Source organism: Triticum urartu, chromosome 5 (genome assembly GCF_003073215.2).
Source record: "Triticum urartu cultivar G1812 chromosome 5, Tu2.1, whole genome shotgun sequence".
NCBI lineage: Eukaryota > Viridiplantae > Streptophyta > Magnoliopsida > Poales > Poaceae > Triticum > Triticum urartu.
This window is the reverse complement of record NC_053026.1, coordinates 472434997-472579175: the sequence shown is the minus strand read 5'-3', so window position 1 is coordinate 472579175 and position 144179 is coordinate 472434997.

The window sequence follows — 144179 nt, the reverse complement described above, 5'->3', positions numbered from 1 at the left end:
TCCTTGGCTTAGCGAGCTATTGTCGCCGCTTCATCGAGAATTTCTCCAAGGTTGCGAAACCTCTAACTGAACTTCTCAGGAAAGATAAAAAGTTTGAGTGGACCCCACAGTGCGAGTTCAGCTTTCAGGAACTGAAAAGATGCCTGACATCTGCTCCCGTACTGGTACCACCAGATCTCTCCAAGGACTTTATTATCTATTGCGACGCCTCGCGATAAGGACTAGGTTGCATACTCATGCAAGATCGTCAGGTAATTGCCTATGCTTCACGACAATTACACCCCATGAGGAAAACTATCCCACACATGATCTAGAGCTTGCAGCTGTAGTCCATGCACTTAAAACTTGGTGACATTACCTTCTCGGTAATCGTTGCGAGATGTTCACTGATCACCAAAGTTTGAAATATATCTTCACCCAACCGGATTTGAATCTCAGGCAAAGACGTTGGGTCGAGTTGATCTCGGATTACGACTTAGAAATAACTTACACCCCGGGCAAAGCCAATGTCATGGCTGATGCGCTAAGTCGTAAATCTTACTGTAACAACCTGATGTTACAACAAAGTCAACCACTTCTCCACGAGGAATTTCGTAAGCTTAACCTTCACATAGTTCCTTGAGGATTCCTATCCACCCTGGTGGCGAAGCCTAACCTTACAGATCAAATCATAGCTGCCCTACTACTACTTCTCCATGAGTATCAAGCTGAAGGGCAGTACCCTACTACTACTTCATCAGGCAAGCAGCCCCATTGATCATATCGATACAATCCCATGTTCTCGCTTCTGCTCTCATTTACTGCATTAAGACAACAACGTTTCAAACTACTGTGTGCTGTGGTAGTTGAACCCTTATCCTCTGCATGACCTGTCATTGCCATAGTAACTAGATGAAACCCACTAGCATGTGTAGGAGTTGATTGAGACATGTATGTGTTTCCTACCTTGCTATGCCTGCTATGCGTAGAGTTGTGTCTGGGCTGGTTCATCTGGGTGATGGGCTAGAGTGAAATGATTACATCGGTAATGTGAGGGATGTGTTGAACATGTTTTGGTAAAGGTATCGATAGAGGCCATGTAGGAGTACATGGTGGGTTGTTTCATTGAGGCCGTCCCTCAGAACTGAGATCTGTATGCGTGATTTAAGATTCAGCTACTACCACATATTGGGCCCTGAAATATGACCCCGCTCGACTTACTGACTCCTCTCGTCCTCTGTCGAGGAGTTGCAACTAGTTTCTGGTGTTTATAGGTTATGTGTTGGCGGCCGTGCGTAGCGCTGACCCTAGGGGTGGGCTATGATGCGGTAGATACACCATGGCCGGGTATGCCGGGCGCCCGTTTGGCGTCTCGGGACCCTGTACACATCGTTTGGGGCCGTTGAGGACACCCCGGCCGGATTTCCTTGCGGATGGAACCCGAATTGGTGATAAACCTGGACTAGAGACTTGTGTGGTTGGTCAGGTCGTGGTCTACACCCACGTTGGCTTTATCTTGAAGTCTGCCGAGCACATGTAGTGTGCAGACGCTAAGTGGTGGAAACATGTGTGATGAAGTACACCCCTGCAGGGTATAAAACTATTTGAATAGCCGCGTCCGCGGTAAAGGACTACTTGGTTGCCTATACAGTTCATAGACAAGTTAATGGTTACTACTAAAAGACTCAAGATAAGTGTGAGTACCGAGGATGGCCCTCTTGTAGGATGACGAGGGAGGATCCCTGGTGGAGTGTTGTGTTGGTGATTAGTGGACTCGTGTGCAAAAACTATTTTACAGTGGTGTCTCGTAGGATAGCTTAGCCATGAGTCAAAGCTGGCTTGCTGCAATAACTCCACCACCTTCTTGAGAATAAGCATGTATAGTAGGATCTGTTGTAAGACTTGCTGAGTACCTTTCTACTCATGTTTCTTTAATTATTGTTTCAGACGACAACACCGCCCCCTTCGATGGGTTTTACGTAGACCTCGACGTTGATGAGTAACTTGCCACCCAGGTGGTGATTCTGGCCATGGAGAGCCCTATGTAGATAGACAGGCTTCGACAAGCCTTCTTTCTTTCTTGTGTCTGTACTCAGACTATTTGCTTCCGCATGTGCTTGTATGCTTGTATGACTTGAGTGTCGGGTCTTGTGACCCCTACCTGTATGAACATGTTATGTATGGCTCTCCGGAGCCTTTAAATAAAGTACTTGAGTTGTAGAGTTTTGTTGTGATGCCATGTTGCATTTACACATATCGAGCATATTGTGTGTATGATTGAAATGCTTGGTATGTGTGGGATCCGACAATCTAGTTGTTTATCCTTGGAAGCCTCTCTTATGGGGAAATGTAGTCTAGTGCTCCTTGAGCCATAGTAGTCCGCTACAGCCCGGTTCACCGGAGTCCTGCTAGCCCAGCACTACTACTCAGGACACTTGACTGGCCGGATGTGTTTCACTTTGTTCCTATGTCTGTCCCTTCGGGGAAATGTCACGTGGTGACATCCGGAGTCCTACCTAGCCTGCTACAGCCCGGGTTCCCCGGAGTCCTGTTAGCCCAGTGCTACAGCCTGGATTCACACGCTGTTGACCGACATGCTCGATGTGATTCATGTATGCCTGTTCCCATAGGTCTGTGCCGCTTTGGGTTCATGACTAGCCATGTCGGCCCGGGTTCGCTGTCATATGGATGCTAGCGACACTATCATATACGTGAGCCAAAAGGCGCAAACGGTCCCGGGCCATGGTAAGGCGACACCCGTGGGGATACCGTGCGTGAGGCCGCAAAGTGATATGAGGTGTTACCGGCTAGATCGATGTGACTTGGAATTGGGGTCCTGACACCGGGTTGCATTCCTCCTCTCTCTTCTCAGTCCAACCACACACTTGACCTCGTTCGCCTAACCCCTCTTTGCACAGTGCATCGACCCCTCACGCGTGTCCGAAAACTTACCCGAACCCGACCCAGGTTGTCATTACCGATGGGTCCGGATCATCCCCAAACGTCTATAAAACATCACCGTTTTCTTATTTGGACTCCCTAGCCTATTTTTCTCGACCGCCCGATTTCAATCGGAGGGTCCAACATCAATCCTATTTCCATATATAAGACCAACACCTACCAAATCAAGCCAACCCTAAAATCCAGGGGATTTGTCCCTGCCGCCGCCGCACTATCTCCCACCTCGGGATCCTCCCCAAATCCAAACCCCCCTCGAATTTCCAACCGGACCAACCCCCTCGTCGCCGCCAAATTCCACCCGCAGGCAGCCACCACTCCTCTCCTCGAGCTCCTCCAACCCAGCCGCCCGAGAACCTCCTCCTCACCGGTGTTTTTTCCATTGGAGTTTGCCGGGCGGAGCAACAATAACCACCATAAGGAACTGCCTCGCGCCATCGCCTCTCCTTCCTCCTTCCTCATGTTTTTCTTTCGGTCTCTCACGCATGGCTCTCTGTCTCTTCCAACACAGGACGCTCGCCATGGACAGCGTCTTCCCAGCAGCTCGCGTTGCCGTCCTACGTCGCTTGCTCCACCCCAAGTCTTCGTGACCTTCATGCCGAGCAGCAGCTCGCCGGATCACGAGCGCCACCCGGTCCGCCTCCTCTGCCTTGTGCTCGTCCGCGACGACGCTGGAAGGTTCTGGCCCTGCCTCAAGCACCCTCTGCTACTGCCTCCTCGTCATCGCCAGGACTATCCCGCGCCGCCGCTTCGTTAGAGAGACCACGCCATGGCCACCCGAAGCTTCCCGCCAGCACCGCTGTAGCTCCATCCCCGCGCCTAGATCCCGCCGTCCCAGTCCCTTCCAGCCGATCTCTCTGCGCCTTCCTTCTCGCTGGTGCCAAGCAACCGTTGTCGCCCGGCAAGTCCCGTCGGTGTTGACCTCGTCTCTCTTTGGATCGAGCAGGAGAACGCTCACCCATGCCTGTTGACCCGTTGCCCGCATCGCCTCCTCTGCTCCATCGCGTGGACCGTGGCGCATGCCCCCTTTGAGGCCCACCTCCAGATCCGGCCGGGCCAAGGCCCATGGGTGAGGCAGCACCCGAGCCCCCCTCCACTGTTGGGCTGCCAGATTCGGCCCGATTAGTGTTTTTTCCTTTGGACGCATTTAATCTTTTATCCCAGGTTTTACAGATTTGCAGAAAAACCCCTAAGCTCCATGCATATCATAACTCACCAACCGGGCATCATTTGTAAAAACATTATATATGAAAAATGCTTAGTTTTTCATCTAGTTTCATAATATCCAACTTTCATGCATGTTTGAAATGTTTAAAATGTTGTTTGTTTAAATTTGCCTATTGACATGCTAAAATGTTTTATTTCATAACTAAATAACCATAGCTCCAAACTTAACAAACTTTATATGTAAATGGGGTAGAAAAATGCCTAGTTTAACATGGTGCACTCATCTTGCATGTTTAATAACTCTAAAATATGGTTTAGGGCAGGACAATACCAGATCCATAAATATGCACATGAGGTTTTTCCGGAATTGTTGTTTGTTGTTTCTGGCCTCATTTAAACTTGACTAGATAGTTAGTTTACTTATGATTCACCCTCTTGCCATGTTTAACAACATTTAATATTGTTGGGTACATAACCGAGAGAGAACTAAATAAGTCATGTGGTGTTTTGTTAATATGCAACTCGTTGCATATTGAGCTCCACTTAATTTGTAGTATTGTTTGTTGCACTTTGCCATGCCATGCCTCTTTAAACCGGACATGCATCATAATTGGTTGTGCATCATGCCATGTTTATGCTTGATTGTTTACTATGTTGTTTGCTTCTTTTTGGGTTACTTCTCGCGTTAGCTTCGGTTTCATTCCGGAGTTGTGATGATTCATTCGACTACGTCCGATTGTCTTCTTCATGGACTTGTTCTTCTTCCTTGCGGGATCTCAGGCAGGATGACCATACCCTCGAAATCACTTCTATCTTTGCTTGCTAGTTGTTCGCTCTATTGCTATGCCACGATACCTACCACTTGCTATATCATGCCTCCCATATTGCCATGTCAAGCCTCTAACCCACCTTTCCTAGGAAACCGTTGTTTGGCTAAGTTACCGCTTTGCCCAGCCCCTCTTATCGCGTTGTTAGTTGCAGGTGAAGCTGAAGTTTGTTCCATGTTTGGAACATGGATATGTTGGGATATCACAATATCTATTATTTTAATTAATGCATCTATATACTTGGTAAAGGGTGGAAGGCTCGGCCTTATGCCTGGTGTTTTGTTCCACTCTTGCCGCCCTAGTTTCCGTCATACCAGTGTTATGTTCCTTGATTTTGCGTCCCTTACGCGGGGTGTTATGGGAACCCCTTGACAGTTCTCTTTGAATAAAACTCCTCCAGCAAGGCCCAACCTTGGTTTTACATTTGCCTAACAACCTATACCTTTCCCTTGGGAGTAATTAACCTGAGGATCATCTTTATTTTAACCCCCTGGGCCAGTGCTTCTCTAAGTGTTGGTCCGAACCGGGCAGCCTGCGGGGCCACCTCGGGGCAACTCGAGGGCTGGTTTTACTCGTAGCTTGACCTATCCGGTGTTGCCCTGAGAACGAGATATGTGCAGCTCCTATCGAGATTGTCGGCACATCGGGCGGCTTTGCTGGTCTTGTTTTACCATTGTCGAAATGTCTTGTAACTGGGATTCCGAGGCTGATCGGGTCCTCTCGGGAGAAGGAATATCCTTCGTTGACCGTGAGAGCTTGTGATGGGCTAAGTTGGGACACCCCTGCAGGGTTTTGAACTTTCGAAAGCCGTGCCCGCGGTTATGAGCAGATGGGAATTTGTTAATGTCCGGTTGTAGAGAACTTGACACTTAACTTAATTAAAATGAATCAACCGCGTGTGTAGCCGTGATGGTCTCTTCTTGGCGGAGTCCAGGAAGTGAACATGGTTCTTGTGTTATGCTTGAACGTAAGTAGTTTTAGGATCACTTCTTGATCACTTCTAGCTTCTCGACCATTGCATTACTTCTCTTCTCACTCTTATTTGCGTAAGTTAGCCACCATATATGCTTAGTGCTTGCTGCAGCTCCACCTCACTACCCTTTCCTACCCATAAGCTTAAATAGTCTTGATCTCGCGGGTGTGAGATTGCTGAGTCCTCGTGACTCACAGATACTTCCAGACAGTTGCAGGTGCCGATGATACTAGTGTAGGATGACTCAACCGAGCTCAAGTGGGAGCTCGATGAAGATCTTGTTCGTTGTGTTGTTTCATTTTCTGTTGATCAGTAGTGGAGCCCAGTTGGGATGATCGGGGATCTAGCATTTGGGGTTGTCTTCTTTTATTTTGGTTCCGTAGTCAGACCTTGATTGTATTCTAGATGATGTATGTATTATTCATGTTTTGTGTGAAGTGGCGATTGTAAGCCAACTCTTTATCCCTTTCTTATTCAGTACATGGGATGTGTGAAGATTACCCCTCTTGCGACAAGCCTACCATGCGGCTATGCCTCTAAGTCATGCCCCGACACGTGGGAGATATAGCTGCATTGTGGGTGTTACAATGGGGAATGACTTTCATTTTCTCTCTATCTTCTGCAGTGGTCGGGCATTGAGTATGACTCAACTTCACACCTTGTAACATAGGCAAGAACCCTTTGTTTGCTTGATTCATTTTGAACTTCTTCAAAACTTTATCAAGGTATGTGCTTTGTGAAAGTCCAATTAAGCGTCTTGATCTATCTCTATAGATCTTGATGCCCAATATATAAGCAGCTTCACCGAGGTCTTTCATTGAAAAAATCGTATTCAAGTATCCTTTTATGCTATTCAGAAATCCAGTATCATTTCCAATCAATAATATGTCATCCACATATAATATCAGAAATGCTACGGAGCTCCCACTCACTTTCTTGTAAATACATGCTTCTCCAAAAGTCCATATAAAACCATATGCTTTGATCACACTATCAAAGCGTATATTCCAACTCAGAGATGCTTGCACCAGTCCATAAATGGACCGCTGGAGCTTGCACAGTTTGTTAGCACCCTTTGGATCGACAAAACCTTCCAGTTGCATCATATACAACTCTTCTTTAAGAAATCCATTAAGGAATGCGGTTTTGACATCCATTTTCCAAATTTCATAATAATAAAATGCGGCAATTGCTAACATGATTCGGACGGACTTAAGCATCGCTACGGGTGAGAAGGTCTCATCATAGTCAACTCCTTGAACTTGTCGAAAACCTTTCGCAACAAGTCGAGCTTTGTAGACAATAACATTACCGTCAGCGTCAATCTTCTTCTTGAAGATCCATTTATTCTCTATGGCTTGTCGATCATCGGGCAAGTCAACCAAAGTCCATACTATGTTCTCATACATGGATCCCATATCAGATTTCATGGCCTCAAGCCATTTTCCGGAATCTGGGCTCATCATCGCTTCCTCATAGTTCGTAGGTTCGTCATGGTCAAGTAACATGACTTCCAGAATAGGATTACCGTACCACTCTGGTGCGGATCTTACTCTGGTTGACCTACGAGGTTCGGTAGTAACTTGATCAAAAGTTTCATGATCATCATCATTAGCTTCCTCACTAATTGGTGTAGGAATCACTAGAACTGATTTCTGTGATGAACTACTTTCCAATAAGGGAGAAGGTACAATTACCTCATCAAGTTCTACTTTCCTCCCACTCATTTCTTTCGAGAGAAACTCCTTCTCTAGAAAGGATCCATTTTTAGCAAGGAATATCTTGCCTTCGGATCTGTGATAGAAGTTGTACCCAACAGTTTCCTTTGGGTATCCTATGAAGACACATTTCTCTGATTTGGGTTCAAGCTTATCAGGTTGAAGCTTTTTCACATAAGCACCGTAGCCCCAAACTTTAAGAAACTACAACTTAGGTTTCTTTCCAAAACATAGTTCATATGGTGTCGTCTCATCGGATTTCGATGGTGCCCTATTTAACGTGAATGCAGCCGTCTCTAAAGCAACCCCAAAACGATAGCGGTAAATTAGTAAGAGACATCATAGATCGCACCATATCTAATAAAGTGTGGTTACGACGTTTAGACACACCATTACGCTGTGGTGTTCCAGGTGGCGTGAGTTGCGAAACTATTCCGCATTGTTTCAAATGAAGACCAAACCCATAACTCAAATATTCACCTCCACGATCAGATCACATAAATTTAATTTTCTTGTTACGATGATTTTCCACTTCACTCTGAAATTCTTTGAACTTTTCAAATGTTTCAGACTTATGTTTCATCAAGTAGATATACTCGTATCTTCTCAAATCATCCATGAAGGTCGGAAAATAACGATACCCGCCATGAGCATCAACACTCATCGGACCGCATACATCAGTATGTATTATTTCCAATAAGTCTGTTGCTCGTTCCATTGTTCCAGAGAACGGAGTCCTAGTCATCTTGCCCATGAGGCATGGTTCGCAAGCATCAAGTGATTCATAATCAAATGATTCCAAAAGCCCATCAGCATGGAGTTTCTTCATGCACTTTACACCAATATGACCTAAATGGCAGTGCCACAAATAAGTTGCACTATCATTATTAAACTTATATCTTTTGGCTTCAACACTATGAATATGTGTATCACTACTATCGAGATTCAATAAAAATAGACCACTCATCAAGGGTGCATGACCATAAAAGATATTACTCATATAAATAGAACAACCATTATTCTCTGATTCAAATGAATAGCCGTCTCGCATCAAACAAGATCCAGATAGAATGTTCATGCTTAATGCTGGCACCAAATAACAATTATTCAGGTCTAATACTAATCCTGAAGGTAGATGTAGAGGTAGTGTGCCGACTGCGATCACATCGACTTTGGAACCATTTCCCACGCGCATCGTCACCTCGTCCTTAGCCAATCTTCGCTTAATGCATAGCCCCTATTTTGAGTTGCAAATATTAGCAATAGAACCAGTATCAAATACCCAGGCGCTACTGCGAGCATTAGTAAGGTACACCTCAATAACATGTATATCACATATACCTTTCACTTTGTCATCCTTCTTATCTGCCAAATACTTGGGGCAGTTCCGCTTCCAATGACCAGTCCCTTTGTAGTAGAAGCACTCGGTCACAGGCTTAGGTCCAGACTTGGGCTTCTTAACTTGAGCAGCAACTTGTTTGCCATTCTTCTTGAAGTCCCCCTTCTTCTCTTTGCCTTTTTTTGAAACTAGTGGTCTTGTTAACCATCAACACTTGATGCTCCTTCTTGATTTCTACCTCCGCAGCTTTAAGCATTGCGAAGAGCTCGTGAATTTTCTTAATCTGGGCATTTGCTTGAAATATTAACTTGAACTCCTGGAACATCTCATATGTTCCATGACGTTCAAAACGTCATTGAAGTCCCGATTCTAAGCCGTAAAGCATGGCACACTGAACTATCGAGTAGTCATTAGTTTTGCTCTGCAAGACGTTCATACCATCTAGTGTTGCTCCTGCAGTAGGCTTTGCACCTAGTGGTGCTTCCAGGACGTAATTCTTCTGTGTAGGAATGAGGATAATCCTCAAGTTACGGACCCAGTCCGTGTAGTTGTTGCCATCATCTTTCAACTTAGCTTTCTCTAGGAACGCATTAAGATTCAACGGAACAACATCACGGGTCATTTATCTACAACAACATAGACATGCAAAATACTATCAGGTACTAAGTTCATGATAAATTAAAGTTCAATTAATCATATTACTTAAGAACTCCCACTTAGATAGACATCCCTCTAGTCATCTAAATGATCACGTGATCCATATCAACTAAACCATGTCTGATCATCACGTGAGATGGAGTAGTTTTCAATGGTGAATATGTTGATCATATCTACTATATGATTCACGCTCGACCTTTCGGTCTCAGTGTTCCGAGGCCATATCTGCATATGCTAGGCTCATCAAGTTTAACCCGAGTATTCTGCTTGTGCAAAACTGGCTTGCACCAGTTGTATGTGAACGTAGAGCTTATCACACCTGATCATCATGTGGTGTCTCGGCACGATGAACTATAGCAACAGTGCATACTCAGGGAGAACACTTATACCTTGAAATTTAGTGAGAGCTTGATGTCTACTACACAACCTTCTTCTTGTAGAGGTTGTTGGGCCTCCAAGTGCAGAGGTTTGTAGGACAGTGGCAAATTTCCCACAAGTGGATGACCTAAGGTTTATCAATCCGTGGGAGGCGTAGGATGAAGATGGTCTCTCTCAAGCAACCCTGCAACCAAATAACAAAGAGCCTCTTGTGTCCCCAACACACCCAATACAATGGTAAATTGTATAGGTGTACTAGTTCGGCGAAGAGATGGTGATACAAGTGCAATAAGGATGGTAGATAAAGGTTTTTGTAGTCTGAAAATATAAAAACAGCAAGGTAGAAAGTGGTAAAAGTGAGCACAAACGGTATTGCAATGCTAGGAAACAAGGCCTAGGGTTCATACTTTCACTAGTGCAAGTCCTCTCAACAATAATAACATAATTGGATCATATAAATATCCCTCAACATGCAACAAAGAGTCACTCCAAAGTCACTAATAGCGGAGAACAAAAGAAGAGATTATGGTAGGGTACGAAACCACCTCAAAGTTATTCTTTCTGATCGATCTATTCAAGAGTTCGTACTAGAATAACACCTTAAGACACAAATCAACCAAAACCCTAATGTCACCTAGATACTCCAATGTCACCTCAAGTATCCGTGGGTATGATTATACGATATGCATCACACAATCTCAGATTAATCTATTCAACCAACACAAAGAACTTCAAAGAGTGTCCCAAAGATTCTACCAGAGAGTCAAGACGAAAACGTGTGCCAACCCTTATGCATAAGTTCACGAGGTCATGGAACTCGCAAGTTGATCACCAAAACATACATCAAGTGGATCACGTGATATCCCATTGTCACCACAGATAAGCACATGCAAGACATACATCAAGTGTTCTCAAATCCTTAAAGACTCAATCTGATAAGATAACTTCAAAGGGAAAACTCAATCATCACAAGAGAGTAGAGGGGAGAAACATCATAAGATCCAACTATAATAGCAAAGCTCGCGATACATCAAGATCGTGCCAACTCAAGAACACGAGAGAGAGAGAGATCAAACACATAGCTACTGGTACATACCCTCAGCCCCAAGGGAGAACTACTCCCTCCTCGTCATGGAGAGTGTCGGGATGATGAAGATGGCCACCGGAGATGGATTCCCCCCCTCCGGCAGGGTGCCAGAACGGGTCTAGATTTGTTTTCGGTGGCTATGGAGGCTTCTGGCGGCGGAACTCCCGATCTAGGTTTCTTTCTGGAAGTTTCAGTATATATAAGAGGTTTTGGCATCGAGAACGAGTCAGGGGGGTCTCCAGGCTGTCCATGAGGTAGGGAGGCGCACCCAGGGGGGTGGGCGCGCCCCCACCCTCGTGGGCAGCCTGGGACTCTTCTGGCCCAACTCTTTTACTCCATGGCGTTCTTCTGGTCCAAAAATAAGTTCCGTGAAGTTTCAGGTCAATTGGACTCCGTTTGATTTTCCTTTTCTGTAAAACTCAAAAACAAGGAAAAAAACAGAAACTGGCACTGGGCTCTAGGTTAATAGGTTAGTCCCAAAAATCATATAAAATAGCATATAAATGCATATAAAACATCCAAGGTAGATAACATAATAGCATGGAACAATAAAAAATTATAGATACGTTGGAGACGTATCAAGCATCCCCAAGCTTAATTCCTGCTCGTCCTCGAGTAGGTAAATGATAAAAACAGAATTTTTGATGTGGAATGCTACCTGACATATTTATCCATGTAATTTTATTTATTGTGGCATGAATATTCAGATCCATAAGACTCAAGACAAAAGTTTAATATTGACATAAAAATAATAATACTTCAAGCATACTAACCAAACAATTATGTCTTTCTCAAAGTAAAATGGCCAAAGAAAGCTTATCCCTACAAAATAATATAGTTTGGCTATGCTTCATTTTCGTCGCACAAAAATGCTCTCATCATGCACAACCCTGATGACAAGCCAAGCAATTGTTTCATATTTTAGTAATCTCAAACTTTTTTCAACTTTCACGCAATACATGAGCGTGAGCCATGGACATAGCACTATGGATGGGATAGAATATAATGATGGGGGTTGTGTGGAGAAGACAAAAAAGGAGAAAGTCTCACATTGACACGACGAATCAACAGGCTATGGAATGCCCATCAATTGATGTCAATACGAGGAGTAGGGATTGCCATGCAACGGATGCACTAGAGCTATAAATGTATGAAAGCTCAACAAAAGAAACTAAGTGGGTGTGCATCCAACTTGCTTGCTCATGAAGACCTAGGGCATTTGAGGAAGCCCATTGTTGGAATATACAAGCCAAGTTTTATAATGAAAATTCCCACTAGTATATGAAAGTGACAGAATAAGTGACTCTCTATCATGAAGACCATGGTGCTACTTTTAAGCACAAGTGTGGTAAAAGGATAGTAGCAATGTCCCCTTTTATTTCTTTCCTTTTTTATTATTTGGCCTTTTTTGACCTTTCTCTTTTTTTGGGACAATGCTCTATTAATGATGATCATCACACTTCTATTTATTTACAACTCAAAGATTACAACTCGATACTAGAACAAAGTATGACTCTATATGAATGCCTCCGGCGATGTACCGGGAATCAAGAGTAATATGTATGATAAATTATGCATGGTGGCCTTGCCACAAATACGATGTCAACTACATGATCATGCAAGGCAATATGACAATGATGATGTGTGTCATGATGAACGGAATGGTGGAAAGTTGCATGGCAATATATCTCGGAATGGCTATGGAAATGCCATAATAGGTAGGTATGTTGGCTGTTTTGAGGAAGATATAAGGAGGTTTATGTGTGACAGAGCGTATCATATCACGGGGTTTGGATGCACCGGCGAAGTTTGCACCAACTCTCGAGGTGAGAAAGGGCAATGCACGGTACCGAAGAGGCTAGCAATGATGGAAGGGTGAGAGTGCGTATAATCCATGGACTCAACATTAGTCATAAAGAACTCACATACTTATTGCAAAAATCTACAAGTCATCAAAAACCAAGCACTACGCACATGCTCCTAGGGGGATAGATTGGTAGGAAAAGACCATCGCTCGTCCCCGACCGCCACTCATAAGGAAGGCAATCAAAGAACACCTCATGTTTCAAATTTATTACATAAAGGTTACCATACGTGCATGCTACAGGACTTGCAAACTTCAACACAAGTATTTATCAAATTCGCAACTACTCAACTAGCAAGACTCTAATATTACCATCTTCATATCTAAAAACAATCATCAAGTATCAAACTTCTCATAGTATTCAATGCACTTTTATGAAAGTTTTTATTATACCAATCTTGGATGCCTATCATATTAGGACTAGTTTCATAACCAAAGCAAATTACCATGCTGTTCTAAAGACTCTCAAAATAATATAAGTGAAGCATGAGAGTTCAATAATTTCTATAAAATAAAACCACCGCCGTGCTCTAAAAGGATATAAGTGAAGCACTAGAGCGAATGACAAACTACTCCGAAAGATATAAGTGAAGATCAATGAGTAGTCGAATAATTATGCAACTATGTGAAGACTCTCTAACATTTAAGAATTTCAGATCTTGGTGTTTTATTCAAACAGCAAGCAAAACAAAATAAAATAAAATGACGCTCCAAGCAAAACACATATCATGTGGTGAATAAAAATATAGCTCCAAGTAAAGTTACCGATGAACGAAGACGAAAGAGGGGATGCCATCCGGGGCATCCCCAAGCTTAGGATCTTGGTTGTCCTTGAATATTACCTCGGGGTGCCTTGGGCATCCCCAATCTTAGGCTCTTGCCACTCCTTATTCCATAATCCATCGAATCTTTACCCAAAACTTGAAAACTTCACAACACAAAACTTAACAGAAAACTCGTAAGCTCTGTTAGTATAAGAAAATAAATCACCACTTAGGTACTGTTGCGAACTCATTCTAAATTCATATTGGTGTAATATCTACTATATTCCAACTTCGCTATGGTTCATACCCTCCGATATTACTCATAGATTCATCAAAATAAGCAAACAACACAATGAAAATAGAATCTGTCAAAACAGAACAGTCTGTAGCAATCTGTATCAAACATATACTTCTGTCACTCAAAAATTCTGAAATAAATTGGTGGACGTGAGTAATTTGTCTATTAATCATCTGCAAAAATAATCAACCTAATTACACTCTCCAGTAAAAAATGGCAGCAAAACTAGTGAGCGCTAAAGTTTCTGTTTTTTACAGCAAGACCGCAAAGACTTCACCCAAGTCTTCCCAAAGGTTCTACTTGGCACAAACAGTAATTAAAACATAAAACCACATCTAAACAGAGGCTATATGAATTATTTATTACTAAATAGGAGCAAAAAGCAAATAAAATAAAATAAAATTGGGTTGCCTCCCAACAAGCGCTATCGTTTAACGCCCCTAGCTAGGCATGATGATTTCAATGATGCTCACATAAAGGATAAAAATTGAAACATAAAGAGAGCATTATGAAGAATATGACTAGCACATTTAAGTATAACCCACTTCCTATGCATAGGGATTTTTTGAGCAAACAACTTGTGGGAACAAGAATCAACTTGCTTAGGAAGGTAAAACAAGCATAACTTCTGGATTTTAAGCACATAGAGAGGAAACTTGATATTATTGAAACTCCCACAAGCATATATTCTTTTTCACGAATACGCAAAGCTTGTGTATCATTTCATTGATATAAAAAAAGCAGAAAAGTACATAGGAGGGTACAACACATAACACGAATGCATACAAGAGATGGCGTGGACATGGGACCCGGAGCAGAGAGACACAGGATGCTTAGCCCGAACAAAAGAAAAAACCACAGCTAAACCACCAAGCTAGACCCAAGTAGAGGGGCAACCCGAACCGGCCAAACATTAAACATCTCTAGATCCAACACCGGGGACACCACGAGCAAGCAAGATGGCGCCTTCAAGAAGGGGAGAGATGTCATGCCGCCGCCATCCGATCCAAAGAACCGGACCAAGGGTTTCCCCCGTTGCTCGAAGAGGGGCATGGATAGAGGGCATGACAGCGCCTCTAGGGTGGGAAACGACACCCGTGGGTGCCACCACTGCCAGCATCGGCGGGCCGAGCAGGGATTTTTCCCTGGCCTAATTCCGAGCGATCCCATTGCCGCAGATCAGGGTTCGGAGATGAGGAAGTCGCTTTGCCGGTCAAGATCACCACCTCAAGAGAGGGTGGGTGGGGTTGCACCTGCCGCCGGAAGGTGGCACCAGGAGACGCCGAAAGACGCGAGCTTTGGGATTGGCACGCCGTGACGATGGATGGGGTCAGAAAGCGGCGAGGACGGAGAGAGCCGACGCGGAGGAGGGGATGGCGACTAGTGCCACAGACAAGCTAGGAGCCGAAAAGGAGCGCAAATCCAAGCTGTCGGTGACGGAGCCGCCGGGACACCGGCGAGACAAGTGCTGGAGAGGACGCATCAACTGGACCGCCAGGGCCGGAACCACGCCGGCAGAGGACGCTGGAGAATGCAAGTCCATGGCCACCAGGACAAGAGCAGTGCCGACAAAGTGTCCATCACGAGGCCGCAACCACACCCGCCAAGGAAGACCACCGTGACCACATAAATCGGACGGAGACAACACCAAAGCTCGGAGAAGGCGTCATCGAAGATGAGGAGTAGCCTGCAGCAGGGCAGGGCTAGAACCTCGGCTCGCCTGCCTCCACCACCAGCCAGAGCCGTGCCCGCACCATCAGCAGCAGCAAGGAAGGAGCATGCAGCCGAGGGAGGAGGCGGCCTGAGGAGGAGCAGACCGAGCACATGCAGCCACGCCGGCTCGGAGGACACAACAGCCGACTGGAGGGAGGGGGAGCAGCTTCTCCAGATCGGATCTGGGCGAGGGTGGGCCGTGCGCGCGGGGGGAGACACTGGGGCGCCACCGCCATGGATCTGGCCAGGGAGGGGGCGAGCATCGTCGCCGGAGACAAGGGAGGCGGTGCTGAAGGCGGGGCGCGGTGGTGGAGGGGCTCCGGCCAGATGGAAGGTTGGGGGGAGGGTACTGGCGCGGGGGAGGGGAACGAGACCGCCCCGCCGCCACCTTCGCTGGGCGCGGCGCGGCTTCGCCGGCCGGCCCTCCGGCGGCGGCGCAGCGGGAGCGGTGGTGTGCTGAGAGCTTGGCGGCGGCGCTGGTTTTCCCCCATGACGCCAGACGCGGGCGACGCCACAAGCATATATTCCTCCCTCATAATAATTTTTAGTAGCATCATGAATGAATTCAACAATATAACTATCACATAAAGCATTCTTTTCATGATCCCCAAGCATATAAATTTTATTACTCTTCACATAAGCGAATTTCTTCTCATGAATAATAGTGGGAGCAAACTCAACAAAATAATTACCATGTGAGGCGTAATACAAATTGAAATCTAAAATCATGATGACAAGTTTCATGGTTATAATTATTCTTAATAGCATACAAGTCATCACAATAATCATCATAGGTAGTAACTTTGTTCTCATAATCAATTGGAACCTCTTTCGAGATAGTGGAATCATTACTAAATAAAGTCATGACCTCTCCAAATCCACTTTTATAATTATCACAATAAGATTCAACATCCTCCAAAATAGTGGGATCATCACATCCTAAAGTTGACACTCTTCCAAACCCACTTTCATCAATATAATCATCATAAATAGGAGGCATGCTATCATCATAATAAATTTTCTCATAAAAACTTGGGGGATAAAAAATATCATCTTCATCAAACATAGCATCCCCAAGCTTGTGGCTTTTTGTATCATTAGCATCATGGGTATTCAAAGAATTCATACTAACAACATTGCAATCATGCTCATCATTCACATATTTTATGCAAAGCATTCTATGTAATTCTTCTTATAGTACTTGAGCACAATTTTCCTTTCCATCATTTTCACGAAAGACATTAAAAAGATGAAGCATATGAGGTACCCTTAATTCCATTTTTTGTAGTTTTCTTTTATAGACTAAACTAGTGATAAAACAAGAAACTAAAAGATTCGATTGCAAGATCTAAAGATATACCTTCAAGCGCTAACCTTCCCGACAACGACGCTAGAAAAGAGCTTGATGTCTACTACACAACCTTCTTCTGGTAGACGTTGTTGGGCCTCCAAGTGCAGAGGTTTGTAGGACAATGGCAAATTTCCCTCAAATGGATGACCTAAGGTTTATCAATTCGTGGGAGGCGTAGGATGAAGATGGTCTCTCTCAAGAAACCCTGCAACCAAATAACAAAGAGTCTCTTGTGTCCCCAACACACCCAATACAATGGTAAATTGTATAGGTGCACTAGTTCGGCGAAGAGATGGTGATACAAGTACAATAAGGATGGTAGATAAAGGTTTTTGTAATCTGAAAAATATAAAAACAGCAAGGTAGCAAGTGGTAAAAGTGAGCACAAACGGTATTGCAATGCTAGGAAACAAGGCCTAGGGTTCATACTTTCACTAGTGCAAGTCCTCTCAACAATAATAACATAATTGGATCATATAACTATCCCTTAACATGCAACAAAGAGTCACTCCAAAGTCACTAATAGCGGAGAACAAATGAAAAGATTATGGTAGGGTACGAAACCACCTCAAAGTTATTCTTTCTGATCGATCTACTCAAGAGTTCGTACTAGAATAACACCTTAAGACACAAATCAACCAAAACCCTAATGTCACCTAGATACTCCAATGTCACCTCAAGTATCCATGGGTATGATTATACGATATGCATCACACAATCTCAGATTCATCTATTCAACCAACACAAAGAACTTCAAAGAGTGCCCCAAAGATTCTACCGGAGAGTCAAGATGAAAACGTGTGCCAACCCCTATGCATAAGTTCACGAGGTCATGGAACTCACAAGTTCATCACCAAAACATACATCAAGTGGATCACGTGATATGCCATTGTCACCACAGATAAGCACATGCAAGACATACATCAAGTGTTCTCAAATCCTTAAAGACTCAATCTAATAAGATAACTTCAAAGGGATAAATCTATCCATCACAAGGGAATAGAGGGGGAGAAACATCATAAGATCCAGCTATAATAGCAAAGCTCGCAATACATCAAGATCGTGCCAACTCAAGAACACGAGAGAGAGAGATCAAACACATAGCTACTGGTACATACCCTCAGCCCCGAGGGAGAACTACTCCCTCCTCATCATGGAGAGCTCCGGGATGATGAAGATGGCCACCAGAGAGGGATTCCCCCTCCAGCAGGGTGCTGGAATGGGTCTAGATTGGTTTTCGGTGGCTACGGAGGCTTCTGGCGGCGGAACTCCCGATATAGGTTTCTTTGTGGAAGTTTTTGTATATATAAGAGGTTTTGGCGTCGAGAACAAGTCGGGGGGTCTCCGGGCCGTCCACGAGGTAGGGAGGCGCGCCCAGGGGGTGGGTGTGCCCCCCACCCTCGTGGGCAGCCCGAGACTCTTCTGGCCCAACTCTTTTACTCCATGGCTTTCTTCTGGTCCAAAAATAAGTTCAGTGAAGTTTCAGGTCAATTGGACTCCGTTTGATTTTCCTTTTCTGTAAAACTCAAAAACAAGGAAAAAACAGAAACTGGCATTGGGCTCTAGGTTGATAGGTTAGTCCCAAAAATCATATAAAATAGCATATAAATGCATATAAAACATCCAAGGTTGATAACATAATAGCATGGAACAATAAAAAATTATAGATACGTTGGAGACGTATCAAAGATCATCTTATAATGCTACCGCCGTACTAAGCAAAATAAGATGCATAAAAGATAAACATCACATGCAATCAATATAAGTGATATGATATGGCCATCATCATCTTGTGCCTTTGATCTCCATCTCCGAAGCACCATCATGATCACCATCGTCACCGGCTTGACACCTTGATCTCCATCATAGCATCATTGTCGTCTCGCCAACTATTGCGTCCATGACTATCGCTACCGCTTAGTGATAAAGTAAAGCAATTACATAGCGATTGCATTTCATACAATAAAGCGACAACCATATGGCTCCTGCCAGTTGTCGATAACTATGTTACAAAACATGATCATCTCATACAACAATTTATATAATCACGTCTTGACCATATCACATCACAAAATGCCCTGCAAAAACAAGTTAGACATCCTCTACTTTGTTGTTGCAAGTTTTATGTGGCTGCTACGGGCTTCTAGCATGAACCGTTCTTACCTACTGATATGTCTTTGCGTATCTATAATTTTTGATTGTTCCATGCCAATATTATACAACTTTCATATACTTTTGGCAACTCTTTATACTATTTTTTTTACTAACATATTGATCCAGTGCCCAGTGCCAGTTCCTGTTTGTTGCATGTTTTTTGTTTCGCAGAAAATCCATATCAAACGGAGTCCAAACGGGATATAAACTTACAGAGATTTTTTTGGAATATATGTGATTTTCGGGAATAAGAATCAACGCGAGACGATGCTTGAGGGGGCCACGAGGCAGGGGGCGCCCCAGGGGGTGGGCGCGCCCCTGACCCTCGTGGCCACCCCGTAAGGCGGTTGGTGCCCTTCTTTCGCTGCAAGAAAGCCAATATCCGAATAAAGACCGTGTTAAAATTTCAGCCCAATCGGAGTTACGGATCTCCGAGAATATAAGAAACGGTGAAAGGCCAGAATCTAGAACGCAGGAACAGAGAGAGACAAAGAGACAGATCCAATCTCGGAGGGGCTCTCGCCCCTCCGCTGCCATGGAAGCCATGGGCCAGGGGGTAAACCCTTCTCCCATCTAGGGAGAAGGTCAATGAAGAAGAAGAAGGGGGGCTCTCCTCCTCTCTCCCGGTGGCACCGGAATGCCGTCGGGACCATCATCGTACGGCGATCTACACCAACACCTCTGTCATCTTCACCAACATCTTCATCACCTTCCCCCATCTATCTACAGTGGTCCACTCTCCCGCAACCCGCTGTACCCTCTACTTGAACATGGTGCTTTATGCTTCATATTATTATCCAATGATGTGTTGCCATCCTATGATGTCTGAGTAGATTTTCTTGTCCTATCAGTAATTGGTGAGTTGCTATGATTGGTTTAATTTGCCTGTGGTTATGTTGTTGTCCTTTGGTGCCCATCATATGAGCGCGCATGTGAATCACACCATAGGGTTAGTTGTATGTTGATAGGACTATGTATTGGAGGGCAAGTATGACATAAGCTTCAACCTAGCATAGAAATTTATGCATACATGATTGAAGGGGGACCAATATATCTTAATGCTATGGTTGGGTTTTACCTTAATGAACATTAGTAGTTGCGGATGCTTGCTAATAGTTCCAATCATAAGTGCATAGAATTCCAAGTCAGGGATGACATGCTAGCAGTGGCCTCTCCCACTTAAAACTTGCTATCGGTCTAGTAGAGTAGTCATTTGCTTAGGGACAATTTCGCAACTCCTACCACCAGTTTTCCACACTCTCTATACTAACTTTATTGCTTCTTTACCTAAAACAGTCCCTAGTTTTTATTTACATGCTCTTTATATTCTTGCAAACCTATCCCGTTACACCTACAAAGTACTTCTAGTTTTTATACTTGTTCTAGGTAAAGCGAACGTCAAGCGTGCATAGAGTTGTATCAGTGGTCGATAAAACTTGAGGAATATTTGTTCTACCTTTAGCTCCTTGTTGGGTTCGACACTCGTACTTATCGAAAGAGGCTACAATTGATCCCCTATACTTGTGGGTTATCAAGACCTTTTTCTGGCGCCGTTGCCGGGGAGTTATAGCGAGGGGTGAATATTCTCGTGTGTGCTTGTTTGCTTTATCACTAAGTACTTTTTATTTTGTTGTCTTGTTTTCTATCTTTAGTTATTGGTAGGAAACACAAAATACCAAAAAAATTAGTGGTACCTACTGAACCAATGGTTGAAGAACCACTCAAAATCTATCACACTACTGAAGCTTTTTACTTGGATCATCTTCGATCCCTATGTGCTCGGGATGAAACCCCAACTACCTTAGTTGAGGGCAAATATTTAGATGAGCATGCTTGTTATGTGCGACACCGCATATCTGAAAAATGGAAACTTTTACTGGATCAAATTCATCGTTTGTAGTGCTATGCTTGGAATTTATGTGAAATATGTACTTGTTGTTCTAAAGACCCTAAGAAACACCTTCCTTCCGGATAATGGAATCGTAACTTCATATACTAAGGGTGTTTATAATTACTATGATGTTCAACAAATTGAAGAATTTGTTGCTTTTAGGGGTACTTGTGAAATTGCTTCTTTTATTGAAGAGTGTGATACTACTCTCTACAAATTTGAAAATTTGGCCATACTTAAATATTGCTATGATAATTATGCTTCTAATCCTTATATTAAACCATATATTGAGGACTCCTCCGTTGTCCAAGAAGAGATTAATATTTTGCAGGAGTCTATGGAATAAGAAATTAATGACATTGTGAGCTCATTGGATGAAAAAGATGAGGAGGAGAGCGAAGAACAAAAGGATGAAGAGCGGATTGATCACCCGTTGTCGGTGTCAAAACCGGTGGATCTCGGGTAGGGGGTCCCGAACTGTGCGTCTAGGATCGATGGTAACAGGAGACGGGGGACACAATGTTTTACCCAGGTTCGGGCCCTCTCTGTGGAGGTAATACCCTACGTCCTGCTTGATTGATCTTGATGAATATGAGTATTACAAAAGTTGATCTACCACGGGATCGAGATGGCTAAACCCTAAAAGCCTAGCCTGTATGACTAGGGTAATGATTGTCCCTTCCAGACTAAGTCCTCCGGTTTATATAGACACCAGGAGGATCTAGGGTTATACCAGGTTGGTTACAAAGAAAGGAATCTACATATTTGATCGCCAAGCTTGCCTTCCACGCTAAGGAGTGTCCCGTCCAGACACGGATGCAGTCTTCGGTCTTCGTATCTTCACAGCCCATCAGTCCGGCCCATGGCTAACAGGCTGGATGCCCGAGGACCCCTTAGTCCATGACTCCCTCAGTAGCCCCTGAACCTGGCTTCAATGATGAGGTGTCCGGCGCGCAGATTGTCTTCGGCATTGCAAGGCGGGTTCCCCTTTCCGAATACTTTAGGATAGTCTTTGGACGAAACGACAGTGTCCGGACCTGAAAACAAGTACCACAACCGTAGAGTATAGTATTTTACGAGTCCAATCTGCTGATAATAATTTTTTATAACGTGGCATCATGCTCGCCCGGTTATTTATTCCGAACCATTTCCTATCCCGTCGTTCCATGTTCCGAGGCGTGGTTGTTATTGGCACGTCCTGTCGAAGCAGAGATCGTGTCCCCTTATTGCGGGATTCTCATCAATATGAGCATGAGTAACCCAACCGTTCTGTTGGAAAGATTCCTTAGGAATAGGCAAGTCTTCAAGCTCTGTGAGTTAGCTCACTCATTAGGCACCCCAGGCTTTACACTTTATGCTTCCGGCTCGTATGTTGTGTGGAATTGTGAGCGGATAACAATTTCACACAGGAAACAGCTATGACCATGATTACGCCAAGCTATTTAGGTGAGACTATAGAATACTCAAGCTTCCCCATCATGTCCGGACCCAACCCTCAAGGTCGATGGGTGGCTTCCTCCGTTACAGAGGAGGATATCGCAAAGCTTCGGGCGGCCAGATACCTGACCGCGGAGATCCCCCACAGGCTTCCTGCTGACAGGTTATTCCGACCCTAGATCCGGCGAGAGGGTCGTATTCATCTCTCACTTCCTCCGAGGGCTAGGGTTCGCTCTCCACCCCTTTGTCCAGTGGCTAATGTTTTATTACGGACTAGATTTTCACGATCTAGCTTCGGAGTCTCTCCTCCACGTCTCGACGTTTATCATCACGTGCGAGGCCTTCCTCCGAATCCCCCCCCACACTTCGGCCCATGGCTCAAGACCTTTAGTGTGAAGCCGAAGGTAGTCGACGGGGAATAGGCGGAGTGTGGCGGTGCCGTAGTAAGCAAGCTTACCAACACTCTCTAGCCAAAAGGCTCTTTCACCGAAACTTCCAATCAATGGCAGCGAGAGTGGTTTTACATCACGGAACCCCGTAGTACCAAGTGGGTAGTTATACCCGCGTTCCGTTTCGGCCCTCCATTACATCTTGCATCATGGATCAATAAGGGGCTGGACTGGGGATCAGTTGATGAAGTACAGACTCTACAGAGCCGCATCCGAACCCTCCTTGAGAAGGGCATCGATCTTGTCGACGTGATTCAAGTAATGCTAGTCCGCCGAGCTCTGCCATGCCAGCGTAGGCCTCTCCGCATGTGGGAGTTTAATCCGGAAGGACCACAAACGCTCCAACACTTCTTCGGCATTACGCACAAAGGGATGTGGAAGTTGTTTTTCGGGAAACGAAAACATTGGCCGGACACCACTAAGGACGCCGGCCTCGACTGCAACCATCCAGATGCCTCGGTAAGCACTTGACTTCCGAACACTTTGCAGTTAAGTATGCCGTATTAAGTCACTGAGCAAACTATATTCTTCCAGGGCTGGACAAAGAAAGCGGAACTAATTAGGTGTTCGGCCCCCCTTCCCGAAGGCTCAGCAGATCCCGTGTTAACTAGGATGCTGGCCCCGGCACCCTACCAGATGCCTGTGAAGGAGAGCAAAGCGAAGAGTGGGAGGACCAAAGATGGCCTCCATCCCAAAGGTATATCAGACATTGTGTCCGGGGGAGTCAAGATTCCATCGTCCGAAGACAAAAATGAATGGGAAGTTAACATCTCTTCCCCTCACAGAAAGAAAAGGGCCGCCTCCGAAGATTGGGAGGAAAAGGCTCCTAAGCGAGGCAATATGCCTCTGGCGGGTGGCCCGGGCTTGAAGGACGACGTCATCGCGCAGTCCCACGACAAGGACAGGCCTCAGGCCAAATCGTAAGTGAACAAGGGTGTTTTAAACATGTCCTGTTCCTTTTTGGTAATGTCTAGAATATATGTTTTTTGCAGTTCGGCACACAGTCTTCTTCAACAGTCCTCTTCCTTTGGGGACCTTCTCCCGGAGATGATGGAAAGCGAGACGCCTCCACCGGTCTCCTCGCCCAATAGGGCGGACGACTTCGAGGTGTCATCACGGAGGGTCTCCCCCGATCAACAAGTGGTGCCAGGGATGAAGACACCATTCAAAGGTGATACTTCGGAGGCCCAGGGTCCGGGGACCAATAATGGAGGCCCCGAGCAGTCCAGTCTACAGCCGGATACAAATAAACAGATTCCTTCAAAGGGAGGCTGTACTCCTTTAGCAGCTTCCGGGGACCCAGAGGCGCCGGATATATTGACGAACATGCTGCGGCAGGCATCCGTCTCAGAGGAACACCATACCTTGATGGGCATAGTGGTTGAAAAGGTCCTATCTGCGAAAAGCGGATTGAATGAGGCCTTCGTGAACTTGCTAAGAGGCTTCGAGGTTTGTACTGTAATATGTTCGATTGTGTTTTATTCATAAAGTACACCTGTGTATAGATAGTAGCCCCTGAGACTCTGATTGGCCTCCCGAGGGATGCGATCAGAGGATCAAAAGATATGCCCAGGAAATAATCTGATTAATTGGAACACATGTTGTGACCTCCCCGGCAACTGCCCGGACTACAGAAGTTGCCGATTTGCAACACAAGATTGATGAGGCGAATAATGATATCACGCTTATCAACAGGCGACTTGATGAGGCACAAGGTATGTTTTTGGGCAGCCATACTGTGCACATGTTTACAATATGAGCATGATGCGAAGATTTGTGTAATAAGACGTACATATCTGCAGATGGTGCTGCCGCGGTCGAGATCCTTCGAGCTGAGCTAGCCCGGGCCAAGGAGCAGGCCCGGATTAGTAATGAGGCTGCCAAAAAGGCATCTGCGAGTTAAAGGCCGAACAGGCTGCTCGGCACCAATGCGAGGAGAAAATATCCTCGATGATGCTTGAGCTAAAGGAGGCTGCTAGCCACTTCGAATTTCTCGAGAGGGATAATAAAGCCAAAATGGTTGATCTTGACAAGGCCTTACAAGAGGCGAGAGAAGCCCGGTCCGAATCTAGAGCGGCCCGGGAGGAGATCCGGCAAGCTGGGGAGATCGCGACTGGTAAGCCCTTTTTACTGCAAACTAAGTTTGGCGATCCGAATTATGCCCCGCTTAATCAAGTGTGGAGTTCTCCAGATGCTTTATTGGATTTGCCGAAGAGTGCTTCCGATATGGCGCGGTTTTACCAAGCGCAAGAAGGGTAGGCAACGGAGAAGCTTTTCTGGTCGCAGTTTGGTGAGTCAAAGTGCCCACTGTTGCTGAACGAACAGATGACCCAATGGGCAGAACTGTACCGGATATCCGGCGCTGCCATGAAAGACGTTGTAGTCCGGCTGTGGCTGATGCTACCTCTTGAGCACTGCGTTGGTTTTCCCTTGAAGAGGAAAGGGTGATGCAGCAAAGTAGCATAAGTATTTTCCTCAGTTTTTGAGAACCAAGGTATCAATCCAGTAGGAGGCCACGCACGAGACCCTCGCACCTACACAAACAAATAAAATCCTCGCAACCAACGCAATAAAGGGGTTGTCAATCCCTTCACAGTCACTTACGAAAGTGAGATCTGATAGATATGATAAGATAATATTTTTGGTATTTTTATGATAAAGATGAAAATTAAAGAAAGAAAAATAAACGGAAAAGGAAATAGCTTGTTGACGGAAGATTAATATGATGGAAAATAGACCCGGGGGCCATAGGTTTCACTAGTGGCTTCTCTCGAGAGCATAAGTATTATGGTGGGTAAACAAATTACTGTTGAGCAATTGACAGAATTGAGCATAGTTATGAGAATATCTAGGTATGATCATGTATATAGGCATCACGTCCAAGACAAGTAGACCAACTCCTGCCTGCATCTACTACTATTACTCCACACATCGACCGCTATCCAGCATGCATCTAGAGTATTAAGTTCAAAAGAACAGAGTAACGCTTTAAGCAACATGACATGATGTAGAGGGATAAACTCATGCAATATGAAATAAACCCCATCTTGTTATCCTCGATGGCAACAATACAATACGTGCCTTGCTGCCCCTACTGTCACTGGGAAAGGACACCGCAAGATTGAACCCAAAGCTAAGCACTTCTCCCATTGCAAGAAAGATCAATCTAGTAGGCCAAACCAAACTGATAATTCGAAGAGACTTGCAAAGATAACCAATCATACATAAAAGAATTCAGAGAAGATTCAAATATTGTTCATAGATAAACTTGATCATAAACCCACAATTCATTGGTCTCAACAAACACACCGCAAAAGAAGATTACATCGAATAGATCTCCACAAGAGAGGGGGAGAACTTTGTATTGAGATCCAAAAAGAGAGAAGAAGCCATCTAGCTAATAACTATGGACCCGAAGGTCTAAAGTAAACTACTCACACTTCATCGGAGAGACTATGGTGTTGATGTAGAAGCCCTCTGTGATCGATGCCCCCTCTGGCGAAGCTCCAGAAAAGGCCCCAAGACGGGATCTCACGGGTACAGAAAGTTACGGTGGTGGAATTAGGGTTTTGGCTCCGTATCTGGTAGTTTGGAGGTACGTAGGTATATATAGGAGGAAGAAGTACGTCGGTGAAGCAACATGGGCCCCACGAGGGTGGAGGGCGCGCCTAGGGGGGGAGGCGCGCCCCCTACCTCGTGCCCTCCTGGTTGCTTTCTTGACGTAGGGTCCAAGTCCTCTGGATCACGTTCGTTCCAAAAATCACGTTCCCGAAGGTTTCATTCCGTTTGGACTCCGTTTGATATTCTTTTTCTGCGAAACTCTGAATTAGGCAAAAAACAGCAATTCTGGGCCGGGCCTCCGGTTAATAGGTTAGTCCCAAAAATAATATAAAAGTGTATAATAAAGCCCAATAATGTCCAAAACATGATATAATATAGCATGGAACAATCAAAAATTATAGATATGTTGGAGACGTATCAAGCATCCCCAATCTTAATTCCTGCTCGTCCTCGAGTAGGTAAATGAAAAAAACTGAATTTTTGATGTGGAATGCTACTTGGCATAATTTCAATGTAATTCTCTTAATTGTGGTATGAATATTCAGATCCAAAAGATTCAAGACAAAAGTTCAATATTGACATAGAAATAATAATACTTCAAGCATACTAACTGAGCAATTATGTCTCTTCAAAATAACATGGCCAAAGAAAGTTATCCCTACAAAATTATATAGTTTGGCTATGCTCCATCTTCACCACACAAAGTATTTAAATCATGCACAACCCCGATGACAAGCCAAGCAATTGTTTCATAGTTTTGGTGTTCTCAAACTTTTTCAATCTTCAGGCAATACATGAGCGTGAGCCATGGACATAGCACTATATGTGGAATAGAATGGTGGTTGTGGAGAAGACAAAAAGGAAGAAGATAGTTTCACATCAACTAGGCGTATCAACGGGCTATGGAGATGCCCATTAATAGATATCAATGTGAGTGAGTAGGGATTGCCATGCAACTGATGCACTAGAGCTATAAGTATATGAAAGCTCAACAAAAAAGAACTAAGTGGGTGTGCATCCAACTCGCTTGCTCATGAAGACCTAGGGCATTTTGAGGAAGCCCATTATTGGAATATACAAGCCAAGTTCTATAATGAAAAATTCCCACTAGTATATGAAAGTGATAACATAGGAGACTCTCTATCATGAAGATCATGGTGCTACTTTGAAGCACAAGTGTGGAAAAAGGATAGTAGTATTGTCCCTTTTTCTTTACCTAATAATACAGCAAATTGGGTTTCTTTCGTCCGTCATGGCATTTTTCAGAAAAGTCCCTCTATTTTAGAGAATTAAACCGCAGTCCCGTTTTAAGTTAAAACGAATCGTTATTTTCGTATTTTACACAAAAGTCCCTTTCTTTTTTTGAAATTGACCCGCCGTCCAGATTTAAGTCACACCCGAACCGTTATTTTACATTTTTCAAACCCCCCCCCCTGATGTTTCAGGTAATTCATCCGCGGATCATATTTAAGTCAAACAAATGCTTTTTAAAATTATCCATATCTTTTAAACCGTAACTCCGATTTGAACATGTTATATATGAAATTTGATTAGAAAAATATGTAGAATATGAATATGAGATTAATTTTACCTATTAAGTATTTTCAAATATTATTTTGTAATATATTTGAGTCAAACCAAATGATTTTCTTAATTATCTGTATCTTTTAAACCGTAACTTCGATTTTAACATATTATATATGAAATTTTATTAGAAAAATGTGTGGAATCTAAATATGATGTTAATTTTACCTGTTAAATATTTTTAAATATTGTTATGGAAGCAAACTTATAATTTATAGTGCAAGATTCATTTTTTTCATACCGGCGGCGATCCGGATTGCAAATAAACACCCCACCATAACCATATACGGAAAAGAAAACATCGATAACTAAACATGCATACCTCTGAAAAATGTCGCAGGGGAAAACAACAGATTTCTCATCGCGAGAGTGAGAGAAAGCGAGTGAGAGAGAGAGGGAGAGGGAGGAGAGAGGGAGAGAGAGACGCCTTAGGATTAACCATATTCAACACACGTTTTTTTGTTGTTTTGTGTGAACACCGAGGCCATCGCCGATGAGGGTGAGAAGGGGGATAAGCGGCAACACAAATATGATGCCTTGCAAAAATAAAGGAGATGGACCTATTGTGGTCTTGAGTGATGGTTGTTGAGTTAAGAGCGTGTGTTATGTTTTCTCTCCCGTTGCAACGCACGGGCTCTTTTGCTAGTATATATATATGGGTCTTCCTTTTTTTATTTGGCCTTTCTCCTTTTTTTAGGACAATACTCTATGAATGATGATCATCACACTTCTATTTATTTACAACTCAATGATTACAACTCCATACTAGAACAAAGTATGACTCTATATGAATGCCTCCAGCGGTATACCGGGATAGCAATGATGCATGAGTGACTTGTACGAAAGAATTATGAACGGTGGCTTTGCCACAACTAAAATGTCAACTACATGATCATGCAAAGCAATATGACAATGATGGAGAGTGTCATAGTAAACAAAACGGTGGAAAGTTGCATGGCAATATATCTCGGAATGGCTATTGAAATGCCATGATAGGTAGGTATGGTGGCTGTTTTGAGGAAGGTATATGGTGGGTGTATGATACCGGCGAAAGGTGCACGGTATTAGAGAGGCTAGCAATGATGGAAGGGTGAGAGTGTGTATAATCCATGGACTCAACATTAGTCATAAAGAACTCACATACTTATTGCAAAAATCTATTAGTTATCCAAGCAAAATACTACGCGCATGCTCCTAGGGGGATAGATTGGTAGGAAAAGACCATCGCTCGTCCCCGACCATCACTCATAAGGAAGACAATCAATAAATAATTCATGCTCCAACTTCTTCACATAACGGTTCACCATACGTGCATGCTACAGAAATCACAAACTTCAACACAAGCATTTCTCAAATTCACAACTACTCAACTAGCACGACTCTAATATCACCATCTCCATATCTCAAAACAATTATCAAGTATCAAACTTCTCATAGTATTCAACACACTCATAAGATTTTTTTTTATTAATCTTGAATGCCTAACATAATTAAAGCAAATTACCATGCTGTTTTGTAGGACTCTCAAAATAATCTAAGTGAAGCATGAGAGAACAATAGTTTCTATAAAACAAATCCACCACCGTGCCCTAAAAGATATAAGTGAAGCACTAGAGCAAAAACTATATAACTCAAAAGATATAAGTGAAGCGCATAGAGTATTCTAACAATTTCGGAATCATGTGTGTATCTCTCAAAAGGTGTGTATAGCAAGGATGATTGTGGAAAACTAACAAATAAAGACTCATATAATACAAGACGCTCCAAGCAAAACACATATCATGTGGTAAATAAAAATATAGCTCCAAGTAAAGTTACCGATGGAAGTAGACGAAAGAGGGGATGCCTTCCGGGGCATCCCCAAGCTTGGGCTTTTAGGTGTCCTTAGATTATCTTGGGGTGCCATGGGCATCCCCAAGCTTAGGCTCTTGCCAGTCTTTGTTCCATAATCCATCAAATCTTCCACCCAAAACTTGAAACTTCACAACACAAAACTTAAAGTAGAAAATCTCGTGAGCTCCATTAGCGAAAGAGAACAAAACACCACTTCAAGGTAATGTAATGAACTCATTCTTCATTTATATTGGTGTTAATAATACTGTATTCCAACTTCTCTATGGTTTATAAACTATTTTACTAGCCATCGATTCATCAAAATAAGCAAACAACACACGAAAACAGAACAGTCTGTAGTAATCTGTAGCTAACACAAGTTCTAGAACCCCAAAAATTCTAAAATAAATTTCTGGACGTGAGGAATTTATATATTAATAATCTGCAAAAAGAATTAACTAAATATCACTTTCCAAATAAAAATGGCAGCAATTCTCGTGAGCGCTAAAGTTTCTGTTTTTTACAGCAAGATTAAAAAGACTTTCCCCAAGTCTTCCCAACGGTTCTACTTGGCACAAACACTAATTAAACACAAAAAACACAACCAAAACAGAGGATAGATAAATTATTTATTACTAAACAGGAGCAAAAAGTAAGTAACAAAAATAAAATTGGGTTGCCTCCCAACAAGCGCTATCGTTTAATTCCCTTAGCTAGGCATTGATAATTTCAATGATGCTCACATGAAAGACAAGAATTGAAGCACAAAGAGAGCATCATGAAACACGTGAAAAACACATCTATATCTAACATACTTCCTATGCATAGGCATATTATAGGCAAACAAATTATCATAGCAAGCAAAAACTAGCATATGCAAGGAAGCGGAAAGACACAATAGCAATCTCAGAATAATGAGAGGTAATTTAGTAACATGAAAATTTCTACAATCATATTTTCCTCTCTCATAATAATTACATGTGGGATCATAAGCAAATTCAACAAAATAGTTATCACATAAAATATTTTCAACATGATCCACATGGATGCAAAGTTGACACTCTTCCAAAATAGTGGGATTAACATTAACTAAAGTCATGATCTCTCCAAACCCACTTTTATCAAAAATACCATAAGATTGAACATTCTCCAAATATGTGGGATCTAAAGTTGACACTCTTCCAAACCCACTTTCAATATTATTGCAAACACTATTATCAATCTCATATTCATCATGGGGCTTAAATAAATTTTCAAGATCAAAAGAAGAATCACCCCAATCATGATCATTACAACAAGTAGTAGTCATAGCAAAACTAGCATCCCCAAGCTTGGGGTTTTGCATATCATTAACATAATTGACATTAAGAGAATTTATAATAACATCATTGCAATCATGCTTTACATCGAAGGAACTATCAAGTATGGGTGCAATAGCAACAATCTCATGTTTAACATAAGGAACTATAGCAAATTCATCTTCATAAATATTGGCATCATGGCCACAAGAATAGCAAGCATCATGTTCATCAAGGGATATTTCAATCAAATCATCAGAATCATAATTATCTATAGATTGATGCATATCATTATTTTCTTCCGAAGCAACGGTCATTCTTTAAATAAATTCTTTGACATGGACATTATGAGCATAGTTTTCATAGCAATATTTAAGTATGTCAAAATTTTCAGATTCGTAGAGAGTAATATCATACTTCTAAATCAAAGAAGCAACTTCATAAGCACCCTTAAAAGCAACAAATTCTTCAATTTGTTTGATATCATAGTAACTGTAAACACCCCTTGCATAAGAAGATACGATTTCATTATTATTAAACTCACATAGGTAGGGGAGGTGTTTTTTAGGTTTCTTAGAGCAACAAGTAAAATCACAAATTTCACAAAGATTCCAAGCATAACATAGCAATATGTTTATTTGATCCCATAAGAGTCTCCCTTTTTCAGACAAACGGTGACGCACAAAATGAGCATGCTCATCTAAAGATTTCCCATCAACTAGGATAGTTGGGGTTTCAGCACGGGCGCATGAGGATTGAAGATGATCCAAGTAGAACACTTTAAGTGGATCCATAACAACAGATTTTTGGCAAGCAAAGATGCAAGCAAATAGAAGGCACATGGAAACACAAAGAAAGATACATACATGAAGAAGGCGAATGGAAAAAGGGCGAATAAAACGGCAAGGGTGAAGTGGGGGAGAGGAAAACAAGAGGCAAATGGCAAATAATGTAATGCGGGAGATAAGGGTTTGTGATGGGTACTTGGTATGTTGACTTTTGCGTAGACTCCCCGGCAACGGTGCCAGAAATGGCTTGTTGTCGGGAGTAAAATCTTGACTTGACTTGGCGCGAATCTCCCCGGCAACGGCACCAGAAATCCTTCTTGCTACCTCTTGAGCACTGCGTTGGTTTTCCCTTGAAGAGGAAAGGGTGATGCAGCAAAGTAGCGTAAGTATTTCCCTCAGTTTTTGAGAACCAAGGTATCAATCCAGTAGGAGGCCACGCACGAGTCCCTCGTACCTACACAAACAAATAAAATCCTCGCAACCAATGCAATGAAGGGGTTGTCAATCCCTTCACGGTCACTTACAAAAGTGAGATCTGATAGATATGATAAGATAATATTTTTGGTATTTTTATGATAAAGATGCACAGTAAAGAAAGCAAAATAAACGGAAAATGAAATAGCTTGTTGAAAGAAGATTAATATGATGGAAAATAGACCCGGGGGCCATATGTTTCACTAGTGGCTTCTCTCGAGAGCATAAGTATTATGGTGGGTAAACAAATTACTGTTGAGCAATTGACAGAATTGAGCATTGTTACGAGAATATCTAGGTATGATCATGTATATAGGCATCACGTCCGAGACAAGTAGACCGACTCCTGCCTGCATCTACTACTATTACTCCACACATCGACCGCTATCCAGCATGCATCTAGAGTATTAAGTTCAAAAGAACAGAGTAACGCTTTAAGCAACATGACATGATGTAGAGGGATAAACTCATGCACTATGAAATAAACCCCATCTTGTTATCCTCGATGGCAACAATACAATATGTGCCTTGCTGCTCCTACTATCACTGGGAAAGGACACCGCAAGATTGAACCCAAAGCTAAGCACTTCTCCCATTGCAAAAAAGATCAATCTAGTAGGCCAAACCAAACTGATAATTCGAAGAGACTTGCAAAGATAACCAATCATACATAAAAGAATTCAAAGAAGATTCAAATATTGTTCATAGATAAACTTGATCATAAACCCACAATTCATCGGTCTCAACAAACACACCGCAAAAGAAGATTACATCGAATAGATCTCCACAAGAGAGGGGGAGAACTTTGTATTGAGATCCAAAAAGAGAGAAGAAGCCATCTAGCTAATAACTATGGATCTGAAGGTCTGAAGTAGTTACACTTCATCGGAGAGGCTATGGTGTTGATGTAGAAGACCTCCGTGATCGATGCCCCCTTCGGTGGAGCTCCGAAAAAGGCCCCAAGATGGGATCTCACGGGTACAGAAAGTTACGGCGGTGGAATTAGGGTTTTGGCTCTGTATCTGGTAGTTTGGGGGTACGTAGGTATATATAGGAGGAAGAAGTACGTCGGTGGAGCAACATGGGCCCCACGAGGGTGGAGGGCGCGCCGGGGGGGGGTGGGGGGTAGGCGCGCCCCTACCTCGTGCCCTCCTAGTTGCTTTCTTGACGTAGGGTCCAAGTCCTCTGGATCATGTTTGTTCCGAAAATCACGTTCCCGAAGGTTTCATTCCGTTTGGACTCCGTTTGATATTCTTTTTCTGCGAAACTCTGAAATAGGAAAAAAAACGACAATTCTGGGTTGGGCCTCCGGTTAATAGGTTAGTCCCAAAAATAATATAAAAGTGTATAATGAAGCCCAATAATGTCCAAAACATGATATAATATCGCATGGAACAATAAAAAATTATAGATACGTTGGAGACGTATCAGCCGGCCAAGCCAATTCCGGATAGTTATTTTGGTTTGGTGCGGCGACTTGCTGCCGCGGTGCCGCGCATCGACACCGTTAAGCGATCAACATGCATTGAAGGTGCCCGGATGGCCCTTGCCCATGTGAAAACATACTGGACGAAGATGAAGGCCATCGATGTTGCAGCGAAGAGTCCACCCAAGGGCAAGGACCATTACACACCAGAGCATTATTTCAAAGATGTCTTAGCGGCTGCCCGGTTGATAGAGGGTCAGTGCTTGAAAGATATGATATTCGAGTGAGATGCATTGATATTGTGAAAGACAATATTATGAAATAATAAAGTTTATTTTAGAGTTGCTTAAAAGCTTTTAATCCTCCCGTGCGACCATTTTTATATAATCTGAAAGATTTCCAGTCATCGGCTTCAGCCCTCTCGTAGAAAATACGGGGGTGTTCGGAAAAGCAATTGATCACTCTTAACCCAACGTCTTGGTCCAAAAAGGAGGTGTCAATGCGGTGAACTAGGCAATCAGACTATAGGGCGTTAACACTTTCACTTAGCCATAGGAGTTTTATGGTGGATCTACGATATTGATCCTGTTATGTACGCGGTTATCCCAATGCGGTGCGTTACATGTATGACCCGAAAGAAGGTCCTTCGTATAATACAGGGGAATCTCAAAAGACCCCGATAAATCGTCGAGCGGTTGACTAGCTCTCGCCGCATCATGACAGTCAGTTTTCGGCTTTCTCTACTGAGGTGTTTGACCAGGTGAACCAGAAACACAATCGCAGTAGTTCTCCCTTTACTACCCTAGCCAATAGAGAGGAACGTAAGGTAGCAAGCACAGGAGCCAGGCAACCCGACTATTGACCCAAGACATGATTCGGAGCTGATGCATATAAGGCCGAACTCGCGACGCCGAAGTATGCTATGAAGCTGTTCGGACTTTGTTGGCAACTCATTTTGTTCCCATGTCAAGCCCCTGGCAAGGTATGTCGGGGTGGGTTTGTGAAACAACAAAAAGGAGAAAAATTCGGTTCTTTATAGAAAAGGGAATACCGGATACGGAGTATGTTCACTAGAACCTAACTGACATGCCAATTGTTATTTTATAGATGATAATGCCACAACCCCGGCTATTTGGCATGCCAGGGGTCGGCGGCTGAGGAAACAGGCACTTTACATGCTCGAAAAATAGAGAGTGCGGCCTACAAAAAGTTATTTTGGACCTCCTGTCGCACGTCTGCGCCGCCTTTCCTCTGTGGAGGGGCTCCTTAACAGGAGTAGCCTTTAGGTGAATTTATGAACCCGGACTCTGATACCGTCCATGAGATGACCAGGCTTTGTGCTACCTGTGGTAAAGGATGATGGAAAAAGAAAGAGTAATTTAGGAAAAGGGAAAAGGAAGTAGTTTATGGGAATACTTGTAGATCCGTCCGTGTTATGCTTCCGCCAATGCCCAGGCTATTTGAAGTGCATAGTTATGTATGCGCGGTACAGATTCTGCAGGTATATGAGGTGGACGGCGGAAGACGAACTGCTAGTCCTACTCCAAACTTGGTAGATCCTATTGAATGGAGGCCGGTGGCTTAATGGCCAACAAGGTATGCGGTTTAATGAGACCACTTTGTACTTTGGCTGAGGGCGCCGTAGTGTGATCCTCAGTCTGGAGGGAGTGTTTCTCCTGCTCCCCTGTAGAGTTGTATGTCACGTATACCATGTTCACTGTTTTCACTTCAGGGGGAATTGCTTCTGACCCCCGGTATTTGGTTGGTGACCCTCTTCGTCGTCGCTATCGCCCGGCGGCCTCCTCGCTTTGTGTTCGGCGTTGAGCTTGCCGACCTGCTTGAAGACCCAACAGCTTCTATTGGTATGATTAGCTGGCTTATCAGGGTGGCCATGAATCTGGCTGGGCCGGTCCAATATCTTGTCCAAATTGGACGGTCCATCTCTATTTGCCTTGAATGGCTTCTTCCATTGACCGGATTTTGGGCCGCTGAATCCGGCATTGACCACTGTGTCATGCGTTCTTTCGTTATCACTGTGGCGCTTGTTTTTGCTGCGTCATGGTCTGCCATTACTGTACCGGACTTCGGAAATGCCCGGATCGCTGGTACTGTTGCTTCTACGAGCGAGCCAGCTGTCTTCTCCCGTGCAAAAATGGGTCATCAGAGTAGTAAGGGCTGGCATGGATTTTGGTTTTTCTTGACCGAGGTGGCGAGCAAGCCACTCGTCCCGGACGCTATGCTTGAAGGCCGCTAGGGCTTCCGCATCCGGACAGTCGACAATTTGGTTCTTTTTAACTAAGAACCTAGTCCAGAGCTTCCTTGCTGACTCTCCGGGTTGCTGGACAATGTGACTTAAGTCATCAGCATCTGGTGGCCGGACATATGTGCCTTGGAAGTTGTCGAGGAAAGCCTCTTCCATGTCCTCCCAGCTGCCAATAGAATTTTTAGGCAGACTGTTTAGCCAGTGCCGAGCTGGGCCTTTAAGTTTTAAAGGGAGGTATTTGATGGCGTGGAGGTCATCTCCATGAGTCATATGAATGTGGAGAATAAAGTCCTCAATACACACCGCGGGGTTAGTTGTTCCATCATATGATTCGATATTTACGGGTTTAAACCCTTCCGGGAATTTGTGATCCATTACTTTGTCAGTGAAGCAAAGTGGGTGTGCGGCGCCTCTATATCGGGCCGCATCGCGACGCAGCTCCGATGGAGTCTGTCCGCGGTGTTCGGCCCGTGCATGACTAGGCTTGTCACATCCGAATAGATAGCCGTCGACACGTGCCGAGGTACGTCCTCGTGATCCGTAGATCGATCTGTTATGCCCTGCTCTATTGTTCAGGTCTTGCCGGAGGTCATATGTGTGACCACGAGCTATTTTATCTTTGCCTTTATATTGAGGCGGGGCGGGCTGGTGTTCGGCTTGAGTTGCCGCTTTATCCCGACCACGTGGTAGTCGGACATCCTCATTGCATGGTGATGGTATGGGCTCTAGCGCCTCATCATTGAACTGATGTAGCGGCTTGCGCTTCGGGTAACTTTTGGCTGGGCACTTAAGGCCGTATTCTTCGGCTGTCAGGACATCAGTCCATCTATCATTTAGCAGATCTTGATCAGCTTGAAGTTGCTGCTGCTTCTTTTTCAGGCTTCTTGCAGTGGCTATTAGTTGGCGCTTGAAGCGCTCCTGCTCGAGAGGTTCTTAAGGTACGATGAAATCTTCATTGCCGAGGCTCACCTCGTCCTCGCAGAGCGGAAGATAATTACTGTCCTCCGAGTCTTCATTTATGGCATGTTCATTAGGGCTAACTTGCCCATCCTCCCGATTGTCTTGTTCGACAGTTCGTTCGTCGGGATCTTCTCTGTCTCCGGCATCGTCCGGAGTGTTATCGTCTCCCGTGCCGGTATTGCTATCTTTCGCACGACGTGACTTAGAGCGGCGCCGCTGACATCGACGCTTAGGCTGTGTCTCAGGAGGTTTGTCCTCGACTGGATCTTGTTTGTTGTCGTCGTTAGATTTTTTAGGCGTATCCACCATATATACGTCGTATGAAGAAGTGGTCGTCCAGCGTCCGATAAACGGCGGGTTTTGGACATGCTCCTCATCTACATCGTCGTCCATACCGCCGACGGCTTCGGAGCCGTAATCGAGCATGTCTGTTAAGTCCTCGACCGTGCCTATGAAGTGGGTGGCGGGTGGGAAGCGAAATTCCCTGTCATCAGCTTCTAGTTCGAACCGGATATAGTTCGGCTGTGAATCTCCCGTTAAGGATAGATTTTTTAATGAATTCAACACATCTCCCAAAGGTGAGTGCCGGAAGACGTCCGTGACGCTGAATTCGGCAATCGATGACTGATCATGCTTGACATGCGCGGACGCACATAGTTCGGAACTTTTAGCCGGGAACGAGCCCGAGGTTCCGGTGACAGGCATTATCATAGGTTTGGTCTATATGCGGCTCCAACGCCGTGGAGTCAGCGACTTCCGTGGCGGGGTTAAGCTTCCTGTCCTCGGATGGCCCGACCTGCTCCGGATCTAAGGCCAGAGCGGTTACAGGTGCAGTTTCCTGGGTGTGGCCCGGTGACAGATCTAAGTCATGTTCATCGAGGTGACGGGGAGTGATTGACGTGGTATCAAATCTGTCGAAGATCAAGTCTCCGCGGATATCTGCGACGTAGTTCAAGCTCCCGAATTTGACCTGACGGTCGGGGGCGTAGCTGTCGATCTGCTCCAGATGGCCAAGCGAGTTGGCCTGCAGTGCGAAGCCGCCGAACACAAGGATCTGTCCGGGGAGGAAGACCTCCCCTTGGACAGCGTGATTGTGGATGATTAAAGGAGCCATCAAACCTTTTGAGGACGACACAATGGAACTCTCAATGAAAGCACCAATGCCGGTGTCAAAACCGGCGGATCTCGGGTAGGGGGTCCCGAACTGTGCGTCTAGGATCGATGGTAATAGGAGACGGGGGACACAATGTTTTACCCAGGTTCGGGCCCTCTCTGTGGAGGTAATACCCTACGTCCTGCTTGATTGATCTTGATGAATATGAGTATTACAAGAGTTGATCTACCACGAGATCGAGATGGCTAAACCCTAAAAGCCTAGCATGTATGACTAGGGTAATGATTGTCCCTTCCAGACTAAGTCCTCCGGTTTATATAGACACCGGGAGGATCTAGGGTTATACCAGGTCGGTTACAAAGAAAGGAATCTACATATTTGATCGCCAAGCTTGCCTTCCATGCCAAGGAGTGTCCCGTCTGGACACGGATGCAGTCTTCGGTCTTCATATCTTCACAGCCCATCAGTCCGGCCCATGGCTAACAGGCCGGACGCCCGAGGACCCCTTAGTCCATGACTCCCTCACCTGTTCCCACCATCTAATGAGAGTAACTCTTTATCCCATACATTGTTTAATTTCCCTTTGAATTTACCGAAGGATGAATGCTATGATGATTGTTATGACCTCGTTGATTATTTTGAAATATCCCTTTTTGATGATGCTTGCTATGCTTGTGGCCAAGATGCCAATATGAATTATGCTTATGGAGATGAACTTGATATAGTTTCTTATGTTAAACATGAAATTGTTGCTATTGCACCCACGCATGATAGTCCTATTATCTTTTTGAATTCTCCCGACTACACTATATCAGAGAAGTTTTCCCTTATTAAGGATTATATTGATGGGTTGCGTTTTACTACTACACATGATGATTTTGATAGATATAATATGCATGTGCTTGCTGCTCCTACTTGCAATTATTATGAGAGAGGAACTACATCTCCGCCTCTCCATGTTTCCAATATGATAAAATTGCAAGAAACTGTTTATACTATGCATTGGCCTTTACTATGTGTGCATGAATTGTTCTTTTATGACATGCCGATGCATAGGAAGAGAGTTAGATTTCGTTGTTGCATGATATATGTTACTTTGTGCTCACTACTAAATCACAAATCATTGTTAATTAAAATTGGCTTTGATATACCTTGGGATCCGGGTGGATCCATTACTTGAGCACTATATGCCTAGCTTAATGGCCTTAAAGAAAACGCTGCCAGGGAGACAACCCGGATTTTTACAGAGTCATTTATTTCTGTTGTGTGATTTTATAAAGTTTAAAACAAAAGATAAAAATAAAGAGGGGAACCTAAAACTTTTTCAAAAAGAAAAGCGAAAGTGAGAAAGACGAGCATTGTTAAAGTGGGAGCTAGCCTTGAACTTTGTTCATGCCCATGGAAACTTTGTGACCCTTGATTACAGAAACTTTTCAAACAAAAATAATTATTCCTTTGTACAAATCCATTGTATAGAAAAATAATGTGCCAAGATTTGCCTTTAGGATGTTTACATTGCTTGTTGGTTTGTGCGGTGCAAAACAGAAACTTTGGCTGTAGTGCGCGATTTGTTTTTTACTGGAACATCAAACGGTTCTGAAACTTTTTGCACTGTCTTTCTATACAAATTTTTTATTTTTCCTAATTTTTTCAGAATTTTTGGAGTACCAGAAGTATGGTGAATGTTCAGATTACTACAGACTGTCCTGTTTAAGACAGATTCTGTTTTTGATGCATTGTTTGTTTGTTTTGATGAAACTATCGATTTCTATCAGTGGATTAAGCCATGGAAAAGTTATATTACAGTAGATACAATGAAAAAACAAAATATGAATTGGTTTGCAACAGTACTTAGAGTAGTGATTTGCTTTATTATACTAACGGATCTTACCGAGCTTTCTGTTGAGTTTTGTGTGGATGAAGTGATCAAAGATCGAGGAGGTCTCGATATGAGGAGAAGGAGGAGAGGCAAGAGATCAAGCTTGGGGATTCCCAAGTCACCCCAAGTAAATATTTAAGGAGACTCAAGCGTCTAAGCTTGGGGATGCCCTGGAAGGCATCCCATCATTCTTCAACAAGTATCGGTATGTTTTCGGATTCGTTTCGTTCATGTGATATGTGCAAATCTTGGAGCATCTTTTGCCTTTAGTTTTCACTTTTCTTTGATGCACCATGCTGGTATGAGATATTCCATGGTTGATTTATAGAATGCTCTTTGCACTTCACTTATATCTTTTGAGTATGTCTTTATAGAACGCTTCATGTGCTTCACTTATATCTTTGGAAGTTTGGATTGCCTATTTCCCTACACATAGAAAACCGCCATTTGTAGAATGCTCTTTTGCTTCACTTATATCTATTAGAGCGTGGGCTTATCTTTTGTAGAAAGAATTAAACTCTCTTGCTTCACTTATATCTATTTAGAGAGAGGACAGGAATTGGTCATTCACATGGTTAGTCATAAAATCCTACATAAAACTTGTAGATCACTGAATATGATATGTTTGATTCCATGCAATAGTTTTGCAATATAAAGATGGTGATATTAGAGTCATGCTAGTGGGTAATTGTGGATTGTAGAAATACTTGTGTTGAAGTTTGTGATTCCCGTAGCATGCACGTATGGTGAACCGTTATGTAATGAAGTTGGAGCATGAGGTATTTATTGACTGTCTTCCTTATGAGTGGCGGTCGGGGACGAGCGATGGTCTTTTCCTACCAATCTATCCCCCTAGGAGCATGCGTGTAGTACTTTGTTTCGATAGCTTCTAGACTTTTGCAATAAGTATGTGAGTTTTTTATGACTAATGTTGAGTCCATGGATTATATGCACTCTCACCCTTCCATCATTGCTAGCCTCTTCAGTACCGTGCATTGCCCTTTCTCACCTCGAGAGTTGGTGCAAACTTCGCAAGTGCATCCAAACCCCATGATACGTGTGAAGCCCCAAGACCGACGCTCCAGAAGACTTCCAACTATTCCGATTTTCATCATGTGATTTGTTTGTTTGTGCATTGCATCATGTCATCATGTATCATATCATTAATTTTTTTTTGCAACTCAACTAAATAAATCGTATGGATCTTTGGTCCATTTAAATCGAGGGATATTCATAATGGTGATTTTTCTTCAGAACATATACTCCCAATATTATTAGGGAGCTATAATAAATATGCCATTCTTATGGATTCAGCCAAAACACACTTGCATCTTTCTCTTGCCACCAAATCCCCCATCTAGTTGAAACCCAATCACTAGCTTCCTTCTTTCAATTTTCCCATTCATTGCAAGTGACATTTTTCTGTCACATAAAAATGTTCATTCTTTTCCTATAATTATTGGACCATGCCACTTACCTCTCTGCCAAATCACTTCTATTTCTGAGTTATTTTGGTTGGGTTAAAAAATGTGTCAAGTTTGAATTAATATTTTTCTACCTCTAAAAAATTGCCAAAGCATTTTATTCAAATATCTCAGAAACCCAGGATCCCAGGGATATTTTTATATACTCCATACCCTTCTCCTTACCCCTGTTCTTTTCTTGTAACTTCTGGTTATTTTTTTAAACAGAATATGAGAATTAAGAGGGGGAAGAGAGTGCCAGCCCAGCAGGCCACGAGGCCCAACCAGCGGCTCAACCATCCCTGCCCTAAGGCCCTGCCGCACCTAACCCTAGCCTCTCTCCCGATCCCCATCCCCCCTCGTCTCCTCCACCTCGCGCCGTCAGGGAGATGCTCGCTCGATCCCCACCCTCCTCCCTCCTCTCGCTCTCTCCCTCACCCTGTAGCGCCTCGCCTCGCTGCTACCTCCCTGCCGCCCCGCAACATCTCGTCAGACCGCACCCTGCTGCAGCTGGTCTTCCCGTGCGCCGCTGGACCTCCCCGCTGCCAGCACCATCGCCTCCCCGCCATGGCGTCGCCACGAAGCTCCCAGCCGCTAGCCCGACCGCTCCTCTACTCCCGTTTTCCCTCTGCTTCCCGGATCCCGCTGCCGCCTTGCCGCTGTCGAGCTGCGCCGCAGTGCCGCGTTCCTCTACCCCGACCTCGTATCCGGCCATGGCAGCCGAGGGCCACCTCGTGCCCACGCCTCTTCCTCCCTCCGTTCAGCCTCAAGCACGCCGCCGCTGCCCTCCTCTGCTTCGCCTTCTCACCGGAGATCGCGTCGTTGTGTCTTCTTCACCTTCTGCCCGAGTCCCTACAACAGCCCCGGTAGCCGCCGTCCCCTGCCGGTGGTCTCCGCTGTCCTTGTGCACCTCCGTGTGCTGCTGCCGTTGACGCCAAGTCGGATGACTAACAAACAGGGAGTAGCGCCAAGTTCGATCGCTGAAGATTTCATCAAGCACCCCCTGTTTTCGCCAAACACCACATCGCAAGCGCGAAGTACCACGGCGGCTCTCCAAGAGTTTGGATTCGACAATTTCGACGATGCTCTTGTACAACTACATTACCGAGACCGACTAAACGAAACCGCCAAGTACCTATACGCATGGATGCGTCAAGGCTGCCTCGGATATCGCCAAGTACACCACCGGCAAGACCACACAGATGCTCGAACGAGTACTGTACGAAACGCCAAGTACCACGACGACCATCGACATGTACCCCTACACCGCACCGAAACGCCGAGTTCCTCCCTGAACGTGTGTACGACTACCATGGCCGAAAGACCCGTATACCACAACTGTCACCCCGAAGACGTTGGATTCTTCAAGCACCTCTCCAAAAATGAACGTGTACCACTACTTTCACTATGACCATTCCGAGAACGTCTACTTCCTCTACACCGCTCCGAACTCGACCCGCTCCGAACCGCACGCTTTGGAGGTATAACCGCCGAGATGACTTTCCGAGAACAAATGTTGGTGATGTATGAGTTGCTCATGTTCGAACCGTGTCGGAGTTGTTCCTTGCGCGTTCCTCGGTATCCGGGATCACTCCTGTCACTCTTGCATGTTTCGTGCACCCACACTTGTTCCTTTGCACTAGCATCTCAATCGAGTTGCCGGATCACCGAAGTGTTGTCGTGGTAACATTTTAGGATTCCCCGCCGTGGCACCTGTCGGATCTCGGTTCCGGCAAACCCTCGGTTTAAACACTGGGGTGCGCGCGAAGATCTCCCCCTACCAACTCATGCCCTCAACCTCGCCACGATCTCAAAGGCAAGCTCGACGAACTCGCAACACAAGGGACACAAGATTTATACTGGTTTGGGCCACCGTTGTGGTGTAATACCCTACTCCAGCGTGGTGTGGTGGATTGTGATACGTCTCCAACGTATCTATAATTTTTGATTGCTCCATGCTATATTATCTACTGTTTTGAACATTATTAGGCTTTATTATCCACTTTTATATTATTTTTGGGACTAACCTATTAACCGGAGGCCCAACCTAGAATTGCTTTTTTTTGCCTATTTTAGGGTTTCGAAGAAAAGGAATATCAAACGGAGTCCAAACGAAATGAAACCTTCGGGAACGTGATTTTCTCAACGAACAAGACCCAGGAGACTTGGACCCTACGTCAAGCAACCAACAGGGAGGCCACGAGGTAGGGGGGCGCGCCTACCCCCCAGGCACGCCCTCCACCCTCGTGAGCCCCTTGTTGCTCCACCGACGTACTTCTTCCTCCTATATATACTTATGTACCCCCAAACAATCAGATACGGAGCCAAAACCTTAATTTCACCGCCGCAACTTTCTGTATCCACGAGATCCCATCTTGGGGCCTGTTCCGGAGCTCCGCCGGAGGGGGCATCCATCACGGAGGGCTTCTACATCAACACCATAGCCTCTCCGATGAAGTGTGAGTAGTTTACTTCAGACCTTTAGGTCCATAGTTATTAGCTAGATGGCTTCTTCTCTCTTTTTGGATCTCAATACAATGTTCTCCCCCTCTCTTGTGGAGATCTATTCGATGTAATCTTCTTTTTGCGGTGTGTTTGTTGAGACCGATGAATTGTGGGTTTATGGTCAAGATTATCTATGAACAATATTTGAATCTTCTCTGAATTCTTTTATGTATGATTGGTTATCTTTGCAAGTCTCTTCGAATTATCAGTTTGGTTTGGCCTACTAGATCGATCTTTCTTGCAATGGGAGAAGTGCTTAGCTTTGGGTTCAATCTTGCGGTGTCCATTCCAGTGACAGTAGGGGCAGCAATGCATGTATTGTTGTTGCCATCGAGGATAACAAGATGGTTTTTTTATCATATTGCATGAATCTATCCCTCTACATCATATCATCTTACTTAAGGCGTTACTCTGTTTTCATGAACTTAATACTCTAGATGCATGCTGGATAGCGGTCGATGAGTGGAGTAATAGTAGTAGATGCAGGCAGGAGTCGGTCTAGTTGTCTCGGACATGATGCCTATATACATGATCATACCTAGATATTCTCATAACTATGCTCAATTCTGTCAATTGCTCAACAGTAATTCGTTCACCCACCATAAAATACCTATGCTCTTGAGAGAAGCCACTAGTGAAACCTATGGCCCCCGGGTCTATATTCATCATATTAATCTTCCAATACTTAGTTATTTCCTTTGCTTTTATTTTACTTTGCATCTTTATCACAAAAATACCAAAAATATTATCTTATCATATCTATCAGATCTCACTCTCGTAAGTGACCGTGAAGGGATTGACAACCCCTTATCGCGTTGGTTGCGAGGAGTTATTTGTTTTGTGCAGGTACGAGGGACTCGCGCATAGCCTCCTACTGGATTGATACCTTGGTTCTCAAAAACTGAGGGAAATACTTACGCTACTTTGCTGCATCTCCTTTCCTCTTCAAGGAAATCCAACGCAGTGCTCAAGAGGTAGCAGATTGCCTCTTGTGTTGAGGATGAACTGTACAAGGGGAAGAACAACCTCCTGAAGTGAGGTGTTCTTGTGCTTGGTGGTGTGTGGATGGGTTGGATCTAGTCCAAGATGAGATGGCTGAGGTTCTCTCTGCTTGTCCCCTAGTTGGTTGGTTCGTTTCTTCGTTTCCCCCTACTGTGGTGGCTAATCCTATTTATAGAGCTCCTGTTCCTCTCCCCAAATATCGAGCGGGAAGGGAGGCAACAACGACCAATTTGAAAGGGGACAGGTAGTATAAGTTATCCTGACAAAAGCAGTCTTCGCCTGCCAAAGGCTCTGGTGGTGACGCCGCCTTGGACTCCATGGTTACCTCCGTCTTGCCGTCCTGCTGGTCTTGGTCTCGTTGCACCGATATGGAAACCTTTGATTGACCCCTCGGTACTCTTCGTCTGCGCTTGCCTCCTTAGCACCAAAGAGGAAACAAGGACACTGTGCGCGCTGGCGCCCGCCTGGTCTCGGTCGTCATGGCTCACGTCATTGGAACCTCACGAGGTTTGCCTGGCCTCGATCTCTCCGCCCCTCGCGAGCCAGCCTGGTGAGGCCGCTCCTGAGGAGGTCTTGTGTCATCCGCCTCGTGAGGCTCAGCCCCTCGTGAGTGTCTTGTATGCTTGTTGGTGAAGATGGGCCATACGGGCCCGCTTGCGGAGCCACGCCGTGGGCCGCAGGCAGGCAAGTCTGGGGACCCCCGTGCCCAGAACGCCGACAGTAGCCCCCGGGCCCAAGGCGCGCTCGGGCTTGGCTTCGAGGCGAAGCCAAGGGGCAAGTGCGGAGCGACGCGGGCCCCAATAGCCTGCGGCCTTGGTCGATGCATGGCGGTTGATTGGTCGTGGGCGTCTCCACTTCCCCACGTTGCCTCAGCAACTGCCTGACTGTCAAAAGGCTGGCGTAGACAATGCTTGCCTTCATTGCTTCCTTTTGCCTTTCGCCTTGCTCCAGATCCCCTTTCTTGCTCCCTGCTTTCGAAATCTCCAGATCTACTCCCATCCCCTTCCGCATTAGCGACCAATGGCGCCCCGGAGGGTCCAGCCTGCCTCGTCGCCGGCTTGGTACGAGCCAGCTCTCGACGTGCCCAACGTCTCGGAGAAGAACCTCGCCGCCACACGCTTGTTGACGGCGGGGGAAAGCAACGAGAGGGGGGATACTGAGCTCCGGGCTGGCTCCGACGTGCCGGAGCCCGAGGGAAGTACCTTCTTCCCCTTCTTCACGAGTAGCATCGTCGCAGGGCTGGTTCCTCCCTTCTCTGATTTCTTCTATGAGGTCCTTGGCCACTACGGACTGCAGGTGCTGCATCTTCATCCCAACTCTATCCTTCTCTTGTCGATCTTCGCTTACTACTGTGAGGCGTACCTCGGTGTGATGCCGTCCGTGGCTCTGCTGCGCCACTTCTTCTTCCTCCGCATCAACAAGGGTCATACCTCAGGGTGTGCCAATTTTATCGCGGCCGGCAAGGCCAACTCAATCTCGAAGACTGGGAAGAAGGCCGATGGCTTCAGGAGCAAGTGGGCCATGATGGACGCCAAGTGCGTCCACCCACGCTTGATGCTGCCAACGGAGATGCTCCAGTTCGACAAGGGGTGATCTTGCACGAAGCTCACTGATGAGCGGGCGACATTGGTGCTGGAGCAGATGACCGCCGACCTGAAGCCAGGCAACGCGAAGGCGGCAAAGGTGAGAGGGGCCATGCTCCTGAGGAAAATCCTGATGCTGCGTGTAGCCCCGCTTCAGGCGCATACACGCCCCTTGTGGGAGCTTGGGGACGAAGAGGACAAGGTTCGCCTGAGCCCGGAAGCCTTGTCCGACGGTGAGCTGGCTGTGGCTCTCCGCCTCCTGGCCGGGGACGACTAGGAGTACCCGCCGAGTGTCTTCACTCCCTTGTTCTGCCGCAAGGACGGGGCGCAGGTCGCGGCCGCCAGGCCGAACTTTAACGGGCGCGGGCTGGTGCCACCGGCGCCCATCGGGGCCCCTGCGACGCCGATGCCGGTGGAGCTATCTTCTGGTGAGTCTCGTGGGGAGGAAGAGGACAAGGAGGAGGAGGAGGAAGACTCGGATGTGACCCCTGAAGGGATGGGGGAGACCTCCCCCTTGAGCAAAGCTGACATCCTCCGCACTCTTCCTGACGACGACGATGCTGACGCCCGCTAGGAGAAGGGAGAGCCGCCCGTCACCCTGATGAGGGGCCGATCAGCGCTGATCTCCCAGGATGCTGCTTCTATTTTGGCACCGCCTGGAGCCACTTCCGGCTCAGCTACTGCTCCTGCTTCTGCTTCTGGAGCTAGCGCGCCCGCGCCTCGGGTCGCGAAGCTCTCCGGCTCCAAGCTCCCGAAGCGGAGGGAGTACGCCGTGGTGGATCAGTGAGTGTTCTCGTCCTGCCTTGTTCTTGTTGCTGATGCTTGTTTCTGACTCTTCTTCCTTGTTGTGTAACTAGGCCAATGCTTGCGACGAATAGGAGAAGGGAGGGCGAGGTGGTGCTGCTTGAGCCAAGGTTGCCTCCTGCGGCTGCGCCCCTATCCATGGGCAAGGGTGGGGACGGTGCTCATACTTCTCCAGCTCGATCATCCTCGCGAGGCTGGGTGGAGCATCCTCGGGAGAAGTCATCCCCCAAGGCCCCGCTGGCTCGGGAGGTGCCAGAGTCCGGCTCAGGTGCTGAGGTCCAAGAGGCTCAGGAGCCTCCAGCCTCCCAGGCCATGGTGACGACGACGCCTCTTCCTCCTCCTTCTGCCGTGTTCCCGGCCCTAGGTTCCTTTGCTTCTCCTGTCGTCCTGGAGCGGGCCCTTTCTGAGATGGCCCGGCTGCGAGAAGATCTCTAGAGCGCCGAACACCTCCTGGCGGCTGGGCACCTGGAGCTGGTCTCTAGTTGGCTTCATTCTGATGTGTCCGTTTGGGTGGCGCTGAGCCAGGTCGCGACAACCTCTGAGGGGGAGAAGCGAGCCGCAGCTCACGCAGCAGTTGCTCGCAAGGGGGCGCCGAAGGACGCCGAGGCTGCCCAAGGTCGCTGCCGGGTGCTGGAGGCCGAGCTGAAGATCCTGCGTGAAGAGCGTGCCGAAGATGCCCGTGGCCGTAAGGCGGAGGAAGAGAGGATGAAGGCTCTGGAGGATGCCGTTAAGGGTCACGACACCGAGCTAGAGCAGCTGGCGCAGTCGCAGGCTGCTGAGTGCGGCCGGCTAGAGGAACTAGAGCAAAAGGTGCAGGCTGAGAAAGCCGAACTCGACGCCAAGATGAAGGTTCTGGCCGAGGACCGCGCAGCCTTCGCGCTTCTCGAGAAGAGGTCTCGCGAGGCTCTGAAGTCACTCTATGAGAAGGGCTTGGAGAAGCCGCTGGCCACCGATGAGGACGGTGATGACCCACAGGTATAGGGGATCTATCGTAGTCCTTTCGATAAGTAAGAGTGTCGAACCCAACTAGGAGCAGAAGGAAATGATAAGCGGTTTTCAGCAAGGTATTCTCTGCAAGCACTGAAATAATAGGTAACAAATAGTTTTGTGATAGGATAATTTGTAACGAGTAACAAGAAACAAAAGTAAATAAAGTGCAACAAGGTGGCCCAATCCTTTTTGTAGCAAAGGACAAGCCTGGACAAACTCTTATATGATGTAAAGCGCTCCCGAGGACACATGGGAATATTGTCAAGCTAGTTTTCATCACGATCATATGATTCGCGTTCGGTACTTTGATAATTTGGTATGTCGGTGGACCGGTGCTTGGGTGCTGTCCTTACTTGGACAAGCATCCCACTTACGATTAACCTCTATTGCAAGCATCCGCAACTACAACAAAAGTATTAAGGTAAACCTAACCATAGCATGAGACATATGGATCCAAATCAGCCCCTTACAAAGCAACGCATAAACTAGGGTTTAAGCTTCTGTCAGTCTAGCAACCCATCATCTACTTATTACTTCCCAATGCCTTCCTCTAGGCCCAAATAATGGTGAAGTGTCATGTAGTCGACGTTCACATAACACCACTACAGGAGAGACAACATACATCTCATCAAAATATCGAACAAATACCAAATTCACATGACTACTAATAGCAAGACTTCTCCCATGTCCTCAGGAACAAACGTAACTACTCACAAAGCATATTCATGTTCATAATCAGAGGGGTATTAATATGCATATAGGATCTGAACATATGATCTTCCACCAAATAAACCAACTAGCATCAACTACAAGGAGTAATTAACACTACTAGCAACCCACAGGTACCAATCCCGGACTTGGAGACAAGAATTGGATACAAGAGATGAACTAGGGTTTTGAGAGGAGATGGTGATGGTGAAGATGTTGATGGAGATTGCCCTCTCCCGATGAGAGGAGCGTTGGTGCTGACGATGGCGATGATTTCCCCCTCTCGGAGGGAAGTGTCCCCGGCAGAACAGCTCCGCCAGAGCCCTAGATTGGTTCCGCCAAGGTTCCGCCTCGTGGCAGCGGAGTCTCATCCGGAAAGATGGCTTATGATTTTTTCCTCGTTGAAAGACTCCATATAGCAGAAGATGGACATCGGAGGGCCACCAGGGGGCCCATGAGGTAGGGGGCGCGCCCCCACCCTCGTGGGCAGGGTGTGGCCCCCCTGGTGAACTTCTTGTGCTCAGTATTTTTTATATATTCTGAAAATGACTTCCGTGAAGTTTCAGGACTTTTGGAGCTGTGCAAAATAGGTCTCTAATATTTGCTCCTTTTCCAGCCCAGAATCCCAGCTGCCGGCATTCTCCCTCTTTATGTAAACCTTGTAAAATAAGAGAGAATAGGCATATATATTGTGACATAATGCGTAATAACATCCCATAATGCAATAAATATCCAAGCTTAGACCTCGCTTGTCCTCAAGAGAAAGCCGAAATCGAAAAATATTTCCACATGTTTATAGATAGAGGTGTCGATAAAAATGAAATACGGACATGAGGGCATCATGATCATTCTTATAACAACAACTTATATAATTCTTGTCATATGATATCTTATGCTAGGGTAACAATTCAATCACAATTTCAAGTATGAATCATAAACTTCATTGAAAACTAACAAACTGTAATCTTAGTCATTGAAGCAATTGCAATTTATCATAACATAGGAAAGAGTCAATATATAAGAGCTTTTCAGCAAGTCCACATACTCAACTATCATATAGTCTTTCACCATTGCTAACACTCACGCAATACTTATGGGTATGGAGTTTTAATCGGACACAGAGAAAGATAGGGGCTTATAGTTTTGCCTCCCAACGTTTTACCTCAAGGATAATCTCAACAATAATAGTTCATGAAAACTCACATCCAATTAGCCATATATACCAGGATCTTTCCAACATGTTGTGCTTGCCAAAAGATAAAATGTAAAAAGGAAAGGTGAAGATCATCATGACTCTTGCATGAAGTATAAGACAAGAATAAAAGATAGTCCCTTCGCAGAGGGAAGCAAAGGTTGTCATGCGCTTTTATGGTTGGATGCACAAAATCTTAATGCGAAAGAACGTCACTTTATATTTCCACTTGTGATATGGACCTTTATTATGCAGTCCGTCGCTTTTATTTCTTCCATATCACACGATCGTATAAAGCTTATTTTCTCCCACACTAATAAGTCACACATATTCAGAGAGAAATTTTTATTGCTTGCACCGATGACAACTTACTTGGAGGATCTTAATCAATCCATAGGTAGGTATTGTGGACTCTCATGGCAAAACTGGTTTTAGGGTGTTTGGAAGCACAAGTAGTATCTCTACTTAGTGCAAAGAGTTTGGCTAGCATGAGGGGGAAAGGCAAGCTCAATCATGTTGGATGATCCATGACAATATAGTTTATCTCAGATGTAAGAAAACATAACCCATTACGTTGTCTTCCTTGTCCAACGTCAACTCTTCAGCATGTCATATTTTAATGAGTGCTCACAATCATAAAAGATGTCCAAGATAGTGTATTTATATGTGAAGACCTCTCTTTCTTTATTACTTCCTATTAATTGCAATGATGACCAAAACTATGTTTGTCAACTCTCAACAACTTTTATTCATCATACTCTTTCTATGTGAGCTCATTACTCTCCAGAAGATCCATATGATCTCTTTTATTCTTTTTATTCTTTCTCTTTTATTTTATCCACTCAAGATCATGACAAAATAATCAAGCCCTTGACTCAACACTAATCTTTATTATATATAGCTCACGGACTCGATTACATAGAAGGATCATAAAGCAAAACTCACAACTAGATCATACTAAAAACTTTATTCTACTAGATCAAGATATTACCAAAAGGATCGAACTAAGAAAAACGGTAAAGATAGAAGTGATGGTGATACGATACCAGGGCACTCCCCCAAGCTTGGCAGTTGCCATGGGGAGTGCCCATACCCATGTGATTATCTCTCTCTTTTCTAAGATGGTGATGTGATATTCTTGGTGATGATGCCCATCAGGATACGATTTTCCTCCTCGAGCTTGTTGACTTGCTGCTTGAGGTCCATTATTTCTTTCGAAGCTTTCCTATAACAGCCAAAGCTCCCTGCACCCAAGGGTGCTGCATAGCTGCGGGAGAACCAGTGACACTCTTTTTCATATTCTCATAAGAAAGAAATCTAACATTAGAAGGGATAACCGAGTTTGGAATAGCCGAGCTCTGCAGTTCCCCCATTGTGAATCCAACTCGGAAGCGAGAAGTGACTTCTTGATCCTCCTCCATGGCATCTATTCTCTTCAAATCAGCCTCCATCTCTTCCTCCGTTGCTGGCCCAAAGTGGTCAACATTGTTGTTTGTCATTGATCTCGGTGCCGGATGAGACACCTGGCTCTCCCCGACTGACTCTTGCGAAGACATCTTGCTCTAATCTGCAGCAATAACAGCTCGAAACACAAATAGAGGATAATTGCGTGATACGGGAGTCAAAACCTCCGGGAGATTATATAATGAATTTTTACCGACCAAAATACGTAACGTGTAAGCAAACGGAGTCCGGAGAGCACACGAGGTGCCCACGAGGTAGGGGGGCGCGCCCAGGGGGGTAGGGCGCGCCCTCCACCCTCGTGGAGCCCTCTTGTCCTTCCTGGACCGCTTCTTATTTTTCTATTTTTCTAAATATTCCAAAACGGAAGAAAATTGCCATTAGAACTGTTTTGGAGTCGGTTTACTTACCGTACCACATACATATTCCTTTTCGGAGTCTGAAACGTTCTAGAAAGTGTCCCTTATGTATTCCTCCGGGGTTACGGTTTCAATAACATTGGTTTCAACATTTATAGGATTACCTGAGATATAATGTTTAATTCTTTGACCGTTCACCACCTTCGGATTTGTGCCTTCGAAGTTGTTGATTTTTATGGCACTGGAACGATAGACCTCCTCGATAACGTAAGGACCTTCCCATTTAGAGAGAAGTTTTCCTGCAAGAAATCTTAAACGAGAGTTGTATAGCAATACATAATCACCTACATTAAACTCACGCTTTTGTATTATTTTGTCATGCCATCTTTTAACTTTTTCTTTAAATAATTTGGCATTCTCATAGGCTTGGATTCTCCATTCATCAAGTGAGCTAATGTCAAATAACCTCTTCTCACCGGCAAGTTTGAAATCATAGTTGAGCTCTTTAATTACCCAATAAGCCTTATGTTCTAGTTCGAGAGGTAAGTGACATGCTTTTCCATAAACCATTTTATACGGAGACATACCCATAGGATTTTTATATGCAGTTCTATAGGCCCATAATGCATCATCAAGTTTCTTGGACCAATTCTTTCTAGATCTATTGACAGTCTTTTGCAAAATTAATTTGAGCTCTCTACTACTCAATTCTACTTGACCACTAGACTGCGGGTGATACAGAGATGCAATTCTATGATCAACATCATACTTAGCAAGCATTTTACGGAAAGCATCATGAATAAAATGTGAACCACCATCAGTCATTAAATATCTAGGGACTCTAAACCTCGAAAAATAACTTCTTTAAGCATTTTAATAAAAGTGTTATGATCAACACTACTAGTTGGAATAGCTTCCACCCACTTAGTAACGTAATCAATAGCAATTAAAATATGTGTATACCCATTAGAGGAAGGAAAAGGTCCCATATAATCAAAGCCCCAAACATCAAATGGTTCAATAACAAGTGAATAATTCATAGGCATTTCTTGACGTCTACTAATATTACCAATTCTTTGACATTCATCACAAAATAAGACAAACTTACGGGCATCCTTGAAGAGATTAGGCCAATAAAAACCGGATTGCAATACCTTATGTGTAGTTCTATCTCCAATGTGGTGTCCTCCATAAGCCTCGGAGTGACACTTGTGTAGGATCTGTTCCTGTTCATGCTTAGGTACACAACGTCTAATAACACCATCTACTCCTTCTTTATAAAGATGTGGGTCATCCCAAAAGTAATCTCTCAAATCATAGAAAACTTTTTCTTTTGCTGGTATGTGAAACTAGGTGGTATAAATTTAGCAACAATGTAATTAGCATAATCAGCATACCATGGAGCAGTGTGAGAAGCATTTATGACATTTAATTGTTCATTAGGAAAGCTATCATCAATAGGTAGTGGGTCATCAAGAACATTTTCGAACCTAGACAAGTTGTCTACAACGGGGTTCTCGGCTCCCTTTCTATCAACAATATGCAAATCAAATTCTTGTAGCAAGAGAACCCATCTAATAAGTCTAGGTTTAGCATCTTTCTTTTCCATAAGGTATTTAATAGCAGCATGATCCGTGTAAATAGTTACTTTAGAATCAACAATATATGTCTAAACTTATCACAAGCAAATACAACTGCTAGGAATTCCTTTTCAGTAGTAGCATAATTTCTTTGAGCATTGTCTAGGGTTTTACTAGCATATTGGATAACATTTAATTTCTTATCAACTGTTTGTCCTAGAACATCACCTACATCATAATCACTAGCATCACACATGATTTCAAAAGGTAAATTCCAATCAGGTGGCTGAACAATAGGTGCAGAGACCAATGCTTTCTTAAGTATTTCAAATGCTTCTACACAATCATCATCAAAAACAAATGGTATATCTTTTTGTAATAAATTAGTCAGAGGCCGAGAAATTTTTGAGAAGTCCTTAATGAACCTCCTATAAAAACCGGCATGACCAAGGAAAATTCTTATACCTTTGATGTCCTTGGGACATGGCATCTTTTCAATAGAATAAACTTTGGCTTTATCAACCTCAATACCTCTTTCAGAAACTTTATGCCCCAAGACAATACCTTCGTTAACCATAAAGTGACACTTTTCCCAATTCAAGACAAGATTAGTTTCTTCACATCTCTGCAAAACTCGGTCATGGTTGCTTAAGCAATCATCAAAAGAGGATCTATAGACGGAAAAATCGTCCATGAAAACCTCACAAATCTTTTCACAAAAGTCAGAGAATATAGCCATCATGCATCTTTGAAAGGTAGCAGGTGCATTACATAAACCAAAAGGCATACGTCTATAAGCAAAAGTACCAAAATGGCGAGTAAAAGTAGTCTCTGATTGATCATTGGCTGACACAGGTATTTGAGAGAAACCAGAATAACCATCTAGAAAGAAAAAATGTGTATGTTTGGATAATCTTTCTAGCATTTGATCGATAAAAGGTAAGGGGTAATGATCTTTTTTAGTAGCTTTATTTAATTTGCGGAAATCAATTACCATCCTATAACCTATAATAATTCTTTGCGGGATCAACTCATCTTTATCATTAGGAACGACAGTAATACCTCCCTTCTTAGGGACACAATGGACAGGACTTACCCACTGACTATCAGCAACGGGATAAATTATACCTGCCTCAAGAAGCTTTAGTATTTCCTTTCTTACCACTTCCTTCATCTTAGGATTCAGCCGTCGTTGATGATCATGAACTGGTTTGGCATCTTCCTCCAAATTTATTTTGTGTTGACACAGAGTGGGACTAATGCCCTTAAGATCATCAAGAGTATATCCAATAGCAGCACGGTGCTTCTTCAGAGTTTTCAATAATCTCTCTTCATGCTCTGAAAGGTTAGAACTAATAATAACATGATATATCTTTTTCTCATCAAGATAAGCATATTTAAGAGTATCAGGTAACGGTTTAAGCTCAAACACGGGATCACCCTTGGGTGGAGGAGGATCCCCTAGGACTTCAACAGGCAAATTGTGTTTCAGGATGGGTTCCTGTTTAAATAATACTTCATCTATTTCCCTTCTTTCATTCATAAACATATCATTTTCAATATCTAGCAAATATTGTTCTAAAGGATCACTAGGAGGTACAGCAATAGAAGCAATACCAATAATTTCATCTTTACTAGGCAATTCCTCTTCACGGTGTTGTCTACGAAATTTAGAAAAGTTGAACTCATGAGACATATCACCCAAACCAATAGTAACAACATCCTTTTTGCAATCTATCTTAGCATTAACTGTGTTCAAGAAGGGTCTACCAAAAATAATGGGACAAAAGCTATCTTGTGGGGAGCCAAGAACAAGAAAATCAGCAGGATATTTAGTTTTCCCACACAAGACTTCAACATCTCTAACAATTCCCATTGGTGAAATAGTATCTCTATTGGCAAGTTTAATTGTGACATCAATATCTTCTAACTCAGCGGGTGCAATATCATGCATAATTTCTTTGTATGAGTCAATAGGTATTGCACTAGCACTAGCACCCATATCACATAAGCCATAATAACAATGATCTCCTATTTTAACAGAAATAACAAGTATGCCTACCACAGGTCTAGGTTTATCTTTAGCACAAGGTTTAGCAATTCTAGCAGTTTCATCATAGAAATAAATAACATGCCCATCAATATTATCAGACAAGAGATCTTTAACAATAGCAATATTAGGTTCAACTTTAACTTGCTCAGGGGGTGTATAGGTTCTAATATTGCTTTTACGAACCACAGTTGAAGCTTTAGCATGATCTTTTATCCTAACAGGAAAAGGTGGTTTTTCAACATAAGAAGTAGGAACAATAGGATCATTATAAGTGATAGTCTTTTCTTCAACTTTAATAGGTGCAACTACTTTTACTTCTATGGGAGGATGATATTTAAACCATTTCTCCTTAGGGAGATCGACATGAGCAGCAAAAGATTCACAGAAAGAGGGCACTATCTGAGTGTCAAGTCCATATTTAGTGCTAAATTTACGGAAAACATTGGTATCCATAAAAGATTTAACACAATCAAACTTAGGTGTCATACCTGACTCCTTACCTTCATCGAGGTCCCAATCTTCAGAGCTGCGTTTAATTCTTTCCAATAAATCCCATTTGAATTCAATAGTCTTCATCATAAAAGAGCCAGCACAAGAAGTATCGAGCATGGTGCGGTTGCTATCAGAAAGCCGAGCATATAAATTTTGAATAATTATTTCTCTTGAGAGCTCATGATTGGGGCATGAATATAAAATTGATTTAAGCCTCCCCCAAGCTTGAGAAATGCTTTCTCCTTCGCGATGCCAGAAATTATATATATAATTGCGATCACGATGAACATGATGCATAGGATAAAACTTCTGATGAAACTCCAATTTCAATCGTTTGTAGTTCCATGACCCCATATCATCACATAGCATATACCATGTCAATGCATCTCCCTTCAAAGATAAAGGGAAGACCTTCTTCTTAATAACATCTCAAGACACACCTGCAAGCTTAAATAATCCATAAACTTCATCCACATATATTAGGTACTCATCAGGATGATTGGTTCCATCTCCTGCAAAAGGATTAGCTAGCAGTTTTTCTAACATACCCGAAGGAATTTCAAAGCAGACATTTTCATTTTCAGTAGGTTCAATAGGTTGAGGAGCAACTCTTTGCTCTACTGGTCGGGGTGAAGATACCCCGAACAAGCCCCTTAGAGGATTACTTTCCATAGTAACAAGTGACAGCAAATTTCAGCATACTATATAAATTTTTCCTTACCAAATTCCACCTACCAAAGGCGCTTCACTCCCCGGCAACGGCGCTAGAAAAGAGTCTTGATGACCCACAAGTATAGGGGATCTATCGTAGTCCTTCCGATAAGTAAGAGTGTCGAACCCAACGAGGAGCAGAAGGAAATGATAAGCGGTTTTCCGTAAGGTATTCTCTGCAAGCACTGAAATAATAGGTAACAGATAGTTTTGTGATAGGATAATTTGTAACGAGTAACAAGAAACAAAAGTAAATAAAGTGCAGCAACGTGGCCCAATCCTTTTTGCAGCAAAGGACAAGCCTGGACAAACTCTTATATGATGTAAAGTGCTCCCGAGGACACATGGGAATATCGTCAAGCTAGTTTTCATCACGATCATATGATTTGCGTTCGGTACTTTGATAATTTGGTATGTCGGTGGACCGGTGCTTGGGTGCTGTCCTTACTTGGACAAGCATCCCACTTATGATTAACCTCTATTGCAAGCATCCGCAACTACAACAAAAGTATTAAGGTAAACCTAACCATAGCATGAAACATATGGATCCAAATCAGCCCCTTACGAAGCAACACATAAACTAGGGTTTAAGCTTCTGTCACTCTAGCAACCCATCATCTACTTATTACTTCCCAATGCCTTCCTCTAGGCCCAAATAATGGTGAAGTGTCATGTAGTCGACGTTCACATAACACCACTAGAGGAGAGACAACATACATCTCATCAAAATATCGAACGAATACCAAATTCACATGACTACTAATAGCAAACAGCTAGTGGAATGGAGATGCAATGGTAGGTCTAGTGTTCTACGTCGGCAGGGCCCGACCCCACACATACCTCAGTCGCCATTGGTCCGACTGGATCACCAGGACGGGCCAAGGAGTGAGGGGCTATGTGGTCAGTTAGGCTCCTGAGTCGCGATGCTCAGGAGTCCCCCTTGATGTTCAAACGACATTCATACCTTGGCTCCTCTTGGGAGGGCGTGCGACGACTAGGTCCGCGGGACCTAGCAGGGTGGCATACGCTTGGGTGTGACCCGAGCGCAGCTCCCGTGCCCAGCCCCCTCGCACGGCTCTCCTGAGGGGAGGCGTTGCGATGAGGCCAGACACCGAGCCCGGAGGCTCCCTGAGGTTGATACGACTGTGAGGCTGCCCTCAGTTGTTTATCACCAGGACGGACCATGGCGCTTCCGCACTTGCACAGGCATAGCCACTCCTCGGCAGTGTCGACTGCCAGCACGGAGCATGGTGCTTCCATTGGTATGTGGGAGGGGACTCCCTACTTCGGAGAGCCCCCAGGGCGTGCATAGCCCCGCCCTGACACGTGGCTTGCACGACAGGGCTAGAAGAGGTGTGTCTGGGCACTCGTGAGCCAGCGCGGGACTCACGAGGCCCTACCTCAAGGCGGGTTGCGCCTAGTCTTGATTCTTGTTCGCTGGGTGGTCCTGCAAGGTGGTTAGATAACCTGCACCGGACGAATCTCCTGAGGTTATCGCGTGAGAAGGCCAAACACCAACGGCCCCAGGAGGTGATGTGAATGGGACCAGCCCGCCAGACAGAGCTCAGCCATTGGATTTATCGATGCTGCAGGGACGGGCCCGAGCACAGACGCCGTGCCTAGCCTTCTCATGCAAAGGATCATGAAGAAAGACGATCGGCGCGTGGCTCCCATGGTGGGTGACAATCAAGTAAGTGATAACCATAGATAGATTATGCATGAAAAGCAACATGCCACTAGGTCAGGCCCGAGCGGCTTGGGGATGATGCAGCCCGAGGGGCGTCCCCAGCAAGGTAAGCTAAAGACATAAACAAGAAGGGATACATGCCACATGGATAGACCCACGCGGCCTAGGAATGATGCAGCCCTGAGGGCGCTCCCAGCTAAATAAACTTGGAAAATGTCACCTGATTCTGTTGATGAAGGGGTGTTGAGGCAGCTGAAGGTATGCGGTGAAGGGGTTGTTCCTCACGAGCCATCAGGCCCCTGAGCCTCGGGAGGCTCTGGGGGTCCAGGCGGTTCCTTGAGGACCGTCGCCATCTCCGCCAGGACTGCGTGATGCCTGTCCTCCTGACCAGCCATGACGCTCCGCAGGTTGCGCTGGAAGGCAGCAGCCACGCTCGGTAGGCCGAATGGCATGTGAATGTAGCTGTGCGATGGGCCCTCGCAGCGTCCCAAGCGCAAAGGCCAGAAGAGCTCTTGAGACACAACCCTGTTGGGCCCAGTGATGTCGATTCAGACGCGCAGCTCACCTTCCTCGCCTGGGTGGGGAGCAACGCCAGGTGGGCGGCGGTCGCTGCGAATCGCTCTTGCTTCCTGAAGCTCCTGAGTGGTCTTGGTAATGAACTCCTGAGCGCTGGGCGCTCCTCGCCCTGTGTCCTCCTGAGGGAAACGTGCCACGAAGCACGCATGGTGCCCGAGCGCCTCCCTCATAACGTTGGGAAGGTCTGAGGCCCTCTAGAAGAGAGCCCCCGAGCCCTGCCCGAGGAGGGTGCCGACCATGCCTTCCTATGCGACGGAGGGAGGCGCCCCAGGTGCGGGCGCTGATCCTGACGTGGTGCCACTTGCGGCGCCACTCTCCTGAGGCCCAGTACGGAGTAGCTGCTTCTTCTTCTTCTTGGGGATGGCCTCAGGAGGGTACTCGCCCTTGCTGTAGGGGTCGTCGATTGCTGCAGCTTGAAAGGCACGCTCGAGGGAGCACACCGAATCTCTTTGTTCGCAGGGCACTGTGATGATTCCGCCTATTCCTAGCATCTTGAGGACGTTGTAGCCGTGGTGGGTCACCGCCATGAACTTTGCCAAGGCTGGATACCCGAGGATGGAATTGTACGGCAGACGGATGTGGGCGACGTCGAAGTCGATGAGCTCGGTGCGGTAATTGTCGCTATGTCCGAAGGTGACTGGGAGGCAGACCTGACCTATCGGGGTGGTGGAGCCGTAGGTCACTCCTGAGAAAGGCTTGGTAGGCTGAAGCTGATCGTAGGGCACTTGAAGGTTGTCGAACATCTCGACGGATAGGACGTTATGCCCTGCGCCGCCGTCGATGAGAGTCTTGGTGACTTGCATGTTGCTGATGACGGGTGAATAGAGCATCGGGAGAGCGCCAACGATGGCCACGCACTTGAGCTGGTCTGCCGAGCTGAAGATAATAGCGCACTTGGACCACCTGAGCGGGTGTGTGGCCTCGTGGCCATCTCTTCGTAGAACAAGATGCGCCACCGCTGTGAGGCTGGGGCTTGAGCTCCGCCCAAGATGCAGGAGATAGCACGCGGCTCCTGGAAGCCCCCAGCCCCCTCGTCTTGGTGGTGGTCGTCGTTCCTTCTTGGTGGTGGTGGCAGTGGAAGAAGCCCAGTATTGCCCTGAGGACGGTCCTCACGAGGCTGATCCCTCCAGACACCTTCGCGAGGCTGATCCTACCAGCGGTCCTCACGAGGCTGGTCAAGCCACTCCTGGCATGGGCCCTGGTCATCCCAGCATCCTTCGCCACGTCCTCCTCCTCGGCCGTAGCCTCGGTCGTTGCGCTCGGTGCGTCGACCGAAGTGTCCGTCGCGAATGGCCCTGAGCTCTTGACAATCGTTGTTGTTGTGGCTGTGCACGTTGTGGAAGGAGCAGAACGGTCGGCTGCTCTTGGATGACCCAGGCTGGTCCCTGCCGTGCTTCATGTCTGGCTCTGCCGCGAGTACGACTGCTCCCTCGTGCTTCACGTCCTTGGCCTTGGCTTTCTTCTCTTCCAGGTCGGCAGCTGGGAGCTCGAGAAGGGAAAGACACCCTTCCTCAGCCCTTGCACACTTGGTCGCCAGGTTGAACAGCTCCAGGGATGTGCACAACTCCTCGTGGATGGCGAGCTCCTCCTTCATCTTAACGTCGTGGACGCCATTGGAGAACGCAGAGATGATGGCCTCATCCGTCACCTTGGGGATCTTGAGACGAACATTGTTGAAGCGTTGGATGTACTTCTGGAGGGTTTCCCCTGGTTGTTACTTGACGCGGCGCGGGTCACCCGCGGCCAGAGGGCGGTCGCGAGTGCCCTGAAAGTTGGCGACGAAGCGGTGGCGCATCTTGTTCTAGGAAGAGATGGAGCCTGGAGGCAGGTCCAGGCGCCACGAGCGTGCGCCATCCTTGAGAGCCATGGGGAACCGGTTCGCCATGACTTTCTCGTCGCCGTTGGCCACCTCGATGCTCAGCTCGTAGAGCTGTAGGAACTCTGCGGGGTCGGGGGGTGCCGTCGTAGCACGGAGGCAGGTCTGGCTTGAACTTGCCCGGCCATGCGATGCTACGTAGCTCGGGGGTGAAAGCGCGGCAGCCCGCGGTGGCCACCGGGACCCTTTCCTGATGTGGAGCCTGGCCTTGACGCCCTCGCACCGCCATCACAGGCGGCGCACGGTCTTGTCGTAGCGGCACCGGGAGCGCATGAGCGTTTTTTTGCGGATGAGGGACTTCCTGGCAGCTTCCTTCTTCGCGTACAGGCGCCCGATGCGGCGGATCACGCCGGGGGGGGGGGGGGGGGGGGGGGCGCACGCCTTGGCGTCAGGGCGCCGTCTTGGGACAGAGGTGGTGGAGGCGCTCCATGAGCCACGTCGCCCGCCGCTGGCGGAGGGCAAGGCTGCGAGAGGGATGGCACAGGGGAGCCTCTGTGGCGCTGACAAGCTCAGCGATGCGGTCGAGCCAGTCCTCATAGAGGTCGTCGATGGGGCGGTAGCGCAGGAGCTCACGCGCCATGCACAGCGCGGCCTGCGCATCCATGGGAGCGCGACATGTCGGATCACGGGTTGTGGCAAACCCTTGAGGTTCGAACACTGGGGTGCACACGAAGGTTTTCTCCCTATCGATCCATGCCCTTGCCCTCAAAGATCTTGTGGACGAACTCAACGAACTCGCAACACAGAAAGACACAAGATTTATACTAGTTCAGGCCACCATTGTGGTGTAATACCCTACTCTAGTGTGGTGGTGGTGGATTGCCTCTTGGGCTGATGATGAACAACACAAGGGGAAGAACAGCCTCCTGAGGTTGAGGTGTTCTTGTGCTCGGTGAACTTGTGTGCGTAGGATGCCTCTTTATCTTGATCTCGATCTTGACTTGTGGTGAGCTCGATCCTCTCTGGTCCATCCTCTACTCTGTGGTGGCTAGTTCTACTTATATAGGCCCTGGTCCTCTCCCCAAATATTGAGTGGGAAGGGAGCCAACAACGGCCAATACGAAAGGGGACAACTAGTACAAGTTATCCTGACAAAAGGTGGTCTTCGCCTGCCAAAGGTTCTGGTGATGACACCGTCTTGGGCTCCATGGTGACCTCCGTCCTGCCGTCCTTCTGGTCTTGGTCTCGTTGCACCAATATGGAAACCTTTGCCTAATGCCTCGGTACTCCGCACCCGCGCTTGCCCCCTTGGCACCAAAGAGGAAACGAGGACACCGCGAGCGCTGGCGCCCGCCTGGTTTGGAACGTCATGGCTCACGTCACGAGGACCTTGCGAGGTTTGCCTTGCCTTAATCTCTCCACCCCTCGTGAGCCTGCCTGGCGAGGCCGCCCCTGAGGAGGTCTTGCGTCATCCGCCTCGCGAGGTTTGGCCCCTCGCGAGGGTCTTGAATGTCTTGTCGATGAAGATGGGCCGTACAGACCTGCCAGCCCAGCCACGCCGTGGGCCGCAGGCAGGCAAGTCTGGGGACCCCCGTTCCCAGGACGCCGACAGTAGTCCCCGGGCCCAAGGCGCGCTCGGGCCTGGCTTCATGGAGAAGCCAAAGGATCAAGCACGGAGCGCCGCGGGCCCTCCCAAAGCCTGCGGCCTCGGTTGACGCGTGGTGGTTGATTGGACGTGGGCGTCTCCGCTTCCCCATGCTGCCTTGGTAACCGCCAGACTTGACAAGTCCCTGCGACATGCAAGCAAAAACATCATTACCTGCAATCATGGGGGTGCTGGTTGAGCTTCTCCTGCTATAAATGGGGAGGGGGCCAGAGCCCCCGTCGCTCATCTCTTTCCATTCCGCTCGCTTCTTCTTCTTCTTCTTCTTCTTCTTCTTCTTCTTCTTCTTCTTCTTCTTCTTCTTCTTCTTCTTCTTCTTCTTCTTCTTCTTCTTCTTCTTCTTCTTCTTCTTCTTCTTCTTCTTCTTCTGCTCCACCACCGACTCTAATGGCGCCGTCGAAGAGGTTCTCCACCGTGGAGAAAGGAAAGGCCCCTCGCGAGGGGCCCGGCTCCCCGGCGCCTAAATGGGGACATGGCCACCCCTGCAAACACACCACGACTCCCGCCATGGCCCCCTGCTCCTGGGTGGCGCCGCTGCGCGTGGCGGGGGTCTGTCCAGTCGCGGTAGCCCCGTCAATGAGGGGAGACGCGCCGTGGTTGCACGGCCTCCCCGGCCACGCTTCCACTCGTCAGAGGTGCTACCGGAGTTCGTTGTCTGGTCGGTGGATCCGGCCGGCAACTGCCTCCAGCTTCCGCGCTTCTTCGTCAACGAGCTGCTGGCCCCTGGTCCAGGCGGGCTCTGGCTGCAGGCAGATGAGGGCTTCCTAGGTCGCGGTTGAAGTCTTCGCCGAGGGCAACATAGCTCTGGCCCGCGGTTGGCAGGCGTTCGCCCGCGCGCGCGGCCTGGGCAAGCGGTGCACCCTCCACTTCAAGTATGCCGGTGATGCGGCCCTCTACGTGAGGGTGTTTGGGGAAGATGGTCGCCGCGCCGGGTGCTGCCCCGAGACGAACAACGGCGAGGAGGTGCTCGGTCTCGGGGATGGCCGCGACGAGGGTGAGCCCGCCAGCCACGCCTCGTCTAGCTACGACGGCTCTTCTCTTGGCGATAACTCTAGTAGCGGTGGCTATGACCAGCCACCATGCTGCCGTGCTCGCTTTGAAGGTGGTAGCGGGTCGTCCCGTCGCCGCGCCTCCGTGAAGTGCGAGGAGGGATCCGGCTAAGCTCGGGACGTCGCTAGAGGCCTGCCCCCGTGGTTTGCTGCAACGCCGCTTTTGCTTTGTTCCTCTTTTCTTTCCTGCATCCAAATGAAACCAGTATGGGCCCAGAGGGGCGTGTATCAAATTGTGATTCCTCACTCATTATGCTATGCTTGTTACTTCCATGCTGTGTCGTTATTTTGTGTGGAGATAACTTAGCCTGGCGCGATCAGGGTAGCTTCTTCTTCACAAAGCACTTGTTTCCTCGTGCCCGTCTTGGCCTAGTGGTTGCTTAGGAACTGCAAAAATTCGTTAGGAGGCTCGCTAGGAGACTCATCGCTCAGCCGAGCCTTGACCCAGCGCTTCATATCACGGTACCCGAGGGGCATGGATTAGGAGAGATGTGACGGTTCTGGGCTCGAACGAGGGTGCCTCGCGAGAAGGTAGACCAAATACAGAGAGAAGGACCAACGCAAGAAGAAGAAACCCTCGCGAAGGCACCTGCCTAGCCCCTTCGCGAGGTATGCGAGAGAGAGAACTCAAGCGAACTGGATTCGGAAAAAGGTGGCAAAAGGCGACGAAACCAAATCAGCAAGGGACACCAGAAGCAAACTTTGATTAAGAGAAGGTGAGCCAACTACAGAAAGCAAATGAAAAGCCGCGTCTGACACCTAGTGTAGTCTTCGACGTCTTCTCACCAGCGCGGAGCTAAGTGCTGCCACTAGGCATGGGAGGGACCCCCGAGGCCCGAGGGCGGCTCTCCGAAGACTCCGGGGCGTGTAAAACCCCACTCATTATTACGTGAGAGTGTCACGGGAGGCGATTCTTCACAGGCACCGGGCCTTCTTCACAGGCACTGGGCCTTTCTTCACAGGCACGAGGCCTTGCTTCACAGCCACGGGGCCTTGCTTCGTGTGGATTGGGCTTTGCTTCACAGGCACGGGGCCTTGCTTCACAGGCACTGGGCCTTGCTTCATGGGTAGAACTTCCAGAGGTGCTGGATGTTCCAGGCGTTCTGGACGGGCACCCGTTCCTGCATCTCCAGGCGCGCGGAGCCAGGCTTGGAGATATGGACGACCTTGAACGGGCCCTCCCACATGGGCGAGAGCTTGTGCAACCCTTCCCTGGAGAGGACCCGCCTCAGGACGAGGTCGCCTGCCTCGAGCGTCCTGGAGCGGATGCTGCGACAGTGGTACCGCCGCAGCGCTTGCTGGTACCTTGCCGCCCTCAATGCAGCTTCGCGGCCTCGTTCCTCCCCCAGTACGAGGTCCATCCCCCACGTGACGTCCTACTGCGTTTCATCAAATGCCAGAACCCATGTGGAGCGATGCTTGACCTCGTGAGGGAGGACCGCTTCGGCTCCGTAGACAAGGAAGAATGGGGTCTCGCCCGTCGACTTCGTGGCGGTGGTGCGGATGGACCACAACATGGACTGGAGTTCGTTGTGCTAGCCCCTGCCGCAGGCCTCGAGCTTCTTCTTGAAGGTCCTGGTCTTGAGGCCTCTCAGGACCTCCGCGTTGGCGCGTTCAGCTTGGCCATTGCTCCTGGGGTGTGCCACCGAAGCGTAGCAGATCTGCATTCCAAGGTTAGCACAGTATGTTTTGAAGAGGTTACTGGTGAACTGCGAGCCATTGTCGGTGATGATGCGGTTGGGGACCCCGAAATGGCTCACGAGGCCCTTGATGAACTTAACCGCGGAACCGGCTGTGATGGTGCAGACGGCTTCCACTTCCGCCCACTTGGTGAACTTGTCAATGGCGATGTAGAGGTAGCGGTAGCCCCCTGGAGCTCGAGGGAATGGGCCCAAGATATCCAGCCCCCAGACTACGAATGGCCATGTGAGCGGTATAGTCTGGAGGCCCTGAGCTGGCTGATGGATCTGCTTGGCATGGAACTGGCAAGCTTCGCAGGACTTCACCAGCTCAGCTGCGTCGTTGAGCGCCGTGGGCCAGTAGAATCCATTGCGGAACACCTTGCCGACGAGAGTCCGTGATGATGAGTGGTGTCCGCAGTCCCCGCCGTGTATGTCAATCAGCAACTCCTTCCCCTGGTCCCTGGAAATGCAACGTAATGAAACATCATTTGGTCGCTTCCTGTACAGCTCACCGTCCTGGATGCAGTATGCCGTGGCTTGCCGGGCTACGCGCTCTGTGTCCTCTTCCTTCTCTGGTAGTGCCCCTTGCATCAGATATTCCTTGAATTCCTTGGTCCAACATCCCTCTTGAGGCTCGAGCGCCAAGAGCAAGCGAGCCCATGAGGTTGGGCCACAAGCTGGGGCTCCCGTGGCAGGCGGTTGTGGGAGCTCCTTCCGAGGCCATGCCGTGCGTGAAAGTGGTGGCGTCACTGACGGCTTGAAGAGCCGCTCCTTGAAGACGCGGTGCTGCCACTTGGATGCCCTCCTGGCGATGTCGTCGGCTTCCTTGTTGGTGCCACGGGGCACATGCTGCACCTCCATGCCTAGGAACTGCTTTTCCATCTTACGTACTTCTGTGAGGTACGCCTCCATGTGCTCGTCCTTTGGCTCATACACTTTGTTGGAAAAGTTGACAAGGAGCTGTGAGTCGCCCCTAACGGTGAGGCGCTTCACCCCTAGTGCTGCCGCGGCCTTTAGGCCATCTATGAGGCCTTCGTATTCTGCGATGTTGTTGGAGACCTTCTCGCCCTGCTGAAAGCAGAGCTGCACGGCGTAGTAGAGCTTGTCCTATGTGGGTGAGATGAGCACTGCTTCAGCCCCCGCGCCCTGGTGCGTGAAGGCACAATCGAAATACACGACCCATCCGTCTGGCGCCTCACTTCCTGGCGAGGTGGACCGGTCCTCGCCTGCTTCCAGTGCCGGGACATCCATCCATTCCGCCACGAAGTCCGCGAGTGCGGCTCCCTTGATGACCTTGGTGGTGCTGAACTCCAACTGGAACGCCTGCAGCTTGATGTTCCACTCGGCGACCCTTCCAACAGAGTTGGGGTTTCTGAGCACCCTCTCCAATGGGTAGGCCGAGATGACTTTGATGGGGTGGAACTAGAAGTAGTGCCGTAACTTGCGCGAGGCCACCAGGAGCGCGAGCAGGAGCTTTTGAGGCATGGGATAACGTGCCCTCGCGTCCCGCAACACCGTGCTAACGAAGTACAATGGGTGCTCGATGAGGACCAGTGTGTTGGTGAGGCTCGCGTCTTGCGCAAGATGGGGTACCTCCTGAGGTGGTGGGGCCTCTGGCACCTGGTCGCTTGCGAGAATCTCTATGGTGTCATCATGCCGAGCTTGGTTTTCTGTTGCTGCTGCTATGGCTCTTGCTGCGCCTTCCTGATCTTGCGTCATCTCAGCTGGCAACGTAGCTTGGCGCGGCGCACTCTTGGCCTAGTGCTCCTCCCGAACCGCCAATAGCGCAGCGCTGGCGGAGTATGGGGTGGCGGCAAGATAAAGTACTATAGGATCAAGAGGCCGTGGCGCCACCAACACCGGTGGGCTGGTCAGGCTCTTGAGGTCTTGGAAGGCTCGATCGGCCTCCGGAGTCCACTCGAACGGGCCCTTCTTCTTCATCAGCTTGAAAAAGGGTAAGGCGCGCTCTCCTAGCTTGGAGATGAAGCGCCCCAATGCAGTCACCCGACCAGCCAGCTTCTGCATTTCCTTGAGGGTCTGCGGCGGGCTCATGCCCTCAATGGCCTTTATCTTCTCCGGGTTCGCCTCGATCCCTTTGTGCGACATGGGGAATCCCAGCAGCTTGCTAGAAGGAACACCGAACACACACTTTTCTGGGTTAAGCCACAGGTTCACCTGACACAGGCTTTCGAAGGTCTCCTCAGGTCTTGGATCAAGGTTCTCGCCTCCCTAGACTTCACCGCAATGTCATCGACGTATGCCTCCGTGTTCCTCCCGAGCTGCCGCCCTAAAGCGATGTGCATCAGCCGCTGAAAGGTCGCACCCGCATTGCGCAGTCCGAAGGGCATACAGGTGTAGCAGTACACCCCACACAGGGTCAGGAAGGCTGTCTTCTCTACATCTTCCACCGCCATCTTGATTTGGTGATACCCTGAGAATGCATCCAGGAAGCACAGTAGGTCACACTCAGCGGTGGAGTCGATGATCTGGTCGATGCGCGGGAGAGGGAACGGATCTTGAGGGCACGCCTTGTTGAGGTTGGTGCAGTCGACACACATTCGCTCCTTCCCGCCTTTCTTCGGCACCACGACTAGGTTCGCCAGCCATTCGGGGTACCTAACCTCACGAACGACACCCGCCGCCTCCAACTTGCGGGTCTCTTGGACGATGAAGGCCTGCTTCTCCATGGACTGCCACCTTGCTCGCTGCTTCACAGGGCGCACATAGGGGCACACCCTTAAGTGGTGATGAATCACCTCTCTCGGGACCCCCACCAGCTGATTGGGCTCCCATGCGAATATGTCCTTGTTTGCGTGCAAGAACTTCACCAATGCTTCCTCTTGGCTGGGGTTGAGGCCGGCACCTATGGTGAAGGTGGCTCCTGAGGAGCCGTCCTCGTCGACTGGCACCTGCTTTGTCTCTGCCTTGTCTTGGGTGAACATCTGCTTCTTCTTGGTTGGCGCGGCCTCCTTGGCCTTGGGGGCACCGGTGCCGACGGGCTGCACTGCCGCAGCGGTCCTGAAGGCAAGTTTGAGCACCGTCACGGTCTCCTTGGTGTCCCCCTTGATGGTGAGGACACCTTTGCTTCCTAGCATTTTCATGAGGTTGTAGGACGGATGAGTCGCCGCCATGAACTGGGCCAGAGCTGGGTACCCGAGGATGGCGTTGTACGGGAGGCCGATGTGGGCGATGTCGAAGTCGGCCAGCTCGGTGCGGTAGTTGTCGCGCGTGCCAAAGGTAACCGGAAGGCGGATCTGCCCCTGTGAGCGGGCAGCGCCACCACCAACTCCTGAGAAAGGCTTGCTGAGGCTGAGTCGCTTGAGCGGCACGTGAAGAAGGCTGAAGGCCTCCATGGAGAGCAAGTTGAGGCCAGCGCCGCTGTCGATGAGGGTCTTGGTGATGGCCACATTGCAGATGGTGGGTGTGCGGAGCATCGGAAGCATGCCCGAGCCGGTGGTAGTGACGGGGTGGTCTTCTGAGCTGAAGGTGAGGTCGGCCTCAGGCACGGCCCAGCCCGGCGGAGCCCCCGAGCGCGTCGAAGCGGCGCCGATCTGGCGGAGGAACGACTTGATGTGGCGCTCTGAAGGCGGCGCCTGTGAGTTGCCTAGCAGGGCCGCGACCGCGTGGTGCACCGGTGCAGCGTAGCGCGTAGTGAAGAGGTTGCAGAGCTCCTCCCAAGACACCACCGTGGATCCGGGAAGGTTGAGAAGCCAGGCGCGCGGCTCGCCGGCGAGGGCCATGGGAAGCCAATTGGCCATGACCTTGTCATCACCCCGGCTTCGAGGACGGCCTCATTGTACTCCAGCAGAAAAGCTGACGGGTCCGCCGCACCATCGTAGCGCGGCGGCATCTCCGGCTTGAACTTGGGCGGCCAATGCACCTGCCGCAGGGCGGGGGCCAGGGCTCGGAGCCGCCTGACCCCGTGGTCAATGCTGGCCGTCGGAGTCGGCGGCAGGGCGCCCCCCATGTGGGCGGAACGCAGTGTCGACGGAGCTCAGATCGACGAAAGAGAAGCTACGGCGCACCCCTACCAGGAGCGCCAAATGTCGGATCACGGTTTTCGACAAACCCTTGAGGTTCGAACACTGGGGTGCGCGCGAAGGTTTTCTCCCTATCGATCCACGCTCTAGCCCTCTAAGATCTTGCGGACAAACTCAACGAACTCGCAACACAGAAAGACACAAGATTTATACTGGTTCATGCCACCGTTGTGGTGTAATACCCTACTCCAATGTGGTGGTGGTGGATTGCCTCTTGGGCTGATGATGAACAATATAAGGGAAAGAACAACCTCCTGAGGTTTAGGTGTTCTTGTGCTAGGTGAACTTGTGTGGGTTGGATGCCTCTTGTTCTTGATCTCGATCTTGACTTGTGGTGAGGTCGATCCTGTCTGGTCCGTCCTCTACTCTGTGGTGGTTAGTTCTACTTATATATGCCTTGGTCCTCTCCCCAAATATTGAGCGGGAAGGGAGCCAACAATGGCCAATTTGAAAGGGGACAACTAGTACAAGTTATCCTGACAAAAGGTGGTCTTCGCCTGCCAAAGGTTCTGGTGATGACACCGTCTTGGGCTCCATGGTGACCTCCATCCTGCCGTCCTTCTGGTCTTGGTCTCGTTGCACCAATATGGAAACCTTTTCCTAATGCCTTGGTACTCCGCACCTACGCTTGCCCCCTTGGCACCAAAGAGGAAACGAGGACACTGCGTGCTGCCGCCCGCCTGGCGCCCACCTGGTCTCGAACACCATGGCTCACATCACGAGGACCTCGCGAGGTTTGCCCTGCCTTGATCTCTCCACCCCTCGTGAGCCTGCCTGGCGAGGCCACCTCCGAGGAGGTCTTGCATCGTCCGCCTCGCGAGGCTTGGCCCCTCGCGAGGGTCTTGAATGTCTTGTCGATGAAGATGGGCCGTACAGACCTGCCAGCCTAGCCACGCCATGGGCCGCAGGCAGGCAAGTCTGGGGACCCCCGTTCCCAGGACGCCGACACGACGGGCGTGAGACGACGAGCCGGCTAGGGTCAGTGGTGGAGTGGTGGTGCGGCCGTCCCGCCGCACCGAGGGATGCAACGAGGAGGCTTGCTGCTCATTCCCCATTGGGCCGGTGATGGTGTTGGCGGAGGCGGCGGAGAATGACGGGGCGGCCCACCGACGGGAGCCATCTAAACGGCGCGGGCGGCCCGACGCTTAGCGCGAGCTCGACGAGCGTCCTACATGGAGGTGACGAAGTGACGAGACGCAGAGTGATGGAAGGAAAGCTTCGGCGCACCCCTACCTGGCGCGCCAAATGTCGGATCTCTGGTTTCGGCAAAACCCTCAAGGTTCGAACACTGGGGTGCGCGCGAAGATCTCCCCCTACCAACTCACGCCCTCAACCTCGTCACGATCTCAAAGGCAAGCTCGATGAACTCGCAACACAAGGGACACAAGATTTATACTGGTTCGGGCCACCGTTGTGGTGTAATACCCTACTCCAGTGTGGTGTGGTGGATTGCCTCTTGGTCTGAGGATGAACTATACAAGGGGAAGAACAGCCTCCTGAAGTGAGGTGTTCTTGTGCTTGGTGGGTGTGTGGATGGGTTGGATCTAGTCCAAGATGAGATGGCTGAGGTTCTCTCTGCTTGTCCCTTAGTTGGTTGGTTCGTTTGTTCGTTTCCCCCTACTGTGGTGGCTAATCCTATTTATAGAGGCCCTGGTCCTCTCCCCAAATATCGAGCGGGAAGGGATCCAACAACGGCCAATTTGAAAGGGGACAGCTAGTACAAGTTATCCTGACAAAAGCAGTCTTCGCCTGCCAAAGGCTCTGGTGGTGACGCCGCCTTGGGCTCCATGGTGACCTCCGTCTTGCCGTCCTGCTGGTCTTGGTCTCTTTGCACCGATAGGGAAACCTTTGCTTGACCCCTCGGTACTCTTCGTCTGCGCTTGCCTCATTAGCACCAAAGAGGAAAGAAGGACACTGTGTGCGCTGGCGCCCGCCTGGTCTCGGTCCTCATGGCTCACGTCATTGGAACCTCGCGAGGTTTGCCTGGCCTCGATCTCTCTGCCCCTCACGAGCCATCTTGGTGAGGCCGCTCCCGAGGAGGTCTTGTGTCGTCCGCCTCGCGAGGCTTGGCCCCTCGCGAGGGTCTTGTATGCTTGTTGGTGAAGATGGGCCGTACGGGCCCGCTTGCAGAGCCACGCCGTGTGCCGCAGGCAGGCAAGTTTGGGGACCCCCGTTCCTAGAATGCTGACAGCACCCCTTTCTTTCTGCCGTGGCGACAAAATGGTCCCTACCATATTAAAGGTCAACATTTCCATAAAAAATGTATTAAACTTGCATATGTCATGTGCATCATGTTAACAACACTTAAAATGTTTAAAACCGTTGTTTGCATTAAATTGCTAAACGCGTATGGGGATTTACCGAAATTGTTGTTTGGTGTTCCGGCCTCACTTAAACTTGCCTAAATAGATAGTTTCTTTATGCTTATTCTCTTGCCATGTTAACCAATATTTAATATTGTTGAGTACCTAACCGGGAGTGAACTAAATAATTGAATGTGGTGTTTTGTCAATATGCATCTCGTTGCATATTGAGCTCCACTTAACTTGTAGTTTTGTTTGTGCACTTTGCCATGCCATGCATATTTAAATCGGACATGCATCATACTTGTTTGTGCATCATGCCATGTTTATGCTTATGTGTTTACCATGGTATTTGCTTCTTTCCGGTTTGCTTCTCACGTTAGCTTTGGTTTCATTCCAGAGTTGTGAGGATTCGTTCGACTCCGTCCGTTTGTCTTCTTCATGGACTCGTTCTTCTTCCTTGCGGGATCTCAGGCAAGATGACCATTACCCTCGATATCACTTCTATCTTTGCTTGCTAGTTGTCCATTCTATCGCTATGTTGTGCTGCCTACCACTTGTTATCATGCCCCCATATTGCCATGTCAAGCCTCTAACCCACCTTCCTAGCAAACCATTGTTTGGCTATGTTACCGCTTTTGCTCAGCCCCTCTTATAGCGTTGCTAGTTGCAGGTGCAGTGCAGGTTGTTCCATGTTGGAACATGGATATGTTGAGATATCACAATATCTCTTATTTAATTAATGCATCTATCACTACAAAAAAAGACACATCCGTGACATTTTGGGCCGAACGATTTTTTTTTTCTGTCATACATATGAAACTTCTATGACGATAATTGTGACAAAACCCGGTATCATCATAGATGTGGCGGGCTCCTACTTCTATGAAAAAAAATCATGATAGAAAATGGGCTTTTCGTCCTGGGCGGGCCGGAGACGCAGCTGCATGACATTCTTTGGGCCGTGGTGTGGAGGGCTGGATGAACAATAGACGGTGGAGGGGTGGTTGAACAGTAGCCGGTGGAGTAGCTCGCGGTGGAGGCTGGATGAACAGGAGCCCGTGGAGGCTGGAGGAGGTCGACGGTGGATGAACAGTAGCTCGTGGAGGCTGGAGGGGGTCGACGGTGGAGATGAACAGTATTCCGTGGAGTCCCGTTTTGCGGTACGCCACACCCCTCCCGATGAACAGGACCCCCGTTTCGACTGTAGCGCTCCAACACAAGTCCGTTTCCTCCGTTTTGCGGTACGCCACACCCCTCCCGATCAACAGGACCCCCGTTTCGACCGTAGGAGGTCCGTTTCCTCCGTTTTGCGGTACGCCACACTGAAAGTGCAACTATCCCTAGGTGGTTTTGGTAATTCATAACAACATATAGCTCATTGAGCTAATGCTATTCCAAGATGATTATTTCAGGAAAGCTCAATGATTGGCATGGCATGGATGTGAAAGTGGAACCCTCAAAATGCTAAGGACAAAGGATTGGCTCAAGCTCAAAAGCTCAAGACTCTTCATTTTATATTTTAGTGATCCAAGATCACATTGAGTCTTTAGGAAAAGCCAATACTATCAAGGAGGGATGAGGTGTTGCTTAATGAGCCTCTTGCTTCATGTGCTTAGTGATATGCTCCAAAACCCTCAACTACTTTCCCATATCCACTTGTGACCTAAACCCTAAGCCAAACTCGGTCCTACCGATTCTTTCTATCCGGCGCCACCGAGTTTCACTTGTCATAAGCCACTGCCAAACCCTAGCAATTCGGTTCTACCGATGGGGATCTCGGTCACACCGAGATGGGATTGCAAACTCTCTGTTTCCCTTTCGTAACTTTTCGGTCTCACCGAAAGAGCGAATCGGTCCCACCGAGATTGCAATGTAAATTCAGTGTTTCCTTTTTGTAACTTTTCGGTCTCACCGAAAGAGCAAATCGGTCCCACCGAGTTTGCCTGACCAACTCTCTGGTTAGCTAATTACCAAATTCGGTCTCACCGAGTTTGTGTAATCGGTCTCACCGAGATTATGTTATGCCCAAACCCTAACCACATCGGTCCTACCGAGTTGCATGTCAGTCCCACCGAAAATCTCTAACGGTCACTAGGTTTACCTTTTCGGTCCGACCGAGTTTGTTGATTCGGTCCCACCGAGATTGGAAAACTGTGTGTAACGGTTGGATTTTGTGTGGAGGCTATATATACCCCTCCACCTCCTCTTCATTCGTGGAGAGAGCCATCAGAACACATACACAATTCGAACTCATATGTTCTGAGAGAGAACCACCTACTCATGTGTTGAGACCAAGATATTCCATTCCTACCATATGAATCTTGATCTCTAGCCTTCCCCAAGTTGCTTTCCACTCAAATCTTCTTTCCACAAAATCCAAATCCTATGAGAGAGAGTTGAGTGTTGGGGAGACTATCATTTGAAGCACAAGAGCAAGGAGTTCATTACCTACACACCATTTGTTACTTCTTGGAGAGTGGTGTCTCCTAGATTGGCTAGGTGTCACTTGGGAGCCTCCGACAAGATTGTGGAGTTGAACCAAGGAGTTTGTAAGGGCAAGGAGATCGCCTACTTCGTGAAGATCTACCGCTGGTGAGGCAAGTCCTTTGTGGGCGATGGCCATGGTGGGATAGACAAGGTTGCTTCTTCGTGGACCCTTTGTGGGTGGTTGCTTCTTCATGGACCCTTCGTGGGTGGAGCCCTCCGTGGACTCGCGCAACCGTTACCCTTTGTGGGTGGAGCCCTTCGTGGACTCGCGCAACCGTTACCCTTTGTGGGTTGAAGTCTCCATCAACGTGGATGTAGGATAGCACCACCTATCTGAACCACGGGAAAAACATCCGTGTCCCCAATTGCGTTTGAATTCTCTAAACCCTTCCCTTTACTTTCTTGCAAGTTGCATGCTTTACTTTCCGCTGCCAATATACCCTTTGCATGCTTGCTTGAATTGTGTGATGATTGCTTGACTTGTCCTACATTAGCTAAAATCTGCCAAGAACTAAAATTGGGAAAAGGTTAAGTTTTTATTTGGTCAAGTAGTCTAATCACCCCCCCTCTAGACATACTTTCGATCCTACAAGTGGTATCAGAGCCTTGGTCTCCATTTGCTTTGATCTCCATAGCTTTTGGCGGTCATAGCCTTGGTTTCACAACCTAGGAGAGTATGGCGTCTAGCGAGGGAAATTATCACTGTAGAGGTCCTTACTTTGATGGTACTAATTTTGCTAGTTGGAAGCATAAAATGAAAATGCATATTCTTGGACATAACCCTGCCGTTTGGGCTATTGTGTGTGTTGGTTTGCAAGAAGACTTCTTTGATGGGAAAGAACCAAACCGTGAAGCTACCGCGGATGAGTTGAAGATGTTGCAATACAATGCTCAAGCTTGTGATATTCTCTTCAACGGATTGTGCCCCGAAGAATTCAACAAAATCAGCCGTCTTGAGAATGCAAAGGAAATTTGGGACACTTAGATTGATATGCACGAAGGTACCGACTCCGTCAAGGAATCCAAGTTGGATGTGCTTCAAAGTCAACTTGACAAGTTCAAAATGAAGGATGGTGAAGGTGTCGCTGAAATGTACTCTAGGCTTGCTCTCATCACAAATGAGATTGCCGGCTTAGGAAGTGAAGAGATGACCGATAGATTCATCATCAAGAAGATTCTAAGTGCCTTGGATGGAAAATATGATACCGTGTGCACACTGATCCAAATGATGCCCAATTATAAAGATCTCAAGCCAACGGAGGTGATTGGAAGAATTGTTGCTCATGAGATGTCACTTAAGGATAAAGAGGAACTTCACAACAAATCAAGTGGTGCCTACAAAGCCTCATGTGAAGCCCCTACATCATCAAGTGAGAAACAAAACTTCAATGAAGAATTGAGCTTAATGGTGAAGAACTTCAACAAGTTCTACAAGAGTAGAAGCAAAGATAGAAGCTTCAAGTCAAGGTCCTACAATGACAAAAGATCTTCTAGTCGAGAGCGAAACTGCTACAGTTGTGGAAGACCCGGACACTATTCCAATGAGTGTACGGATCCCTACAAGAGAAGAGAAGATTCTCCAAAAAGAAGAAGCAAAGAATCACCACCAAGAGAGAGAGAAGGAGTAGAGATGATCGTTATGAACGAAGATACTCACGGAGAAGCAAGGATTCGGAAAGGAAGGAAAAATCATCAAGGAGCTACACAAAACGAAGACATCAAGCTCATGTTGGTGAATGGGTATCCGGCTCTGACTCCGACAGCCACTCCGAGAGAAGTTATCACTCCGACTCCGAAGATACTCAAGATGAAGGTGTTGCCGGTCTAGCACTTGTGTCAACCAACTCCTACGACATATTTGACTCACCAAATGAAGGAATTGGAAGATGCTTCATGGACAAAGGTCCTAAGGTAAGACACCCCGAGTATGTTGATTTCAATAGTGATGAAGATGACTTGTTAGGTGATGATTTGCTTGTTGACAACTCTAGTGATGAATACTACGATGAAACGTCAATTAATCATGCTAATCAAGATAAAATGAATGACAATGATAAGGAGAAGATTGAGGCTCTAACTAAAGAACTAAACACTCTTAAGTTAGATCATGAAACTATCTTCAAAGATCATCGAGAACTTTTAAGAGCTCATGAGAAATTACGCTTTGAAAAGCTCAATCTTGAGCAAGAGCATGAGTTCTTAAAAGCAATCAATGATGATCTCCGCAAGAAAAGTTCTTCCTACATTGCCAAGCGTTTACTCTTATCCACTTACATGCCTCAAGTCAAGTCTAGTAACAAGAACAAGAAAGATTCTTCCTCTAGCAGTAACAATGATCATGCTAAATCCAATATTGTTGCTTCTAGTAGTTCTCTTGATTACACTAATGATTCTCTTAGCCAAGTTACACTTGAGCAAGAAAATAGCTTATTGAAGGGAATTATAGAGAAAGGAGTGTACAAAAGCCTTGCCGGGAGTAAGCAATTCGAGGAAATTGTGCACAAGCAAGGAATGCACCGGAAGAATCAAGGTGTTGGTTTTGAACGAAAGTTCAATGCCAATGGAGTTGAGTGGGAAGAAGATCAATACCCCAAGACAAAGTTTGTTCCTCAACAAGAGAAGTATGATACTTCTTTCAAGGGGACACAAGTTCAAGATGATCTTCCACCACAAGACTACAAGCAAAAAGGGAAGGACAAGCTTCAAGAGGAAATTGATGCATTTGAAGAAGCTCCTAAGACCTTAGTCAAGTGGATTCCCAAGACCACTTCAAGTTCCACTTCATCAAGTACGACTACAACTCCAAGGATTCCCATCAAGATGGTGTGGATCCAAAAGAAGAAGAACTAGAGAGTTCTTGAGGGTGACTCCGCCAACATACTTCACTCTTATCATTTTGGCAAGAACAAGTGCAATCAACTTCCACATCTTGCACTAGTTCAAGGAGTCACAAACCCTCTTGTTGGTAAGACAAGGGACAAGGTAACCTAAAAGTTTTCATGGACATCATCTTGTGTGTGCATCACTCTATGTCTATGGATATCCTTGTTTGTTCCTTGTGGGACTAACCCATGTAGGTATTGAAAGTGCAATTCACTCAAATGGATAGCTCCAAGTGATCTACATCAACATTGAGCATCCACATCTTCAACATCTACATGAAGTCATCATCGACAAAACCCGAGGTTAGTTCATCCCTCTAAGGGGGGATATCACATCTAGGGGGAGCTTTACTCTAAGACTTGAGCTAAAGCAACTCTAAAGATGTGAACACAACAATGCTTTATGTAAAAGTGGTAACCCCACTTGAGCTTAAACGATGAGTATGACCTATGATCAAGTGTTCTCACTTGACTCCTAAGTCAATATACTCATATATAGATGACCTTGTCATCACAAATTGCTTGATAGATGCTAGAATTGGTTGTGCATGCCTTGTCACATATTTCATTTGCCATCTTATTGTGTGAGCATGCTGGTTGCATATTTCACTCATTCGAGGACATCCACTTGTTGTTTTGATTGTTTGGTTTTATTTCCTTTTGCCACGTGGATGGACAAGAATGCCTAAGAACCTCCTCTAGCTATCTATGCTTTTCTCGTCTCAAACTCTATTCATGCTACATCAAAAAATTTGATCAAGTCAGATTCGAACCACTCTATGTGAGGAGCGCTCGGAGTCCCCGATTCGTCATAGACTTAAACTTCCAAAACCTCTTTATGATTCTCGGTCTGACCGATACCCCACTTTCGGTCCTACCGAGATCATTAAGTTGATCTAGGTTTTCGATCTCGGTGCAACCGATTTGAACCTTTCGGTCACACCGAGTTTCAGTAACTGCTTGCAGTTATGAATCTCGGTGCCACCGAGTTGTTCCACTCGGTCACACCGACAGGGTCGGGCTATATATAGTCACGGGCAAAATTTGGTAATTTCTCCGAACCCCTTCGCCCGCGCGATAGCCTGCTCTGCCAACGTGGTCTCCGGATCGTCTTCTCGCCGCCATCCGCCTCCAGTCGCTGGTCTCCGTCGCCATCAACGGGAATTCTACCCCGCTGTTGCCGCCGTAGCGAGTCTCCGCCGAACTAGGGTATGGACTCGATCTTTGTGCTATTCCCAATCCGATTCTTAGCACATTGTGATCATCATGATTCTTGCCACGATTGAAACACTCCTATCCAGTCAATGCGTTCGTAGATTAGGTTTGATGCGAAAATTTTAGGGTTAGGTTTCCGCCGAAACCATCTCGGACCCACCGAGTTGAAAAACTCGGTCCCACCGATTTGGCTTATGCCATTGCACAAGTGAGACTCGGTCTGACCGAGAATTACTTATCGGTGTGACCGATTTTGGAATTCTGTGAAACCCTAGCAGCCTCGGTTCCACCGAACTGTGACTCGGTCTGACCGAGTTCACTAGTTTAGGTGCCAAAACTGCTTCGGTATCACCGAGTTTAAAAATCGGTAGATCCGAGATGATTTCAGTGGAAAGCTATAACTAAGTTTTTGGATCATTCTTTTGCAAAAATCTCTGCATTTTGTGATGCTCATCTATTCTACCTCATCTACAAACTATTCACAGGGTCAGCAGTCAGCTTGTTCATCATGTTAGATCAGAGTGACAGCCAGAATGTGTCAGAACAGCAAGTGTAGATGAGTGAGGGCACTAGTCCCTCCAGTTCTTCAGATGATGGCAGCAGGAGCACTCCTAGCAATTTGCCAAAAGCTGCCACCAGACAGAGGAAGAAGAGAACTTCAGATTCTGAGGATGAAGATTATGTGGCACAAGAGGAAGCCACATCAAAGAGAGTTGAGCCAGCACAGGGCACAAAGCCAGGCCTGAAAGTCAAAAGGCCAGCAGGCAGGCAGCCTATGTCAAAGGCCAGAGCTTCAACTGAAAAGCCTGCACCAAAAGAGCCAGTTGCTGCTGAAGGCAAGGAAAGGAAGGAAAGGGTGAAGAAGACCGTAGCCAGAGTGCTTGGAAAGGCTTCCATCATGGAAGAGGAAGAGGAAGAAGAGGTTGCTGCACCAGCAGCTAAGGCACCTAAGCTTATGGGTGATGCTACCAGGACAGGGGCTGCCACATCTAAGCCCAAAGAAGCACCCAAAGCTGCCTCCAAGCCCAAGTCTGCACCAAAGAGAAATACAAGAAGCATCCCAGCTGCTGAGAAGAACAAGGCCCCAGTGCCTGAAGCTGCAGAAGAAGATGAAGAAGAGCAAGTTCTTAGAAAACTCAAGCCCAAGATCCCAGACCACAACGATGCTCATCCTATGGCTGAGGATATGAAGCTCAGGAGAGACTCAGGGCTCAGGAAGTGGAGAGAAGCAGATCCGTATGCTTCAAGGAGAAGAACTGCTGTGGATTACAGATTTCACACCAAGGAACAGCAGGACTTCTATGAGACAGTTTTGCTTGATAAGAAGCCCATAGTTTGTGACATGAGATGGGTTGATTGGGAGTACATGAAGGAAAATGAGGAACACTACCCTGGAGTGTATGGAAGCTTTAGTGCTTGTGGAGTTGCAGACTTTGTTGGGCAGAAGCTCACAAAGTGGAACGAGGATCTTATCATGCAATTCTACTCCACAGCACACTTCTACCTAGATGGAAGGATTACATGGATGTATGAAGGTACGAGGTACCAATCTACTGTTGCTGAGTGGGCACAGCTCATCAATGCCCCAGAGGAGCATGAGGATGACTTCGATATCTATTCCAAGAAGAAGATGGACCACAACTCAATGTCCAACATGTACAAGGAGATTCCCAATGAAGCTCTTGAAACTTTCAAATTTGGCTCAGTGCATTATCTTCTGTCAGGGCTGCCAACCATCAATTGGATATTGAGGCACACCTTGTTGCCCAAGTCAGGTGATCACAAGATGATCAGAGGCCATGCAATCAACTTGCTACATATCTTTGATGTGCCACAGAAGTTCAAGGTGATGAGCCTCATGGTAGAGACAATCAAGAGGACAACAGCTGATCAGAAGAGGAGCTGTGGATATGCCCCACAAATTCAGGAGCTCATTAACTCCAAGATGGGCACGGGCATATACTTATTGGACAAGGAACACCTGCCCATCCGTCCAGATTTTGAGGACAATCAAGTTGTGATGACTGAGAATGAACCATCATCTGCCCAAGCACAAGCAAAGAAGGAGAAGGCAAGGAAGGAGAAAGATACCAAGATGCCTACTCAAGAGGAGGCATATGAATATTTCTTGAAGACCAAACAAGAGCAGCTTGGTTACCTGATTGCATCCACCTTGCGGATTGAGAAAGGACTAGCCACCCTAACTCAGAACCAGGCAAGCCTAGGGAGAATCATGGAACAAAAGTTCTATGACTTGGATGTCAAGGTGACAGAGATTCGGACTGCAGTGGAGCAGCTCCAAGATGACATGCAGGAGAGGAGAGGCAGGACTACAACTGATGCCTTTGCCAGAGTGCCACGAGGTCCGAGGTCGTCTGCAGTGCCAGTTGCTGACACCAGAGCCACCACTTCTGCACCAGCTACAGCCTCAGTTCCACCAGCTCCAGCGTCTACTTCAGCTCCAACTCCAGCGTCTACTTCAGCGTCTACAGAAGCCTTCGTCCTTGGAGTGATCCGGACTCCACCACCACCTGAAGATCAAGCCTGAGCGTCGATCTAGCACTATGCATTTTCTAGGAACTTTTTGGTAACTTGTTGCCAAAGGGGGAGAAAAATGTATAGATCATAGGCTTCGAGAGAGAGAGAGTGTTGCTTTTTTCTCTCTTGCTTTATTTGGTGGTTTTTCGAACTTTGTTTGCTTTTGAGTGCTTGAGATACTATGCTTGCGAGACATTGATGGTCATGTGTTTGATCATAAGCTACACTTAATGTTTGCTTAATGCTATTATCTTATCTATCTTATGTGATCATTCACTATTCTTGGTGATGAGTGCATGTATTTCATTCTTATCATTTTAAGCGCTCCACCAAGATGTATGTGACATGGAAGAGTAACCCATGACTCTAACTCCTTGTGCATTTGCAGTCCAAAGCAAATTTTAAATATGCACAAATTTAGGGGGAGCTCTTACTTATCACATACTTCTCAAAGCGACGATATATTTCATGCTTATTATCATTTGTCGAAGCTTTGATCTATATGTTGTCATCAATTACCAAAAAGGGGGAGATTGAAAGTGCAACTATCCCTAGGTGGTTTTGGTAATTCATAACAACATATAGCTCATTGAGCTAATGCTATTCCAAGATGATTATTTCAGGAAAGCTCAATGATTGGCATGGCATGGATGTGAAAGTGGAACCCTCAAAATGCTAAGGACAAAGGATTAGCTCAAGCTCAAAAGCACAAGACTCTTCATTTTATATTTTAGTGATCCAAGATCACATTGAGTCTTTAGGAAAAGCCAATACTATCAAGGAGGGATGAGGTGTTGCTTAATGAGCCTCTTGCTTCATGTGCTTAGTGATATGCTCCAAAACCCTCAACTACTTTCCCATATCCACTTGTGACCTAAACCCTAAGCCAAACTCGGTCCTACCGATTCTTTCTATCCGGCGCCACCGAGTTTCACTTGTCATAAGCCACTGCCAAACCCTAGCAATTCGGTTCTACCGATAGGGATCTCGGTCTCACCGAGATGGGATTGCAAACTCTCTGTTTCCCTTTCGTAACTTTTTCGGTCTCACCGAAAGAGCGAATCGGTCCCCACCGAGATTGCAATGTAAATCTATGTTTCCCTTTTGTAACTTTTCGGTCTCACCGAAAGAGCAAATCGGTCCCACCGAGTTTGCCTGACCAACTCTCTGGTTAGCTTATTACCAAACTCGGTCTCACCGAGTTTGTGTAATCGGTCTCACCGAGATTACGTTATGCCCAAACCCTAACCATATCGGTCCTACCGAGTTGCATGTCAGTCCCACCGAAAAATCCCTAACGGTCACTAGCTTTACCTTTTCGGTCCGACCGAGTTTGTTGTCGGTCCCACCGAGTTGAAATTGTGTAACGGTTAGATTTGTGTGGAGGCTATATATACCCCTCCACCTCCTCTTCATTCGTGGAGAGCCATCAGAACACATACACTTCCAAACTCATATGTTCTGAGAGAGAACCACCTACTCATGTGTTGAGACCAAGATATTCCATTCCTACCATATGAATCTTGATCTCTAGCCTTCCCCAAGTTGCTTTCCACTCAAATCTTCTTTCCACAAAATCCAAATCCTATGAGAGAGAGTTGAGTGTTGGGGAGACTATCATTTGAAGCACAAGAGCAAGGAGTTCATTACCTACACACCATTTGTTACTTCTTGGAGAGTGGTGTCTCCTAGATTGGCTAGGTGTCACTTGGGAGCCTCCGACAATATTGTGGAGTTGAACCAAGGAGTTTGTAAGGGCAAGGAGATCGCCTACTTCGTGAAGATCTACCGCTGGTGAGGCAAGTCCTTTGTGGGCGATGGCCATGGTGGGATAGACAAGGTTGCTTCTTCGTGGACCCTTTGTGGGTGGTTGCTTCTTCATGGACCCTTCGTGGGTGGAGCCCTCCGTGGACTCGCGCAACCGTTACCCTTTGTGGGTGGAGCCCTTCGTGGACTCGCGCAACCGTTACCCTTTGTGGGTTGAAGTCTCCATCAACGTGGATGTAGGATAGCACCACCTATCTGAACCACGGGAAAAACATCCGTGTCTCCAATTGCGTTTGAATTCTCTAAACCCTTCCCTTTACATTCTTGCAAGTTGCATGCTTTACTTTCCGCTGTCAATATACTCTTTGCATGCTTGCTTGAATTGTGTGATGATTGCTTGACTTGTCCTACATTAGCTAAAATCTGTCAAGAACTAAAATTGGGAAAAGGTTAAGTTTTTATTTGGTCAAGTAGTTTAATCACCCCTCCCTCTAGACATACTTTCGATTCTACACACACCCCTCCCGATCAAGAGGACCCCCGTTTCGACCGTAGGAGGTCCGTTTCCTCCGTTGTGCGGTACGCCAGGCCTTGTTTCCATCGCCTCTTCCGTCCAAGCCCTCCCGATGAACATGACCACGCATTCCGTTCCGACCCATGAACACGACGACGACGCTGTTTCTCCGTTCCGAACCACCATGTACACGAGCCCTCGCCGTATGTATGCGCGAGTAGGCGTTCGAGACCCCGCCCGTATGTACACATACATGGCCGTATTTTCTTTCTTGCACCCTGGCCGCTGTACATACGTGTACATGCTATGTGCACGCCTCTACTACGACACGTGCGCGCCTCTACTATGACACATGCGCGCCTCTATATCGACTAGTATGTACGTACACGTTCGCGACTAGAATGTCAACGCTACGTACGCTTCGACCAGGTGGGTCCCGACTGTCAGGCACTTCCTTGCCTGCGAAGATGTAGCTGGTGGGTCCCAGCAGTCAGGGGGGGAATTGTGTTTTTTGCCCGGACGCACTTCCTTGCGTGCGAAGATGTAGCTGGTGGGTCCCAGCAGTCAGGGGGGGAATCATTTTGTTTTTTTTGCCCGGACGCACTTCCTTGCGTGCGAAGATGTAGCTGGTGGGTCCCAGCAGTCAGGGAGGCGAATCGTTTTTTTGCCCGAATGCACTTCCTTGCATGCGAAGGTGTAGCTGGTGGGTCCCAGCAGTCAGGGGGGAAACGTTTTTTCGTGGAATACGGTGGCCCGTCCGGTGGGTCCCTGCTGTCAGGTGGAGGAATCATTATTTTCCGCGTAATAAGGAGGCACTTCCTTGCTGCCGCCGTGGACCCAGCTGTCAGCCTCTCCACGTACAGTCCACGTCTGATGGAAGTCGTTCCTTGACCATGTTGACCACGCCGCGCCAAGAGCACCAGGGCGGTGAACGACGGCGATGCCTAGGAAGGGGACGACACGGAGGCAGGGAAGACTCGGCAGTTGTTTCCCACGCGAAGGGGAGTACGACTGTACGTGGGTTTACTGGTTCATCTATCGTCGCCGGAGAATAACAGCAGGTGTGGGTGAGTAGAGGGATGGCTAGGCCAGCTATGGGAGTACGGTCGGGCGGTGAGGCCTGCGCGGCAGCACAGACGGCCATGCGGAGGAGGGAGTAGGCAGTCCCACCGGCGCTTGTTTGAGCGGCTGGAGCAGAAAGAGCAGAGATTGAAGAAGCACGACGGCCGTTGGATGGACATCCAACAGTCAGTGCTTGTGCGTCAACCTTTTTTTAGGAAAGCCTCAAATATGTGGAAAACAGCATACAACCCATTTGCCATTATTTCTAATAATTTACAGCCCATTTGCTAGTTCTTAAGGTTTTCTTTGGAGCCCATATTCTTTTTGTTAGCATTACAGCCCATATTGTGGCAACGGTTAAAAATTATACGAAATTTTGCATATTTCGGTGTGGTCCGAACTGTTTTTAAAAATAAATGTATATCAATATAAAATCCAACAAATTCTCCACGCATAAAAATTAATGTCATTTAAAATCTTGAAATGAAAAAAAAGATATTTGAAACTAATTGCCGGTTTGATGTGTTTTAAAAATGTACAACCCATTTCTCTTGACTGATGGGCCATTTTCTCAGCCAGCCGAATGAAAGCTCTCCTCGTCTTGAAAGATTTGCAGCCCAACAGGCCTGACAAAGCGACTTACTTGGAAAATCACAAAAAAACTGGGCTGTGGCCGTGGACCCAGCTGTCAGCCTCTCCACGTACAGTACTCTTCCGATGGAAGTCGTTCCTTGAGCACGCCGCACGGAGAGCACCACGACGGTGGACGACGGCGAGGCCTAGGAAGGGGACGACGCGGCAGTGGAAGCCCGCGCGGAGAGGACTACGAGGGTTCACTGGTTCGGCTGCGGTGTGTGGCTGCCGTCGCCACAGGGCCTGGCCGGCGGTGGGAATAGTAGGGGGCGGTGAGGCCTCTGCGGCAGCACAGCCGGCCACGGGAGGCAGGAGCATGCGGCATGACCGGCGCTGCTTTGGGCGGCTGGAGCAAGAACACTAGAGGTTGAAGATGCACTACGGCCGTTGGATGGACATCGTACGGTCACTGGAGATAGAATCGTTCATATTAACTAAGTTGACAAACCCTTTGTCCCCATCAACTTAGTAGGCCCACAAGTCAGCCTCCCAGCAAGGTGGGTCCCAGCTAGCCGGGGGAGTATTCATTTTTTGTGCGTAATAAGGAGGCACTTCCGGTGGGTCCGAGCTGACAGCGGGGGGAACATTTTTTTCGCGAAATACGGTGGCCCGTCTGATGGGTCCCAGCAGTCAGGGGAAATGATTTTTTCGCAAAATAATGGTGGCCCGTCCGGTGGGTCCCCGCTGTCAGGTGGAGGAATAATTATTTTCTGCGTAATAAGGAGGCACTTCCTTGCGGCTGCCGTGGACCCGGCTGTCAGCCTCTCCACGTACAGTACTCTTCCGACGGAAGTCGGTCGTTGACCACATTGACCACGCCGCGCCGAGAGCACCACGGCGGTGGGCGACAGCGAAGCCTAGGAAGGGGACGACGCGGAGCCGTGCAAGACGCGGTAGTGGATGCCCACACGGAGAGGAGTACGAGCGTTCACTGGTTCGGCTGTGGTGTGAGGCTGCCGTCGCCGCAGAATAACAGGGCGTGTGGGTGAGTGGAGGGATGGCCTGTCCAGTGGTGGGAGTAGTATGGGGGCGGTGAGGCCTCCCCGGTAGCACAGCCGGCCACGGGAGGCAGGAGCAGGCGGCACGACCGGCGCTGCTTTGGGCGGCTGGAGCAAGAAGACCAGAGGTTGAAGAAGCACTATGGCCGTTGGATGGACATCATACGGTCACTGGAGTATTGACTAAGTGGACAAAGGTCTCCGTCCCTGTCAACTTAGTAGGCCCACAAGTCAGCCCAACAATATGGTGGGTCCCAGCTAGCAGGGGGGGTATTCATTTTTTTGGGCGTAATAAGGAGGCACTTCCTTGTGTGCGAAGATATAGCTGGTGGGTCCAACCTGTCAGCGGGGGGTACGTTTTTTTTCACGAAATACAGAGACCTTTCATGTGGGTCCTAGCTGTTAGGTGGAGGAATCATTATTTTGCGCGTAATAAGGAGGCATTTCCTTGCGTGCCGCCGTGGACCCAGCTGTCAGCTTCTCCATGTACAGTCCACTTCCGATGGATGTCGTTCATTGACCATGTTGACCAGGCCGCGCCGAGAGCACCAGGGTAGTGGACGACGACGAGGCCTAGGAAGGGAACGACACGGAGCCAGGGAATACTCAGCAGTTGTTTCCCACACGGAGGGGAGTACGGTTGTACGAGGGTTTACTGGTTCGTCTACCGTCGCCGGAGAATAACAACAGGTGTGGGTGAGTAGAGGGATGGCTAGGCCAGCGATGGGAGTACGGTCGGGCGGTGAGGCCTGTGCGGCAGCATAGCCGGCCGCGCGGAGGAGGGAGCAGGCAGTCCCGCCGGCGCTTGTTTGAGCGGCTTGAGCATGAAGAGCAGAGATTGAAGAAGCACGACAGTTGTTGGATGGACATCCAACAGTCACTGCTCTCGTGTGTTGACTAAGTTGACAGGGCGTTGCGTGTGCGTCAACCCTTCTTTTATGAAAGCATACGTGTCAACCTGTAGTAGGCGCACAAGTCAGCCTCAAATCTATGGAAAACAGCATACAGCCCATCTGCCATTATTTCTAATAATGTACAACCCATTTGCTAATTCTTAAGAATTTTTTTGGAGCCCATCTTCTTTTTGTTAGGATCACACCCCATATTGTGGCAACAGTTAAAACGTATACGAAATTTTGCATATTTCGGTGCGGTCAACTGTTTTTAATCCAGAAATATCGATTCACATTCAAACTATTTTGAAAAATAATTTATATAAATATAAAATCCAAATAATTGTCCACGCATAAAAATCAATGGAATTTAAGATCTTGTAATGAAAAAAACTAAAACTAATTCCCGGTTTGATGTGTTTAAAAAATGTACAGCCCATTTCTAGGCAAACCGAATGAAACTCTCCTTGTCTTGAAAGATTTGCAGCCCAGCAGGGCCGATAAAGCAAGTAGGCCTTGTTTGGGTATTTCTTTAAAAAAAATAGAACTGGGCTAACCATTTTCAGCAAGAAAAAAACACAACTGGGCTCATGATGTGGTAAACATAAATAAAACCCTGGCTAGACGGGCCACAGCCCCCGCACAGCCCCGTTGTTACCCTGATCCGTCGCTAAAACTAGTATAAATAACAACTGCTTGTTCCTAAAAAAAACTACGTGACTTGCTGGGTCCCTGGTGTCAGCCGCTCGTAGTGTAATTCTCTCGTTTATTGACTACATTGACAATGGCGTGAGCCCCAGATGTCCAGCCTTTCCTATGAAAATTTAGAGCCCATTTGATGTGCTAGTTCGAAATAAGTTTGTGGGTGCTGGTGGGGGCTAATCACTTGGCTTCTATAATGAACAGTGAGCTCAAGAAGCCGGCGAGAGTGATGTTATTTCCCTTGGTTTGGATTTGTTACAATATTTCACTCTAAATTAAACGAATGGCAAGCCATTTGCCTTGTTTCAAAGAAAATATGACAGTCACAGCCGAGTTGAAAAGGGCAGGAACATCTAACTCCAGCTTACAAACTGTACAAAAGCACGAGGGTTAATTGTTCATCAGGTTTACAAAAAAACCAGATTGAAAAGGGCAACAACATCTAACTCCAGCACTATTTTTGGCAGTCACAGTCAAATGCATCGGTCAGGTCCATAGAATGAACATCCTGGGTCGTAAAATTTACTGGATTATGACCACAATATGTTTTAAATAGAAGCCCGGCACGTTCAGAAGCTCTTTTGCCCACCTGAAACTCCTTTTTTTGCTCTTCGACATACCCATCCGTCAAAACCATGCTACTGATAAACTTAAGCCTGATGGACAATAGTAACCTCGCATTCAGCAGGAAGAATGTGACAAATCTTGTGTTTGCACGGTTGGCTACATATCATTCTAGCGTTATTGTCTTCAATCGAATCTCATGAGAAGTGAGAAAATCCCGATGCTTACGAATCCACTGATTGGTTATAACTTTCTTACCCCGTCCTGTTGCCTAAATAGACATGAAGATTGAAAACAGTTAAGGTCTAAAAGAAGAGTGTCGAAAGAGCAAGAACTGAACGGTTAATTCTAGTACACTATATGCGGGCTTCCAATGTGCGTGAAATTATCACCTTTATATACAACTTCTTCAGACATGGAAAGCATTGCAGCAAGCCAATAATCTTGTTCAGATCAAAACTATTCATTTGGATATATAAGATCTTGACAGCATCCAGCACCATTCATAGGCCATCCATGGAGAAACTCTTCATTGAGCATAGAACATAATATTAGTACAAAATCTGTACTCCAAGATGATATATAAATTATGCGCGGAAATTTAAAATGCAGCTTATGGTTACAAGTGTAGATGATAATATAAAGTACATGAATAACTGTGGAGCCAAACACCATATTGAAATGAGCACAGAGATCATGTATTACACCCAAGGTCTCCAGTTTAGGCGCAGAGAGGACGGTTATTTGCAACGGTGAATAACTAGAATCAAGGATCAACCTTTGAAGTGAAGGGGCATCTTGGATGATGAGCTGCCTTCCGTCAAAAGAAATTCCAATTCTTACAAGGTTAGGCTACTTTATTTGGAGACAACCGATTCTAACTGTGAAAACAAGCAACAAGCACTCTAGCGCAGGGCAACTGGAGTGGATGATGCTGTGCAATGAGGCCTCCGATATACGAACCCGCACAAGTGAAAGTTTCTTGAGAAATGGGAGTCGAAGGTTTAGTACCAGATTGTCTGGTAGGTAGCACTGCGCAAAGGTGGCGGTGTGGAGAGAGGATGAAAACCCCGAGATGGACATCGGTGCTGAGGGCACAAGTTCATGGCATTCGGTATGTGGTATGTGATTTCCAAGGGAATAGTAGAACTCAAGCAACTGTAGTTCTGTGAATTCTGGGGATTCCAGCTAGGCGTCCACCATGCAGGGCATGGTATGCTTGCTCAGGTAGCATGATGGGATGCAGAGGCTTTGAACGGAGCCCTGGTGGGAGGAGATGATGGCTCTGGGGATTTCAAAATCATTGAAGAGAGATAGCTGACGACAATAGAGATTAAGGGGAACGTCACGCCATAGAGGGCGCCACCGAATTGAGAGGATTTGGGTGCGGCAGCAATCCTTGGTGGGGAGAAGCGAGATGATCTCCCCAAGGATGGCGTCCGGGAGAACGCTGATGTGGTCCACCTGAGATTCTACGGGTTCCTGGGATCCGGTGGGGGCAGGGTCGCCGCTTCTCCCCGCGCTGCCGGGTGCAGGATCTACCACAGGCGTCGCCGCTGGAGGGAGCCTCATCTTCTTGGCGCTGGGGTCAGCCGACTCCATTTTCCTCGAGGGCGTCGCGTCGCGCTCACGGATTTGAGCAGAGTAACGAATGACGAGCCTAGTTGTAGTGCGAGCGAAGAAGAAGGGGAGCTGGGGGTTTTCTGTAGGAGTGAGGAAGAAGGGGAGCTAGGGTTTTCTGTAGGAGCGAGGAGGAAGAAGAGCACCCAGGTTTGGGGGGGGGCGGTATGCTGGGTGTGGGTAGCGCATCTCATTCAGTAAATATATGGGCTTTTGAATTGATTTTACTATTTACTAGTGTGGATGGGCTGTTTTGTCTTGGGACCCGAGAAACAATTACTACTAGTACAGTGGAGACACTCTACAGCTACCCAGAAAACAATTACTACTAGTACAGTGGAGACACTCTACCGCTTCTGGCTCCTCCTAGGTCATTGAAACGTCTCCCTCTACTGAATGCCGTTATACTTTTGTTCACCGACATGCGGGCCATGCAGCGCGCGGGCCCAAATGCCATCCACCAAATTAGAAGGCAGTATGCAGGCAGAGAGTCACCCCGGTCGTAGCGCGGCAGTAACGAGCCGTCGTATCACAAAACCCCACCTCCCCGCAGTCTAATCTTAACGGACAAAGCAACCATCATTTCACTCTTCGCTGAATCCCCTTCTCCCTCACCGTCTTCAAGAAAGGCAACACTTGCATCTGCCACTGTTCTTCTCTCCGAACGAAGGGAAGGTAAGCGGATCCGTGATGTTGGTATATTTTCGTTCGGAGGAAAAAAAGAACTTTTGCAAAGCAGTAACCGATCCTCACTCTCTTTTTTGTTTCATTGTCATTGCGACTGTGTTTTCCTTTCAGTGGTCTCCGAGTATTCGTCAGTTTCATGATGGACCAAGGAGAACCAGGCAAAGATCTGCCGATATTGGAGCAGACGCGGGAGGCTGATCCCCACGAGACAGAGAGCTCCAAGAAGATGGAGGCAACCACCGAGGCGACCCCGGATACTGAGATGGTCAACGCCCCGTTTGAGGTTACAGCCCCCGTGGCACTGCAGGAGCAGTTTTCCCCCTTCGAGGATGTGTCCCCCCCCCCGCTGAGCTGCCCAAGGTAATTTCCTTCTTTGCCGATCTCGATTGTGGTTTCTCATCTAAGTATGTGGTGATTTTTTTAGAAAAGGAAGTATGTGGTGATTAATAATGCAAAATTTTATTAGCTTCGATGCCATGGTATACGTAGTGGTTTAAATAACTTGTGTTTCTTATACTGAAAAGTAATTCAGAATTTGTTTCTGTTTCAATTAGAGCCCTGATGCAGACAAGGATTGTGTGGTTGTACATGTCACTCGCTATGAGGCGGGCGACCTGAATATACGCACTGGGAAAACAGAGTTCTTAGGCTGTTGGATCCTGGAAGCCATTTGCGGTTATACCAATGAAGAGTTGTATTCCAACCTCACTGTTGTCAGGCGTGTTGTCCAGGGTGTACTGAAGCACAAGAAGTTCAAAGCTACTCCTTCGTTTGTGAGGAATACTGTTCTTGTCAAGCTTACGCAGGAATATGACATGGCATGCCTCCACAAACAAGTTTATCAGTGGCAAGGCCACAAGGTTTTCTTCATGAAGGTTCACAGGATTGAGCTGCTACGGGACGTCCTCGATGATGTTCATGGCAAGGTCCGTCTTGTGTCCAGCCCAAATTAGATCGAGGCATGAAATAGTTGCCCCAGCTAGTGTTTAATAGTAGTTTGGATTGTGTCTAATTATCCGAACCTTGCCTGTTACCGACCCCTCTGGGGCTAGTACTCTGTTTGAATCCGTCTATGGGAACTGCTGCTACTTTTGTGTGCCCGTGAATCATGTGAGAACCATCGTAATTGTTGCCGAAACAGATGCGTCCTCACTAGTTTTTTCATGAATATGACATGGTAAGACATAAGTTGTCACGGTTTATCATACGAGCAGTGTGTGTTTTGATGAAATAGAGCACTCATTCGAGAACCGTGTGCCGACGTATACATAAGTACTTGTAAACACTGTTGGTGCTACCCCACTTGTAAGCAGTTGTGCAAAACACGGCACATTGTCTCAGCTCGCTTCAACACTAGGCTATCGACCAGCTAACAATCAACAATCTGCTGTCTGACATATAATCAACTATGTATCTTGTTATAGTGGTTCATGCAGTTAATTGAGGCCACAATGTAATAAATTCCAAATGTTCACACGCTAGTCCAGCGCTCATGTGGAACACTCACATTAAATTCGTCTTCATAAAAAACTTGAAAAACATAAGTTCAGCAATTTTATACATCTCAATGATTCATAGAACATATCAAACATATACTAGTTCACAGCAAAAGACAAAGTTGTGAGAAGGTTTACAAATTAGGAAAAAAACAAGCAAGGCTTCTCTCTGAGCAAAGGGCCTCCCGGCAGGCTTAAATTTCCTGGAGTTACTCTGGTTTTTTCTTGTTGCCATCATTCAGGGTTAGGTTCTCTCATTCCAGAATAACCAATTATAATTGTGGTCTCAGCTGGAATGCTGAACTGAACCATGCAGTGTACTGACCAGGTGAAATTCTTGTGCATTCCACTAAATTTAAGCACCGCTATTTGCAGAAATAAGGAGACCACAATGCCTCTTGTCCGCGCACCTGTACAAAAAACCGCCGTGCCAGCTAGTCCTCGGTCCATGGATGAACTGGTAGAAAGTGCATTGCGGACTAGGATGCAGTTGTTTTCGCTCGTCCCTGCACTGCAATCAGGAAGTAAAACGTACGAATCAGCTTCTTTTAGATTGCATTGGTCATTCTACCTTAGTTACTACCAATGTAGGGATACCTTGAAGACGGGAGGTTAGACGACGGCAACGAGGGATAGCCATCTCATTTTGCGCAGTTGTACTAAAACTGAGGTGTGTGCTTTTGATTGCGTGGATAGAAACGATACGGAGACAGACATCCCGAAACGATATGGAGACAGACATCCCTGTTTGCGCAAATAAGAACTACGGTTATTTAAACAGTGACAGATATTACTACTTTCCCTCGTTTCCTCTTAGAACCAAGTCCTAGATTCATGCTATAGCTTTCCCACTTTCTTCCCTGTTTGAACCAACGCTTTGAGTTGACTGTATGGGATAGCTTTACTTCTAATAATAGTAGAAGTCTAGGTGGCTTTGGAACTGCGGACGGAAGTAGAAAAGGATCCACACGAAGGGAGCTGTGGCAGTAGAGCAAGGCAGGTTTCGAAGGAATATATACCTGAGGGTCGTCGGCATGTCGCAAAGACGGTGTCGGGAGGCCGCATCTTGGCCACAATACCGCAGGGAGGAAGAAGGGGTCGGAGGCCCTCCCGAGCTGGCGCTCTCTCGGAGAGAACGACACGGCCGCCGATCGGGACGCGCGGGCAGCCGTTGGTCTCCTCCCTCGCCGCCGACGAAAGCGTGAACGATGCACCTACACCCTTGCCCCGGTCGAGGTTGTCCGGCCGGATTTGTGACCAGCCGTGAGCTGAGAGAGAGTGTGGCCACCTATGTGTTGCTTAGATCTAGAGAGCATGAGAGAATGAACGAGAGGAACCCTAGTAAAGCAAGCGCTAAGGCTCCTGATTTTATATATAGTGGAGTGATTTTGTTGTACCAGCTTCAAAAAAATGCCCTCCTACGTGTACCCGCGAGTGGGTGTGAGAGAACTAGTGCGTGCGTGCACTGCTTCTCTTCGTGAGAGTACAATATACTATGCCCAAAGAACGTTCGCCGCAAGAGTAATAGTACAAGTGTGTGACGTGTGAGCTAAAATAAAATGTGCGCACTGTCTTTTGTTTTTTAGAAGTTCTGAGGGTAGGGTGTGAAGAGCACATATGTGCGTGATGTCTACCTGCAAATAGACGATGGGTGCGACGTGCGAGTCTACGAGAGGACTCGGGAGATTCATGACTCGTGAGGGTGCAAGTGCGTGAGATAGAGGGGGGCACATATCAATTCAATGCATGTGTCCATAAATCATTATCCGACAAACGTTCGCCACAAGCCTTTTCCTAACGAACGCCGTAAGAACCATTAGATCGGCATCCGACAGTGTCAGTTTTGCCATGTCATTTAACAGAACAGCCACTCCTCCTACACACAAATCTTCCACGTGAGTGTTAGCAACTGCCGTATGCTCCATCCGTTCCGAAATGCAGTGCATATAGCTTTATTGAAAATTCGAACCTCGCAAACTTTTACCGAGTTTTCGTGTACCAAATTGCACATCTAGAATACCATGTATATGTCATTTCATTCATCTTCGAGAGGTAACTATAAAGTTGGGTGAAGAGTCTACAAAGAAAGACCATCGTATCACCCGCAGCAATTTCAAGCATCCTTTAGTGTCGAGGAATATCATAGGAACTCTATATGATATGATTTTTATAGGATTTTTTCCTTTAGAGCCAATTGGTTCATAGGAATATATTCATATACTCCACATTTCAAAGGAAATAAACATGATATCATTTCTATAGCTTTAGAGCCACTTGGTTCATATGAATGGATTCCTATACTCCCTTAATTTCAAAGGAAAATAACCATTAGCGTATATTCAATAGAAAAGTTCCTATGATATGAACCAAATTACATCTCTTTTCTAATCCCTCCTCATAGGAATTGAGATACATGTCATCTCTAGATTCAATAGAAAAGTTCCGATGATGTGAACCAAATGCCATCTCTTTTCCAATCCCTACTCATAGGAATTGAGATGCTCCATGTCATCTCTTTCCCTACAACTTCCATGTATACATCTTCTATTCCTAAATAGATAGTACAACCCACTAGTAGCTTTTTTCCAAAACATGCAACTATGGCACAAGAACTATATAGTGTGCCAATAACATTGAAAGATGGTCGCTGGATGAAGCTAACCCGACAATGCAGAGATAGGCAAATCCGAGCACTACTGGCCGTTGGATATCATCAACATTGCACCAGATCTGCCACATGTACAATTTAGAAGACTCCATGGTTGAACTTAAGCATAATGCACAAACCTCAAAACGCAAGCACTTCTCCTTTGTTCTAGAATCTTCTGTATCATAATTGATTATTTTTTTCTAAATGAATTGCCATTATTTTTTTTCTTTATGATTTACTCCCTCCGTTCCAAAATAGATGACCCAACTTTGCACTAACTCAAAGTTAGTGCAAAGTTGGGTCATCTATTTTGGAACGGAGGGCGTACAATGCACAACCCCATGAATCTTAACATTTTTATAAAACTTATTGATTTTGAATGAGATGAACTATAAGAACTAAATGAACATCTACATCATGCATATATGACTCAAAGCTTTACATGCTATAGTGTGTATTTATTCATAATTTGGTTTTGAAATCTCATGCGTTCAATACATGTGTACTCCCTCCATCCGCGAATAAGTGTACTTCTAGCCTTTCTTCTAAGTCAAAGTTTTAAATTTTTGACCAAATATATACAAAAGAGTAGTAACATATATGACATAAAATTGATATATTATGAAATTACAATTCAAAACGAATCTAGTGATACTAATTTAGTGTCATAAATGCTGCTACTTTTCCCTATAAAGTTGGTCAAAGTTTTAAAACTTTGACTTAAGACAAAAGCTAGAAGTACACTTATTCATGGACAGAGGGAGTACCTTACTAGTAGTTTTGAGTAGAGTAGCAAATTTCACGCGGCCTCGGGTATATCAAAATGCAGGGCCCATGCATCATTGCCTTTCGGTCGAACCTACATCCACAATTTTTTGTACGTACTATATCTCCACTGGTCCCCGAACCCAAAATGCTGCCTCGTTCCCGTAAAACCAAGCGACCCACACATATTTAAGGCGTCGGCTCGAACCCGTTTACTATGACGTGGCCCCGCATGCCATAGTACTCCTACAAACCCTACCGCTGCACTCATCATCGGTTTTCTTCAAGAGGACGAGGGAGAAGCCGATTTGTAGTGGGGGCACTTTCAAAAAAAGGATCTGCAGTGGAGACCCCTACCCTAGGGTGCCCTAGGTAGCTGCCGCATGCATCATTGTTTTCTCTTTTCTTTATGCTCTTGCGCCCTAGAGTGAAATGATGGTTGCTTCGTCCGTCCAGCTTAATGCGGGAAAGATGGGGATTTGTGATTTGACCCCTCGTCGCTCATTTTCTACTACTGCGGCGCTACGACCGGGGTGCCTCCAATTCCAACCGCTGCTCCGAACTGTAATTTGGTGCATCGCATGTGGAACAAGACGGTGGATGAGCCACATGTCGGCCAAGGGGGTCCTGTTAAGTGTGTCGCCATTTCGTGTGCGGACTGACCCTGCTTGAGTTGCTACGCCAACACGACAGGAGCAGCCTACCACTTGGTTTTGCTCCTTGGTGAATCCCGACTATATTGATCTAAAAAGATACGTGCTGACTACCCTCTCCATCTCGGTTTTTTTATTTTAGGCGTCTCGGTTTATAGGGCCTGCACGTAGTTCTAGGTCATCCATTTGACTAACTAAATAGGAGTTACTATGTCACAAAAAGTATATCATTGGATTCTTAAGCGGATGTAGTTGTATTTAAAAGTCGAGGGCGGGGCTTTTCCTGCACGGTAGGTGGCGGGGCAGTTCCGCCTAGTCGGTTCGACAGAGATGCGAGAAGACGAGGGAGTAGCTGCTTCAAACGTAGGGTTGTGTGATTTGACAGCGAGTTACTACTGGCAGGTGGGGCCCCGTGATTTGACTTGCCATTATCATTTTAACTGCGGCGCTACGACCGGCGTGAGTCTCCCAGATTCCTGACCACCTCCATACAGGTGCCTCTCCCAATGCTCCACCATGTAGTAGAGGCTGGCTCTTGCATGAGAGCCCACTTCTCCACTTTTTCCTTGCCTCTCTTTCCTCCACATATGCAAAAATGCCATGTAAAGCACACTATTGTACTTACTTTTACTTGCTCCTACAGGTGCTTAAGCTTGCCACATAGGCATAAAGTCTGATGTGGCAAGTTAATCAAGAAGAGAGAGACTAGTTTGGTGACCCAAGGAAGAAACGGTGCTAAGCGCGTGTACCTAGGTGAAAAGACAATTTTGAGTATATAGCTAATTAAATGAAGCAAACTTAGCAACACCATTTCATTGGAAGAGGTCACTCCTTGGCAAATGCAATACATACACGCGCTTACTAGCACCGTTTCCTCCTTGAGTACGAAGAAAGAGATAGAGAGGAGTAACAAAAAATACACTTATAGCCAACCTTGTTGTAGTATGAGTGACTAAGTGATGACTATGTATGACATGCCAACATCAGATAGCCTAACGCACCGTGTTAAATCTCCAAGGGCGCGACCGCGCGAGCGACGCGACGGTCGTGGTAGGCGCGACCATGATATGGGCTACTGACAGCCCTTGGATCTGAGATCAAACAGTCACATGCTAAGTTGCTGAAAATTTGCAGAATAACCCTCCAAGATAGGATATTCACCCATAGGTCTAGAATCACGCCATGCAACCGTTCAATATCAGATCCAAGGGCTCTCGGAAGACCGTATCATGGGAGAATGGAAAGCCACTACCCCACCGTTCGCACGCTGGCAGTTCCCTCCTACTCGTCCACGCACGTCCTTCAATACTACGACAGTTCGCTCCTAGTTGTCCCGTCCATTCACATTATGGCAGTTCCACTAATCCTAACCCCTCCCAAATCCATGGCGTCCCAAATCTCCATGATTGGCGGTGAGTACAAGGTTAGAACCATCACCAGCGATGAGTTCGACGTCATCTACACCCGTTCTTACGCGACGGTGAAAGGGTGCCTTTCTCGCTTCAGACGCATGTTCGAAAACTCAGATGATGAGTGGGTCGCTGGGCTAGATGTTGAGTACACCACAGTCCTGGGACGAGAGAAGGATCTAAAGGACGAAGAGAGGAAGAAGCCTGCCATGATCCAGGTTTGCGTGCATGACTTATGCTTGGTCTACCACATATGCCATGCTGACATTGAGTGCCAGGAGTTTAAGGACTTCCTCGGGAGGAACCTAGTCAAATTCGTTACTGTAGACTTTGGTAACGACAAAGAAATCCTGGGTCGGATAGGCCTCGTTGTAGGCAACCCCTTCGACCTCCAGAAGAATCGGCTGGTGCCCTCTCATCAGCCTTCAATGCTGACCCTGGCAGGAGCCATGGTTCATCCTTCGTACGGTAAACTGGTGAAATCTCCATACAGGTTTCATCATCATGCATGGCAGCGGAATTTACTAGATATAGACCACATCCACTATGCTGCAATGGATGGCTACCTTTGCTTCAATATCTACAAGGGTTGGATGAAGAGCAACAGCCAAGTGTGCGGTTCAAGCAAAGAAGTATCGGCCAAGAGGAATAGGGACAAGGACGAAGTCGAGGACGTGGACGAGGACTCCGAGTAAGGTGGCAGTGTCGTTGCTCATGGTGGTTCTAAACTTCTAATGCAGTGTCTACTGGATTAGTTTCATAGTTTAATTTCAGGTGTGCTTAGTTTAATTTGAGGGGTGTGTTGTGCTGAGCCCCCAGCAGAACTATGTTATGTTTCTTCTCGTTACTTTAACTCTTCAGTATGTACATACTACTAGTATTTTTTAATTGAATTTAGCACCCCAATTAAGCACGTACTAGCTTTTTTAATAGTACTATATGCATAATTTGGCGACGAGCGCTCTCTATATGTACCACCTTTTTTTCAATTTCAAGTTTTGCTCCATGGCGCAATCCATCGATAGTACTACTGTACAAAAGTATACATTTTTTAAAAGGCTAGAGTACTGTTCATCACATATATAGCCAGTTAAATTCTCAACCTAGAACGACATGCATGCCATGTAGTAAACCGATACTGAGGAAGTATAGTAAAAATGAGGTGTTTTTACCGAGCGATCGGCGGGGGAGCATGGCCTGTCATGCGGTCCCACGTGTCATGATGTACCAAGGCAATGCGCGTGTCCCTCTTGAGGCAGAAGCGATACTAGTACGTGGTTTGAGATGATGGCGAACCGAAGGCCCTGTTTGGATCAATGGGTTAGAGTTAGTTTGGGTTAGTTTGGACTCAACTTACTCAAAAAGATCCAAACAGGAGGGTTAGTTTGGGTTAGATGCATCTAACCCATCCAAAAACACTAACCCATACAAGAGGTGTTTATTCGGGTTAGTTCTTCTCAAGGCCATTAAAAAATATTTTTTCTCTCGCTCTCCCCGCAGCAGATCCCTCCCCACTTCCTCGAAGCTTATCCTCCTCTCCCTCCCTCCCTCCCTCATGCACCGTCCGTGAAGGCGCCTCGCCGTATCCGCGCTCCATCTAACCCTGCCATCCAAACACCTCTTTGGTTAGAGTTAGTTCAGGGTTAGTTCAGGGTTAGAATCTAAATCTAACCTCTAACTGAGTTAGAGTATCCAAACAGGGACGAAGTGTGAAATAAGGGTTGCTTCATCCGTCTGGGAAAGTGCGGCATTGTGATTTGACTACTGGGCTGGTACGAGTGGGGTGTGTCCCCCCTGCTGTTCTGCACTGTTATTTGGTGCTTGACACATCGACCCGGTTGCTATATGTCCCACATGTCGGTGACAGGAAGTACAGAATTCATGAAAGGGAGCGTCGACGGAGGAGTATACTACTACAGAATTCATGAAAGGGAGCGACTTAGTTTTGGAAAAATCTGTTTTTACGGAGTACGTACCCACTAGGGTTTATAGGGCTCATCTAAAAACATTCGTTTTTCCGTTTGATAAGTCTCAATTCTACTCCACTATACTAGTAGTAGTACCATTACATGTTGGATTTTGAGGTGCGTTTGATCACCCGACGCAAGCAGTGTCAAGAGGAAACTAACCAATGCATGTACAAGTTCATGGAAATTTAGTGGTCATTCATGCATTCGTTCTAATTAATGCCTCGGTAAACACAACTTCTTGAAAAAAACGAGCGTACTAATTACTTGTGCAAACTACGAAATTAATTCGACCACTCACCGTCTACCTTGGTTGGAGAGATTTTGAAATTGAGCCATAAACTGGAAAGGAGGGAGTAGTAACTTTTGTCTCGATTACTATTTGTGGCCTTGTATAGATGCAAAATGTATTTTTTATAGTGGCCTTGTATAAGTAAATGGAGGGAGTACTAACCAAAGTATGTAGTAGGGACGAGGAGTAAACGGAGGGAGTAGTAAAATTTTCTCCTCGGGCTGCGAGCCACCGCGCGCGTGGGCGAGGGAGCGGGCATAAGGCGTGGTAAGCAAGCTTCACCTCATCTTGCGAGCCACCGCGCCCGTGGGCGGGGGAGACGACGTACTAAGCAAGCTTCTCCTCGTTCTGCGAGTTGACGGTACACATCAAAAGTACTCCAGTGTATAGAGCCTTGCCTCTAAGGTAGGCCACACATGGTTTGCCTCTTTTTTTTAATTTAACATAACGCGTCAAGTCGTAATTTGTTTGTTCACCTGTGGTAGACGATCCTCCCTCCACCAAGTGGACAACTAGTACACATGCCAAATTACCACTGGGCTGCCTTTTTCGTACAGAAATGAGCTCCACCGTGTAACCGCGCGGGTGTGGTTGGGAAAGAGGCGGGAGTACGTGCGCCGTGCGTGCACCTCTTCTCTTCGTGCACGTCCCCCACCTACGTGGGTGTGTGTGAGAGAGATACAAACCTAGACATAATGCGCCGTCCATCCCCATGCCTCCGCCTAGTCCGACCACTAGTCACCACCACACCCCACTCCTCCTCGCCTTATCTCTCATCTTTCTCCCTCCATTTTTATATATAAGGGGCCACTATCAAAATTACAATTTGCATATATACAAGGCCACTAACACTAACTGATGCAATATCAATGGTGTTTGCCTCATGGTACTTGCAAAGGAGGACATTAATTATCCCTTGCATGCATGCAGGAGTTTGTAAAAAAATGCATCTTGATGTTCCGTGCAATGCACGGGCATCTTGCTAGTCCATGAAAACAACACATGGCAAAATTCCACGGCGAACGAGGGATTTGAATCTGTTGGGAGGGGCTGTTTGGATCTTGCCCGGGGTAGCCAAAATATTGGCGACTACTTCGCCATGGCCGGCACCGGCTCGAGTTCATCCTAACATTGCCCTCTTCTGTGGAGCCCATGCGGGGTCGACGAAGGTCCTCGCAACAAAAGGATTCGGCAAGACACCTGCTGTGTATGCCGGCGTCACCTCCGCGGTGGCCTTCATGGGACCCAAGCGGCGGCGGCCTCCCGTGTTCTACTTCTCCTCGATGATGGCGGCGCACGCGGAGGCGCTGGCCACCGACTCGCTGCTCTCCGCGCACCCGGGTTCTGTCGCTGCTTGCATGGCGCGGCCGTCGGCATGGGAGTCTCGGCCGCAGAAACGGGAGACGCGGTACGAAGCGGCGGCGTGGACGGCAGCAACGACGCCCGTGCGCCGCTCCTCGTCGAGCTGGCCTAGAGCGGCGAGTTGCTGAACCGCGCGCCGGCTTGGGGCGGCAACTGGCTCCGTCGGGCGAGGGGAGGGAGGTGGATCAGCGAGCTGCATAGCTCGTATCCGGCGGGCTACCCAGCCGGCTTGGATGCGGAATAACTACTCTTCGTAAGCCATTGTAAGAGTGGACAAAATGGTGGAGGAGATAGGGGAGCGGCAGAGGTGTACGATTCTTGGCCGGCGTTTGGCCTCGTTTAAATAGGAGATTAAATAGACGGCGGACGGGAGGAGCTCGGCTGGCGTTGCGTTTAACGCCGGCCCGGTCATGAACGGACGTGTGCCCAGAGTGGGTTTCTCGGCTTCCACACGGGCGGGTTTCATGGAGGCATTTGAATGCGGCAGGGAGGCGTGTTCAGCCGGGCGTGCCGCGAGTGGCGCCCTCGACTCTGACCTAGGACACCGCGCCATTCTTCCACTGACGTGTGGGCTCTTTGGGTGCATGGCCTGCATGTGAGTGACCCAAAGCAGGCAGCGCACAGCAGAGGAACCTTTGGTGGGCCAGGGCGGTCAGAAGCGGGCATTTCATAAACCGATAATTGTTCATTGAGTGTGACGTCATCTTTTTCATGTAGATAAGCCTACTATGTTGATAGCCCGTTCGATACGTTGTGATTCATACAGACCGCTGCAAACATCAATGTTCTGCTTATCACAGATAAGATTGATTAATACCCGTAACAATCCATGTCCTTAACAAAGGGTGCATGCACGTATAGGTTGAACGTGTGTCTTGCGTCGTGTGCTGTGTGCATGCAGGCGTGCGAGTGTTGCGTGCGTGCAAGGGTACGTTTCAGTGTTGCATGCATGGGTGCGTACATGCGTGTGTTCGTGAGTGCATGTGTACGTGTCAGTGTTGCACGCTAGCATGCGTGCGTGTGTACGTGTCAGTGTTGCACGCCTACATGCGTGCGTGTCTTGCGTGCGTGCATGTGTACGTGCAGGGTGAGGCTACACGTTAGTTGACTGACTTTTTCATCTCTGGTCATTAGATTTTCCAGCCGTTGGATACGAAATCAAGGGCCTCCAGTTTATCATCAAACTCCACCCCCGGAGCCGCCAGCCACCACTGGCCGAACCGCCAACCCCTGCCGCCCACGGCTGGCCCGCCCTCCCCGAAACCACTCCCCACCGCCGGTCCGCCGCCGCACCGGCCATCCCTCTAGCCCCCCCACCCCCCACCGAGCTTTTTCTCCGGGGATCCCCACCCCACCGCCCAATGAACGCCCCCAACCGCCGATGACTGCCAACCAGAGGTCTCACGACTTCGAATACCCGCCGACCACTAATTTATTACCATTTCTGTCCTTCATATACGCATTGATGGGTGGTCCCTATGGTAATGTGCGCTGCTGAGTGTGGACTGTTTGACTGGTCAATTGATCGTGTTATCAACAAATTACAGAGCTGTATGGTGAGCTAGTGACCGTACGATCACCCTAAAATGTACTCCTATTTTATTATCACAGTACAGACTCAAACTACCATTTCTTTCTTTCATATATGGGCTGACAGGTGGGCCCCACGGTTACGCGCCCCGATGGTGCAACACTAGTTGCGCCGCATGGAACGTTTGACTAGTCAATTGATTGTGTCATCAACAAAATACGGAGTTGTACGGGTGAGCCAGTGACCGTAAAATCATGATATGTATTTGTTTAACATGGTACAGACGCAAGGGCGTATATACACGCGCAAGCACTCACTGCTATAAGCGCACACACGCGAACCCGACCCCTATGAGCACGTTCGAGAGAGTGGGCCAGCATATTGTTGGGGATCGAAGCAGAAATTTAAAATTTTCTACGCATCACCAAGATCAATCTATGGAGTAATCTAGCAACGAGGGGAAGGAGAGTGCATCTACATACCCTTGTAGATCGCTAAGCGGAAGCGTTGCAAGAACGCGGATGAAGGAGTCGTACTCGCAGCGATTCAGATCGCGGTTGATTCCGATCTAAGCGCCGAACAACGGCGCCTCCGCATTCAACACACGTGCAGCCCGGTGACGTCTCCCACGCCTTGATCCAGCAAGGGGAGAAGGAGAGGTTGGGAAGACTCCATCCAGCAGCAGCACGACGGCGTGGTGGTGAAGGAGGAGCGTGGCGATCCTGCAGGGCTTCGCCAAGCACCGCGGGAGAGGAGGAGGACTTGGGAGAGGGGGAGGGCTGCGCCAGAACTTGGGTGCGGCTGCCCTCCCACCCCCCACATATATATAGGGGCAAGGGAGAGGGGGCCCGGCCCCCTCAGATCCAATCTGAGGAGGGGGCGGCGGCCAGGGGGGTTGCCTTGCCCCCCAAGGCAAGGGGGGCGCCCCCCCTTTAGGGTTCCCCCAAACCCTAGGCGCATGGGCCCTAGGGGGGGGAGGCGCCCAGCCCACTAAGGGGATGGTCCCTCTCCACACACAGCCCATAGGGCCCTCCGGGGCAGGTGGACCCTCCCGGTGGACCCCCGGAACCCCTCCATTGGTCCCGGTACAATACCGGTAACCCCTGAATTATTCCGGTGACCGTATGATGACGTCCCATATATAAATCTTTACCTCCGGACCATTCAGCAACTCCTCGTGTCGTCCGGGATCTCATCCGGGACTCCGAACAACATTCGGTAACCACGTATATCTATTCCCTATAACCCTAGCGTCATCGAACCTTAAGTGTGTAGACCCTACGGGCTCGGGAGTCATGCAGACATGGCCAAGACAAATCTCCGATCAATAACCAACAGCGGGATCTGGATACCCATGTTGGCTCCCACATGCTCCACGATGATCTCATCGGATGAACCACGATGTCAAGGATTCAATCAATCCCGTATACAATTCCCTTTGTCTATCGGTACGATACTTGCCCGAGATTCGATCGTCGGTATCCCGATACCTTGTTCAATCTCCTTACCGGCAAGTCTCTTTACTCGTTCCGTAACACATCATCCCGTGATCAACTCCTTGATCACATTATGCACATTATGATGATGTCCTACCGAGTGGGCCCAGAGATACCTCTCCGTTTACACGGAGTGACAAATCCCAGTCTCAATTTGTGCCAACCCAACAGACACTTTCGGAGATACCCGTAGTGTACCTTTATAGCCACCCAGTTACGTTGTGATGTTTGGCACACCCAAAGCACTCCTACGGTATCCGGGAGTTGCACAATCTCATGGTCTAAGGAAATGATACTTGACATTAGAAAATCTTTAGCATACGAACTACACGATCTTGTGCTAGGCTTAGGATTGGGTCTTGTCCATCACATCATTCTCCTAATGATGTGATCCCGTTATCAATGACATCCAATGTCCATGGTCAGGAAACCGCAACCATCTATTGATCAACGAGCTAGTCAACTAGAGGCTTACTAGGGACATGGTGTTGTCTATGTATCCACACATGTATCTGAGTTTCCTATCAATACAATTCTAGCATGGATAATAAACGATTATCATGAACAATGAAATATAATAATAATAACTAATTTATTATTGCCTCTAGGGCATATTTCCAACACATATATATGATCTTGAGATTTTACGAAGTCACCATAGGTGCCTCGTAGTCGAGTGGAAACGTCTCCTCCCATTGAACGTACGTCGCCGGAAAATACTGAAATTAACACAAGATAAATGCGAGCACTGGGACTTTAACCTTGGTGGGCTCGAGAAACCACTGTCCTCTAACCATCCAACCACATGTTGGTTAGCACGACAAAATGTATGCGGTGACCGTGATGAGCTTATTCTGAATTCCAGTGACCATATCATGCTTTCGCTTCAAATACAATGACCATAAGTGTCGTCAACAAAATACGGAGCACGCATCAAATGCAAAGTCTGTCGGTGTCATCAACAAAATATGGAGACGTATCGTGAGCTAGATACCGTTGTACTATTGTATATGCTTATTCTCTTAGTGGTTGATTGCGTGTGTGGTGTGGTGGGCACATCATTTCTAGTTGTGGTGGGTCAACATGAAGACTCATGGGTCGGTTCCATCCTGCGCCACATATAGGTTGGACCGAGACGTGTTATACGAAGACCCATGTGGAGGACTCGGCGTACAACACGAAGCTACCAGAGTCGCGGAGGACTCTATCCCCACTGGTGATAAGCCGACTATATATGATTTCTAACCCTAGGACCTTAGTATGTTATACAAGCTTGGGGGCTAGTTCGTCGATAGTATGCACACACGCACAATGCCTGGTATTCACGTGTACTTTGTACACACCCCTATCACTAATATACAGTACCAGGAGTAGCCTCTTTCTTCAACTGCAATTGAATTCTAGCATGTGCATGTGTTTATTTCATATTATCGATCCATAGAGTGAGAGCGGTTTGAAATACAGGCAATGGATGCTTTTGCAATTCATATATGAACATTAATTAGTCCACTCCATGTTGTTAGTGTGAAGAACTTTATACATTTGTCACTTTCATGGATACATTACAAATTGCTAGCTACGAAATAGAATACATGTCGAATTCAACATAAAGGGGGTTTCAAAGATTCGAATTCATAGGAAGTGCATTCATCTATTTGAACCCGAGATAATGGCATTTGTAAATCAGATGTAAAAGGGGGCATCAATCTTTGTTGTGAGTTTGAACATGCTATATATATATTCATACGCATATCTAACTTTTTTTGCAACCAAGGAGATTATATCTGGAACCATGCATGAACTGAGGTAAGTTGCATATTTTTTAATATATACTCGTGTACAATGTATATTCAAATGTACCCCCTCCATTCAAAAATAATCGTAGCTTTAGGATTTTCAAGAGTAAAGATTTGTGAAGTTTGACAAATCCTGAAAGTTCAATTCAAGAGAACCGAAAACGTTAATGCTTCTACTCCCAAATATTGAACGAAGCGCCAAATAGGCCTCTGGTCACCCGAAACCACGCGAGACTAATGTTTTGGTGGTAGGAAATTACTGTCCTGACTCTGGCCCATGTAGCCTATCGGCCCGATGTCCAAAGGTCTAAACCGGGGTAGGTTTGTAACTTCACCAAGACGCCAGAGAAGCATTCATACGCCGTGGGCGCCTACCCATGCGCCCGGCCGAAATCTATCCCGCCCACATTTGGGACACCTGACATGACTGTCCTACCCCCAACCCACAATATGTCCGAAATTTTAGATGGGGGGAAAGTTTGTAACTTTCCCCACATTTCAAACAAGCGCGTCTCAAACCGAAACATTGTTCCCTCTTAGTTCCCTGCCTCCCTCCGTTTCCCCATTCATACTCTGTGGGCGCGAAAACGCCCTCTCCACCAGCCGCGAAACCCCAGTCTCCTCCGTCCTCCACCCCATAGCAGCCAATCCACCGCCGCCCTCCTCCATCACGCCGGAGCCGGTACCCCGACGTCATCGTCCAACGCAACCGCAACGCCCTCAAGGACTTAGCAGCTGAAGCCGAGGCAGAGCTGCCTCCACGATGCCGACGCCGACGTGTGCCATAGCAGAACCACTCCGACCACGCCGTCCTGTACCTCACTACTGCGGCTCATCTGTCGCAACCGTCCACCGCACCGGAGCTGTTCCCGCTACGCCGTCGTTCGCCGCCTCGGATCTGCTTCCCCGCCGCCGACAGACGGCCACCGCACCACACTCAAAAACTTGGCCATGGGTTCTTCCAAGGCTGCACCGTCCTCCACAACTTTTGGTTTCCGGCGAACAACAAGAAGATCGTCGGAAAAACAGAAGGAGGACATAGCACTGCCAGCAGAAAGAGGTACTCCTCTTCCCATATTCGTGCAAATCTTACGTCTCCGCTCACACCGTATTCATCCCACGAAAGAAACTAGTTGAGCGCTTCTTACTGCATCTTCTTTGTGATACTAAATGCACAAGGTTTCCTCCCTTTTACTATTTCACCTTTGCTAGAGGTCAGTAGCCCGCCTGGATTTCAATTCAGGGTTAGTCGAACCGCAATTAAAAGAAGCAGCACCCACTTAGGCGCGCGGAGCACCTAGTCCGCCTGCTCCCCGGGGAAGCGGGGTGTGGGGCGCGGGAGCTGCTTGCGCCCGATCTGGAGGTCGGCGGGGCTTGAATGGATGGCCGGGGGGGCGGTGCCAAGCACGGCGGTGCGGTGAGGTCGAGGGGAGGGCGCAGGCAGGGGAGGAATACTGGGCCGGTGGTCGCTGGCGTTTCGAGGAAGATCGTCAACACTAACTGGCTAGAGGTAGATGAAGGCGATCTGCCCGTTCTTTGTACATCAGACGATGCAGAAAAAATGGACTGACCTATTTGCTTTCAATCGACTGTTATTTTCATAGAATCCTGTAGTAATTTAGTGTGCCATGCATGTTGTAGAGCTATCATATGTCTCCCGTCATTTATTTCTCACCGACCTACTATCTGCTACCTTTACACTGTACTAATTGTGCACACACTTCACCCATACTCACACTATTGTTTTTTATGCATGGGTATTTCAGACTCTGATGCAGTGTTGATGAATGCAGAAAAGAAAAGACAGAAGTCGCTCTAGTGTAATTCGAAGATAAGCACTAAGCATTCCAGCGCTCTAACGGGTGCAGTGTCAGCAGTTGGAGACAGTAAATGTAGCTCTGCAGTTGATGATCTCAATTGCCACACACAACCATCCCAAGTGCTTGCTTTAACTTCGCCCTGTCAAATGTGGTTGCATGTTGCATATGGTGTCTAGCTTGTATTGCTTCCAATTTGGTTAAATTGCATCTGCTTACTTTACACATTATACCTTTGATAATGACATGCCTTCCTGTTTTCGATACATACTACATATGTCTATTAACCATGTTCGTACATCAAACTAATGCTCTTTTGTATCCCTCATCAATCACTTATGATGAGACAGTCACCCGGGTGGGTTACTGTGAGACCCCATACTCGTTTAAAGAGTGCAGTGTCATCCTCCCCACATGATTTTCAAGAAACAGCAAGGATAAATGAAGATAGTCAACGTAACTCTCTAGTTGATCACCGCAATTCCCCCACACCACCATCGCAGGTGCTTGCTTTTACTTGGTAGTGTGATATGTGGTTGCATGTTGCATACGGTGTCTAGCTTGTAATGCTTCTAATTAGGGTAAATTGCATCTGCTTAGTTTACACACTATACCTGTGAATATGACAGGCCTTCCTATTTTTGGTACACACTACATCTATGTGTTAACCTTGTTCTTACATGAAACTACCTCTCTTCTGTATCCTGCATCAATCACTTACGATGAGTCACCTTTATTCGTTGCATATTGCATATTATTTCTAGCCTGTTGCCATGTATTGCTTCTAATTTGGTCAAATACATTTGTTAGGGCACCCTTTTAATTTGGCAGAGTGATATTGGTTTCATCTTTCATATGGTTTCTAACTTGCATCGATTCTAACAAGTTCAAGCACCTTGTGCTTAGTTTACACTTTATACATCATACATGTCAATATGTCACACCGTCCTGTTTTTCATACATATTCCATCCTCCTATCATGCGGCTGCCTTACATGAAAGTAGTGTTCGTCAGTATCATGCATCAATGAGTTCTGAAGAGCAAATTTTATTCCTTTTTCTTGTGGGTTTGACTTGACAAGGCAAAATCAAGAAAGAGGAAGGAAAAGAGTAAGGAAGGCGATGATGGTGGTCCTCTGCAGCAACGTAAACGGAGCATCTGTACCGATTCTCCTTGTACTGATAGTGCATTACAAGGTCCAAGTCTCCGCTCCCCTACTCCACCATCCAAGGTGCTTGCTCTAACTTGGCAGTGTGATATCTGGTTGCATGTTGCTTATGGTGTCTAGCTCGTATTGCTCCTAATTAGTGTAAACTGCATCTGCTTAGCTTACACATGATACATGTGGATATGACACGCTTTCCTATTTTTGGTACATACTATATCTTATGATAAGGCACCTTTAAGTCGCCACTGTGATAATGGTTGTGTCTTGCATATGATTTCTAGCATGTACTGCTTCTAATTTGTTGAAACGCCATACAGTTTGAACTTGGCAGAGTGATATTGGTTGCATCTTTCATATGGTGTCTAGCTTGCAGTGCTTCTAATTTGTTGAAATGCCTTCTTCTTAGTTACCACATCATAGGTGTGAATATGTCACACCATCCTGTTTTTCATACATATTCCATCCTCGCATCATGTGTTTGCCTTTCATCCGAGTAGTGTTTGTCAGTATCATGCATGAATGAGTTCTGAAGAGAGAATTTTATTCGTTTTTCTTATCGGTTTGACTTCACAATGCAAAATCATTACAGCTGAAGGAAATTAGTCCGATAGTGGATGATGGTGGTCCTTCGGAGCAACTCAAACTGGGGGTCTCTACAGATTCTACTCCGCCATCCTCCCAACAAGATTCGCAAGACAACACAAGGCTGGACAGTCAACGTAGCTGTGTAGATGATGAGCACATCTCCCCTACTCCACCATCAAAGGTGCTTGCTCTAACTTGACACTATTATATGTGGTTGCATGTTGCGTATGATGTCTAGCTTGTATTGCTTCTAACTTGAATTGCATCTGCTTACTTTACACATAATGCCTGTGAATATGACACGTGTTCCTGTTTCTAGAACATACGTGTACATGATGAGCACATCTCCCCTACTCCACCATCACAGGTGCTTGCTCTTACTTGGAACTGTTATACGTGGTTGCGTTTTTCGTATGATATCTAGTTTGTATTGCTGCTGATTATGTTGAATTGCATTTGCGTAGCTTACAACTTATACCTGCAACGATCACTTACCCATAAGACACATTTAACTTGGGACTGTGATGTAGGTTGCATCTTGCATTGTCTTCTAGCTTGTACTGCTTCTAATGTCTTGAAATGGCACTTACGACGAGACACTTTTTACCCGATAGAGTGATATTGGTTGCATGTTCATATGGTGCCTAGCTTTCATTTCTTCTAATTTTGTTGAAATGCCTTCCGCTTACTGTTTTTCATACATATTCCATCCTCCTATCGTATGTGTATATGAAACGCTGTCTTTTTTTGTATATATTCCATCCTCCTATCCCGCGCTTGCCTTACATCAAAGTAGTGTTCGTCTGTATCATGCATCAACTAGTTATGCAGAGCTAATTTTATTCATCTTGTGGTTTTGACTTCATAAGGCAATATCAGAAAATAGGAAGGAAAAGAGTAAGTTAGGGGATGTTGGTGGTCCTCCGCACCGAAGCAAACAGAGACTCTCTAGATTTTCCACTGCTACTGCTAATGAAGTTGAAGTCCCAAGTCTACATGATGAGTTCATCTCCCGTACTCCACCATCGCAGGTGCTTGCTCTAAGTTGACAGTGTGATAGTTGGTTTCATGTTGCATATGTTGTCTAGCCTGTATTTCTTCTATTTTGATTAAATTGCACCTGCTGAGTTTATACGTTATACATGTGCATATGACATGGTTTTCTGTGTCTAGAATACACTGCATCTATCTATCATACCATGTTCTTACATCAAAGTACTGGTGTTGTGTATCCCGCATCAGTCACTCATGATTGGACGCTTTTAACATGGCAGTTTGATAGTGGTTGCATCTTGCATTGATTTCTACGTTGTACTGCTTCTGATTTTTTGAATTGCCACTTATGACAAGACACTTTTAACTTGGCAGAGTAATATTGGTTGCATCTTTCATATGGTGTCTAGCTTGCATTACTTCTATTTTCTTGAAAATCCTTCTGCTTAGTTTGCACATCGTAGTTGTGAATATGTCATGCCGTCCTGTTTTTCTTACATATTCCATCCTCATACGGTTGTCTTACATCAAAGTATTGCTTGTCTGTATCATGCATCAATGAGTTCTGAAGAGTGATTTTATTCTTTTGTGTTGTGGGTACAACTTGACATGCCAAAGTCAAAAAAGAGCAAGAAAATAATATAGTAGGGAGTGCTATTACTCGTCGGGTGAAACGGAAAAGATTCTGCCGTCGAGATTCTACTGGTACTTATAGTGCAGTAGAAGGTCCAAGTCCACTGGCTAAATCTACAAACACAGTATCACCTGCTCCACCAGCTGCAGCATCCGCTTCAACTGTACTAGCGTCTCAACCAGTTACTCGTTTGTTTGCTCCGGAACTGGCCAGTTCCCAAGATGCCTTCACACCTAACACTACTTCCGAAGCACTGCTGACACAACAGGACTTGGAAAGATCAGATGAACCTCATGAGCATCAACACCAAGACGGTACCTGACCGAGTCAAGTTGCAGTTGCATGCTCCTTTATATGTACTCTCACAGTTTGATGTACACTAACACTTTCCATATTCGTTGTTGAACTAGCACCACGGCGCAAGCGGAAACAGACATCATGGATAATGCTTGACAGATTAACAAAATCTAAAGGAGGAAGAATGGAGATCCATTTTGAGGCAAGTTTAAAAAGGCCACGTGATGCTACAAAGTCTGCCAAGTTAGTATCAGAGGCAGCCGTTGTCGTTAGGTGTCATGCACGTATCCTCCCAACGTGGATCCAGTACAGGAATGAGAAAGACAATACCCAGTTTAACACCTTCCTTGACCATTTATCCGTAAGTAATGTTATTCATCGCAATTAGTAATATTGTCTTGCTCTGTCCCATACTTTCTAGCTTCCTCCTAATAAGACTCACAATCTTTTTTCAACAGATGAGGTTCAAGTTGGATCCGAAAGATGATGCAACTAGACAAGCATGCACTCATGTTTTTCAGTCTGCTCTGCGACAGTATCGATACCACCTTAGAAAATCTCACTTTGAAGGCAAGGCTAACAATGAAATCGCCCAAACATCTCTAGTGGAATATATTACAGATGAAGACTGGACATCCCTCGTTAAACACTGGTCTGATCCAAAGTATCAGGTAGGCTATATGTATTTGATCAGACCACATATTGAACTTGTATTTATGTATGTGCCTTACAAGTGTATCTTCTTCTAGGCTAATTGTTTGAAGCAAAACCAACCGTTCTAAAGTGAAATTCCAACAGACCACAGGATCTCGTAGCTATATTGCACACTGCGAGGCTCTTGTAAATAGCTGCTACTTCCTTCTTTTTTTGTGCCATATTATCGTATCTATATTGACTTGTTCCAAATACAAAGGAAATCCCGTGCGGACCAAAAAGAACCTGAACCGAATGCAGTGCAAATCTTCAAGGATTGCCACACCAGCAAGATGAAGGGCATGAGCATACCAGTTCAAGACGCTATTGTAAGTCCATACTCCTCCTGCCTTGAACTGATTGGTACTGTGATGTGTTCATTTAACTACTTGGTTTGCAGCCAATGTCAGTTACTCTGTTCACTTTTATTCATAGTTGTCTTAACGTATCATTTCACCTTACATGGTTTAAACGAGATGAAGGATATTCTTTTGGTCTTGATCTGTAATCTAGTTGTTATGTTCACGTGCGCACACAATGATAAAATAGCCTGTTTGTTTTATATCTGTTTGCCCATGATATGAATGATGTCATACTATGTTCATCCTACTTTAAACCATGTCTCTTTATCCTCAGATGTCAACGAATGTGAGGAAATAGATAATACAGTAGGCATGCTACATGGACATATGTTCCGAAAGTGATTTTATTATGTAGTTGGCACTACAATACATGCTAATGTATTACAGTAGTTCACCAAAATAAGTTATGTATAAACGTTTAACCTACTTTGTTTGTTTTTGTCTCATTAGTAACTTATCTGGTACACTAATCTACAAGTTCAAACTTTCAGGAAGCTATGGAACAAATGATTGAACAACCACAACCACCTGAAGGTGACGAGGTTACTACAGGCACAATGTCACCTCTTGCTGCAGTGCGTCAGTATCTCTCCACTAACAGTGCAAAAAGCACCTTCCTGCGTAATTCTGGGTTGGTTGTCAAGGTAACCTCGTCCAAATCGCCTACTGAACAAAATCTTCCTGCTAGATAGAGTGATATATCTGTGCTCCAGACACAAGTCCAATCCCTAATGGACGTTGTTTCAGAAACAAGAATAGTGGTTGAGAAATGTCGTCAAGATATGAATGGTTTTGAAACCAGACTATCAGACATTCGTTTCGTTGTTCAAGAGCAATGGCGGAAAAAAGGTGGAGATCGTGCTGCTCCATCAGATTCTACAGCCTAAAACATTAGCACTCAGGTCAAATGATCTGTGCTTCTATACATCTGATGGTGCTTTTATCTGGAAGGATTGTAAACTTTATGCCAACAGGCCTTTTGTTGTATGGTTGGAGTTTATTTTGTTGTGATACAACATTTATGATGCTGCCTCAGGCTGCAGTAATTACAACACTATTTTTGTATAGTGTAGGTTTATCTTAGTAATGTATTCGGCCGAAACCTTCGTAGGAGCCCAACATGCCAACATTCGTCGTGCCCATTCCAATTGGGCTAAAAACGATTACGGGCCGAAATTGGCATGTAGCCCACTAAAAATATCTAGGCCTAAATCAGCATAAGCTTTCATATTTTTCTGGTAGGCCTGTGCCCATAGTTGGCCTTTAACAGGCCTAAACATAATTTGGGCCCTCAGTAAAAATAGGACGTTTACAGGTGTAAATATCTCGAGCCCATAAAATACATGGGCCTTTAATAGACCGAAAGTGAGATTGGGCCCTGATTGTGCCAAATAACCCACTGGACTTTAACAAGACGAAATTCGGACGGGCCGTAAATGCGCCGACCTAATACACGGGCCTTTAACAGGCCAGAACTTTGGTCGGGCTAGATTATTGTCATTTTTATATGGGCCGTTAATGGGCCCGATATGACATTGGGCCACATATGGCCCATGGTTTACGTCCGCCATTAACAGGCCGAAAATGACAACAGGCCGAAAGTGGCCCAAAGCTATAGTGGCCCTCTAACAGGACAAATGTCAGACATGGCCGAATATGACCCAAATCCTTCACGGTCGTTTATGGGCCGAAAGTTTTGATGGCCTGTAAATGGGCCCAAATGAAGCCGGACCTTTAACAGGCCGGAAATACACCGAGCCGTAATTCGGCCCAATTACTTAGCAGACTGTTAATGGGCCAGAAGTGACCATGGGCCGCGTTGATGACAAGTTTAGGATAGGCCGTTGACGGGCCAATTTGACAGAGAATGTTGGGCCTTTAGCTGGGCCGGCCCATTATGGTCGGCAGAATCTAGTGGGCCTTTAGCTGGGCCGGCCCATTGTGGTCCGGCAAATCTTGTGGGCCTTTAGCTGGGCCAGCCCATTATGGTCAGCTAAATCTTATGGGCCTTCGGTTGGGCCGGCGCATTTAATCTTTGTGGGCCACTTTTGGGCCGGTCCACGTGTCAAGATATCATAGGCCCATCTCGACTGTTGGATGAGTGACACCTGTGCCAACACGGAGCTGACGCATGGATCCGTCAGCCAATGAGAATTTTACACGTGGAAAATCGGCATTGGTCGTGGCTGTTAACGGGTTATCGGATCCAAAATCCGACCCAATAGCTTAACGGCGTTCCGTTACGGTGGATGCCACGTGTCGGTCACCCTTGACAAAAGCACTTCTGTGACGCGCAATTTATCGTCATGGAAGTGGACACTTCCATGATGATAATTTTGGCAATGTCATGGAACAATTCTACGACAGCACAGGTATGACTATCTTGATTCTGTCATAAATTTGTCATGGATGTACATGCATGACAGAAAACGCTACCTACTGTGACAAACACGTATCATCACGGAAGTGTATTTTTTTTGTAGTGTATATACTTGGCAAAGGGTGGAAGGCTTGGCCTTTTGCTCGGTGTTTTGTTCCACTCCTGCCGCCCTAGTTTCCGTCATACCGGTGTTATGTTTCTTGATTTTGCGTTCCTTACGCGGTTGGGGTTATGGGACCCCCTTGACAGTTTGCTTTGAATAAAACTCCTCCAGCAAGGCCCAACCTTGGTTTTAACATTTGCCTAATAACAACCTAAAACTTTTCCTAGGGAGTAATTAACCCGAGGATCATCTTTATTCAACATCCCCGGGCCAGTGCTCCTTTGAGTGTTGGTCCGAACCGAGTAGACTACGGGGCCACCTCAGGGAAACTTGAGGGTTGGTTTTACTCGTAGGATGTCTCATCTGGTGTGCCCTGAGAACGAGATATGTGCAGCTCTTATCGGGATTTGTCGGCACATTTGGGCGGTCTCGCTGGTCTTGTTTTACCATTGTCGAAATGTCTTGTAACCGGGATTCCGAGACTGATCGGGTCTTTCCGGGAGAAGGAATATCCTTCGTTGATCGTGAGATCTTGTGATGGGCTAAGTTGGGACACCCTTGCAGGGTATAAACTTTCGAGAGCCGTGCCCGCGGTTATGTGGCAGATGGGAATTTGTTAATATCCGGTTGTAGGGAACTTGACACTTGACTTAATTAAAATGAATCAACCGCGTGTGTAGCCGTGATTGTCTCTTTTCGGCGGAGTCCTCGAAGGGAACACGGTTTGGGTTATGTTTGAACGTAAGTAGTTTCAGGATCACTTCTTGGTCACTTCTAGCTTCACGTCCGCTGCGTATCTTCTCATCTTACTCTTGTATGCGTATGTTAGCCACCATATTTGCTTAGCACTTGCTGCAACTCCACCTCATTACCTTATCCTACCCATAAGCTTGAATAGTCTTGATCTCGCGGGTTTTGAGATTGCTGAGTCCTCGTGACTCATAGATACTACCAAAACAGTTGCAGGTGCCGATGATACCAGTGTAGGTGACGCAACCGAGCTCAAGTGGGAGCTCGACGAGGACCTTGGTCGTTACTATGTTTCTTTCCTGATGATCAGTAGTGGAGCCCAGTTGGGACGATCGGGGATCTAGCATTTGGGGTTATCTTCTTTTCATTTGGATTTGTCCATAGCCGGACTATGTGTTTACTCTGAATGATGTATGGATTATTTGAATATTGTGTGACGTGGCGATTGTAAGACAAATCTATTTATCCCTTTCATGTTCATTACATGGGATTGTGTGAATATGACCCTTCTTGCGACAAAACCACAATGCGGTTATGCCTCTAAGTCGTGCCTCGACACATGGGAGATATAGCCGCATCGTGGGCGTTACAAGTTGGTATCAGAGCCATCTTCGACTTGGGAGCCCCCTTCTTGATCGAATAGCTGACGTTGTTGAGTCTAGAACAAAAAATGTTTTGAGTCTTAGGATTATATATATTGGAGAGTAGGATTCTTTTTACTCCTCAGTCCCTTCGTCGCTCTGGCGAGGACTCTTGACGTAGATGTTTTGACTTTCCTCTCCTCATTTTCACTAAAAAAAATTTAGGATCACGCGGGTATCTTGGGATCATTCCGATATTCTTGTGATGAGAACATTGTTCTTGGTGCCTCCTGACATTTAGGGGTTGTGGTAGTGTCCCAGGGAGTTGAGCTCTGAGGTGTCGTCACAATTTTATCATTGCAGTTCTGGAATACCTGAGTTCGTCGACATCGAAAATCTCTTTTATGCAGTTAGTGGTGAGATAACCTCGACGCCACCCAGTACTGGGGAGGGAGTTCGGGAGTATTGCCATAGCTTGTATAACAGATGCTTTGTGAAGGTTGAGGTACACGATTTCCGGAGTTTTCTTGGTTATGTGTTGACGGATGGATACAGTTGGAGCGTAGGGCTTGTTAGTTGTGTGATATATATTGTGCCTCCCTGTATCCCCAACACCAGATTGCATAACCAAAAAGTTTCGGGAGTTTTAGGTGGGAATTCAAGTATCTCGTAGGATATCTTTCCAACAGACACATGATACGATATGGGGTCTATCATATGTTTGTTCCGGCTTATTCTGCAAGCCAAATCCTTCATTTTTTTATTGTGGTATTCGAGTTGCTTCATTGTCAAGTGTTGATTCCATACCTTTCCTAAGCGATGTTCTCATATTCCTATGGGAGTTCTAATCCTTTCGATCATCGAGGTTGTCATGTTAATTATTTTCAACCGGCACACTTCTCTTCAAGATGATCCTATAATGTTTCCCATTTGCAAGATAAACTCTCGGTTTTCTCACCGGTGTTTGTTCCATCCATCCCAAGTTGCCTTTGTTTTCCCGCCCTCTCACCCTTTTTCTTCAAGAACTCATATTTTTAAATCAAGTATCCATCTTATGGATGTGAAGTTTCTTCATTCTTTCCTTCAATCTTCTTATCCAGTGATTATCATGAAGATTGGAAGGAGTTTCAAGTTCATCATTCTTTGTTATCATTTTCCTCCCCGGTGGATTCAATGCAAGCTTTTGGTGTTGATCATATCCCTTTCCTCGTTTCAAATGCTTTCTCATGCCGATGCACCTCTTAATCGCTCACCTCTCTCTAGTCATATCCTAAGGGCCGAAGATATCTCAGAAGATTTGTGTGTAACGCCCACGATGCGGCTATATCTCCCACGTGTCGAAGCACGACTTAGAGGCATAACCGCATTGTAAGCAATGTCGCAAGTGGGGTAATCTTCACACAACCCATGTAATGAATAAGGAAAAGAGGTACATAGTTGGCTTACACTCGCCACGTCACACAATAACATAAATATCATTACATTCATCCAGATACAATCAAGGTCCGACTACAGAACCAAAATAAAGAACAACCCCAAATGCAACAAAGTCCCCGATCGCCCCAACTGGGCACCACTACTGATCATCTGGAAAGGAAACATAGTATCGTCCTGAGTCCTCATCGAACTCCCACTTGAGCTCAGTTGAATCTCCTGGAGCGGTATCATCGATCCCTGCATCTGGTTTTGGAAGTAATCTGTGAGTCACGGGGACTCATCAATCTCACACCCTCGCGATCAAGACTATTTAAGCTTATAGGTAAGGTAAAAGGTATGAGGTGGAGCTGCAGCAAGAACTAGCATATATGGTGGCTAACGTACGCAAATGAGAGCGAGAAGAGAAGGCAAAGGCACGATCGATAAACTATGATCAAGAAGTGATCCTAGAACAACCTGCGTTCAAGCATAACACGAAACCGTGTTCTCTTCCCGGACTCCACCGAACAGAGACCATCATGGCCACACACTCCGTTGATTCATTTTAATTAAGTTAAGTTTAAGGTTTTCTACAACCGGACATTAACAAATTCCCATCTGCCCATAACCGCGGGCACGGCTTTCGAAAGTTCAAATCCCTGCAGGGGTGTCCCAACTTAGCCCATCACAAGCTCTCGCGGTCAACGAAGGATATTCCTTCTCCCAAGACAACCTGATCAGACTCGGAATCCCGGTTACAAGACATCTCAACAATGGTAAAACAAGTCCAGCAAGACCACCCGCTGTGCTGACAAATCCCGATAGGAGCTGCACATATCTTGTTCTCAGGGCACACCGGATGAACAGTACGTACAACTAAAACCAACCCTCAAGTTTCCCCGAGGTGGCGCTGCAAGTGGCTCTGTTTTGGACCAACACTCAGAGGAGCACTGGCCCGGGGGTTTAAATAAAGATGACTCTTGAGTCCGCGGAACCCAAGGGAAAAGAGGCTAGGTGGCGAATGATAAAACCAAGGTTGGGCCTTGCTGGAGGAGTTTTATTCAAGGCGAACTGTCAAGGGGTTCCCATTATAACCCAACCGTGTAAGGAACACAAAATCAAGAAACATAACACCGGTATGACGGAAACTAGGGCGGCAAGAGTGGAACAAAACACCAGGCATAAGGCCGAGCCTTCCACCCTTTACCAAGTATATAGATGCATTAAAATAGATCAAGATATAATAATGATATCCCAACAATAAACATGTTCCAACAAGGAACAAACTCCAATCTTCACCTGCAACTAGCAACGCTATAAGAGGGGCTGAGCAAAGCAGTAACATAGCCAAACAACGGTTTGCTAGGACAAGGTGGGTTAGACATTTGACATGGCAATATGGGAGGTATGATAAGCAAGTGGTAGGTATCGTAGCATAGGCATAGCAAAAGAGCGAGCATCTAGCAAGCAAAGATAGAAGTGATTTCAAGGCTATGGTCATCTTGCCTGCAAAGTTCTCTGAGTTGACGTTAGCTTGATCCTCGTAAACGTACTCAACGGGCTCCTCGATCACGTACTCGTCTCCCGGCTCTACCCAAAAGCAAGAACACAAGAAAAGGGAGACACAATCAACCACGTGCAATGCACAAGCAACATGATGCAAAACATGGCATGATATGCGGGATGTGATATGCGATGCATATGCATGTTTCGGAAAGGAAAGATTGAACCTGGCCTCAACTTGGAAAACCAAGAGTGCCACTGGAAAGAGGAGTTGATTTCGGTCGAAATCGATATAAAGATCACCGGAACTGGATGCACGGTTTGCAAATGACAAGCAAAACAAATATGGCACCGATCTGGGATTAACAGCACGAGACCATCTAAATGCATCAAGAAAAATAAGCTACATCCCTCTAACATGACAACAAATCACATGGCAGGGATCCACTCAAGATGCTTGACAAAATATGAACACTGAGCTACGGCTAATTCACTCAATAGCAGGTTCAAACAAGCATGGCAAAAGTGCAAAAGATATCAGGTTACACACTTAGTGAAAATAACATGTCAGGAATTTAACATCAGGAAGCAATGTTTAGAGCACGATAACAACATGTTACAGGAACATATCATGGTAAAACAAGGCATGGCATGAAGCTACTCAAAGCATACAACAAAAGTCCCTTACTGACCATAAGCCAAAAGGGATCAAAAAATACAATGGCAACCATGTGAACATAGCAATTATCGTTAACAGATGCAGACTTAGTAGAAAACTGGAACATGGCAAAACAAATATTAAGTACGCATGTTTACGAGCTCGATGCACTCACCACGAGGCATTGCGTGACAAACTAAGCATACACCCAGCAAATAGACATGGCATAGAAGCTAAACATGGCAAGAACAACAACATAGCATGCATGGATCAACTACAACAAGCTTGGCAAAGATGCTTAACACGTAAACATTCTGCCAGGAACATTTTATAGCAAAAGTAGAGCTTGATTGAGTCAAGCTAGGGTGCTCCATAATTGCAAACAAAGACATGGATGGATAGAGCACAACAATATCTACAAAACATCCTTACTGATCATGCTCAAAAGATGCATGGATCACTCTGTAGCAACAAGGATACATGGCATAAAAATATTGACAGGACAAAGACACAGAAGAATTCTAAGTCCCTGAAATCAGCAACATTATGAGGGCTACTTTGCATGCTTGTGCTAGTCACCACAGAGATCACAAAAATACATGGCATACACCCCTATAAATATGGCATGGCATACTTCAAAACACATGTAGGGCTCAAGTTCATAGGAGGCACACAACAACCATGGCAAAAGTGTTTATGGCCCGTGTCAAGGCCCAGCCCGTGATGAATTTGTTCAGTGGTTATATAATCTTAATATTCAGTTTGGTGAGAATTGGCTGCTTTTGGGTGATTTCGACTTCATGCGATCGCTTGAAAACCACAATCTTCCGGGAGGTGATGTCAACGATATCTTCTTGTTTAATGAGATAATTGGTCATTTGGGTCTGGTTGAGCTGCCAATCAAGGGGCGCCAATATACTTGGTCGAATATGCAAACTTCACCGCTTCTAGAGCAGATTGATTGGTTTTTTACGTCGGCTGCTTGGACATCGGATCACCCCAACACGATGGTTTTTCCACTTGCACGCACTGCCTCCGACCATGTTCCGTGTGTGGTATCGATCGCCACTTCTATCCCCAAGGCTAAGGTTTTCCGCTTTGAGAATTATTGGGTTGATTTGCCCGGGTTTGCTGACTGTGTTGCCGAGGTTTGGAATAGGCCAGTGGTTAAAACATCGATTGCATTAACAATTTTGGCTAAGTTTAAGTCCCCCCGATATGCTCTCAAGAAATGGCATTTAAACCTGTCCACAGTCAAAGCTTTAATTGCTGATTGTAATAAAGTGATTATTTTTTTGGATAATCTAGAGGAAATCAGGCCTTTGAGTTGGCCGGAGTTCAACTTTCGTAGAATTGTTAAATTTCATCTTGAGGACATCTTACACTGGCAATTTATTTATTGGAAGCAGCATTGCACGATCAGAAACATCAAAGTTGGTGAAGAGAATTCAAAAAAAATTCATGCCATGGCTACGGAAAGATTCCATAGGAATACTATCTCCTCGATAAAGTCTGTGGAGGGTGATGTGGTAACGGATCATCAACAATTGGCGGGAATGTTCTGGGCTGATTTTAATTAGCGAATGGGCCAATCAAAAGGCATTCAGATGGGTTTTGATCTAGACACATTAATTACCCGAATAGATGGTCTAGAGGAGTTGTCTTTACCGTTCACTGATTCTGAGGTGGATGCAGTAATTAAGAATATGCCTACTGATCGCGCTCCGGGGCCAGACGAGTTTACTGGGCTTTTTAAAGAAATGTTGGTCTGTTTTAAAGGAGGACTTTATGAAACTTGTGCAAGAATTCTATGGGGGGGGAATGCAATTTGGAGTGTCTCAACACATCTCTTATCACCCTCATTCCGAAGAAGCTAAGCCCTGAATACGTTGGTGATTTCAGGCCCATATCTTTGACTAATACTTGCTTAAAGTTCTTAACCAAGCTCTTGGAAAATCGTCTTCAGGGTGTGATCTTGAAATGTATCCACCACAACCAATATGGTTTTCTATGGTGTCGATCCATACAAGACTGTCTGGCGTGGTGTTTCAAGTACATCCACCAATGCAAAGCTTCCAAGAGGCCTATCATTCTTCTTAAACTTGATTTCACAAAGGCATTTGACACCATTGAACATGAACTGATTCTTAGGATTTTGAAATGCAAGGGATTTGATGATCGTTGGACAAGTTGGATTGACAGCATTCTGTCCACGGCTCCTCTTCGGTTCTTGTGAATGGAGTGACTGGTAATCATTTTGTCTGTCGTTCAGGTGTACGCTAAGGAGATCCGCTTTCTCCCTTAATCTTTGTGATCGCGATGGACTTACTCCAATCGATTGTAAATGAGATGTTCTCAAGGAATATTCTCACCTTGCCAATCCCAACCACCTCGATGGACTATCCGATCGTACAGTATGCTGACGATACTCTCATCGTTCTTCCAGCTATTGACAGTCAGCTCATTGCTTTCAAAGAAATGCTTGAAGTCTTTGCCAATTCAACCGGATTAAGGGTGAATTTCAGTAAGTCCTCTTTGATATCCATCAATATGAGTGATGACGAGGGCAGGCGTGTTGCTTCCTTGCTTAGTTGTGATGTTGGTTCCATGCCATTCACTTACCTGGGCCTGCCCATGGGTACTTCCAGGCCAACAATTTATGATCTGTTGCCTTTGGTGGATCGTATTGAGAGACGATTATCTGCGTCCTCTTGCCTTTTGAATCAAGGAAGCCGACTCCAACTTTTGCAATCTGTCCTTAGTTCTATGTCAATATATTTCTTGTGCACCCTTTCGCTACCACAGGGTATCTTGAAGCAGATTGAGCGGATTATGCGGCAATGCTTGTGGAGAGGGAACACGGATACGCCCCGGCAATCATTGGCGGCTTGGGACTTGGTATGTCGTCCTAAATCATTTGGTGGTCTGGGAGTCATGGACTTGAGCATTCAAAATGTTGCCTTGCTCATCAAGCATCTTTTTAAGTTCTTCAATAAGAGGGACGTACCATGGGTATCTCTTATTTGGGACACTTATTACGCGTCTGCGCCCCCTCAAGTCACTCAAAGCTGCGGTTCTTTTTGGTGGGGAGACGTATTCAAGTTATATGATAAGTTTTGCAAGTTGGCAGCTCCAGTAGTTCGAACGGGGGATACTGTGATCTTCTGGCTTGACCGTTGGCAACTTGGCAACAATACGGTTAGCTTGCAACATCAGTTCCCGAGGCTCCACTCCTTTGTGATCGATGACACTCTCACAGTCAAGGATATTATGGAGCTATCAGACCTAACTGACAATCTCCATCTGCCACTATCTGCTGAGGCCTTTGAGGAGTTTAATCAACTACAGGCGTTGCTTCCTTTGGTTAATCTTCAAGATGGGGAAAATGATGTCTGGAAATGGCCTTCCAAGTCTGGTGATTACCTGTCCAGGATTTATTACTTGTCATGTTTTTCGGACACAGTGGTTGATCCCATATTCACATGGATCTGGAAATGTTCTTGTACTCTGAAGTTTAAGGTTTTTGGGTGGCTCCTTTTGATGGATCGCCTCAACACTAGAGACATGATGCAGCGGCGGCATTGGATTATCCAGGATGACACTTGTGTTCTATGTAACTTGGCATCACATGAGGATAGAGCACATCTCTTCTTTGCTTGTAATTTTAGCCAGCGTATCTGGAATTACCTGGGTATTTCATGGAGTCCTCAACCCAACCAGACCACTTATGACATGGCTTCTGATGCTAGGAGGGATTTTGGTCATCCTTTTTTCTCTGAGATAGTATTCACCGCCACTTGGAATATTTGGACACAAAGAAATGGGAAGATCTTCAAGAATGAATCACCTTCTTTCAGGGCATGGAGGAGAAATTTTTTGCATGACATTTCTCTTTTAGCTCATAGAATCAAATGTAAATATAGGAATAGATTAATCTCTTGGATAGCTGCCCTACCTTAATCCTTTCTTTTGTAAGTATTACTCTCCCCTCCTCTCTCTTAACTTTGTAAGTTTGTATTTCTTTGGTTCCGTGGTTTAATAAAACACTGTGAGGCTGTTGCCTTGCAGTACATAGTCAAAACAAAAGTGACAAATGTCCAATCTCTGCTAAGAAACTGGACCTAACATTGCATAGCTCTCTTCCAACAGCATTTAGGGCATCAAGATGAACTCAAATGAACATGGTGCAGTGAGATGAAATGAAGTAATCGTCGAGATGAACAATTTGATATGCTACATGCCTAAAACGGAGCCACAGATGCAGAGTTATGACATGATGAAATATGCAAAAATTACTAAAAACGGAGGCAAAAAGTCAACCCGATCCAGATCTAGGGTTCCTCGCGGCGCGCGAACCGAGGACAAAACTTGAGCTCGTCGGAGCTCTTGCCAGCATCGACGGACGGTGGCGGCCGGAGTGCGCTGCGTCGGCGGCGAGGCGGCGGCCAACGTCGGTGATGTGGCGGCGACGAGGAGACGGGCCGCGGGGGCCTGGTTCGGGCTCCGGCGGGCCGCGCGGTGAGAGGAGGCAGTGGCGACAGGTGGCGGCGCGTGATTGGTGGCGGCGAGGATGTCCGGCCCGGACCGGACGTGTCCGGCGCGCGGAGAGGAGCGGGACTAGGGTTAGGGTAGGAATGACTCGGGATTTTCGGGGAAGAGACCTTTTAATAGGTAGAGGGAGCTAGGAGGCTCCAAATTGAGCACGGTTTTCAGCCACGCGATCGTGATCGAACGACCTAGATGATGGAGGAGGTTTAGGTGGGTTTCGGGCCACTTTGGAGGGGTGTTGGGCTGCAACACACACGAGGCCTTTACGGTCCCTCGGTTAACCATTGGAGTATCAAACGAAGTCCAAATGGCACGAAACTTGACAGGCGGTCTACCGGTAGTAAACCAAGGCCGCTTGGCAAGTCTCGGTCCAATCCGAGAACGTTTAACACCCGCACATGAAAAGAGGTATAAAGGGGCACCGGAGGACATAGAAGCACTGGAATGCAAAACGGACAACGGGGAAAATGCTCGGATGCATGAGACGAACACGTATGCAAATGCGATGCACATGGTGACATGATCTGTGATGCATGACAAAGACAAAAACACATGAAGACAAAAACCCGACAACGAGGAAATATCATAACTTAGTGCCGGAAAAGGCAAGAGTTGGAATACAAATATGGCAGGTTACATACGGGGTGTTACAACACTCCACCACTACAAAAGGATCTCGTCCCGAGATCTAGGACTGGAAAAACTCCGGGTACTCGGAACGGAGGTGGTCCTCGCGTTCCCAGGTGGCTTCACGGTCGAAATGATGTGACCACTTGACTTTCAGGAATTTGATAGACTTGTTGCGAGTCTTGCGCTCAGTTTCTTCAAGAATACTAACGGGGTGCTCATGATAAGATGGGTCTTCTTGTAGATCAATCTCTTCAAAGTTTACGGTGCGGTCAGGAGTCTTGAAACACTTGCGGAGTTGAGACACGTGAAACACGTCGTGCACGTTTGCAAAGTTGGATGGAAGCTCAAGTTGATAGGTGAGATCGCCTCTTTTGCCAATGATCTTGAAAGGACCCACGTATCTAGGGGCAAGCTTCCCTTTGATACCGAAGCGACGAGTACCTTTCATTGGAGAGACGCGGAGGTAGACATGGTCTCCGATCTCGAAAGCCAAGTCACGATGCTTGCTATCATAGTAACTCTTCTGGCGCGATTGCGCGGCTTTGAGATTTTCACGAATGACTTTGCACATTTCTTCAGCCTCTGTGATCAAGTCATTGCCGAGAAGTTGGCGTTCACCAGTCTCTGACTAGTTAAGAGGAGTACGGCACTTCCTGCCATAGAGAATCTCAAATGGGGCCTTGCCCGAACTCGCTGGGAAGCTGTTGTTGTAGGAGAACTCGGCATATGGAAGACAATCTTCCCACTTCATACCGAAAGAAATGACACATGCCCTGAGCATATCTTCAAGAATCTGATTGACTCGCTCGACTTGGCCACTAGTTTGAGGATGAAAAGCTGTGCTGAAGCGAATGTTGGTGCCCATGGCCTTCTGAAAAGAATCCCAGAACTTAGAGGTGAAGATGCTGCCATGATCTGAAGATATCAACTGCAGAATGCCATGCAGAGAGACAATCCTGGAGGTATATAGCTCTGCCAACTGAGCTGCTGTGGTAGATTCTTTGATAGGAAGAAAATGATCCACTTTGGTGAGCTTGTCGATGACAACGAAGATAGCATCATTTCCACGCTTGGACTTTGGAAATCCAGTCACGAAGTCCATCTCAATATGGTCAAACTTCCATTCTGGAATGGCAAGAGGTTGGAGGAGACCAGCCGGTCGTTGGTGTTCTGCTTTCACTCTTCTGCAGACATCACATTCATTCATGAACTGAGCAAACTCGCACTTCATTCGAGTCCACCAATACGACTGCTTGAGGTCATGGTACATCTTTGTACTTCCCGGGTGAATAGAGAGGAGTGAATTGTGAGCCTCGTTCTTAATGACTTTATGAAGGTCACCCTTAGGAACAACAATGCGATCCTCGAAGAATAGAGTAACCTTGTCATCAAGACGATAGCACTTGTACTTGGGTTGACTCTTGGCAATCCCAATCCTCACCTTCTTCACCATAGCATCAAGAAGTTGAGCCTCATGAATCTGATCTTCCAAAGTAGGAGAGACTTGGAGGTTGGCAAGGAATCCTTGAGGAACAACTTGGAGATTGAGTTTGCGGAAAGCTTCACAAAGCTCTGGTTGGTAAGGCTTGATAATCAAACTATTTTCAGTAAGCCTTCCTGCTCAATGCGTCAGCAATTACATTGGCCTTGCCTGGAGTATATTCAATACTCGGATTATACTCTTGAATCATCTCGACCCAATGAGTCTACCTGAGGTTGAGGTTTGGCTGAGTGAAGATGTACTTGAGACTCTTGTGATCAGTGAAGATGTCCACTTTTCTTCCCAATAAGAGATGTCTCCTTGTTAAAAGAGCATGGACAACTACCGCCAACTCGAGGTCATGAGTGGGGTAGTTCTTTTCGTTGGGCTTCAACTGGCGAGAGGTATAGGCCACAACTTTCTTCTGTTGCATCAACACTGCACCGAGACCTTGAAGGGAAGCATCACAGAAGACCTCGAACGGTTTGGATTCATCAGGAGGAGTCAGAACTGGAGCAGTGACTAACTCCTCTTTCAGGGTGTTGAAAGTGATGTCACATTCAGGCAACCGGACGTACTTCACATGCTTCTGGAGAAGGTTGGAAAGAGGCTTCGCGATCTTAGAGAAATTCTCAACGAACCTTCGACAATAGCTTGCGAGCCCAAGGAAGCTGCGGAGTTGCTTCACATTCTGAGGTGGTTCCCAATTCACAATTGCAGACACCTTCTCAGGATTAACAGCTATGCCCTTGGTGGAGATGATATGCCCAAGGTAGAGAACCTCATCGAGCCAAAACTCGCACTTTGAAAACTTCACATAGAACTGATGTTCTCTGAGCTTATCCAGCACCAATCTCAAGTGCTTGGCATGATCCTCCTTGTTCTTGGAAAAGACCAGAATGTCGTCGGGGTAGACCAAGATGAAGTCATTTGTATAGGCGTTGAAGATGAAGTTCATCATGCGAGAGAATGTTGGAGGTGCATTGACAAGGCCGAAAGACATGACAGTGTATTCATATGAACCATAGCTTGTTCTGAATGTTGTCTTGGGGATATCTTCTTCACGAATGTGAATCTGATGATAGCCCATACGGAGGTCAAGCTTGGAGAATACTTGAGCACCTTTGAGTTGTTTGAAAAGCTCATTGATGTTGGGAACTAGGTACTTGTTCTTTATGGTCTTCTTGTTCAATGGACGGTAGTCGACACAAAGTCGGTCTGTTCCATCCTTCTTCTTGACAAAAAGAACACCACAACCCCATGGAGAAGAACTTGGTCGGATGAGACCCATATGCTCTTGAATATCGAGTTGCTTCTTCAGCTCCTTCAACTCTTCAGGTCCAAGCTTGTAAGGACGTTTGCAAACACGTTCTGTGCCAGGCTCAAGATCGATGACGAATTCAACTGGCCGGTGAGGAGGCATTCTTGGAAGCTCTTCTGGAAAGACGTCTTGATATTCACAAACTACTGGAATATGAGAAATGGCATCCAACTCGCCCTTCTCGTTGCGAGAAAACAGTCGAATGGTATCATCACGAGCGGCAAAGATGATTGCATCCTCAGGCGAATGTGTCAATTGAATCTGCCTGGCAGCACAATCAAGCTGAGCCTTGTGCTTAGAAAGACAGTCCATTCCGAGAATAAGATCAATATCTGAGTCACCAAGTACCGTAGGAGAAGACAGAAACTTGTAGTCACCCATCGTGATGGTAACATCCGGAACCATGGAGTTAGTGTTCATGCGTTTACCCAGAGAGACAATTGTTAACGGTCTAGGCAAAACTTGGAGAGCCAACTCATGCTTAGATGCAAATGGTCTCGAGATGAAACAATGCGATGCACCAGTGTCAAAAAGAACTTTTGCAGGAATATCGTTAACAGGAAGGTTACCCATAATCACATCCGACGAGTCCTCTGCCTGAGCTGCGTTCATCATGTTAACCTTGGCGTGCTTAGGATTATGCTTGACCACTGCGGTGCTGGCAGACCTCACAGGAGGAGGAGGAAGACGCCTCTGATTGAAGCATTTGTTGGCATAGTGACCCTTCTGCTGACACTTGTTGCAAAACATCCTTACTGATCATGCTCAAAAGAGGCATGGATCACTCTGTATCAACAAGGATACATGGCATAAAAATATTGACAGGACAAAGACTTAGAAGAATTCTAAGTCCCTGAAATCAGCAACATTACGAGGGTTACTTTGCATGCTTGTGCTAGTCACCATAGAGATCACAAAAATACATGGAATACACCCCTGTAAAGATGGCATGGCATACTTCAAAGCACATGTAGGGCTCAAGTTCATAGGAGGCACACAACAATCATGGCAAAAATGACAAATGTCCAATCTCTGCTAAGAAACTGAAACTAACATTGCATAGCTCTCTTCCAACAACATTTAGGGCATCAAGATGAACTCAAATGAACATGGTGCAATGAGATGAAATGAAGTACTCGTCGAGACGAACAATTTGATATGCTACACGCCCAAAACAGAGCCACGGATGGAGAGTTATGACATGATGAAATATGCAAAAATTACTAAAAATGAAGGCAAAAAGTCAACCCGATCCAGATCTAGGGTTCCTCGCGGCGCGTGAACCGAGGCCGAAACTTGAGCTTGCCGGAGCTCTTGCCGGCGTCGACGGGCGGTGGCGGTCGGAGTGCGCTGCGGTGGCGAGGAAGGAGAGGCCGGGCGGCGAGGAGGCGCGGCGTCGGCGGCGTGGAAGCCGGGGCGGCGGAGGACGGCGTCGGCGGCGAGGCGCCGGCCGGCGTCGGTGATGCGGCGGCGCCGAGGAGACGGGCCGCGGGGGCCTGGTTCGGGCTCCGGCGGGCCACGCGGTGAGAGGAGGTGGTGGCGACAGGTGGCGGCGCGTGATTGGCGGCGGCGAGGATGACCGGCGCGGACCGGACGTGTCCGGCGCGCGGAGGGGAGCGGGACTAGGGTTAGGGTAGGAATGACCCGGGATTTTCGGGGAAGAGACCTTTTAATAGGTAGAGGGAGCTAGGAGGGTCCAAATTGAGCACGGTTTTCGGCCACGCGATCGTGATCGAACGGCCTAGATGATGGAGGAGGTTTAGGTGGGTTTTGGGCCACTTTGGAGGGGTGTTGGGCTGCAACACACACGAGGCCTTTACGGTCCCTCGGTTAACCGTTGGAGTATCAAACGAAGTCCAAATGGCACGAAACTTGACAGGCGGTCTACCGGTAGTAAACCAAGGCCGCTTGGCAAGTCTCGGTCCAATCCGAGAACGTTTAACACCCGCACACGAAAAGAGGTATAAAGGGGCACCGAAGGACATAGAAGCACCGGAATGCAAAACGGACAACGGGGAAAATGCTTGGATGCATGAGACGAACACGTATGCAAATGCGATGCACATGATGACATGATATGAGATGCATGACAAAGACAAAAAACACACGAAGACAAAAACCCGACAACGAGGAAATATCATAACTTAGTGCCGGAAAAGGCAAGAGTTGGAATACAAATATGGCAGGTTACATACTGGGTGTTACATTTTGTCTCGATTATCAATCCGTTCAAGCTATTTTGAGGTTGTTATCTCATTCAAGCCATTTAATTCAACCGGTGCAATCTCACTTTTCAAGCAACCATTTCAACGGTGTTTCTTTTGAGTGGGCCCTAACCCACAGGTCTTTTCCCAGGATCTTACCTGGCTCTTCTAATTATTCTTGAGTTATTCTCAATTCTTTTCAAAGTATGACATAAGTATGGATTCCATCAGTCATATGCCTCCTTCAAGATCGCTTTCAAATTCTTTTCCTCTTTGGCTCAATTTTTCTATTCTTCATTACTCTGGAGTGTCTCAACAATTCATGGTGGTGTTTCTCGTTGTCATTCTCGAATTTTGAAGACTGAAGAAGAGTTTCTCTTAAATCTTGGTCCGTTCTCTTGAAGATTCATGGTTCTAGCTTCATGCCATCCTCTCAAATTGTTCCGATCATCAGGAATTCTTTTCATACCCATCCGGAGCATTTCAGGAGTTTTTTTTTTCATTTCTTGATCATCCAAAGGCCATCATTTCAGAAGATTTCTTCGTTCTAAACTTTCAGCTTCGTTCTCCAATTATTCTAAATTGACGCCTCTTCGTTCGTCTCCTTATTCTTCCGTTGCTTCGTTCAAGTATTCTTTAACCAGTTTGTGATCTCTTTGTTCTCTTGTATCTAAATCCCCTCAAGTATCTTCATTCGTTTTCTAATTCTTCCCGATGATTCGTTCTATTTTCTTCATTTGTTTTCAATTCTTACGGTGGCTCATTGAAGACCTTCCCAAGGTTGGCTATATCTCTTCAATCTTTTCAAGAGGAATAAGTAGTATGCCAAATCCATTGCTTGTCATCAATTTAAATTGGTGAAGGATATACATAAGATAATTCTTATTCTTCTTTCATCAAGATGATTTAATTTATTCTTCCGGAGTTCGTTTAGGATGCCAATTTCTCGGTTCTAAGATGTTCATCTTTTCTTTCCAGAGTTCCAAGTTCTCTCAGTTATATCGTCCTGAAGCTCCATCTAAATCATTGCAAGGCTTCACCTTGTTCTTTCAACTTATCTTGTCTTAACATCATTCTTTTTTTACCGAAGTTCTCACGAAGGCTCTACATGGTGGTTTGCCAAGGATACCTTTCATCCTTCAATTGTTCGTTAAGATTTTTCTTGGAGTTACAACCGCCAAGTTATACTCTAAAATAAACATGGTGTTCAACACATGTCTTGTTTTGAGGAGTACAAGAATTCTTCATCTTGCATTCCGAAGTGCAATTCTTGCTCCCTTATCTTTTGAGGTGGTGTTATGTCATTCTTGACAATTTCCTTATTCTACCAGTTGTCAGGAATGAGATATTTAAACCCATCATTTTCTCTTCGTTTAGGAGATCCTTTGCAACCCATCAATCTCTTCATTGGAGTTATCTTGGGTTACATTCCACCTAAATCTTTCCCTAAGGATTGTTGATATTTATGGTGCTTATAAATGACCCAAGTTCTTCATTTATCCTTCCGGTGAAATAAGTTTCTCGTCTCCTTGTTGATATCAATCCAATCTATTGTTTCCGTTAGTGGCAGAATTGCACCTCATAATTTTGAGATGTTTTCCATAAGCCCACAACAACCTTATTATTTTGTTGTTTAATTTTCTACAACTCCATTCAATCCTTCTTTCTAAGGATGCTTTCAAATTCATTGGTGGTAGAAGTTATCATTTTCTTCTACTTTCTTTCTTCCCTAACGATCTAGTTTCTATTGTTTCGTTCCGGATGCATTGTGATGTTGCACTCTTCGACCCATCATCCCATTTTTTTTGTCAAAGATCATGTTCTTTCCTTTGCTTATCCATTCAACCGGAGTGTCGTGTCCTCCATGCAAGTTCTCTCACCTTATCAAGTTTTGCCTCCCTTCTCAACCGGAGTGCTGTCTGAAATATTTCTTACCCCTTGTGCCATTCTTTTAATTGTTTTGGAGGCAGTGTGTTGTTGATTTCCTCAAGTATCATCCAATCTTCCCAAGTTTCCATTTTCAGTCGGAGAGCTGTCCGAGTTATTTCATTCTTATTCCTTCTCTATCTTATTTTAACCGGAGAGGTTTCAACGTCTATCTTGTCACTTAAGCTCTTCTTTTTCGCCATATTCCTTGTTCCTTGTCCAACGGAGTGTTTTCATTTCGTTCATCTCCAATGTATTCTTTCTTTAAATTTGTTCAACCTCTCAAGGTTCATGGTTTGACTTGTTTGTCGAAGAAGCAACCTTGTTTTACCTCTTCCTTTCCCGTTTCTCTATGGTGCCATCCGTAGGATCTTGGGTCAAGATCCACTGTTAGTGTGGAAGAGTTGTGAAGCCCGAAGACCGACGCTCTAGAAGACTTCCAACTATTCCGAGTTTCATCATGTGATTTGTTTGTTTCTGCATTGCATCATGTCATCATGTATCATATCATTTTTTTTGCAACTCAACTATATAAATTGTATGGATCTTCGGTCCATTTAAATCGAGGGATATTCACAATGGTGATTTCTCTTCAGAACATATACTCCCAATATTATTAGGGAGCTATAATAAATATTCCATTCTTATGGATTCAATCAAAACACACTTGCATCTTTCTCTTGCCACCAAATCCCTCATCTAGTTGAAACCCAATCACTAGCTTCCTTCTTTCAATTTGCCCATTCATTGCAAGTGACATTTTTCTATCACATAAAAATGTTCATTCTTTTCCTATAATTATTGGACCATGCCACTTACCTCTCTGCCAAATCTCTTCTATTTCTGAATTGTTTTGGTTGGGTTAAAAAATGCGTCAAGTTTGCTACCTCTAAAAAATTGCCAAAGCATTTTATTCAAACATCTCAGAAACCCAGGATCCGAGGGATATTTTTATATACTCCATACCCTTCTCCTTACCCCCTGTTCTTTTCTTGTAACTTCTGGTTATTTTTTTAAACACAATATGAGAATTAAGAGGGGGAAGAGAGTGCCAGCCCAGCAGGCCACAAGGCCCAACCAGCGGCCCAACCGTCCCTGCCCTAAGGCCCTGCCGCACCTAACCCTAGCCTCTCTCCCGATCCCCATCCCCCCTCGTCTCCTCCACCTCGCGCCGTCAGGGAGAAGCTCGCTCGATCCCCATGCTCCTCCCTCCTCTCGCTCTCTCCCTCACCCCGTAGCGCCTCGCCTCGCTGCTACCTCCCTGCCGCCCCGCGGCATCTCGTCAGACCACACCCTGTTGCAGCTGGTCTTCCCGCACGCCGCCGGACCTCCCCGCTGCCAGCACCATCACCTCCCCGCCATGGCGTCGCCATGAAGCTCCCAGCCGCTAGCCCGACCGCTCCTCTACTCCCGTTTTCCCTCTGCTGCCCGGAGCCCACTGCCGCCTTCCCGCCGTCGAGCTGCGCCGCAGTGCCGCGTTCCTCTACCCTGACCTCGCCTCCGGCCATGGAAGCCGAGGGCCACCTCGCGCCCGCGCCTCTTCCTCCCTCCGTTCGGCCTCAAGCACGCCGCCGCTGCCCTCCTCTGCTTTGCCTTCTCGTCGGAGATCGCGTCGTTGCGTCTTGTTCACCTTCTGCCCGAGTCCCTACAACAACCCCGGTAGCCGTCGTGCCCTGCCGGTGGTCTCCACTGTCCCTGTGCACATCCGCGTGCTGCTGCCGTTGATGCCAAGTCGGATGACTAACGAACAGGGAGTAGCGCCAAGTTCGATCGCTGAAGATTTCGTCAAGCACCCCCTGTTTTCGCCAAACACCACATCACAAGCGTGAAGTAGCACGACGGCCCTCCAAGAGTTTGAATTCAACAAGTTCGACGATGTTCTTGTACAACTACGTTACGGAGACCGGCAAGACCGACTACATGAAACCGCCAAGTACCTCTACGCAAGGATGCGTCAATGCCGCCTCAGATATCGCTGTTGGTGTCAAAACCGGTGGATCTCGGGTAGGGGGTCCCGAACTGTGCGTCTAAAGCGGATGATAACAGGAGGCAGGGGACACGATGTTTACCCAGGTTCGGACTCTCTTGATGGAGGTAATACCTTACGTCCTGCTTGATTGTTCTTGATAATATTAGTAGTACAAGAGTTAATCTATCACGAGATCAGAGAGGCTAAACCCTAGAAGCTAGTCTATGGTATGATTGTATGTTGTCCTATAGACTAAAACCCTCCGGTTTATAGACACCGGAGGGGGGTTAGGGTTACACAAGGTCGGTTACAAAGGAGGAGATATACATATCCGTATTGCCTAACTTGCCTTACACACCAAGTAGAGTCCCATCCGGACATGGGACGAAGTCTTCAATTTTGTATCTTCATAGTCCAACAGTCCGGTCAAATGATATAATCTGGCTGTCCGGAGACCCCCTAATCCAGGACTCCCTCAGTAGCCGCTGAACCAGACTTCAATGACGATGAGTCCGGCGCGCAATATTGTGTTCGACATTGCAAGGCGGGTTCCTCCTCCGCATACATCATAGAAGAGTTTTGAATACAAGAATAGTGTCCGGCCCTGCAAAACAAATTCCACATACCACCGTAGAGATAATTATATTTCCACCAATCTAATCTGCTGATACGTTTTGACAGCATGACATTGCGCCACGACCCGATTATTATTCGAACTGCTTTTCTCAACCAGCTCCGCACATATCACGAGGCGGTTTTCTTGACAGATCTTGTCAAAGCAGAGATCGTGTCCCCCTTATCACGGGATTCTCATCAATACGGATGTGGGTAACCCAACCGCGCCATCAATTACGGGGCCCGGGGAATAAGCGGTTTTACTAGGCAAATGGGGAGACACATCGCCTCTTCCGCCCTTATAAAGGGATACGGATTTACTTTTTTCACCCACGCCTTCTTCTTCCTCGCTTACCCATTCCCGCACACTCGAGCTCTAGCATCCAAACTCGCTTCTTCTTCTCAAACCACTCCAAGCATGTCGGGAGCAGGAGGCAAGTGGATGGTCTTCTCCGTCACGGAGAACGTCAAAAAATTACGGGAAGCCGGATACCTGGCCGCGGATATCGCGCACCGGCTGCCCGATGCGGGGCATATCATCCCAACGCCCGAACCCCATGAAAGGGTAGTTTTTCTTACCCATTTCGTCTGCGGACTGGGATTTCCCCTCCACCCGTTTGTCCGCGGGCTCATGTTCTACTATGGGCTGGATTTTCATGATCTGGCCCCCAACTTCATCCTCAACATCTCGGCATTTATCGTCGTGTGCGAGGCCTTCCTCCGTATCAAGCCCCACTTCGGCCTATGGCTGAAAACCTTCAATGTCAAACCGAAGGTGGTGAGCGGCCAGCAAGCAGAGTGTGGAGGCGCCATGGTGGGCAAGATGCCTAATGTCACCTGGCTCGAGGGCACCTATGTGGATACCATAAAGGGGTGGCAATCGGGGTGGTTCTACATCACCGAGCCGCGCGACTCCAACTGGGTGGCGGCCCCCAAATTTCGATCCAGAATCCCCACGCGGCTCACCTCCTGGAAAAAGAAGGGCCTGTCCTGGGGCTCTCCGGTAGAGTTGACCGGACTCCAGACCTGCATCCAGAACATGACGATCAAGAAAATCTAGCTCGTCAACGTGGTCCAGGTTATGCTCTTCCGCCGGATCCTTCCGTGTCAATGGCGGGCATTTGTTTTGTGGGAGTTTGACTCGGCCAAGCACCAGACGCTGCGAGAGCTCTATGATACGACGCACGAGGACGTCTGGAGGGTGCTGTTCAAGAGCGCCGAGATCCCTCCCCCCCTCAACGAGGATCGCGGACTCAGCGCAAAGCGCCACGCGAATCCGGTAGGCTTTTTATATCTCTCAGGGTATTTATTTGCCCTGTTTTAGTTGTGTGCAGGATCTGAACTTCCATGTCATTAACAGGACTGGATAGAGACGGTGGAGCAGCTTGATAGCCCAGCCCCGCTGCCCGAAGATCCTGCAGACGCTCTTCTGACGAAGATGCTGACTCCGGCACCCTACGAGGTGCCGGAAAAGACCAAGAAGAAGGCCGCGGGGACCTGAAAGGGTCTCCGGTGCAAGGTTGTATCGGAGTCATCGGATGATGACTCCGACGCGCACTCCTCCCATGGAAAGGAGGAGGAGGAGAAAAGTTCTCCGCCAGCCAGGGGAGACAAGAAAAGGAAGGCCGACCCATCCGGGGAGGCCGAAGGATCCAAGAAGGGAAGAACCCTCCTTCCGAACTATGCCACGACGGCCGCCGACAGCGGCGACGAGTGGCTACCCAGGGACAAGCCCTTGGCGAAGTCGCAAGTGTCCGGACACCATAGTACTTCATGGTATGTTTTATTGTACTGCCTTTCCTCATGCCGAACATGATTATGCAGTCCGTCCCGAGCTCATCTCGACGTACCCTCGTCGAGCGGCTCTTTGGACTCGTCGGATATGAACAGCGGCTCTCTTCCGACTGCTTCCACCCCTCGCCCTACGGACAACGCCGAGGTGTTGTCTAAACAGGCACTGGGCCAAGGGGAGGTGGTCCTGGGGGCGCCTCGCGGCGACTTCCCTGACCCTGGGTACGAAGGGAGCGAGGCTCCCACGGGCTTCGAGTTCGATCCCCAGCCGGACACTACACCGGAACCTTCAATGGTTCCGGACTCCGGCAGGCGGTCCCCTGTCAAGGGGGCCAACCATCCATGCCGGTGTCCTTTGTCCAACCAAAGGCACCGGACAACCTGCTGGAAGCGCTTCGCAGCGCTTCCATCGAAGAAGAGCACCGCACTATCATGAGTGCGGTGGTAGAGAAGGTTCAGTCCGCCAAAAACGGACTGACCGAAGCCTGTGCCAGCCTCCTAATAGGCTTTGATGTGAGCAATCAAAGTATAAGAAAATATACCGCATAGATAGTAGCCCCTGATGCTCTGTTCGGCGTTCGCGAAGAAAAGCCGAATAGAGGATCAAATGATAACTCAGGAGTCTAATTAGAGTATGTCTATGTGTATGTGCAGGCTTCACTGCTGGCCGCTGCCGCATGTACTGCGGAGGTTGCTGCGCTGAAGCAGGACCTGAAGTGGTCCAAGGATGAGCTTGGCCTTACCAAAAGGCAGCTCGAAGAGAGCAAAGGTAAGAAATACCCCTGTCTATATAGTTAAAAAGAAGTTCGGGTATAAAGTAATAGGATCATCATGGATTTGTCAGGGGCCAAGACCGAGGTGGCGACCATGAGGAAGGCGTTGTCTAAGGCCGAAGACAAAGCGGCCAAAAAACACATTGAACAGGAGAAACAAGAAGCCCGAGTAGGCGAGGTGCAGCAAGAGCTCGAGACTCTTGCCAAAAAGCACGAGTCCTTGGAGCTGGACTCTAAGACACTATAGTCCAAGCTCGCGCAGGCGCTTGAAAGCATCCGGAGCGCCAAGGCCGAAGCCCACAAGGCCCTCCAGGATATTGACGCGGTGAAGAAGATAGCAGCGGGTAAGGCTTTCATTATGCAAAGCAAGCACGTGAAGAAGACTTTACTTTTTCTTACCCAAGTTCGGAGCTCTCCGGGAGCGTTTGCAGATCTTCCCCGCAGTGTACTGGATGCCGCGGAGTTTTACCGGGCTGAGGAGGGGAGCTCAACGGAGAAGTTGTTCTGGTCTCAGTATACTGGGACCGAACACCCCGTGCCCTTGAGCGACCAGCTGAAGCAGTTGGTTGAGCTTCACAAGGCGGCAGAACATGCCATGAGGGGCCTTATAGTCCGGATGTGGCCTGGCGAGCCCCTGTCCGGTAGCTACTTCGGCCTGGTGAGGCGGCTTGTGGAAGCCTGCCCGCGGCTTGAAGTCATCAAGCGGTCCATATGCATTGAGGGTGCATGTCACATCCCTAGTTCTGGTATGACCTAGGCTAGCTAGTCATGTGTGCATCATGTTTAAATTCCATTTAAATTTGAAATGGGGATTTGTGAAACCCTCAGAAATCATTTCTGGAAATGACCCAGATAAAAAGTGCTCCAAAAGGGTCCAAGAAAATGTTCATGTCTCTCTCTGAAAATATTGGGCAGAGGTAAAATTCTAACCAATATTTTTAGGAGCTCATAAATATTTATTTTGACCATTTGGAATTAATCCAGAAATTATTTGTGTTGGATAAATATTTTTATATATATAAAATATTGTCCAATAATTCTGAATTTTGGTGAGGGGCTTTGGATTAATCCCTTAGGCCCCTGCAAAAATTGTCAGAATTAAATAAAATGATTTGGTATTTTTATCAAATCAAAACAAATGTCAGAAAATAGAAAACAAAAACAAAATAGAAAAAAAGGAGGAACTACCTGGACTTACCTGGGCCACTTGCTGGCCTGGCACTATGCAGCCAACCGGCCCAGCTGTGCGGCCCAGCTGGCCCAGCTCGCCTCCTCCTCTGTCTTCTTCCTCGCGCCTACTGGCAGAGGCGTGTGGCCGCCGTGCGTGCGCGCACGCGCTCGCCAGCTCCTGCTTGCTGCTGCTGCTGGAGACGGCCATGAGCGCCACGTCACCCCCCTGACCGCCCCTCTCTCTCTGGACCCCCTCCTTCTCCTCTGCCCTCTCTCTCCCGCGACCGACCATGAGCACCTGAGAGCGCCGACGATCACCACCGCGGCCCTCGTCCACCCCTCGCCTCTTCGATGCTTCCAGAAGAACCGTCGCGCCTTCCTCTTTGTCTCCACCAACCCACGTGACGCCGGAAGCCCCATAGCACCGTCCCCGCCGTCGTCTTCTTCCTCCGGACGCCGGAGATCGGCTTCGCCGTTCCGCCCGCACCGGACCTCCCCCGAGCCGCTGACCTCTTCAACATGATCGCTGTGAGCTTCCGCGCCGAACCCCTCTCTTCTCCCTCGCGTTCACGAGCTCCAGGACGCATCTCCGCCATGGCCGAGAGCTCGGTTCCGCCGCGCATGTCACCGCCGTCGTTCTAGCCACTGCCGCTCGCGTCCGAACCTATAAACGCACTCAGCGCGTTCCCAGGAACCCGTAGCACTCGCGGGTTCGCCCTACCGTGCCCCGCAGCCCGTTTTCGCCCGGAGCCGAACTTCGGCCGCCGCCTCGAGCCCCGCTCCGGCGAGCTCTGGCGCCCCCGCAGCCTCCCACCAGCTCCCCTGGATGCGGACAACGACGGGCTACGCCCCGGTGGTCTTCGCGCGTCCAGACGCCGCTCGTAGCGCAATTCCGACGAGTCGCCGCCACGCTATTGGTTGCCGCCGGCCAGAACTCCGGCGGGCTGACGTGGCATCGTAGTTAGGCACTAACTACCCCCCTAGAGACACTGACAGTGGGCCCCAGAGCCACTAATCTAAATTAGATTAGGAATAACTCCTCTATTAACTAATTGAGTCACTGACGTGTGGACCCCACATGTCAGGTTTGACCCGGTCAGCCACGTTGACTCGCTGACGTAGTGATGACATCATGCTGACGCAGTTATTCTTTTTCTGGAATTATTTTAAAACAGGAAATTCCAGAATTTATTCAAAACTTCAAAAATTCATAGAAATTCAACCGTAGCTCAGATTGAAATAATTTATATATGAAAAATTATTAGAAAAATTCAATCTATCCATCTGTACCATTTCCATGCATGACAAACCAACCTATACATGCTGTATATATGAAAACACACTTATGGCATATTTAAGAGCTTAATTTGGAGTTGTATTTGAACCCTTGGTTCAAATGGACTTCAACTAAATGAATGCTAGTTGCATTAGCTCAAATAACATCACATCTTCATGCCATCTTCATGCATCATATTGTTGCATATGATTGTGTATTGATTGCCGACACCGTTCCTTCTCGATAGGTCCTGCTCCGGAGATCGATCCAGAGTACCTGTCTGAGGAGCAGTGCCCCCTTGTTGATCTACCAGGCAAGCAACCCCCCTTGTTCATTCTGATAAAATCCTACTCTCTCGCTCCTGCTCTCATTTATTGCATTAGGACAACAATGATTCAACTACTACTTTATGCTGCGGTAGTTGAACCCATCCCTCTGCATGACCTGTCATTGCCACAGTAAATAGTTGAAACCCACTAGCATGTGTAGGAGTTGCTTGAGCCATGTGGTGTTCCTACCATGCCATACCTGCTATTTCTTAGAGTTGTGTCAGGTCTGATTCATCGGGAATGAATTGGAGTGTTATGATATGTTCTGGTAATGAGAATTAAGCGTGTGAACATGATTTGGTAAAGGTAGCGGTGAGAGGCCATGTAGGAGTACATGGTGGCTTGTCTCATTGGGACCGTCCTGAAGAATTGAGTTCTGTGTAAGTTGTCCAATGACTAGCTACTACCACACATTGGGCTCCGGGCGCTCCAAGCTCTCTCGACTTATTAACCACCTTGAACTCTGTCCAGGAGTTGCAAATAGTTTCTGGTGTTTGTAGGTAGTGCTATTTTTCTACCGAGTGGCACCCGGCAGGGTGGACTTGGGACAGAGTAGGCACACGTGGCCTGGTGTACCGAGTGGCACCCGGATGGTGGGCTCGAGAACCCTGTACACATCGTTTGGGGCCGTGAGCGAAACCCCGGCCGGATCTCCTTGCGGATGGAACCCGAATAGGCGATAAACCTGGTCTAGAGTCTTGTGTGGTTAGTTAGGTCATGGTCGACACCCTCGCCAGGCTTCCGCTTGAAGGTTGCCGAGATACATGACGGGTATATGGTGATAAGTGGTGAGAGCGTGTGTGATGAAGTACACCCCTGCAGGGTTATCATGATCTATTCGAATAGCCGTGTCCTCGGTTATGGACTTCTTGGATGCTTACGTGGTACATAGACAACTTTAAGTGGATACTCTAAAATGCTCAAGACAAGTGTGAGTGCTATGGGTGGCCTTCTCATAGGAGAGACATGGATGAATCCATAGTAGTGTATTGATATGGTGATTAGTGGACTCGTGTGCGCTGCCTCACCTCAAAGAAGTTTCTCATTGTCATAGAACAGGATAGCCACTGAGTCAAAGCTGGCTTGCTGCAACTAAACCCCACATTACCTTCTTGATACAAATGCATGTATGATAGGATTTGATGTAAGTCTTGCTGAGTACCTTTGTACTCACGTTTGCTTTAATTATGTTTTGCAGATGAGACGTCTGTCTCACTAGTAGTACCGCTTGGACTTCGACGAGTAGCTTGTTACCTCAACTACGATCTTGTACCTTGGAGGGACTTGTAGATAGTCAGGCTTCTCGGCCTTTTTCTTTTGTAGTTGTCTATACTCAGACATGTAATGCTTCTGTTGCTTGTATGCTCTGAATGATGGGTCATGTGACCCCTGTTTGTATTTATGCTATGTGGCTCTTCTGAGCCTTTATCTATATGAGTTGCGTTATGTTGTGATGCCATGTTGTACATCACATACTTGCATGTTATGCGTACGTGTGACGTGTATTGCTATGTGTGGGATCCGACAATCTAGTTGTTTGTCCTTGGCAGCCTCTCTTATGGGGAAATGTAGTCTAGTGCTTCCTTGAGCCATAGTAGTCCGCTACAGCCCGGTTCACCGGAGTCCTGCTAGCCCAGCACTACTGCTCAGAACACTTGACTGGCCGGCATGTGTTCCACTTCGTTCCTATGTCTGTCCCTTCGGGGAAATGTCATGCGGTGACTTCCGGAGTCCTTTTAGCCTAGTGCTACAACCCGGATTCATACACTGTTGACCGACATGCTCGATGTGATTCATGTATGCCTGTCTCCATAGGTCTGTGTTGCTTTGGGTTCACGACTAGCCATGTCGGCCCGGGTTCTTTGTCATATGGATGCTAGCGACACTATTATATACGTGAGCCAAAAGGCGCAAACGGTCCCGAGCCATGGTAAGGCGACACCCGTGGGGATACCATGCGTGAGGCCGCAAAGTGATATGAGGTGTTACATGCTAGATCGGTGTGACTTAGAATCGGGGTCCCGACAGCTTTGGTATCAGAGCTTGGCTACCTGTAGGATTACCAAGCCAACCTGGTCGAAGTTGGGTCTAGAAATTCTTTAGCTATATAGGGGGATTGATTGTGGAAGGGAACGTAAGGCTCTTTTTACTCCTTATGCCTCATGCCTTCTGATCTGAGTCATCCTATCTTCCTATGGGGTTAAGGAACTGAAGGAAATATGCCCTAGAGGCAATAATAAAAGTTATTATTTATTTCCTTATATCATGATAAATGTTTATTATTCATGCTAGAATTGTATTAACCAGAAACATAATACATGTGTGAATACATAGACAAACAAAGTGTCACTAGTATGCCTCTACTTGACTAGCTCGTTAATCAAAGATGGTTATGTTTCCTAACCATGAACAATGAGTTGTTATTTGATTAACGGGATCACATCATTAAGTGAATGATCTGATTGACATGACCCATTCCATTAGCTTAGCACCCGATCGTTTAGTATGTTGCTATTGCTTTCTTCATGACTTATACATGTTCCTATGACTATGAGATTATGCAACTTCCGTTTGCCGGAGGAACACTTTGTGTGCTACCAAACGTCACAACGTAACTGGGTGATTATAAAGGAGCTCTACAGGTGTCTCCAAAGGTACATGTTGGGTTGGCGTATTTCGAGATTAGGATTTGTCACTCCGATTGTCGGAGAGGTATCTCTGGGCCCTCTCGGTAATGCACATCACTTAAGCCTTGCAAGCATTGCAACTAATGAGTTTGTTGCGGGATGATGTATTACAGAACGAGTAAAGAGACTAGCCGGTAACGAGATTGAACTAGGTATTGGAATACCGACGATCGAATCTCGGGCAAGTAACATACCGATGACAAAGGGAACAACGTATGTTGTTATGCGGTCTGACCGATAAAGATCTTCGTAGAATATGTAGGAGCCAATATGGGCATCCAGGTCCCGCTATTGGTTATTGACCGGAGACATGTCTCGGTCATGTCTACATTGTTCTCGAACCCGTAGGGTCCGCATGCTTAAGGTTACGATGACAGTTATATTATGAGTTTATTCATTTTGATGTACCGAAGTTTGTTTGGAGTCCCGGATGTGATCACGGACATGACGAGGAGTTTCGAAATGGTCGAGACATAAAGATTGATATATTGGAAGCCTATGTTTGGATATCCGAAGTGTTCTGGGTGAAATCGGGATTTTACCGGAGTACCGGGAGGTTACCGGAACCCCCCGGGAGCTATATGGGCCATAGTGGGCCTTAGTGGAAAAGAGAAGGGGCTGCCCAAAGTGGGCCGCGCGCCCCTCCCCTCCCCTCCCTTGGTCCGAATAGGACAAGGAGAGGGGGCCGGCCACCCTCTCTCTTTTCCCCCCTCCGCGAATCCTATTCCAACTAGGATTGGGGGGGGGGGAATCCTACTCCCAGAGGGAGTAGGACTCTCCTGGCGCGCCTCTCCTAGGCCGGCCGCAACCCCCCCCTTTAGTCCTTTATATACGGAGGCAGGGGCACCCCAGAGACAGACAAGTTGATCCACGTGATCATATTCTTAGCCGTGTGCGGCGCCCCCTTCCACCATAGTCCTCGATAATATTGTAGCGGTGCTTAGGCGAAGCCCTGCGACAGTAGTGCATCAAGATCGTCACCACGCCGTCGTGCTGACGGAACTCTTCCCCGACACTTTGCTGGATCGGAGTCCGGGGATCGTCATCGAGCTGAACGTGTGCTAGAACTCGGAGGTGCCGTAGTTTGGGTGCTTGATCGGTCGGGCCGTGGAGACGTACGACTACATCAACCAAACGCTTCCGTTGTTGATCTACTAGGTACGTAGATCACACTCTCCCCTCGTTGCTATGCATCACCATGATCTTGCGTGTGCGTAGGAAAATTTTGAAATTACTACGTTCCCCAACAGTGGCATCAGAGCCTAGGTTTTATATGTTGATGTTATATGCACGAGTAGAACACAAGTGAGTTGTGGGCGATATAAGTCATAGTGCTTACCAGCATGTCATACTTTGGTTCGGCGGTATTGTTGGATGAAGCGGCCCAGACCGACATTACGCGTACGCTTACGCGAGACCGGTTCTCCCGACATGCTTTGCACAGAGGTGGCTTGCGAGTGACAGTTTCTCCAACTTTAGTTGAACCAAGTGTGGCTACGCCCGGTCCTTACGAAGGTTAAAACAACACCAACTTGACAAACTATCGTTGTGGTTTTGATGCGTAGGTAAGATTAGTTCTTGCTTAAGCCCGTAGCAGCCACATAAAACTTGCAACAACATAGTAGAGGACGTCTA